Consider the following 144179-nt stretch of genomic DNA (forward strand, 5'->3'; position numbering starts at 1 on the left):
TCGTAAGAGGCGTCGTATCTCAATTCGTAGATCGATGCTCCTTGATGTCAATCACTGTATTGTCTGTTCCAGATCCGATTATTTACAAACCGCTGTCATATTGCTGAGGGCGACATTAAACAGCAAACAAACTGGAAATAACAAGAACGTGTCTGTCCCAGTAAAAAAATCCATTTTAATCTACATGCAGCCTCTGTGGTTGGTCAGATTATGTCTCTGAGACTTGGTTCAATTTCATTTGGTGACAAGATTGTTGAGTGTTGTTTCAGCTCAATCATGGAACAGCTGCATTTTTCTATCTGATGGCAGTATCAAACAGTTGCAGTTTCGATTAGACAATATGCACAATTATATACATCCAGACATCAATTTCATACGGCCGAGTCGTCTTTAGAAGGCACTGCAATTCGATGTACAGAGTTGCCTCCCCTGGGCAAGCCAGAAATCTGTGATTGCGTGTTGGAGTGAGTGAGTTTGGTTTTTCGCCGCCTTTAGCAATATTCCAGCAATATCACGGGGGACACCAGAAATGGGCCTCACACATTGTACCCATGTCGGGATTCGAACCCGGGTCTTCGGCGTGACGAGCGAACGCTTTAACCATTAGGCTACCCGACCGCCCCGATTGCATGTTGGAATCCCGATACGCCCCGATTAGGTTTTTATAGTCCTCGCCATTTGAAATAGGATCACGAAATATTGCGATGATTAATTAATGAAGACAGTTGCACGTGTCTTAATACTTACAAAGTGAAAACGAGCCATTCCGTCGATAAGTAATATTATTCAGATTAATGAAAAGATTTGTAAAGTGCGATTTTCAAGAAATGTCCACTTTGCAAGCGATAAACATCACTGAGTTTTATCACGTGGTTACAGTCCTGGTAATAATCGGAAGTCATGTGACTGCAAGCAGGTATATTTAGCAGTGAACTTGGTCAAAAGCTTACATCTGCATGTTTTTCCTTTCAGTATATCAATGTGCCTACACTGCACACGCTGCCAAATATAGCTTCGATATTGTCACCTAACTGCCGAATATTACCCTGATAGTAATCACTCAATAACGATGATAATCGCAAGCGAAATGGCTATTTCTTGAAAAGCGCGTGTGAAGCCCATTTCTGGTGTCCCCTACCGTGATAAAGCAGCGTAAAATCATTCAGGGAATCTGCCATATAACTGTATTTCTCTTTGTGTAAATGCTTCCAAATATCAGAATGATGAACAACGAATACTTGTAAACTTTATCAGTTGTATACTGTTCTGTATAGTATGTATAAGTGCACATTTACCATATACTGCAAACCCTCCAGTAATGTGCTGCTGCACATGTTGAGGGAAAACAGTTCCAGAGCTATTCTCTGCAGTCTTTATCTCTTGTTTTATGTGTGGGTCTTCAGTAAGTGGTTGTTCAGATTTATTACATTTACATCTAAATCATGTTATAGCTTAAATGAATAGAGTTATCATAAAACTGCCTGCAGGTTATCAGAAATCTGCAGGCAACTGTAAAAAAAAAGAGTTAACAGAAGCCCCTCATTTCCCTGACAATGGGCTGCTATCTGTTCTATTGTAATAGGGGCTGCTATCTGTTCTATTGTAATAGGACGTCATTGTCTGTGACATCATCATATATTATGGCATTACTATTTAAGAAATATACAAGTGGGAGTTGTTTATGGTACAATAAAACAGTGCATGGAGAATAAACCACTGTGGGGAGGACCAGAAATGGGCTTCACACATTGTACCCATGTGGGAAATCAAACCAGACCTTTGGTGTGACAAGCGAACACTTTAACAACTGGGCTACCCCATCACCCCTTCAGGTCTTGTCACACCAACGGAAACGGTTGTTGTGTACACCACACTTTGTCATATTCCAATGTGACCGCAGCCAGAAAATCCACTGATGCTATGATCAACTAATAAGGATGTTGGGTATAATGACAGGGCAATCAACCAAGTCACTTGACCAACTGATCCATAAGTCACCGCTTCTGTCCAGTATGGGTGGGTGAGGAGCACTTCCAACCCACATTCCAAAATGGCGGAACAAAACGCTTTTATAGACCAATATTCACAATAAGTTTAAACCCAGGAATTTATCCCGCAACCACAAGATTCAAGCTTAGCCAACAACATCGCATCTCCCCGAGGCAAGAGAGTTTACTGACTTTAAGAGTTCAGTTTCCACCCTTGCCGAACTAGGCTGGAATTCCTGGGCTCGATAGTAGCACCACCAGTGGTTATTATGCGTTATGTCGGTTCTGAGCCTCTCCTATGGACCAATCCGATTCCATCACTTGCATTTGTTTCAAACAAATGGCAGCGCCCAGTCAAGATGATCTGATTGATAATCAAGATCTATATTGTTATAAAACGGGTCTTACATCGCGAAGAACATCAAATCACATGAGCACATTGACTAAAAACATAAAAAGGTTTGGAAAATGTCTGCTGACAATGAGTTGGCGGTGCACATGCTTTGCAAATCTTGCAATCGACCGAAAACTGCACGACAGTTTACGAACCAGATTTCGATTTCATTGTGAGATTTTGATTGGACTATGCAAAGACTCGTTAGTCCAGCCAAAATGTAACTCCATAATACCAGCCTAGTTCGGCAAGGGTGGAAACTGGACTTTGGTAGTCAGTTAACTCTCTTGCCTCAGGAAGATGACAACATCGTCAAATACAACTTGGCTGCCTGAAACCCCCATTATTCCCAGACTTTGCACATGAAAGGCTGAAATGTAATTCAAAGCATAAATAGAAACAAAAACCACGGTCATGTCTTTCAACAAGTTTACTGAATGTCCAAGTACATTGTTCACACATGTGCAGTGTTGTGTGAAATACCAAAAGCAGGTGACGAGGGTGGAGTGAGAGTTCTATATACAGTGCTACTAATGACAACTTATTATACAGTGAGTAAGGCCACACATGTGAAATAACTGCCATTTAAGGAATCAACACAGGAATGTTGCAAGGAATTTGCATAACAACACTTATCACAACAACGCCACTGACACTTGCAAGAATAGGCCTCCAGTGGCCATCTTAATAAAGGACGGAAATGAAGGGCCAATCAACTGACGTCATTTTTCACTGAACGTCCAATCATTGGGTTTGGGACGGATTGGTTTGTTATGGTTCATCTGGGACGGAGAGACATAGGCTAAGGGCGTTCGCCTTGCTGTTACAAGGGAAATTGGATCGGTTTCGATAAGGTCACGAAAAGAATTATAAAGGCACTACATCACTGTCCCTAAATCTACAACAGTATTTTGACACCAACACAAACTGACAACACTGTTATCTGTCCACTCCATTTCCATATATTCAGCAAGATGTTTCCATATTTAGGAATGCTGTACGTTGCATTCTGTATAATATTAAAGATTTTGTAGAGAAGGTTTTCAAAAAAATAATTATTCTTTTTGCTTAACAGAAACTATGACCTCAGAAGTTACCTAAACAAATGTTTACACCATTAAACACATACTGTATTTATATATATATATTTATTTATATACTTATTTGCATATCATCCAATGTCACATTTCTAAGACATTCTGAATTTGTATTTATATTAAAAAAAATCATTTCATCTCCGTTTACATGTAATAAATACCAAGAACTTTTAATTATTGAATCTTTAGAAAACAAACATGAACTGACAAGATCTGATCAGACCCAAAGTTCACCATATTGCCCTGACAACCATCTATTGCTTCCTTACACGAGGTTACTGATTTTTTTTAGATACATTTGCTGTTCTCTTATTGATGTGTAAAACTATATGTACAACTTGGAGAAAATGATGGTAACACAGAAACCATTTAATACAAGTGCAAAATGCATTGAGAGATCCAAAACGCTCTACGTTCAGTGTGTGTAATAAACTGATTTACTGAGGACATATTCTTTAACATTAAGAGTTAGAAAAATAAATTTGACGTAAGATTGTGGTGCTGATTTCATAAGCTTGAGTGATATGTGACGAAATGCATGTGGACCAATAACACAGGATACATGTGAAAGCTTTGTATATGTGCTGAAATATTCACTTATGTACAAATAATTACAATTGTAAGTAATGTTGGGCCTACAGGTCTTCCAATCTGACAAGGCAGACAAAAAATATAATTAACAAAACAACATCTTTGATACATTTGCGTTTCTCTATCCATGTATGATTTAAATTAAAAACTACAACAATTATAGATCAATTTTCAGGACACAGTTAAGTAAGTCACCTAGATTGACAATTATATTTGTTCAATGTTTTGAAGATTTTTAACAAAATAACTGCAAGATTTTTTCTCAATTTTATGTAAAATGATATCGGATGGATATGAGATTATGAAACACACCATATGGGATTAGTATTAGTATGAAAGCTATTAAAGTGCATGTAACACGGTGTCCATACAAAACGTGTCATATTCATTATGAAAGATTGTTATAAATACAGATCACTAATGTACAACACAAAGTACAACATCTTGATTGTATGATACAAGGTGGAATGTATGCGAGGCATGTATTGGAGTAAATATATATTGATATATACACACATCAATCACTTTCACGTCAATATCACAGATAATGCAAGAGATACAGCTCTCTTCAGTCAATCAAATTAAAGGTGGCATTAGTAACAGCACTTCGGTAATATTAAGGAGTTTCAGATTAAAAAATATTACACTCAAGTTCATATTTGCATGAACAATTAATTTATAGTGATTTGAGAAAATAAACCTAAAAAATATAATTTCTGAAATATAACAAATAATTTTTTCAAATTTTAGTATAAAATAGAAGTTATTCGAGGAAAAACTATATAAAGCTTGTATACCCTTTCAAAACACTTATGCGTAATGGCACTGAATAAAATAACACATTTCATAATAAACTTAGGTACCATAATGACCCTTGTGCAAAAATTCAGAGATATAGCAGATATAATTTTCCTATTTACTAACGTCATGCACAACATTAAAAATCAGTTTCCAGATAAACAAGGCCATACTGGTAGTTCTAAACACCAGATCATATTTCTTATGATTCAGACCCCATATTCACAATACCTTAATGAAAAAAAGAAAGATTGTTAGCATCATGTATCGATAAAAAAGAAAAATAATCACATGGATTCCTGGAATTAAACATTTAAAAACTACTAGTGCAATTGGTCTGTCTGTTCTTTTTCTTTTTACAGTGTTTTACGAATACTAAAGGACCTTCAAACAAAGATATGTTTCAGCCAAAAAAAGGGCCTATCAAAAACTGAAAATATTTTTTCAAATAAAACAATGATTTCCAAATAAATTATGAGTTTGATTTATATAATAGATTTAGAACATCGCTTTATTATTTATTTCTTCTTTTTCCCTCCCGGACTTTTCTTTCCTTTAGCACTCTTTTGCCTTCCTTTTGGAGATTTAGCTTCTTGTTCTGCCTTAGAGGCTGCTTCTTTGGCTGCCTCCTCTTCCAGACGCTTGCGTTCTGCCTCCAAGTACTTCTGTCGGAACGCTTCTCGTGGAGCATTCACTTCATCCCTCGCTGCATCAAGTGCCGCCTTTGGGAGGAAATAAAGAGGACGGGGAGGGTGAGACGAGGCAGATTGGGGTCAGGGAGAGCTGGGAGGGATATAGTCATGCAATATGGACGGAAAGGGGGGTTGGGTGGGCAGGCATAGTCATCAATGTAAGTCTTTTTTAAACATGTACACCTAGGGAGAGGGTGAGGATTAGTCCCATACCCAGTGCAACCAGTGTTCGTGCAAATTTATTTTCCACTTCTACACAGAACTGATATAAATTAATCATTATTGTTGAATTCATTATATATTATACAAATTGTAAACCATGACATTTATCAATAAAGCATAAATATCCGAGGTAGTTGACATTCCAATAACATGCAATTGTGCTTTGTCCACACTTTGGTCAGGGAAACACGATTATATTGACAATTTGTATTTACCACACACTGTTCAAACCAGATCGGGCAGACCACACAAGGTGAGGAAATAGCACAACAAATTTCCATGCACAGGTTCACTTTTGCATCCAACAGCCAAGTGGGGTGACACAAAACTAGGAATGACTAATGTGAACATGGATCAAATGTTCAAGGTGGAACTATTCTATTAACTCGAGCTCAGAATCATGAATTGACTGAACTGAACCACTGCCAAAATCACTAAACAAAGCCTGCATGGCAAGACACTTTCTACGGTGGTTTTCTATAGCCATACGGTACGCATCCCTCGCATTATCCAAAGCAGCCTTTATAAAAACAATTCATTTATATCAGTAAGAAGTCAAATCCTTTCTCCAAATAAGAGATAATGTTATGGGGACACTGGTCATTCAGAACAAAGTACAGATAGTTTCTTGTTGATAAATGACTACCCTTATACAAGAAAAATAATGCTTAGCTCATAACATAACAAAGAAATTGTTAAAATTGAACATTGTCGAATGCTGAGTTGGTGAATACTTAACTTTAAACAATTTAATGGCAACACAATTTTAAAAAGTGTAAGAAGAAATTATTATTGGACATGGAGACAAAGTAACATATTAATGTTTCTTTGTCGTTAAGAGCTGCACTCGGCAATATTCCAGCTTCATAACTGTAAATGATTGAATCTGGACCAGCCAATACAGTGATTGATACTGTGAACATCGATCCACGCTGTCGGGGTACGATAACACACCATCATCCAAGTCACGGAGCCCGACACATTCCGATTGCCTCTTTCGACCAACATAGGTTGTTTGTGACCAGTTCAAACTCTGAATCTCCACAGGGACATGTTAATGCATTATACTGTTTAACCTAACGTATTCATGGAAACGTTGGTAATAAAACACCCTGTTGACCAAACACAAATTGACATATCCATACAAGAGATATGCGGGGTGCCGATGTTAAATCAAAGTGCTGATGACAATTTTCATGGTACCGTAAAGTTGCATTGTCTTCAAAAATGAATGGAGGTCAAGAGTTCACATTACTTAGGGCTCTGTAAACAATTACATTAGTATCTTGTTCATCTTACCTGTAGCTCCTCGGCCTGATCAAGTTGTCGTATTTTTGTCAAGTTACGACTTTGTCTATCTTCTTCTCTCCATTTCTCGACACGTTCACGGAACTGCTTGTACTCCAAGATTTCCTTCTGTCTCTCCTCCAGACGCTGCTGCATTTCATTCTCATCCAAATACTGAGGAGTGTCTGTTGTTTTCCTAGTCAATACAATTCATCAAATCTAAAACCGAGCTCAGTAAAGTGATTCAAGGCCTAAATTACAAGGGCTGAAGGATTCTCTGGATGTTTGGTGAAAGGCAACATGTTGTGCTATGATATAAACGTTGTATCATCAGATGATTTTCGAATTATCAACACAAAACAAATTTATTCTGAAAATGAATTGTGTGGCAGTGTAGCATATTTGTGTACTTTCTGTATATTGCATATTTGTATGCACCACTCAAAAGAAGTTAAAGAACACCCCTTTGTTTCATATTACTACAGTTAATCTGATAAGGCATGCTATATTTGGGATAACACTTTCTCAATAAAGTACAGATTCTCGCCTTGGAGGCAGTGCAATCCACATGTCAAGCCATGACCAATAGCGTACTTATTGACCAATGTTATGAACTGACCACTTATGAGTTTAAAGAATGTTGCATTACTTGTGAAACTTGCTGAAATTCTTCTGTTAGTCGTTATTTATGCACATACTGTGGTTGATGATACAACATTCTACTTCTATCACAGTTCAATAAATACACTCTTCGTACGTTCAAATCATGGTTACCAGCTAAAAATACAAAGCAAATACATTATCTTATTAATTATTGTAAAACACATGTGGAACAGAAATACAAGACACATTTACTTTGGTTTCACACTGAAGATTCACAGAAACACCTTACAGATTTACAAAGTTTAAACACATTATCAAAAGCCTACTTTATGAACGGTGTTAGATCTAGAGGTTGCAGGATTTCTTTGGGTGTGGGTGGGGGTGGTGGCTCCAGTGATAACTCCCCCTCAGGCTGGTCCAGGAAGGAGATGGGGGTCTCACGGGATGTGGGTGGGGCCTCCTCCCCTAGGTGACCCTCCCTGGTGGATGGCCTCTCGTCCTTGGCCTCCTCCCCACCTTCTGGCTGGACCCGGATCATGTGGGTGCTGAGATACTTCAGGCGGGACTGCATGGCCTGGCAATGGAAGGAAGGTATGATCAAGTCCATCATAACTGAAGTTGAATGAATGCTTCATCACTGCCACATATGATAACACATAATCTTCCAGCTGACTAGGGATATCATCATATATTGATGTATCTGTAATTTTTTTATGTTGATACTCTATCGATACAAATGTATGAATATCGATACTGAACTAATAATTCCCTCCCACAGAATCAAATACATTCATTAAGGTTACCATGGTTAAGATGGAGAAGGCAGAAAATTCAATTTTTGAAATATAATGGATCAGCTGAGTTCATAAATTGCAGGTGTACATGAGTATCGATACAGCAATACTAAAATCTCCCCTACAGCTAACACATTGTCACTACCTCAGAAAACCGAGTCCATATTCATAATTATCACTTTGGTGATACCCATGAGCACAACTGTGGACAAAAATCATCCAATCCTCAGAATCGATCCATACGGCCAAGGATTCAGCAATGCCATTTGCAGTTATGATTGAAGAAAAGTTCACAATGCAGAATGTACATCAATTCTCGATCCTCAAAATACAGTGCAATTTGTGAGCTTCATCTGACAAGTATCTTACAATCCAACTTTAATATTGACACATGGTGGCAGTCAACAGCAGCAGCAGCAGCAGGAAGATGAAGACAGACCTACCTTGACAGCTCTACCAGGCTCTGCATCCTCCCATGCCTTCTTCAAAGCTCGGATCTCGTCCGCCCTCTCAGTGTCCTTTCTTGTCTCTATGTCCTCCTGGAAACAAGATCATACATACTGTAACAGTCATCAGGAGGTGAGATAAACTGGAGTTTAATGTAAGTCATGTTCCAGATTACTGCACGTGTATAACAATGTGCATGCACATGTGTGTGACTGCTTGCACTAGTTGGACTGATGCCGGTCTTATAGTGCATAGAGATACGATGAGCAGTTGGACATGGGTCCCCCCTCAGACACAGAATACTGACTGAACCGACCAGTCCTTGTTTGTTCCCCTTAATGCCAAGCAGGGTAACAAGTACCATCTTTTAACATCTTCTAGTACGACACGGCCGGTATCAAAACCCCGACCTTCCTCTATCCAGGCAGATACTCTGTCCACAAGAACATGAATGATACTTCTGGAAACAAGATCACACACACTGAAGAGAATGATTTTCCTGGCTCTGCTAAAACCAAGAAATGTTACACATAAAGCTATGCCATGTATGATGCTCTGCTCCCTCAAGATCACCATGTTCAGCCAGTTCCTGCAAGATCAGACTCTCTGCTCCAGCAACGCAGCTACATATTTAAATGTACAAGTCATCATGCTTACTGCAGCGCTGGCATCACTGACAATCCTGAAGGTCCAGAACGGTTTGGTCATGTCGAACTGCTGTGATGGAGGTCGTGACCCCTTGTTGTCCTTGTCCTTCTCCTTGCTACCCTTGTCAGCCTTGCTGCCCTTGCCCGGCTTGCTCTTCTGGGTGGCTGCCGCTGGGGCTTTCTCCTTGGGGGGTGAGGGGGGACGCTCCTTGTAGGACACTGAGGAGTCATAGTCAACATGGATGTACGTTAACATTTACTTCATGAAGACATACATCTTTCAAAGGCAAAGGAGTTAACCGACTTTAAAAGTCTAGTTTCCACCCTTGCTGAACCATGCTGGAATTTCTGGGCTCGATCAGAGCGCAACCTGTGGCTACTACGAGTTCTGTCCCTTCTATGCCTCTCCTATGAACCAATCAGATTCCACCTCTGGGATCACTTGTTTCAAACAAAACGGCTGAGCCCAGTCAAGACAATCTGATCGATAATCAAGATCTATATTGTGATAAAACGAGTCTGACATCGCGAAATGCATCAAATCACGTGAGCATCTTGATTAAAAACATGAAAAGATTTGGAAAATATCTGTTGACAACGAGTTAGCGTTGCACATGCTTTGCAAATCCTGCAATCGACCAAAATCTGCACGACATTTTACGACCGGATTTCAATTCAATTTTGATTGGATTATGCATAGACTCGTTAGTCCAGTCAAAATGTAACTCCATAATACCAGCCTATTTCGGCAAGGTTGGAAACTGGACTTTTATAGTCAGTTAACCCCCTCGCTTAGGAAGATGGAAGACATAAAAAACAATGCATCCAAACATTTTTACCCCTCATAGATTGTAAACACAACATGTGACCTGAAACATCTGTGAAATTCCTTTCCAACATTTTCAAATCTACATGTATGATCTGGCAATATTGAAGAAATCTCTGGCTTGTAGTTTGAGTGAAATCTGTCCATGTCTGCGACTAAGAGACAAAGCTTGATGTCGAGAGACCACAAACTGCTGTTGTGAAATTATATATATCATTATTACAACCAATTATAGTAATCCAACGATCAGACCGTTGACAAAAATTGTTGACAGTTTTCGACTTGACTTCTATTAACCATGAGCATGTACCTTTCAGCTCATTCTTCTCCTGTTCCTTGAGGATCTGTACAAAGCCCCACTCCCTCTCAGTTAAGGGCCAGCTGTTCTTCAGCACCGTAGCCTGGACTATGTACTTGTGAGGCTGCCACATAGGGAATATAATCAGTTTCCTTCCAATATAACAAATATTTTCATATTCCTGACTCATACTGGATCTTTGAAGTGTCTTCTGATTTCACAAAGAAATGAAGCCTGCTGTTAATTTTATTTCAAATTATCATTTTCTATGTACACATGGCCTAATGATACACTACTCATAAGGTTGCATGAAGTACCAGAACCCTTGTTGAATGTTGACAGGTACTTGACGCCAACACATTCAGGTATTATGATGAGGTGAGTGACTGAGTATGGTTTTATGCTGCTTTCAGCAATATTCCAGCAATATCACGGCGGGGGACACCAGAAATGGGCTTCAAACATTGTACCCATGTCGGGGATCGAACCCGGGTCTTCGGCGTATCGAGCGAACGCTTTAACCACTAGGCTACCTGACCGCCCCGCATTATGATGATGACACTCCTGTATCTTTCTCACCTTGGTGTCCTTCTCTTCTGGCTCCAAATCACTGACTCCAGCTTCAGAATGCTGACTGCTTCTCTGAAATCAGATAGGAAATTTATGGAAACAAGAATGAATGATATTAATTCACATTAGAAGTTGTTTGTTTATGAAAACAAAAGAACAGAAATGTATAGTGGCACATTATATGATTCTAACAGTGTGATGGAATAATTCTGATTTTGAAAAAGAGAAATATTATGAAATACTTTATTAAAAAATGAACATTGTTAAGGCCTGCAACATTCAGCTAAGATCTTACCGAGTTCCTTCCATCAGCACTCCTGGCTGACTCTCCTCGCTTCCCCTTCCCGGCCATATTCAGTATGCTGTTCCCTCCCTTACCTCCACGGTTGGCTGCAACAACCATCACACAGCTGATCACATAACTGAACAGGCCAGGGAACACCACAAAACATTCTAGGGAATCCCTTGCAACAAACCCTTAATTTCAGTTTTAAAAGACCCGAATCTAATAAAGGTACAAGACTTCTCAGGAACATGAATGAACAGGTTTTTACTTAAGTTATGAGAATGGGTATGGTGCTGACAAAGGCTTATAATCAAGGTGAATTTGGGATTTGAACCCACGATCTCAGGATCCTGGGACACCCAAAAGAAGCAGATTCGGGGGTGAGTGAGTGAGTGGTTTGGTGGGTGAGTGAGTGAGTGAGTGAAAATTATAAGTCACATTGGCAATATTTCAGCCATATCGTGACTATCAAGGGCATAATAAATACATCAAAACTTATATAAAAACCTGCCAACGTAGGACAGTAAAATAATTATCACAGAATTATTTTTAAAACTAGTATGGAATCATAAAATGGATAGCACTATACATAACATCACATTATAAAAATGGGCTATAGATTGCCAGCAACTGAAGGTAGATCACCATACTAGGGACCATGGGGACTTACAGTACTTTAGCTTCCTGCATGGACCCCAGCCGAACATAGCCAAATTAAAAGAACACATATTCTATGAATAAAACTATAGAAACAAAAACATACTTTGAATGATATGGACTTATGATACCCTCTCAGGGAGATGTGGGGCCTTAGACGACAGATCCACCCATGCATGCTGCAAACTAGGGCTGGGACGAGTCCAGATTTACTACCCGGGTATCCATCCCCTACTACCCGACCCTACCCGGGTACCCACTGTAGGCCTCAAGAGATAGGTACAAAATGTCCGATTCGGAAATTTTTTACCATAGCCCTGGCGTATAAAGGCACATGTATTAAACAATCTGGTCATGCAAACACTGAAGTTGACTTAAGTTGTATCTTTATTCAACCATATGAAAAGTCAGATGGAATGGGTGCATAATTTTTGTCATTAAACAATATATCACGTGACTAACCACGGGTCCGGGTAGTTCTGTGGGTACCCGGGTCCTACTCAGTACCCACCCAACCCGGGTACCCGAGTTACCCGTCCCAGCACTACTGCATACACAACAGGGTTAGAACTGAACTCAAACTCATTACTAGCCCAGGTAAAGACAGTGAGTAAGTGAGTAAGTGTGGTTTTATGTCGCTTTTAGCAATATTCCAGCAATATCACGACGGGGGACACCAGAAATGGGCTTCAAATATTGTACCCATGTCGGGAATCGAACCCGGGTCTTCGGCGTGAAGAACGAACGCTTTAACCACTAGGCTACCCGAGCGCCCGCAGGTAAAGACAGAATGCCCTTGTAATGTAATGGGGAATTTGGGAAATTTATACTAGACCGCAGGAAATTGTACTTGGCTCGGGCTGGTGTTAAACTCCAACCCTGCACAAGAGACAGATGACAGAGCACCCGTGCCTGTTGAACACACAAGAGAGAGAGATGAACTCACAGCTTCGGGAGCTGGTCCTCTTAGCCTCTTGCTCCTCAGGGTTGTAGTCCTTCTGGAAGATGTACGCTGGAATGACGATGTGACCTTTGCCCACGGCGCTGATGACCTCTTCTGTGTGGTCAAGGACTGACAGCTTGATATAGACGTCCAGTTTGGAGGTGTTGACCTGTAGACTGACCAGGTGGTCCTCTGTCACCTTCACTGTGTACCTGGAACATGATACAGCGAGTGAATGGATGAAGATTAACAGCAATATTTCATCGCCATCATGGAGCAGAAGAAAAGAAATCAGTAGATGAGGATTCGATGCAGGAGAACGTTCATCTGTGTTGAACAAGTAAACTTGGGCCATGCCGTCAAATGACACATTTCATAAATATCTGTCCCATGATGATTCCAGGGTAGAATAGGTCTTCAGGAACCCATGCTTGCCGTAAAAGGCTACTATGCTGGTCGTAAGAGTCGACTAATGGGATCGGGTGGTCAGGCTCGCTGACTTGGTTGATGTATGACATGGTATCCCAATTGCATGGATAGATGCCCATGTCTGGATTGTCTGGTCCAGATTCGATTATTTGCAGACCGCCGTCATATATATGCTAAGTGCGGCGTTAAACATCAGGAAAAATATTATTTTGTTTAATGATTGTTTGTATAATGAATGAACCATGTACCTGAATATGGAATGTTTGGCATTTGGCAGGTAGTAGTCTCGGATCTCTTTGGCAGTAAAGGAGCTGTTGACGTCCTGGTTGCGGGGGGAAGGGAGGGGGCTGAGGGAGCCAATCAGACGCATCCTCCAGCTGCCACTCATCATCCCTTGGTCCAGAGTCCGTGCCTCAGCTACGAATGTGTAGCCTTTCTGTTGGCAGTAAATGTTTACTGAGATCATCCTACGGTGCAACAGATTTACTTGACATGTTTGTCAAAGCGTCTATTGACAGATAGTCATTTTCTTGGAAATACATTGTTTTGTAATGTTAAGTACTGTAATGCATAAACAAACAGAACCTACATTAGCTTGGTATTTCATAAAGGTTGACAACTAATTGAACTTGGGTAGTTGCCCCTCTTGGATGGATGTGAAATGATTGAAACAGTGTAAACGTGACATGAAATTTAACTCCTGTTTGACATTGTATATAATCAATAGTGTTATTTCACATCATGGCTAGTCAGCTGCATCCTTGTCCTAACATGTTGAGGATAAAAGACTGAGGTCCCCAGATGCTCCCCTCCGTGATTTTGAAAACACTGAGTTCCATAGTTAAGCAATCTATAAGGGTAGAGAGACAATAAGACGAATGACTTTAAATGAACTCATGTTTTCACTTTTGTGGTTGCCACTTTAAACATGCACCAAGCTGTCAACATCAGCAGAGGTCAACACTCAATGGAGCCGACTCTGCTGCTAGCTGTTCAATGTTCCTCCCCCTCACCCTGTTTTTCTTGTAGACGTATGGCGCCACCTTCTGGAAGACCCGTGGTATCTCCTCCCCGGTGTCGTTGTTGACCACCCTCAGCATACAAGTGTTGATCGGAACATACAGCTTGGGGACAGCCAGCATCTCCTCCCTCACGTAGAACACTTCCCTGTTCACAATACAGCACTTTTTACAATGTCTTTTGACAAATGGTGATGGTAATATTTGGAGACAAGCAACAGGTAGGAAAATGGTGACAGTCTGCCCAAGCCTCACCTCTGAGAATCAATATTTGCCTGTGAGAAATGAGGTTTAATGTCACGTCCAAGACATTTTAGCACCTATACAGCAACTAATGCCTAGTTTATAGTACAAGCCCACTGGGATACCATGTCGCTGTTTAACATGAATAACACAATATAATGACTCTGAGCGGACCAGCCCCTTACAGCTGAGCACCAGGCAGGGCAACAACAAGTACCATCTTTTGACATCTTGTCATGGAGGCGGGGGTCTTGTCTGTCCTTGACAGATCAGTGAGATCAAACTGTTCAAAATTTTGAAATATTGGTGAGTGTTTAAGTTACGTTTTTCTGCTACTGTCAACAATATTCTAGTAATATGATGAGGGGGCACTAAGAATCGGTTTACAGATAGTGCTCATGTTGGGAATCAGTCTGGGGCATAGCAGACTCTCTGATCACACAGATAGCTGTAAGTATGAGACATGCATGGAACTAACCTGAAGACAATGAACCAGGTGTTGGGAGGCTGGTCAGGGTACACCCCCCGGTAATCAGCATAGGAGATCTTGTTCCACTCATCCTTGTAGAACGGATATTTGGGCATAATGTCTGAGTCTTTCTTGAACATCTCCCTGTAGGAACACATCAATACAGGATACATTCATAGAAACATTGATTTATTTCCTGGAAAGAAATCTAATTTTCTTTTCAAGGTTAAAAACTTTCAAAATAAGTCTAAAATGTACCTGAATAAATATAGGCCATTGTCTTCAGCATTGGACTCCAAGATTGACCAGGACTTCTGAAGGTCTTCGATTGCTTTTAGGTTCTCGTCAGTTCCTACAAAGCAGTAATCAGATTGAAAAGAACAAGAATAGAATTTTAATTTGAAGTTTATACGATATACTGCTTTTTCACTGGACGAGGCCGGTCAAATGACAGCGATATTGACGTTCATACGTTTCTTTCTGATCATTTAGACACTTTCATCTTGAACTCAGCATTGTATACATTGAGAGACATCAGAAAGTAGTACTGCATGATCGTTCAATATATCCTTTGCACAACCCATCCTAGAAATGCACATCAACAAGGCTATCATTGTATTGACTTGTTCATTGATAGTTGCAGTCTACAGCAAGCTACAAATTTAGGTTAGTATTCATTTGACACATCTATGAACAACATCGTTCATTAACAACTTTGGAAATATCTCCTGTCACATTTATCGTATCGGCCATTTTGATGTCTTGTAAATGTGTTATGACTCGCTGTCATTGTGAATGACGTATTGAGCCTTTTCTCACCCAATGATGGAATACATTCTTGTACTACCACAGATATAAAGCAAGTTGAGCCTATGTCACCTCTCTTGGGGAACGATTTTATTTCGTGATACAGCTAGTTCTTGTATGGCTGTCAGTGATACGTATAAGATCTAGCACTACATCCTTCGAGGTATAAAACAGTGATACAAAAAATGATAAGAATTGACTTTGTGTAAGTTCATTGGAGTTTGAACCTTCAAACAGTGAGGGCCAAACATTGTATGGACGTTGGCGTAAGGTAGCATCAATGCTTAAAGAATTTGACAGGAGCATTCACAAGCCTCTGCACATACCTGGCGTGCGAGCTGCCTTCATCTTGCGGACCCAGGCACCCCGGTGAGCCTTCTGTATCTTCACTGCAGCCACATGTTCATCAGGTGTCGGTTCTCTGACAAACATGTAACATGGACATGAATACTCACAAACACTACCCTCCATTCAAACCAGAACACTTGGAAGTAGTTTGGGCCCATTGGACAATATTTAAAAGTATTCTGCAAGTTATCAGACATGTTCAAATGGATGACAACTATAGCCTGTTTCTTTCTTATACTTGCTCTTTTGTTTGATAGGCATTACTTAGAAGTTGATGGATGACAAGATAGACACAATTTTATGGATAACAACTTCTTTGATACTGTGAAAAGCGACGTTCAAGGATCTATACCGAAACGTCGCTTTTCACAGTATTAAAGACGTTGTTATCCATAAAATTGTGTCTATCATATACTTGCTAGTTTTGGACTTCTGACACGATCAAGTTCACTTCTAAAATTACTGAAAAAGGATGATATTACGATTTCAAGTGCAAATATAAGCATGAGCAAGCGTGTGACCAAAGATGAATTGTTTATGATATTGCTGAACTCTAAAAAAATTCAACTCTGGTCAGTGACTTGCTCATGTTCAAATATTAGATAAACACTTCTTAAAAAACTCTAAAAATCAGCATTTTTGACATAACCTATACAATTTAATGTTTAAAACAAGCAAATTCTCTTTCATATGAACACATCTGACAACTATCAGAAAATTCTAACTTCTTGCCAAATTAAACACTGCAGACACAAATGAGAAGCATATTGTGTTGTATTATGCCTCAATGTGAGATTGACCAATCAGAGAGCATATGAGCCTGTATACCGTCAGTAGAAATCCAAGATGGTTGTTACTGACCTAATATGAAACTGTATACCGTCAGTAACAGGCATTTTGGATTTTCCAACAGCCACCTCACATATTTCACATGAAAATTCTGGTACAGAAAATCATTATTCGACAGTGTTTGTGTTTTAATACCATTAATTATGATTTGCAAAGACATTAATTTTCAAAGAAACCACCTTCGTGACTTTATCAAAAACAATTACAGAGAAATAGAACTTACAACAGAGGTCACTGATTTACTAATAGTAACGTCATAGAACGTAATATAGGATGACGTCTCAGACAAGAAACATGACGCCAATGATGTCACAGCATAGCAATAGAATAGATAGCAGCCTACCGGGGAAAGGTGGCGACTGTCAAGTTACAGTGGCCTGCAGATTTCTGATTTTTATGATAATTATATCCATTTTAGCTATAATACTTTAAACGATCACATTTGGTGAATTATAAATTCCATTGTTAATGTTTAAGTTTACATTAAAGCTTTGTATCGGAAACATGTACTGGTCCGCGCGTTTATACTGTTGTTAGTATCAAGTTTTCATTTTGATATGATATGTGCGACAAAGATACCAAATAGTGTAAACTTTTCAGCATAATAAATTTATTATGGTGTCTTTAGTTGTCAGTATTCTGTGTCAAATTAGATTAGCAGGAAAATATTTTTCTGCTAACCTAATATGACACCGAATACGGCAACTAAAGACACCATAACTCATAGCATCAGTTCCCCTGAAGATGACACTCGGTGACATGTGAACACACTCACCTGTTGGCCCATGTGTTCTCTACCTTCTCTGGTTCACCTACACAACAGACAGAAGCACCTGAATACATGATACATCATAGAGTGAGAGAGTGAGTGAGTTTAACGCCGCTTTTAACAGTATTACAGTTATATCACGGCGTGTCAGCTTAATGTGGGAGGAAAGCCCAACGTGATGCAGGTATCAGACGTTTACCACTTCGGTGAAACCCACGAGCATGGGTATGGTGCTGACATACATAGAAACTTAACTTGGGCGAACCAGGATTCGAACCCACATTCATAAGTTTCTTGCATGCTCAAGAGACGCAACTCTGCATAGCGAATCACGGCACCTTAGACAACTGGGTCACCCGTGCCCCCTGATACACCATAGAAGGAGGAAATTGAAAAATCTTGATCAATATAATACCTCATGTATCTCTTTCAGTTGACATGCACACTCATTTCAGACGACCCTATAATGTAGTGTACAGTGAAACCTTAAATTGTTAGTCTGGAACCTGTTAATTCACAAACACCATGTACAAGATGATTATTGTTTTGAAGGAACCTGCTCAGAGGATGATACTCAGCCCCAAGTATCTCATGAGAAATTCCCAACTTGGAATAAGATTGTCACTGTTTGTAAATATAACTAATACAGAGCTCCAGATAAGCTGCGTATCTGCGTGAAATACGCATCAGAAATGCAGAAATACGCAGTAAAATATAAACCAAGCGTATCAAATACGCAACAAACATTACAGATACGCTACAAAAATAAAACGTGTGCGTATCATCAAATATTGTGAAGTAACCCTGCGTATTCGATTAGCAAATCAGCAACTTATTTTGAAATTATAAACGGGCATTCCGTCAACCTTGCCAAACTCCACAATGACAGTCACATCATGATCATTTGCCATCACACTTTCTTGTGGAAGTATCGTAGTATTTTTGAAGCCTATAAAGCTCTCGAACCCACACGACACCAGTTTGCAGGGACTAAATGAATAGTGTTTTTAAATATTTAACTTAAATACCCACATGTGTAAAAACTAGTGGGTAACAGAAATTTGAATACGTAGATAGAATAACTGATACCCAATGATTTTAAAATGCATGGGTAAAATACCCACAACACCAAAAGCTTATCTGGAGCTCTGTAATATTGTAATAAAAAGGAAGAGCCAATTCTGCACACAATTTTTTTTTCCTCCAAATTTGCCTGTCACAGGAAATTAGGTTCGAATCCTCGATAAATCCCTGACTATGTACCGATGATATACTTATTGGGAAATTCATTATTCTGGTCATTTGCAACAAGAAAGGTCCCTTCTAGATAAATGGTGTTTCAGTGTATACGTGTTCCATTATTAAGATTTCTCTGTTAGTTTTGTTGATTTGTTGTTTAACGCTGCACTCAGCAATATTTGAGCTATATGACGGCCATCTTTAAATAAAATAGAGTCTGGACCAGACAATCCAGTGATTGATATTATGAGCATCAATCCACGCAATTGGGATACGATGACATGCATCAACCAAGTCAGCAGCCTGACCAATCGATCCCGTTAGTGGCCTCTTACAACCAGCATAGTCGCCTTTTACGGCAAGCATGGGCTGCTGAAGACCTATTCTACCCCGTCTCTGTTAGTGAACCAAAACAAGGGTTTCAACGGGGTCAGCAGCTGCACACACCACACTAACTTCTTGGTATCTAGTTTCTGAATTAATAATTCATGTTACATCACATATAGCCAGTGTTTGAAGAAGATCATGGATGATATGGGTGACAATGGTTTTCAAAAGATCAAAAGTTTGCTATTATCAAACACTGATTTTATAGCCTTGTCTACATAATTGTAAAATATATTCAACATCAGATGGTTTTGTTGAACTTTCTAAGTGAAGGGAACAGACAGCCATGTGACAATGTCTTGGGTGACTTATGTTTTATACTTGTGTTTGATTACTTATGAAAGGGGGGTGAAGCCAGCTAGTGTGTAAAACAAGACACCAACTGATTAAATTGTGTATTGCCGATGAGATAATCGTCAGGCTACAAAAACAAATATCCTCCAGTCTAAGGCAATATTTAGATTAGAAGCTTTTTATATCTGCTTTAAGATATCCCAAATCTGATTTACCCAATGTCATATATATGTGTATATGTATTACACACAGGAAAAGATCTCTGACGTTCATGAGTGACTGTTGTTTTTATTCCAGCTACATCTCGGTGGTTTGGGCCAGTTTCAAAATTCACTTTCACTTACACTTTCACCCTCTCATAACAGAAGAGTAAAACAACATTTTACTCAAATCTAAACCATCTATATTTACATCAATAATTGTCATCATAAATTGCTTGGAATTTTGGCCATAACCACAAGAGTCAGTATTAATGTGGATGGCCAAATCAGGACAAGAGTTGAAGATGACATTCAACTCCACACAAAAAATGATTGTGTCTCACAGAATGTGTGTACCTAAGTAATGTATCGTCACAGAATAACAAAGTTATTGATAAAAAAATCAGATTATAAAACAGTATAACATACCCTCTGGAGGGGCCTCTATATGGTAGCATGTGTAGAAGAGAAAACTCATGATTAATACAGTCAGAGATCAGATCACATCACAGTTCCAGATTATTCAGGACGAAGGTTGTGACGTGGAAAATGATTCAGGAGCTATTATCAATTCAATATCTGAATCTGCATTAAAATATATAGGAATTAAACTTTCTGCACAAAGCACATCAAACTCAGTAAATCACTTTCCAGTCAGACATTTAAAGTCACAGAGTTTGCAAATTCTGCAAAGCTAGAAAATAGAAATTAGCTTTCTCAAATATCAGGATAATCATATTCAGCAATTATGTCTTCCTTAAGTATAGTAAATATTTTTATATTGCGATGAAACAATTTTCATTATTTTGTAAAGTTAATGTTTTGTGAAATAAAATTCATTATATAGATATTTAGGTATTATTACACATAAATAAAAAACAAAAACTATAATCTCTGCCCATTCCACAATTAAACTAAGGTGAAAGCATGCACAATAATATGTGGGGTTTGGTGAGAAATAAAAAAAACATTTTTTTAGTAATAACAATGTAAACATCTCAGCAATTATTATTTGTGCTTGGCAAATTCATGAGGTGCACCTTTTGTTTATATCTGTGTGTAATAAAATACATTCATTTGTGTTAAGAATTTTGATCAGGGCCCTGTTCCACAAAGCAATCTTAGCGCTACGACTGTCGTAAGTCAGTGTAAAAGAATGGGAGTTACAATCACCTTAGCGCTAAGATCGCTTTGTGGAATGGGGCCCTGGTCACTTAGACGAACCTTATTTTCAAGTCGGTTTACAGATCTACACCCAAAAATAAAGGAAAGTGGTAAAAATATATAAAGTAAATAAACTAAACTAAAAAATTATGTGTTGACCCCCAAAATGTGTGCCAAATAATATTAAAACAAAACAGTTTTCTCGAACATTTGTGTTCATCCACCCTGCTTGTTCATGTACAAAACCATGGGACCACCACCCACCCTCCACCCCGACCTCACACATACCAACGTATTCGGGTAACTGCTTAAAGATCACCCCCTACACCACTCTGTTAAAGTGAATCAATTTCTTCCGCATTAAACAGCATTTTCCACAAAACTTCTGTTAACCACCAAGAAAAAGTATGGCCTTGAAAGGTTGATGTGTCAGTATATACATGTTTGGGATGGTCATAAAGCAAGACTTTACTGAATTTGATTCTAAAATTCAAACTAACAATTGTCTTTTAAAAATGCAAAAAAAAATGAAGTAAAACGCTAATAGCATGTGGCTCATGTGAAGGATTTTTCAAATGTATGATAAAAGTTATATACACTGAGACTGCATATAGATTAGGTCTTGTTCCACAAAACAATCCTACCACTTGGTAGCATCTTCCCGAGGCAACAGAGTTAACTGACTACAAAAGTCCTGTTTCCTTCCTTGCCGAACTAGGCTGGTATTATGGAGTTACATTTGGGCTGGACTAACGAGTCTATGCATAATCCAATCAAAATCCGGTTCGTAAACTGTCAAGCAGATTTCTGTCGATTGCAGCATTTGCAAAGTATGTGCACTGACAACTCATTGTCAGCAGATATTTTCCAAATCTTTTCCTGTTTTTAATTAAGGTGCTCACGTGATTTGATGCATTTCGCGATGTAAGACCCGTTTTATCACAATAAATATCTTGATTATCGATCAGATCGTCCTGACTGGGCGCCACCATTTTGTGTGAAGCAAAAGCAAGTGATACGAGGGGTGGAATCTGATTGGTCCATAGGAGAGGCTTAGAAGGGACATAATTGGTAATAGCCACTGGTGGCGCTACGATCAAACCCAGTAATTCCAGCCTAGTTCGGCAAGGGTGGAAACTGGACTTTTAAAGTCAGTTAACTCTTCTTGCCTTGGGAAGATGCTTGTTAGTATCTTTGGAATATAATCTACCAAAGCCCGATGTCAAACTCAAATTCTTCACATACCCATGATTGCATGTGATCTTGTGTGAAAGCAGAGAAGCATGTAGAGCCTGTCACCATAATTTGCATTTAACACTCAATTTAACACACACCACACAATACAAACCTCCACCAGGAATACATTTGTGTGTGCAACAAACTCTATCAAATAATGTATCGCAAAAAGGAAAAACACATTGGCATTATAATTAAAATATTAAGCCATAATCTACAAAAAATACTTCCTTGACAAAAATAGATTTTATAATGACCAAATTTGGCCTGACTATTTTGTGGAATAATAAAATGAAATGGTATGAAGCTAAGAGTGTAAACACTGACATGACATATCAAAGCGGCTAATACCCTCAAAAGGAAAAGAACTTTTGTGCCATGAAAAAACGCTTTTAAAACTGGACGAGAACATACAGCACAAGTCAATTAATAGTTTCAAATAATAGTCGTAATCTAAATTCACCAAATTGCGACTGAAAACATTTACAAAGGAGTTATTTCCAGAGTTTGTTGATACACACAAAAACACATGTGCAAGTGACAACAATGCAATGTACATGAAATTGACGACCCGCAACCACACACAACATACAGAATCAAAGCTGTTAGTCTAGGTGGATTTCAGCAACTTACGCTTTCCCTTATTTCCGGGTTTCGCTGAACCCCGGTGACTAGTCGAACCAGTGGCTGAAATTTGATTGGTCAACTACCGGTCATGTGACTACGTTTTTGCAACAAAACATAAAAGACATCTATGATTCAGCGAAAGCCTGCAAGCTACAACTCGGCCAAACCAAACTGGAAAAAAAAGTTAACATGTGGGTGGTCCATCTAATGTGTAGAGAAACTGAGTCTGAACATCTAGCGTGAAAAATCTTGGTATTTCTAGTCAAAATTTGCATTTATTTCTTTAACAGAATTCATTACCATTAAAAAAGGTCATATTTCTGATTGACAAAAAAACTTGTAAATATGTTTAATTATCATTAAAGAAAAATAATAGAAGTTCAGTTGACTCATTTATTATGCTTATATTCCCCTCAACCAATGACAAACATTCTAAAAAGGACAAATTTTTGTAAAACAGCAAATTTTGCTAGAAATTGATGAAGCACACAACGAAATTTTCAACTTCTTTGATTGAAAAATAATGCATACGTTTCATGCTTGTGTTGGGAAGAACTTCCTCAGAGGCACCTAGAAAATGTTGTCAGTTTGAGATAACTGTCATAACAATTGGATTCAAATAACTGGAGCTCCAAAAATCTGATGAAAAAGCCAAATGAAGAAGCAATCTTGACAGCAGGACAAATTCCCCTGAGGGACATGTCTGGCACCTTATATCCTTCAAAATACTTACAGAGCTACCGCAGTGTACAATGATTAACTGAGATTCACATTTCATCCATAAGTATTAAATATGATAACAATTACTCAAAACTTGTATCATCACCATAAGATATTATAATAGTCACCAATAGGCTTTGAGACACAATCCATCCTTGTGGTCACTGATGGGTATAGGACCTCAAATTTGGAAGCCAAATAGAGAGGGGACTGGCTACATGCTTAATATCCTATGAGTGAGTGAGTTTGGTTTTACGCCGCTTTTAGCAATATTCCAGCAATATCACGGCGGGGGACACCAGAAATGGGCTTCGCACATTGTACCCATGACGGGAATCGAACCCGGGTCTTCGGCGTGACGAGCGAACGCTTTAACCACTAGGCTCCCCGACCGCCCCTAATATCCTATGATAATATGTGAAGAAACTAAAGAAGACATTTGGCTAGCTATTAGATCAGGTTCTGACAATATGTATGAAAAAAAAAAATCTTTGACAAGAGGTTGTTTTATGGCTGAAACATGTGACATCAAATATTAACTCACTCAAGCACTCTTACATTACAATTAACAAATCTAAAAAAGAAACAAATCAAATACAGCCTTATAAAATAGCTATTTTTCTCAAAGAGGAGGCTTTAATAAAGGGCAGAACACTTTTAATTTATGTAAAAATTAGAGGTCAAATGTCATGAGAGGTCAAGTGTCATGACAGTTGTTCAAGTGACATGAGGCATGTTGAGTTCAGCTACCAACCTGGTCGACTCCCCACAGTCAGACCCATTATATTGGAAGATGTGGCATCGAAATTGAGAGCCCTCCATGCAAACGCCATGTTAGAGGTGATAACATCTTTCAGGGCTCGCTTCAGCATACTGTACAGAGATTCATTGAACACCTGAAACAGGAAATAGAGATCACATACTTACAGCTCAGCACACTGTTATATTGGATTTTATAACTTATGACTTTGTAAATTTTGTGGAGGCGGGTTCTGTTCCACAAGGCGACTGTAACGCAACGACACTGGTACGTCTGTGTACGTCATGGATAACCTTAGCACTACGATAACTTCGTGGAACTGATCCCTGAATTCTAAAGGTGGGCCATTGTTTATAAATTGACTTTCTGGGTTATGGGAGTCATGGATAGCATGTTCACTTGAATGAACATCATACTGAGATCAGGGAGCCCGGTCACCTACCTGGAAGTGATGAGTCTTGGACATGAGTTTGTCATTGCGGTATGGGCAGTGACTTTGGACTAGGTCCTCCCATGCCTGTTGGAACATCTCTGTGTCACCGAGGTTGTTGATGCATTTTCCCAGATTTGTGATCACCTGGACTGCGTTGTCACGGAAACGACAACTTTCCTGAAATTTCATGATGATTGTCAATTTTTATGATTTGTTTTTTTATGATTTGTCAACTGAATTTGCAAAAACTGGAAGATGTCTAATAACTTGATAAAAGATTATTTGCAAGAAATAATAATATTTCTTATGACTCAAAATGGTAGTTAAAACAGCCAAGGAAAGATGTTAAAAGACATGAATTATCTTATGTTATTACTTCATTGATATGTTACAAAGCTAAAACAAAAAACAACGCATGGTATCAAAAGCATTTCTTCAGTTCAGCATTTAAATAAACAAATTAAGCAACACTGTTACTTGACAGATGACATAAAGACTTTATGTGTGTACTTACATTGGTGAGCTGAGACATGACAGTCTCCTCGTCTCCAAACACAAACTGCGTGGCGGAACACAGGTGGACATGATAGCCGAGTGGTCCAGTCATCATGAAGCGCAGAACATGACGCCTGCAACATGGGAACAGCAGGTTATACACACATACATGTCCCATGGCTGCCCAGCACCTAGGCTGTGTTTGCTATATGATGACTAAAATAAGGGGTGGGAACACCCTTGGATCCGGCTTACTGGGAGTCACTGTACCAAACCAGTGTTGACAGTTGCTTCTATTTTCAACAAGCGGGGTGTTGGACTCAACATTTACCAGTTGTAATGATAAAAATCTAACACTGCAGCCTGTAGTCTGACCATTGTTCCATTCACTCAATCATACACGTTTCAAGATGTACTCATTTCCATGGTCCAGGGTCCGGGGTCCGGGTCCTGGGTCTTTTTCACATGGCCATAGCTCATGACAGTCATGGTGAAGTGAAAAATACCAAATCCTAATTTTAGTCACCTCAGACAAACAACATGCAGTCCTTGAGACTATTCCAACCCATAATCCAAAAAGGAATGGTTTGAAACGCAAATCTCTTAAGGACTAACAAACTGAGTTATTGCTGGAGAGAAGACTACAACATAACTTCAATCACAGACCAGGGACCTATTCTGCTGCAGTAACCACATACAAACATAGACAAATCAGAAACCATGGCAACAACAGGTGATGAAGATGCTTGCTACTGACCCAGCTGGGAGACTCAGCACCGCAGCTCTGCTGGCAGTAGTCCGGACTCTGAGAATCGGCTGTCCAGTTACCAGACTCTTCCAGGAATACGGCTCCGCTACCAGGGTACCAGGATGAACTGGTACTGGTAAAGTTGGCTTCTCCGGACTGAATGACCCTACAGAACATCCGCAATATATTCATTAAGACCTATAAATCACAGGAAGACAATTTAACTTTGACAATTTAAACATTTATTTTGATATTCTTCCGACATTTTGCGAAACAACAAAACCCATTAAGTTGGACAGTAACATTCCAATTGATGAATCTGCCTTTGGAGTTATGTCCCTTGGTACAAAATATATATAGAAAACTAAACAAGCTCCCGTCAGAGACCATATAATCTATTATATGGTCTCTGCTCCCGTGTAATACCAATTTCATGAAACGAGTGAATACTTCTGGTATCTGACAAGCGAAGGGTTGCAGGATCTGCAAAGCATGTGTACTGCCAACTCAGCTTCAACAGATATTTTCAAAATGTTTTTAATCCAGGTGCTCACGTGATTTGATGCACTTCGCAAAGTAAGACCCATTTTATCACAATATAGATCTTGATTATCGATCTGATCATCGTGACTGGGAGCTGCCATTTTCTTTATGCAAATCCAAGTGAGAAGTGAGAATCTGATTGGTCAATAGGAGGGACATAAAAGTGACATAACAAGTAATAGCCACGGGTGGCGCTATGATCGAGCCCCGAAATTCCAGCCTAACTCGGCAAAGGGTGGAAACTGGACTTTTTTTTATAGTCAGTTAACTCCCTTACCTTGGGAAGGTGGCTACAGACATGATTTGTTTCGTGTATATGCCATTAAGCCTGTTTGCAACATTACACCAACAAGTGATACATGTATGTGTGTATATTTACCATCAAGTATACTACTGCTGGTGAGACCCGTGGGTTCCTTCTCCAGGTCCCGGTCTTTCCCTCCCTTCACACTGGTGTGGGACTTCTTCTCATCCATGGAAGGAAGTGGGGGATCAAACCACCGCGGCAGGGCCGAGAAGGAAACCACTATATCTGTGGCCTCCAAATTGTCAACAACTTCACACAGTTAAGGACACCATTATCGATCTCGGAAAGTAAAATCTCACAACTAATCAAAGAGTTATAATTCTGTTTCTTGATTAAGATAAGTAAATAAAATGTTGTCAAATATAGTTTACATTAATATTATCTTGTACCAGAATTACCTTTGACCTCCTTGATATTGACTAATATGGCAGCTTTGTACTTGACTTGGTTTATATAATATTAATAACGGTATCTACAAACATATTTTGACTCAAATCCATCGATCGACTACTTAATACTTAATTCAGTTTAAGAATATTTTTAAAGTGTTTTTTCACTATCTGAATAAGTACAATTAAAGCAAATATGAAGGCAATCATAGTAATAGACTGGGTTGGAGGAGTGAGTGAGTTGGATTTAACGCAGCTTTTAACAGAATTACAGTTATATCACAGCGTGTCAGCTTAATGTGGGAGGGAAGCCCGAAGTGATGCAGGTCTCAGACATTTACCACTTTGGTGAAACCCACAAGCACGAATATGGCGCTGACAAACCTAGAACCATAATCGGGGCGATCTGGAATTTGAACCCACGATCATAGGTTTCTGGCGTGCCCAGGGGACACAACTCTGCACAGTGAACTGTGACGCCTTAGACGACTGGGCCACCCGTGCCCCCAGGATGGAGGAGATGGTAACATCAACGAACGTATTAACAGAGAGATAGTTGGAGAATATCAAATGAGCGACGTTGATTTACAGCTTATGTTACAAATGAACAAATGGGTTTGATCCTGAGCCTTTGGAGAGAATTCATTCACAAGATTTCTCTATATATTAATTACTCATTGGCAGTTTAAGAAAAAAAAATTAAGAAAATATGTATGAATTGTCAACCCTACAGAGAACTGTCACAGCAGCCTATTGTTCAGATGACTTAATATAATCAATTTGTGACCTCACGAACATTTTTTCTCAACACTGAAGTGATGTGACGTCACATGGCTTCAACTGACCATTGAGCATTGAGAAAAGGTAATATGTTCAAATATGGGCAAGTTATTAAACACGATTATGCTACCCTTGTGGGTAATATTGGACAATGCACCAATCCATAAGCTAAATCCTCTTCCGTCAGAAAAGGTGAGCTAAAAATCTATTTAATCAAAACAGACATTCACAGAAATTAATGGAAGGATACACAAATAGTGAGGCGAGCGGTCATCAGGGCTGGAAGTCTGAAACACAGCATGAAGAAATGAACAGATGTCAATATCCCATGTACATTTCCCCTTGTACATATCTGTCAGTCACTACTCTACATCACACAGCGAAATAGAGATGATTACACGTTGAAAGTCAGACTGGTCAATTACATAGTTAAATTCACTGAGGAATTAATGTTTTATCATACCTATAGGTTGCAGAATGATTACAGTTATTGAGACTGATGTTGATATGAGAGTTAATCATCTACATCTAGAAGTATTTTTACATATATATGAGACAATATATCACCATCAATGATATTCTACAATCAGCACACACAGGTTTAGAAATCTCAGTATCTATCTTCATAAACATTCTATTTTCAACAAAGTAAGTATTCATTTCTACTGGTTGTACACCATCTTCCCAAGGCAAGGGAATTAACTGACTATAAAAGTCCAGTTTCCATCCTTGTCGAAACAGGCTGGTATTATGGAGTTACATTTGGGCTGGACTAACGAGTCTATGCATAGTCCCATCAAAATCGAGCACCGAAATCAAAATCCAGTTTGTAAACTGTCATGCAGATTTCGGTCGATTGCAGGATTTGCAAAGCATGTGCACCGCCAACTCCTTGTCATCAGATATTTTCCAAATCTTTTCCTGTTTTTAATCAAGGTGCTCATGTGATTTGATATGCATTTCGCTATGTAAGACCCATTTTATCACAATATAGATCATGTTTGTCAATCAGATCGTCCTGATTGGGCGCGCCCATTTTGTGTGAAGCAAAAGCAAGTGATACGAGAGGTGGAATCTGATTGGTCCATAGGAGAGGCTTATAGGGGACATAACTAGTAATAGCCACTGGTGGCGCTACAATCGAGCCAAGTAATTCCAGCCTAGTTCGGCAAGGGTGGAAACTGGACTTTTAAAGTCAGTTAACTCTCTTGCCTCGGGAAGATGGTTCTACGCTAGTTACTCTATTAAAGATACACAAATGTTAACATGAGCATATGGTTATTATGCCAGACCAATTGTCTCTTGTTCAGTGGAAGAACTTGTACTCAAAATGTCAAATTTAACACAAAAAAACAAAAATAAATGCTCTGTTTGACCGAAATATTTTGATGTTGTCTACCATTAGTCTGCACTTGATAACGTCTTTTATTACAAAAGATTTCCTTTTTACGTACAACTTTAAATCATCCCTGTATCAAATACACTACTCAACATTTGCTAAGGATACTAGGATATACTATAAGGGTAACGCTATTTTTCAGGGTATTATCATTTGCAGTAGCCCGAGGTCTTCCATTGACAAAGCAGGGCAGTTGACTGAGGGCTTCTGCAAATGATAATGCCCTGAAAAACAGTATTACCATTATTATAGCCAAAATGGATGGAATTTGTTCTCAACTAAAAAGATCAACAATATAGGTTTTGAAACATTTACTGCAATCAACACAAATGTCACTGACCCACCTTTACAAATATGGAAACGTCATAGAACAAACCAGATGACGTCACTATTGAACGTGACGTCACCTATCCCTATCCCTTTGACGTCACTTAACAATGGGCGTGATAATGGCCCGTCATCAAGCAAGATGAGGGCATTATCAAGTTACAGTGGCCTGCTCATTTCTGATAACATGCGGGAAGTTTAATGTTAATTCTATCCATTTTAGCTATAATGTGATGGGACACACAACCAATAGAACTGTTATTTATGATTACACAAATTTTAATAAAGCTGCACTGGTTTCAGTTCCATGGCAAATTCTCGTACTATTCGTAGGACAACATATCTGAGCCATCTGTCACATCCAGACCTGACATGGATACTCCCCATCCCTATCAAACATTGAGCAGTATAAATTAATCTTTTTGCTTGGCATATTGACCAACAGAACATCGTTACAAGACAACTTGGTTTGGTCTTACTAATACTATTTGTAACGTCTATCTAACAAAACCAAAACCATTAAAAAATGAAACGTAAATTATTCATGTTAGTTACAAATAACTCATTGCAACTAAAACATCAAGGTATTAAAAGTGTGAATGATAGCATGGTTAAGAGTTGAACTAATTAGTTTGGTCAAGGTATTAACAATTCATACATTTAGAACTAAAGATTTCTAACTGACGAAGGAACTGATTAGAACTTAGAGAGGAAGACATAAATTAGAAATCAAGAGATAATTTGTGGAGGAAAATCCACTAATTCATGACTAAATTCTTACCACAACACCAAAAGCACCTAATGTGTCACTGCAGGGGTAGCTTGTTCTATTATGTTGCTATTAAACATATGCCCTTTTAATAATGAACACATCAAACTACCATTCCAAACTTGTGCCTTGATTTCAAAATTATATATGTTCAGAATTTAATGACTAAAACAAACTTGCTGAAATCTATGACTTCATTGTAATTTGGTTAAACTATTTGATTGAATAAACTCCAACCAACCAACTCAATATTAGTGGAAATACATAAAACCATAAAAATGATCAGTTAATAAATCTAGAAAACTGCCATAAAACATGCAACATGGCAATATTTTTGTCATCAAATCATAAAATTTCACACCAATTTTCAAATCTTTAAAAACAAGGTGACAGAGCTCCCTACGCCAGTTCATGCAATTGACGTGAAATCTACAGTGTGTACACATGCACATTTCATCTTGCGTATTTCATACAATTATCTGCAAGTCTTGAATATGTTTTCATTTACAAGTTGTTTGGAAAGAATGTATGTTGAAAGAACTAGTCTTTTTTATGCAGAACGAATACATCCTGGAGCTTTATGACAGACTGAACAAATGATTATTTCAATCATTTGGAAGGTCAAGATGAAAAATGCTTGTGTATTTTATGATGGTAGCAATATACTCCAAACAAATATCAAATAAGTCGTAACTTGAGTTGTAATTTTGATAATTCCAAATTGACAAAAAACAAAACAATATAAAAATATATCAATAATCATGTTTTTGTCTGGAGTATATTTTGCTGACAGAACTGTATCTCAATTTTCACATAAAGTAGCAATTTCAAAAATTCCAGTTAATTTGGTACCAAAAGTAGTTATAAGTTATGCCATGTTTTTTAAAACATTTTCAGAAGAGACATAACAGACTGAATTCAAGAAAGCAATCTGTTTTTTCAAAAGTTCATGAGCATTTTACTATTAAAATAATTTTTGTTTGTCAAATAACTTTTTAATACAGTCCTGTTCATAGAAAACACACAAATTGATAACCATCCACTGTCAGGGCCAGCAAAACAAACAGCAATGCCCAACCATGGATATGTTATCAAACTGCTGACAAAACCCACAACACAAGTGTCTGGCACAAGCAAGTAGAGCTCTGTCCCCTGTCTGTAGATGAAAGCCTGCAGTGAACTTGTATACTCACTCCCTGGGCATTAGTGGGGGAGGGTGCATTTTGGGTGTGGGTAGGAGTTTGAGAGGTCTTGGAGGCGGATGGATTTACCCCGGCGGCAGCAGGGGCAGGTTTTTTGTCGGCTTTGCCCCCAGTAGCTGGGACACCCTGGGGAGCCACATTCTGAAACAGGAACATCACAATCAGCAGGGTCATTGTGATTATTGCGATTATTAAAGAACAGGTTGACATCAGAGGCTGATTCCTATGCTTATCAAACTCATGGAATTAATGGTTGAAATATCTCTAATGGTGAAATACTGGGACTTTCTTGTCCCAAACACATTTATTATTTAGTTCTTTTATTAGCTGTTCCAGCATTTTTTAAGTTTTTTGTTTTGTTGTTTAATGCCACAGTCAGCAATAATCCAGCTGGATGTCAGTCTACAATCAAGTCTGGACCAGACAATCCAGTGATCGATATCATGAGCATCGATCAATGCAATTGGGATACAATGACATGCATCAACCAAGTCAGCGAACCTGACTACCCGATCCTGTTAGTTGCAAGCATGGGTTGGTGATGACCTATTCCAACCCGGATCTTCAAGGGTATTTTTGAAGTCAAGTTGATGGACCACATGTCAATATTCCAATGTATACCAAAGACTCTAACATATGGATATCTTAGGCAACAGAATAAACTGTCACTGTTTTTGCAGAAATAAACAAAGCTAACATGTTCCAAATTCATCACAACTATAGAAACATAAAGAGAAGTATGTACGTTAAGGAGAGACGTTTCAATGTGTACCACTTAATGACAAAACTAACAATAAGTCAAGTGTAACCACAGTGTGCCTTTATCTAATCACAAAATATTGCATGCGATTTTCAAACTTTACACGCTAATGATGCAAAAGACAAAAAGTGCATCTCAAGTCATGGATCTATGACGTCACATGCGATCCGTTCATGAGCCTCGGTTCACACAACATAACAGTATGTTCGTTTGAGCACAGATCCAATCTAATATCTTTTGAACATGACTTACTCTTTTTATATTAACCAACATGTATGGTATTGGCATTTCTTTTGGCGGTGAGTATATTATCCAAATTGCCAAATGTGTGATAATATGGAACAAAAGGGGTGGAGAAATGATAACTTTCCTAATGATTGAGTCACTTATGCCATTACCACAAGATGCAGACAATAGGCATTTGTAGTATACTAGGGCTGCAACGGTTCGGTTTGGTGCACCGAGAACCGGTATTTGTCGTCTCGAATCGATCTTCGATCTACAATGTCTAGATTTCGATTCGGTTCATTCCAATTTTTGTAATAAATTTAAAATTAACAAAAATTACCTACCTCGTTGACGAAAAAAATTAAAAGACTTGTGTTCATATTGACGAAGTGAAAATGTCCAAAAATGCATTTGTTTGAAGCTTTTGACGACTGTCACTTGAAAACGAAAATAGATTAGAGTGACCTCCCTTTGAAAGCATGGCAGACGACGTGCTGTCACCAGCCCCAAGTCATCTAAAATCTAAGGTTTGGGCTCATATGGGGTTTAGGCAACAGTCAAAAGATGCTGCAACTTGTAAAGTTTGTTACATGGACATTACGTACAAGACCGGAAACACGACTAATCTTTCAAACCATTTGAAAAGAAAGCATGGACTCGATGTCAACGCGAAGACCGTTGCAGCTCTATAGTATACAGCTTTTATAGTTTTACAATTAGTAAAACATACTTCACTACAGTGCAAAAGTAACACAATGCTGTTTATTTACATTGTACCTGTTTCATATAGAACAATCATAACAAAACAGTACCATGCAGAAAGAAAATATACACAGACACAAAAATATTGACACAAATATATCACCATATAAGTCAGCTCTTATAACAAGCATGGAGCGTGGTTAGCTATTTTTCACATCCTTCCACATCAGATACTTAAAGGGGAAACACAATGGTCTGGTGGTCATTTCTTGTCAAGGTAATTAAATCAAACTGGCCTCTGTGTAACATGAGTAATCATTAACTGCAGGGTTGATGTGCCTCAAAACATATGAGTCAGCATTGACAGAGGCTACAATTAGATTGAACTAGCTGGGACAGCCAACTGAGCTAAGCCTGGCACCCCTTTAATGGTTTAATGCTGGTTTTAGCAATATCACTTCAGGGACACCAGAACTGGGCTTCACACATTGTACCAATGTGTGGAATCAAGAACAGGCTTTCTTGGTGACGAGAGAACGTTTCAACCACTACCCCATCTCCCCCTACTCCTTCAAAGATTGTTTGTTTGTTCAACACCGCACTCAGCAATATTCCAGCTTTATGATGGCAGTCTGCAAATAATTGAGTCTGGACCAGACAATCCAGTGATGGACATCATGAGCATCGATCTACACAATTGGGATACGGTGACATGCATCAACCAAGCCAGTAAGTCTGACCATGTACAAATACTGTACTGAAACAATAACATCTACCAACCTGTGCGGCAATATAGGCCTCCAGTCTCTGATAGCATGGATATCACAAAAACAGCAGCTATAGGTTAACTAGTAACAATAACAGAAACACAGGGACTGCTTGCTATAGAAAGTTTACACTTTTAACATGGCTGGCTACAAGGATACTTCTCTAAAGGCTCTAGATATGACTAACTGGAAATGCAATAACATGGTAAGTAATGGACAAAAAGCCCCTTGACGCCTTTCTTATTACTTGGTCCACCGATATTTTTCATCAAAGACTTACATCTCTTCCCATATCGATCAACTTCCAGTTTTCTTTTATTAATCAAGTGTGTTAAAAGACTATATGGGAAGTCTCTTCATGTTAAAATATTATTTCAAATTTGTGAAAATTTAGGACCAATAATCGAAATAATATGAAAGACACCTCCTTAGCTGGTAAAATATTTACTACAAACATGTACTAATTAATATACTTAATCTCACATATAATCCAAAGTAGCAACATATTCTATTCTATGAGACAAAGAATGTCTCAAGGAGCATACCACAAACTTACCTTCAAGTCAGAATACTTTTGATTGCATGGATATGTATTTGGCTTGTGATAAATGTACAATGTTCTGAAAGGAAAAGAAGTTTTCATTAGTTATACAATGTGAAATATCAGTTCATTGCTGTCAGTTCTGTTAATGTGTAAAACTGGAAATGGCACAAAAAACAATTTCAAATAAGTGACATCAAGGGAGATAACTTTTCAAGGAATGTTCCAAGTTGTGCCTGCAGTGCTTTGGCTACTGTGTGTTTCCACAATGGGGGCAAATGTACTTGTGGCGAGTGAGTAATTTTAGTTTAATCATGGATAGATTATTAAAAATGGAAAATATTTGGAAGTGGTGCATGTCACAGATAGTTACTACTTTGGTGATTGTGACAAACACATGTATTGAGCTGACAGATGCAGGTATTGAGCTGAGAAAAAGGTAATGAGCTGACAGACACAGGTATTGAGCTGACAAACAGGTATTGAGCTGACAAACACAGGTATTGAACTGATGAACACAGGTATTGAGCTGATAAACAGGTATTGAGCTGACAAACACAGGTATTGAGCTGATGAACACAGGTATTGAGCTAACGAACACAGGTATTGAGCTAACAAACAGGTATTGAGCTGATAGACACAGGTATTGAGCTAACAAACAGGTATTGAGCTGACAAACACAGGTATTGAGCTGATGAACACAGGTATTGAGCTAACGAACACAGGTATTGAGCTAACAAACAGGTATTGAGCTGATAGACACAGGTATTGAGCTAACAAACAGGTATTGAGCTGATAGACACAGGTATTGAGCTAACAAACAGGTATTAAATTGACAGACACAGGTATTGAGCTGATGAACACAGGTATTGAACTGATGAACACAGGTATTGAGCTGATGAACACAGGTATTGAGCTGATGAACACAGGTATTGAGCTGACAGACCCGGTACTGAGCTGACAGACACGGCTATTGAGCTGACAAACACTGGTATTGAGCTGACAGACAGGTACTGAGCTGACAGACACAGCTATTGATCTGACAATCACAGGTATTGAGCAAAAAAGGACAATAGAACCAAGGACTATAGTAGATCCTAGCAAACGATTGGACGCTAATTATGTTGTCATAGACCACGGAGCCATGACCATGCCACTTTTACAGGATTTGACGTAACTTTGCACCAAAATTTGACATAAAACAACCTGTTATCATCCGCTGAATTGACCTGAGATGTATCAAATATGAAGTCACATGGAAGCACCACCTACAATGCCGTCTTCATGGGGAGAGTGTTAACACCCACAGCTATACAGTTTGTTTGTTTGTTTGTTATTTAATGCCGCACTCACCAATAGAGTGGTTGACTTCATGAGCATCAATCCACACAATTTGGATCGATGACATGCAGCGAGCCTGACCACTCGATCCCGTTAGTCGCCTCTTACGACAAGCATAGTCGCCTTTTACGGCAAGCATGGGTTGCTGAAGACCTATCCTACCACTGATCTTCAAGGGTCCACAGCTATACAGACACTTATATGTTAGATGTTAGATGTGTCTGCCTACTTACTTGAAGCATCTGCAGAACTGGTCAAAGTCCACCCACAGCTTCTTGGGTTTTGGGGTGCTGTCCTCCAAACCGATGTCTGTCAGTTCTGCCTCCACCATTTGCTCCTCCCCAGCTTCCAGGCCCACTGATTCCTCCACTGTGTCTCCGGACCCAGAATCCTGTCGGGTTGTAGCTTTGGCTTGCGGCGCCGGTGTCGGAGCTGGCTTTCCCTCAGAGAGAACTGCCAAACAATATCGCTGCACGTCAAATACTGAACCCTTCTTTCCTGTTGTCTTATCATTACTACAATTTGTCACAGGGTGTCTCCACTTTATCCTTATTCATTCAATGTTGATTGATGCCACAACCAGAAATATCTGCCAATATTCCAGGCTGTAGATGATCGAGTCAGGGCAAGACAGAAGTAGGAGCAACAATCCATGCCATCAGGGTACCATGAAACTCAATCATCTAAGTCACAGCACCAATGTTGTATGTAACAAGAGTCATCAGATGACATATCTCCACTGGCTGGTGCAATTTGGAAATGGAGTTTGGTTACTTATACCCCACTTTTGGTTCACTGCCACTTGACTTGATACTTTCAGTTCAGTGAAGAAAAACAACAATATTTTTCAAAATCTAAAAAAGGCACAAAGTTCACCACTAGACTGATCTGTACAGCAAGTTTCATCTTGAAATATGTAACAGTTTTTGAGTTTTGATCCAGAAACAAGCACTACCCCCATTTTCAGAATAACTTGTCATGTAGCAAGTTTCAAAAAGAAATACTTAAGGGTTTGGGAGTTCTGCTCAGGAAACAAAAAAACCCTTCTTTTCATCATGAAAAATCATGAAACAAAAACAAAAACAAAAAAACAAAATAAAAATCCCGAATCACCAAAAGGCACTACTTCTCCACGAGGCTGATCACTAAAAAAAATATATTTTTAATAAGAAATATTTAACGGTTTTGAAGTTCTGAAAGAAACTATTGTTTGTTTATGTTTCAAATGCATAGCATGTTTTCAAAATTAGTTCTTGAATCAGACCATCTCCTACCAACCTTTGTCCTTCTTCTTTCCTTCTTCCTCGCCGTCTTTCTTGGACTGGCGGGAGTCTGAGCGAGAAGCACTCTTAGCTCTCTCCGGCCTCCCCGTTGCGGCCGACGATCTACTGCCCTTCCTGTCCAGCTTAGGAGACTGCTGGAGAGAGACACACACACTGACTCAGTATCAATGCAATGCTAAAAGTTTCCAAAAATTATTATATAGTTTTCAAACAGAGTCGGAAGAAGAGGCAGATGTAGCAGGTGAACATAACTACATATGGCTGCTCATGTTGGTATATTGAGGTAGAAATATAATTCACCAAATCTGTGTTGCTCCACATAATAAAAAGGTTTCAGCATCCTGTACCATTTTATTCCTGAGAAACAATTAAACGTTTTTCAATATTTTTTATTCAAAACCACGAACAAATCACAACCCTATTGTGGTGCTAATCATCCTTCTGAGCTAAGTGAGAGAATTTGAAAGTCACCAACAGACAACACCATTTTGAAACTGGTTTCATGGTCACTAAACTAAAGTTTTAGACTTTTGTTCATCTACATATAAACAGCTGTGTCTACCGGTACCTCTCTGCTTGAGTCCCTGCCTTCCTTCTTGCCGGAGCTTGTCTTCTTTTTGGGGGAGCCAGGTTTGGTTGATGCGCTCTTTACATCAAGATGTTCTTCAGACTGTACAAGAAGCAACAATTAGTGTTGAAATTCATGCTTAAACATCCAAATAATCAACACACAGTCTAGGGTGGTACCAAACTAACAGTAGAATGTCAATACCAGTCTCAATCTATTACTATTTATTAGAAGTTTCAGAATCTGTCATGACCCGACATATTTGTTGTCACTACCTGATGGTGGCATGTGATCAGTTCAAGGACAACTCCTGGGCAGAAAAGGTCCTCAGTACCCCACTAATCATCTTCCCGAGGCAAGTTAACTGACTTTAAAAGTCCAGTTTCAACCCTTGCCAAACTTGGCTGGAATTCCTGGGCTCGATCGTAGCGCCACCAGTAGATATTACCAGTTATGTCCTTTCTATGTCTCTCCTATGGACCAATCAGATTCCACCTCTCGTATCACTTGCATTTGTTTCAAACAAAACGGTGGCGCCCAGTCAAGACGATCTGATCGATAATCAAGATCTAAATTGTGATAAAACGGTCTTACATCGCGAAGTGCATCAAATCACGTGAGCACCTTGATTAAAAACATGAAATGATTTAGAAAATATCTGTTGACAACGAGTTAGCGGTGCACATGCTTTGCAAATCCTGCAATCAACCGAAATCTGCATGACACTTTACGAACCGGATTTCGATTTCAGTGCGCGATTTTGATTGGACTATGCAGAGACTCGTTAGTCCAGCCAAAATGTATCTCCACAATACCAGCCTAATTCGGCAAGGGTAGAAACTGGACTTTTATAGTCAGTTAACTCACTTGCCTCGGGAAGATGCCCACTAATGTGACAATGACACCCTGACTTCACTGACACTATCATACTACTCATACTATCACCCACTGCCCCTCTCCATCTGTCTTGCCATCTTACCTTGGAGTTGTCCTCCACAATGAAGGACTCCAGCAACTCCTCGTCCTTCTTTTCCTCTGCTGACAGCTCCAGCTCCAGCTCCTGCGTTGTCTCATCTGTCTCTTCAATCGCCCCGACGTTGCCCGTGTTGGGGCGTGACCGGGTGCCACCTCGCTCTAGGGAGGAGCGGGGTCGGTGCCTGCATACAAGCATGGATAGTCAGCATTACAGTACATGATCGGACTTGACTATTACTTCGACAGATTCAGTTCAGCTAAAACATATAAACATACTCTTGACAAATAAAACCATTTTAAGCATCCCTTAACACTGCTTAAAGCCAAGCATAAAAGTCAATGGCTCAGAACCCTAATGTTGTGATAGTCAAAGATAAAAGGGGGGTCTACATTCAAATAAGATATAGGATCAAACCCCACAAAGCAATCTCAGTGCTACGATGATCGTAAACCTATGTTAAAGTATGGGAGTTACGATCACCTCAGCGATAAGATCGCATTTTCAGAACGGGGCCCTGAACTCTATATATATATGCACTGCTTAAAATCAACTGGCAATCACTGAGTAATTACTTTCTTTGTGCAATGATAGTTATTTCGGAATTTAGTTTTGAGTTCATTTTCAGACACCATCTTTGATCTGCAGTCACGATGGTCCCGGAAATCACATTGTTCCTGAAATACTTATGTTCCCTTTGCTTGTGTACGGGAATGGCAGCACTTCAAACATTGTTTGAGTCCACTGATCGATATTCTGAACGATGAACCACGCCGTCGTGTTACGATGAATGCTATCAACCAATTGTTATGAGCCTTTAAGTCGACTCTTACGTTCATTATAGTTTCCTGGCATCTATCAACTCCACGGGGTCAATAGTTTTTAATGTTACATTAGAAATTAAATAATACAGGGAATAAGAGCTGGCTGATTCATGGTCTCCCAACTTGGCATGATTGTCTTCATCCTGTGATGCCGGACGTTGATCAGGCTATCAACCAATTGTTTGCCTGGTCCAGACTTGGTGATCCGGGTTAGAATTGATCTTCAGCAACCCATGCTTGTTGTAAGAGGCGACCAACGGGCATCGGGTTGTCAGGCCCACTGACTTGGTTGATGCATGTCATCATATCTCAAGTGCGTTTAATGATGCTCAGGATGTCAATTACTGGATTGTCTGGTCCAGACTCGATATTTTACAGACTGCCATCACAGCTGGAATATTGCTGAGTGCGGTATTAAACAACACAAACAAACAAATTGCACATGCAAGGGTTTTCTACTTACGTATCAGTAGGTATAGGCACTGGGCTGACTTTGTAGTTCACAAATGGCGAAGTGATCTCCACACACTGGATCGGTTTCGGGGGCTCCGGTTCAGCTGATACAGTCAAACATTACACATTACAACACAAATTATTTTTGTTAAGTTTAAGGCAGTACTTCAGTCATATCATGGCAATGGCAACTACTTCTTACTGAGGCAAGAGAGTTAACTGACTTAAAAAGTCCAGTTTCCACCCTTGCCGAACTAGGCTAGAATTACTGGGCTCGATCATAGCGCCACCAGTGGCTATTACCAATTATGTCCCTTCAAAGCCTCTCCTATGGACCAATCAAATTCCGCCTCTCATATCACTTCTGTTTGCTTCACACAAAATGGTGGCGCCCAGTCAGGACGATCTGATCGATAATCAAGATCTATATTTTAATAAAACAGATCTTACATCGCGAAATGCATCAGATCACGTGAGAACCTTGATTAAAGACATGAAAAGATTTAGAAAAATATCTGCTGACAACGAGTTGGAGGTGCACATGCTTTGCAAATCCTGCAGTCGACCGAAATCTGCACGACAGTTTACGAACCGGATTTCGATTATGATTGGACTATGCATAGACTCGTTAGTCCAGCCAAAATGTAACTCGATAATACCAGCCTAGTTTGGCAAGTGAGGTAAATGGACTTTTATAGTCAGTTAACTCTCTTGCCTCGGGAAGATGTGGTAACTATCATTTGAAACCCTTGAGCACGGGTAAGGTACAGACAAACCCAGGGTCATAATCAGAGAAATCGGGATCAAAACCAATGACTAGCAGATCCTGGCAAAACTAAGGAACACAACTCACCAAAAAGAATAAATAGAAGGCCCAGTGCTCTGAAAATGTACAAAAAATTCAGAATTAAAATACAGAAATGAAAGATATCAAAATTTTTAGACTTACCAATGGGTTCATCCGATGGGGTGGTCTTCTTCTTGCGTGGCCGGATGAGTTTCCAGGCTGGTATCTTCTCTGGTGGGGGTGGGGGTTCGAGGGGACAGGCCCGGGTCTGTGTGATCAACACGGGGTGGGGGTACAGGTGAGACAATCCCGTCTGGCGTAACCTTTCACTTGCATCAGCCTGTACAAACACAGTTAGTTAGATTGGTGTATTTCATCTCTGTTTTAGTGTGCGAACATAACTGAGCCTAAACATACCTTTTAAGATGACGATATACATCAGTATATTTATGTAACCTGATACATAGGTTTACAGAATTTATTAATGTCGTCATTGTCAAAACCTTTTTAACCAGCGTTAGAAACTAACATTTTTAGTCCACTGGTCCATACAATGATAACATAAAGCAAAACTCATAAAAAATGGCAAATTTCTACTCGTCCTTATGATACCTTAAGTACTAGGCAGGACTAGTGCCAATTTCTAACGCAGTTTTAACCATATTTGTGGTATCTGGTTCATCATCATAATCCTCATCATCATAATCCTCCTCCTCCTCATCATCATAATCATCATCATCATAATTATCATCATCATAATCATTGTCATCATCATCTACTTACCAATTATCGCAGGATGGAGACTTCATAAACATAGTATTAGTATTAGTTCGAAGTATTTTCTCAGTTATGTCATTGTCTTGATAATCATCATCATCTTCATCATCACTCATTCACTCACCATTTCTCCCAAGACAGAGACCTTGACAGGGTATTTAGGCGTGCTGCAGTAGGAGGCGAACACGATGACCTCCGGGTTCTCTGGGATAACTGACTCATCAGACTTCTCCTCTGTAGACACACAAGCAGCAAGTGTCTCAGACTCTCAGCATGCTCACAGATACAGGACAAGATAGAATAAGGCCCTAAAGCCAACTGGATTTGTCAACCATCATAGCATACCAAGGACTTGTAATCACCATTAGATACAGTGGAAGTGCTAAAACATGTTTCAGAGGTTTTCTGACCATTTTGAATTTGTTCATTTGTTTGCTTGATGTTAACACACACTCAATATTCCAGCTGAATGAAATATTCAAATTTTGACCATATAATCCAGTGACTGATATAGTGAGCAACAAACCATGCTGTCAGGGTACGGCGACACACAATCAACCAAGTGACTGAGTCTTGACAACCTGATCCATTTTGTTGCCTCTTACGTCCAGCATAGATGCTGGGAACCTATTCTATCCCGGAATCTCCACAGGGTCTTATATTTGTTTGACATGAGCTAGTCTTTTACCGATATATAGGTAAGCCGAAGACCTTACATCTTTTGGCTTTGTTGCCATGCTTCTTTACTTCTTATAACAAACCCAGCCCAAGTTTTTGATAGTAGAATGTTCATATGGTGGACAATAACCCTTTCTTCTAATTAAAAAAGTAATCCTCAAGTCTCATTAAACATTGATATTTTCCATTTCCTGTGGCCAAAAATGGCTTTTATCATAATTGTATGACCTCTTTAGTGTCACAGGACTCCTTGAGAGAAACCAGCTGTTACCATGGTTACACTCAAGTTATTTTGCTTGGAACAGCTCTGAATATGACAAACACACAAGGACATGCAGCTGTGCTACTGTCTCTGATAAGTGGTGTAATCTAGTATTCATTCTCAGTGAAAAGGTGACAAGCCAGCGACAAAAATGTGCCGTCATTGTACAAAATGCCTGAAGAAGTAAATGTTTCAAATCTACTTTAACCGTATTAATTTGTTGATTACCCATCATGCCAACTTCACCAATGTTAGCATAGGCTAACGACTCCACAACTTACAAGTGAAAAAAAACCTAAACAAATAGTCTGCTCAACAATTCAGGTACTTGAAATGTTTCATCTACTTCGACACTTTGTAGCCACACTCCTCACAGCAATGACTAGCTTCTTGCACTCTATACCGAGAGGTAACAAGGAAGTGAGTGAGTTGGGTTTAACACCACTTTTAACAGTATTCCAGTTATATCACGGTGGTCAGCTTAAAGTGAGAGGAAAGCCGAAGTGATGCAGGCCTCAGACGTTTACCACTTTGGTTAAACCCATGAGCACCGGTATGGTCCCGACAAACCTAGAAACATAATCGGGGCGATCCAGGATTCGAACCCACAATCATAGATTTCTGGCCTGCCCAAGGGACACAACTCTTCACAGCTTAGATGACTGGACCACCCCTGGGAGGAAGTCACAGTGATAGGGCTTGCTGCATAGAGCACATTGCTTGCTTCTTATAACCGATATCAGTATTTGAAGCATGTAGATCAATGTTACGTTACTCTCGTATTGGCACCAATGCACTATAATGGGGGACATATCTGACACTTGTTGTAGGGCTGGGACAGGTAACTCGGGCACCGGGGTCGGGTGGGTACTGAGTAGGACCCGGGTACCCACAGGACTACCTGGACCCTTTGGACCTGGACCCTAAAATTATATTATTTAATAGCAAATTATCTGGAACTTTATGGTTACACAATAAGCGACAAATTTCTTTCTGACTATGCACACATTCCTTCTGACTTTATATGTTTGCATAAAGATAAAACTTTCCTTAACTTCAGTGGCTGCGTGACCAGATCGGTTTATATATGTATCTAAATACATTTTGACAGGAGTTCGGTCAAACGTTTCCCAATCGGACATCTCTTGAGACCTACAGTGGGTACCCGGGTAGGGTCGGATATTAGGGGGGTGGGTACAGGGGTTGTAAATTTGGAGTCGTCCCAGCCCTAACGTTTTGCTTCATACACTTGTTATAATACAAAGACGAAAAGATCAAGAATGAACACTGCATCAAAGCTTGCTGTAGAAGATTCCATGATGGGATCTAAGAACCACAATAACTCACTATGTTTGTCCTTGTCCTTGTCGGATTTGTCCTTGTCTTTGTCCTTCTTGTCCTTCTTGTCCTCCTTGCCTTTATCTACAGGACATTCACATGACATTCATACTAAAACTAGAGTGCATGAGTGAGTGAATTGGGGTTCACACCACTTTGAACAATATTTCATTTACTTTTGAAAGTGTGTCAGCTTGATGTCGGAACAGCCTGACCACTCATGCTCCAACCTAAAAACTGGTAATGACAACGGCTTTGTTCTGGTGGGGAATTATCCCATATTTGGGTGTGGCATCAGACTGAGTGAACAAATGAACAAGTGAGTGAGTGAGAAAGTGAGTGAGTGAGTGAGTTGGGTTTAACGCCGCTTTTAACAGTATTCCAGTTATATCGCGGCGTGTCAGTTTAATGTGGGAGGAAAGCCCGAAGTGATGCAGGTCTCAGACGTTTACCACTTCGGTGAAACGCACGAGCACGGATATGGTGCTGACAAACCTAGAAACATAATCGGGGCGAACCTGAATTCGAACCTACAATCATAGGTTTCTGGCGTGCCAAAGGGACGCAACTCTGCACAGTGAATCGCGGCGCCTTAGACGACTGGGCCACCCGTGCCCCCCGAGTGAGAAAGTGAGTGAGTGAGGGAATGAATTGATGTTGATGTTTCCATGCAGAAAGCTAACAGAATTTGTACAGGGTTTCTTGATACACTATCACATAAATGGACCTCATTCCCACGGACCTCTCTATGCATACTAAGGACAAATTCAGGAATTTTAAAAGGTGATTCAAATTAAATATATTAAAAAGATGTGTGTCATTTTCAAATTATTTACATAGACCAATTGTTACCCCCTTGTCTCCCCATCACCTTCTCTATATGCTAGGTACCTTTGTCCTTGCCATCTTTGGGGGGTTTCTCCTTGCTGCTCCCTTTTTCCCCTGGTTTCTCCTTGGCCTCAGGTTTCACCTCCTTGGTGACTGCATCCTTCTCCGACTTCTCATCCTTCTGGGCCTCCTGGGCATCACAACAATCACAGTGAATGTTTGGACAAATTTCCATTCTAGAGCAGGGTACAACTGTAAAATATATACCCCGCGGTCATGGCAACATAGAGTCTGTAATCTGTGCATTTCAGGCTCCCTACAGCAAAATGGTATCGCATAATGTATTACAACATGGACTTTAGATGTATGTCCAATCTCATTAAAATCAGATCTTAGTTCTTGCTACTGCTAAACAAAGATCTGAGGACATCCCATTACGGGTCACGTCAGACCGACCTTTGACCGAACAATGGAATGACTGACAAGAAATGGACATTAGCCAATCAGAAGGCAGCTTTCTCATGCGTTACAACACTAGTTTCAAATTGGAGACTACGCTTCGAAACGTATTTGACAAATTCTCGACTATAAATTTGAAAACTGATCAAAAGAGCATTTTGGAATGGGTAATAAAGATGGCCTAGATTGTATGGATTCAGCCATTAAGCCCGTAACTATCATTCGGAATACCCCAATTAAAATTTTTCAAGGTTGCATGATTAGAAAACACATTCCGACTGTCACTTTCCTGATCTGGTAAGTGACACGGTGATTGGTCGGATGAAAGGTAATTCTGACGTGACCCCTAATGGGATGCCCTCAGATCTTTGTTTTGCAGTAGTGACATCTAAGATCCGATTTTAATGAGATTGGATGTATGTCACATACTCGTTGAGGTTATTAATGCATATTGTCCTACAGCTGTCTTGTATTTATGGTTATCAAAGCTTATCATAGATATTTGTTGGATATTAGAAGAACTGTTTTGGGGTTGTTACATAATTTCAAGGATTAAGGAATTTTTTCAATGTGGTCCCACACAGGGTAAAGCAAAAAGAAAGTGAATTCCAATGAACTTACTACCGGTGTAGTTGGGTCTTTCTTGATGGTTTCTTGTGTGGCTTCTTTTTCCCAGTCCTGTTCCGGCAGTTTCCACTCTGGTAGTGCAACACGGAGCAGATCCCACACCTCACTCATATGACCATATCTGCGAGAGACAGGCACATGAACATGGCTTCTTACATATACTAGTACAATGCACATACAACATAATTATAATCACAATGGCAATGCTTACACAAACTGAATTACTTTTACCTTAAGAGGGATATGCAATGTAATAAATAATGAGAATGTGGGAAATACATACAAATTACTTTACATAGGGTACATTTACTAACAATGAAAACCATATATCCTTATATTAAATGGTAACCTTAAAAAAAATATACATAGACATGTCAAACACTTATAAACATCTGTCACTTAAACTTTTATAATGATTTTATAGTTTAATATACAAATGTAAATATTAAGTTTCACAAATTCATATATTTTAGATGCAAAATGTGAATTTGCTAAAATTTTAAGCTTGTAACTATAAAAGAGATAGGACAGAGACAACAGCCTTGCCTGACATCCCGTTTCTTACTGCAGGGGCGAGTTTGAGCATCTGCTGCAGACTTGCTTGGATGCATGCTAAGCTCAAAATACTTTTCTAGCACTTGACTAGCAGTGACTAAAGGCGATGCTCTAACAGCCGCAGAGGGACGATCAGGCTGCAGACACGGGTCACAGTTGGAGACGCTGAGAGATTTGGGGTGCATAAAGTTTCTGTGATGATCAGAGGTGGTGAACAGAGGGATAGTGCATGGTGACAGACTGGTATATTTGTTAGTGAGAGTGTAACAGCAGAGTCTTTCAAAATGTCAGTTTTCAAATGAATCATTTTGAGAAAAATTTATAGCCCTTTTAAAAGAAGAACAATATATTTCAAATTGTTTGTTTCATTATTACAGCATTTTCTAAATTTATTTCATCAGAAAACAATAGGTTAAATCTTATACAAACTTCTAGAATTCAGTATTTTTTAACACTGACATTTTATAAGACGTGAATAGTTATGGTAAACATTCAATAAAACCTGAGAAAATATTTTAACAAATAAAATAGACATACTACAATTAATTAATGTTTTGCCTGCAAACACATAGAAAATGAACTGTTTGAAAGAGATAAAATATGTTGTAACTTATGATAATATGAAATAAAGTCATGGAATAGTCAAAAATTAAACGAACAGGTAACTTTTTACAATTTACTCAGGTTTTAGAGAAAACTAAAAATCACATAAACGAACAACATTTGTCCTTCAAACATTGATATAAATTTAATTTCAAGCCCAATAATATTATACCTTTCCCATAGAATTACATTTCCTTGTATAATAATGAACATACACAAACAGTAATAGTAGATATCCAGAACCAATGTTTATGCTTAATCCACCACCTTGTACCACAGACTGCTGGACAAGTAAGTACTTACTGGGTATTGAGACATTTCTAACGGGTGACAATTACAGCCTGGGAAATTTGTTATTTTTTTTGTAAACCTTATTTCACTGGTTCTCAGAGTTTGTGGCTAGTCTTGGATAAACAAGACAAAGTGTTTACCATGTTTACATATTCTGTTTACATTTTCAGTTTGATTTAGTTTCAATTTGCAGCAAAACTTGAAGCAATGAGAACTGGTTAAGAATTATAGACCTCAAATGCTACTAGTCAATGAGGACTACCATCATTGTATTTTAACTTGTCCTCAGCCTAATTTAGTAGTCTCGGGCTAGTGGACAAGCATGAATTTTGAAGGCTGAACTATCATCCAGCAGTCTTATGAGAAAATAATATATTGGAATATGGAATATATATAAAAAGCAAAGTGCATAGTGCCCATGCAAAATAATTCAGGGTTAGACACAATAATTAAAACAAATACAATCAGTTTCATTTTAAGTTTGGGGCAAAGACTAAGTTTACGCCTTTTGAACATATTCACTTTTCAATGCCATCATTTACTAGTGTAGCAAATTTGGATACATATTTTGGGGGGACATAGATAGTTTTTCATTTGTTCTCACTTGTAAGTGAAATATTGCCTATGAATGCTTTGTGAGAAGTTATAGAATGGACTCTGTCTAGGGCTGGTTAAAAAGATTGATAATCAGAATTATGATGAGTGAGTGAGTGGGGTCTTACGCCGCTTTTAGCAATATTCCAGCAATATCACGGCGGGGGACACCAGAAATGGGCTTCACACATTGTACCCATGTCGGGAATCGAACCCGGGTCTTCGGCGTGACGAGCCAACGCTTTAACCACTAGGCTACCCGACCGCCCCCGAATTATGATGAGATAAAGATTAGATTTACCGAAACAGTCTTGTTATTGTCAATCATTTCAATTGTTGAAGACGGAAAGCAACAGTTTTTGTTGTATCTCAAATGTCCACAAAGTAATCCATGTATAAATTTGACACTGCTCACCCGTGGTAAGTTGAGTTCTTTCGGGACTTTCTTGCATATTTGCTTCACCGATATTTATCGATAATTGATCGATATTTAGTTAGCGATTATTGATCTCTATTATCTATATCGACAGCTAGCCCTAACTGTGTCTAAACCTGCATCTGAGTTCTCCATCACTTTTCATTAGGCTAAAAAAAATAATAATCTTGGTTCTCAAGCACCGTCCCCATCTTCACAAAGTCCACTACACGTTTCGTTTTTATTTCCATTTTCAGAAAAACAAAAAAGTCCTTAAATATTCTAAGTCCAACAGTAGTCAAATAGTCCATTATTAGACTCATCAAGGAATACATTTATGTAGGGAGGCCCTTTCCTAGGTTCATTGAACACAACATTTCATTTGGTTACATGATATTAAGTGTCCAAAATTTTTTATTTTTTTTAAATGACACCGCCCGCCTGCAATACAATTTAAAAAATCATTGCCTGAGAACCAATTATTTTAATTTATTAAGCCTTAAGCAGCATTTTTTCTAGTCCCAGTAACACTCTGACCAAATTTAAAGTACACATGCTTCTGTCTTTGCCCTTTTTTCCCTTTTGAAAAACTCTGACTAGTCCAGCACTGTCTAAAGCAACATTTTGTGCCAGTCCTTGATGATGCCTGTTTAGACAGAGTCCACTGTAGCAAACTAGCAGTCTAATCACACCTATGTATTCATGTATAGTCGTGTCTGACCCTGTGCTAAATGAGGAATAAAGCCCTATGATAGACGTGCTCTAGACATGCTCCAGACGTGCGGATGTAGAGAGTCCAGGTGGACTAGCAGGGTGCTACTTACTGCAGAGGGATGGTCTCAGGAAGCCAACCATTCAAACAGTGGACGACGCTGAAGTCGCCAAACTCACAACTGTTGCTGCCACCAGTGTAACTGAAAAATAGAATCAAACTAAGACAAAGAGAAAATATTTTTTTATTTTAGTTTCCAATATATAGCTGTCAGCAGTCTGTGAGAAAGGTCTATTGATATTAGGCTAAAAAAAATAATAGTCTTGGTTCTCAGGCACCACCCGCATCATCATAAAGTCTGCTGCACGTTTTGTTCTTTTTTCCATTTTCAAAAAAAATATAAAAATCCTAATACTTAAACACAATGCACAAAAAAAAATTGAAAATGGAAACAAAAACGAAACATGCAATGAACTTTATGATGATGTAGGCAGTGCCTGAGAACCAAGACTATTATTATTTTTAGCTTTATGTGCTAGTTCAGACATCTCAGCGACCTGCGATAACTGAGTCCAGGCTAAAACTAGTGGTTGATAGCCAGAGCAACATCACACATTCTGTAGAGGGTTTGTCAGAACATGATGGAGAGGGTAAAAACTGATTTGAAAGCAATTGACAAGAAAAACTACTCACTCAAGGGATGCAACTTTGATCAAAGCTTTAGCAAGCAACATAGGCCAGAGCTCCTCCTGTATCGTGGTTGCCGGGAGCAACAGACGTTCCTCACTGTCAAATGGAAGGCTGTCATCCACATAGATCTTCCTCCAGCAACCCTGTACAATAAACACAGAACTGATTGGTAGACACACAAACAGTCAGATAGGACTTCAAGCCTAGAAATCATACCATCCAACCAGAGTTATGATTGTATTTAAGCAAGTTTTTTCATGCCTACATGTCATACATTGTGATTTGTCTGGAAGGCTCCCAGATTATGCCTCAGTCACATTTGCGGCCGTGGAGTCTCAAATATCTACGGCCAGTAGCAATTACAGGGCTCCTGCAGCATTCCCATGGTCACATACTATGGCAGTCACATATATAGGGGTAGCTGGATGGCGTATTTTGAATTTGTGGAGGCAGAAAACCTGTGGCTGCCATATGGACTTTGAAGTGATGACGCTCAGTCGCCATAGGGCGTCCCTGCGGTGGCGGTAGGTTTTTGACAAATACCAAGGCAGATGCAAGGTAGCCGCAAGGGGGCCACAGGGGGACCATAGGTTGACCATGCGGCCAGACTGACACTACCGCTGCACAGGGCAGCCGCAAGGCCACCGTATGCCTGACATATGGTCGCCATGTAACCGCTCTACGGCATGGCTACGGCATGTCTAATTGCTACAGCAAACCTAGAAATTAAAAAAGTTATAACTCTGCCCAATAATCCTAAGGCAACCCTACGGCCTGTAAAAGATAGGGATATGCCCCAGAGCAACCCTCACAAAGGTCACCCACTGAGATGGCCCCTTTGACTCGGATGTGCCTTTGTCTAGTAATCAACTGCTAATAAAATCCATATGGTGAACGATTTAACAATGTAAACTGTAAAGAAAACTTGGATAGTCCTTACAGGTGCCCGAGGGTTGAACTTGAAATGAACGATCAACCAAGTACTTATCACTTCCTGTTATAAGCATTTTTATTCCAGCATAAATTTGCACAAAAGTAGACGTATACATATGACTCCTGTTAATATGCCTTTTAGCTTACACTGTGACTCGTCTGTACAGAAATACACATCGAGCTTTATCAAATTTCACATCTTAAAATCGGGGTATTTTTTAAAGACGAATCTTGAGGATGAAGGTAAATCATATTTCACTAGTCCTCAGAGTCTAGCTTGTCCTGCTTCAACAAGACAAAAATGTTTACACTTTCCAAGGGTCGATTTAACTATATAAAACGTGCATAAGTGCTACCTATTATTGAAAAATCTTTCAAATTTGTGCCTGACTATTACTTCACAGTCCACACATCAATATTGAATATATTAATGGCCTCTAAGGTATTTACCAAATCAATAATCTCTTTTTTAATGGGTAATTTATGTTGCTTTTTGGGGCTTGATGTCATCAAACTGTGAATACTTCCACATCATGTGCATGTGTTTCAACTTTGATACATTGATGGGTACAGGGTAGGGCTGGGACGAGTCCAAATTTACTACCCGGGTACCCTACCCCCTATTACCCGACCCTACCCGGATACCCACTCTAGGTCTCAAGAGATAGGTACAAAATGTCCGATTTGGAAACGTTTGACCGTACTCCTGTCAAAATGTATTTAGATACACGTATAAAATTATCTGGCCATGCATACACTGAAGTTGACTGAAGTTTTATCTTTATGCAAACACATAAAGTCAGATGGAATGTGTGCATAGTCGGAAAGAAATGTGATCATTTGTCACTAATAGTGTAACCATAGAGTTCTAGATATTTTTTGCCATTAAACAATATAATCACGTGACGAACCACGGGTCCGGGTAGTCCTGTGGGTACCCGCGTCCTACTCAGTACCCACCCGACCCGAGTACCCTAGTTAACCGTCCCAGCCCTGGTACATGGCGCCACCTGGTTTTGTCACGTGCGACTAGGTTGTTATATCAACATGCACCAGGTGCAAGTAAAATCAACTTCCTCAAATCAAGCCCTGCTTTCTGTCAGTTATGTAGTCAGGTTGAGCTCGCCATCTAGTGTGGATATCAAAGGCTGCAAGAAGCACCATGCTTACCATCCAGTACAATCTGACAGCGTATTTCCCGTGAGAGTTATACAGCGGCAGGTGTGGACCTTTCCCAGCCTTGCACAGAGCATAGATGTGTTCCCATGGCTTCCAGGTGTGAGTGTCGTCCTCTCCAGGCATCATGCTGCCAGGATCTGGCGCCTTCACAGCGCTCATCTCCCATAGAGCCGAGATCTGACTGATGATGTAGCGCATTAACTGGAAAAAAGTACAGGATATTAGTGAGTGAGTGAGTTGGGTTTAACGCCGCTTTTAACATTATTCCAGTTATATCACGGCGTGTCAGCTTAATGTGGGAGGAAAGCCCGAAGTGATGCAGGTCTCGGATGTTTACCACTTCAGTGAAAACCACGAGCATGGGTAAGGTGCTGACAAACCTAGAAACATAATCTGGGAGAATCGGGATTCAAACCCACAATCATAGGTTTCTGGCGTGCCCAAGGGACGCAACTCTGCACAGCGAATCGCAGCACCTTAGACGACTGGGCCACCCGTGCCCCCCTATAGGATATTAACTCCTTATTACAATAGTGAGTGAATATATATATACAATTTTCATCAAAGTACTACATAGTTCTAAACTGCAGTCATCAATATTCCAGCAATATCATGCCCCCCTCAAAATACAGGAGTATGGTCAAAAGAAACCAGTGATTGACGAGCATAAGCAAAGCACCATGCTGTTGTACATGTGCTATAACAATAAGCCTGGAAACGGTCACCTGAAAATCCTTTCAGTCTGCTCTTACGACTAGCATTTAGATCTCTTACAACTGAGTTTACATGAACTTTAGAAGAAATGTTGTTCATAGTTCCTCATTATTTGTGATTCAATTCACACAGTATCTAGTCAAGATATATTTTCTAGTGTTTATAGATTTTCACCTCAAGCACGACAAGAAATTCTCTTAAACAGACTCACCAACAGACCACAGGATCTGGATTTAACACACGAATCACAGACCACAGGATCTGGATTAAACACACTAACCAACAGACCACAGGATCTAGATTTAACACTCTTACCAACAGACCACAGGATCTAGATTTAACACTCTTACCAACAGACAACAGGATCTAGATTTAACACTCTTACCAACAGACCACAGGATCTAGATTTAACACACTAACCAACAGACCCTAGGATCGGGATTTAACACTCTTACCAACAGACCACAGGATCTAGATTAAACACCTGGGAATAATCAAGAAATTATAATCATAATCCCCATTAAAAACTGTCTAAATAATCATTTGCACATGAAGACAAAGGAAGTGGATAAACTGTTTAAATTACAGATCAATATTTGTTACTATCTGAAAACGGTTAATTAAATTTTATCAAACCAACTTCATCAACACTCCATTGAAAAGTCAAATAATTAAAAGTACAATCAATGAAGATCTTCTTGAGGAAAAGGTTAACCAAGGCTCAGCTGGCGATGACCAGAGATAATCACCCAATTTAATCCAAATCCCAGCAATACCAAACAAATGATCAAGCTAATCTTCTTACGTTTAAATTCAATTAAGCAAGCACACAAGGATTTTTCATAATGATCTTGCAGACAACTCAATACCCATGTCAATCAGACCTCACAGTTGGCCCAGATGTCTGTTACTCCTTCGTCTCATCCACCACTGAGATGATATGACATTCAGCTCCCGGCTTATTTCATGACATGGGGATGTACCCAGTAATTACATCAAAGGTTACATGTAATCCCTTGACAGTGAAGAACAATGCTGGTTCCCTATTAAAGTCCTGTTGAATGATAATAAAGCCATTACCAAGTAATCTCTCGAACCATCCAGATGCCACTGCATATTGTTAAGCTAAGAAGAAACATCTTGATTTCAGGTAATTCCACAAATGCTTTGACTTTCAAGGTGTTGCCATATGATATTTCTGTGGCGATATTAGCATGTATGTTGGATAGTTGCTTGCAAAAATTTCCTTTTTTGAGCATGAATTTACAGACATACTGATTTGATGAAAAGATATTACAGAATATTAAGTGCCCAGAAAATTTATATTTGAAATTTAAACATTTCGAACCATTAGATACTCACAACAACCGCAATACTCGAAACAAATCCATGGATCTTGATGTCAATCACAGGATTGTCTGGTACACATGTGATTATTTATAGAACAACAGCACATAGTTGGAATATTATTAAACACCAAAAAAAACCCCAATGTTAAACAGATAAATGTTTTGAAGATATTTTAAACACTTTATTTTCATTTTCCCTGACTAAACAGACTGACCACCACTGATAGACCAATTGAAAAAACAAATGTTCGGACTCAAATTTTTTCTCAATAATTTATAAACTACCTTGTACTGTGTACAAAAACTCAAAATATTAAAACTGTAGGTCATGACTACGGTGTTCTAAGTTCTTCTTAAAGTTACATTCAAATACATCAAAAAGATATTTCTGTAACAAATCAATCAGCATGACCAACCATTATCAAAATTACAAACAGATTATCGACTCAATAATGTCTAACATAATGATAATTACCATCCATGTTTGTCACGTTTATCACATCTATTTGAGGAGAAAAGTTACAAAAATCCCTTGTGGCACTTTTTCGTTGACTAATGAGACAAAGATGTTTATTTTCCAAGACATCAGACATGTCCTCTATTTATCATCACCAAAGTACCGTCATTATTCCTGACATTTCCCATTGTCCACAAAGTTTCAACATTTCGACTTACCTCACTCTCGTGTAAATGTTCATTAGGGGAGATGAGATCAAAGCCATTGACAATTTGTTCCTGGTCAACAACGTTTAATATCTGAAATAGTTGTAAAGATAATAAGTCTTAATTGATAATGCAGGCAAGCAAAGTAAATAAAAAAAACTTTATCATTCCCATTAATATATCATATGTCATTACATACTACCGTATTCGACGTAATAAGTGCCCCGCTCATAAAAGCGCCCACGGCGATATTTGCTAATATATTGGCTTGTGAACAATCCCAATTAGCACCCCTTCCGATTGATCAATGTACACAAGTCTTATTTATTCGTGTATAATATGTGTGATATATGCATCCTTAATCATGGGAAATTAAATTCTAAAAAATATAATGTATGTGTCGTATATAAACATTTCAGGCTGTCAGCATAAACCACGAAATTTACGATCTTTCAACTCTGTTGTTTTTCACCAAAATAACATTCTCAGAGCCCAATATTTCTAATTTTGAGAACCCCTGGGCGCTTATAATGTCATATACAGTAATACTAATTACTAAATACATTACATGCCAATACTAATAGACTCAAAATTAGGCAATACATATTTTTACTGTAATTCTTGACGTTACAGTAAATCAATATTCTATTCTTTTCAATTATATTCCTACACATCTGTCTTGACGTAAGATTCATTCTTCATGCTAAATCTCACTTATTGATTAAATCATAAAGCACACAGAACAATTAATTTTCTTCTTCATTAACTCTGTTCTCAACGATTTCCCCATAATTTTCAGCAATCCAAATCACTAAGACCATTAAATATTCCCCAAAGACAGTTCCGATGTAAACATACCTTATCGGCAATGAACTCGTGTGGTCGCTTCCAATGATCCACTTTGAGCGATGGCGGCATTTCAATTTTACCGTCCGGGTCATCAAAGAGATGTTGTGCCTAAATGAAATTGATGATATGAAATAAACGAGACTTCACTATGCACGACACAATGACAAGCAGTTGAAGGACACTCTAATCAGGACATCAAATACATGTCACAGACTGTGTGTCTCTTTTTCTGCAATTAATTAAAATTTAATAGTTTCAAGTAAATGTTCAATAAAAACACAAACCGTAGTTCATTTTTTATGTATTTCACTGGCATACTGTAAAGGAAGGAGCTTGCATGACAGGAGTAACAGAGAACTATAAACAACAAGAGTATGAGAAAATGAAGACGACAGACCATTCCCTTTGGAAGGCAGTTCTGGTCAAAAATAGTGTAAACAGTAAAAAGGTGATATTTATACTTTGAAAACGTCACTTTTTGAAGTTTGTTGAAAAATGAACAGGTCATGTGATCAGCAAATAAACCAATCAAATCATCGAAAATCGCTTAAACTTCAAAATAAATATGTATATATAAATATGAAAGAAAAAAAAGATCATGCATAATATTGCTAACTGCTTTTTTCTTTTCTTCATGTTCAATTTGTTTTTATTTGAAAAAAATAGAATTGTGTCATTTTTCCTTGATCCCCACACCCCTACTCCACCCCCTTACCTCAAAATCATAGTTCTGAAATTTTTGCCAACCCCTCTCTTTCGCTATCATTTTTTCATTTTCCCCAATCTGTAATCATTTTCACCAGTAATGATTTACTGGTTGAAACGAGCCTGCTGGCATAACCTCATGGCAAACAGAACCACACTGAAGTAGTTCCTTATCATACCACCATATTTAGCTGAAGACAAGTTGACACTGTTCAACACAAGAGAGTCCGCTAATTTTTGTGTCTGATGATTGCGTGACCATAGACAAAGTGACGAGTGTGTGTTTTACTTAATTGTGTGTGTTCTGAAATAGATTGATAGATCATGTTTGATAAGCTGTTGTTATGATATGGAACATATACAATTCTACTGGTTTATCGACGGCCATTGTCCTATGCAATGTGTTGGCAATGGATAAATGTTTTCATACGCAAGATTTTTTTTGAAAAAGTCATGTCAATTTTGAAGTATCAAATGGAATAATATACCTGATTTTATACTAATTTTACAAGGGCGTTTTATCTTTACCCCGGCTAGTAAAGCTTTTGGGTTTAAGTCTAACCTTGTAACATAGGTCATGGACTGTTTGTATAATGAATTTCAATCAATATGATTTCGAGATATCCAGGATAACAGGGTTAGAAATTGTCACCAATCCTGAAGCCCTTGACAATCTGCCCAATAGTTAAGGTATCATAAGGACTACTCAAAATTTGCTGTTTGTAAGGGTTTTACTATATGTTATCATTATTAGGACTCGTGGACGAAAACTGTTAGTTTCTACCGCTGGATGATAACATCCTATATCCAAACAGCACTTGATGATGATCACAAGGCAATGTCGTGACTCAATCAATGGCAATTGGAAATCACTCACCGCTGTAGGAGATTTCCCTTTCTTATCATCTTTCCGCGCAGCCTCCTGTCAAAACAAAGGAAAGAAATGTTGTACTCGCTGATACTAACATAATGTTGATCTAGACAGTGTCTGTCATAACACACAGCAGCATGAAATAAACATTTCACTTGCCAATATCTTCAGGTTTCAGTTTTAGACAGTTACCCCAAAATTTATTATTGTGCCAAATTAAACTGTCTTCGAAAAAAATCATGAGTTTTAATTTCTAAAATGTAAATAAATCCTCAATTTAAAAAAGAGTTCCACATTAATTAGGTTTTTTTAGAATGGCAATATGTGTCCTTCACTTGCGAACATATACTGAAATTATTATTTAATCCAAATGTTTGCTTTGCTTTCAAATTTTCATTACAAAATTACGAGGAGAATATGATAATTTTCTTCACATAAGACATGTGAACATGCTATCACTGTATCCTCCAACACACAAAAGTGAGTGAGTATAGACACCATTCTAGTAGTGACGGCAGCAAGCTACACATGCTTAAGCTACCTGGCTATGTTGGAAATCAAACCTGCATTTACCATATTAGACGTAATAAGCGCCCAGGGCATTCTCAAAATTAGAAATAGGGGGCTCTTATTAGAAAATTATTGTGGTGAAAAAGACAGAGTTGAAAGATCGTAAATTCCTGGAATGTTTATATACGACAGATATATTTTTCCAGGATTTAATTTCCCAAAATTAGGGGTGTATATAACAAACGAGTGTGTATTTTATATGAATATATAAGTCTTATGTACATTGATCAATCGGAAGGGGTGCTAATTGGGATAGTTCACTCGCCAATATATTAGCAAATATCGCCCTGGTCGCTAATTATGTCAAATACGGTTTTGTGCAATGAAACAGTTTTACTATGTAGCTACAGTTCGTCTACTATGTATACTTGTACCCTGTTAACAACCCAATGACATCATCCTTACAAATACACTACAAAAATCAGTATATGAATTTTTCTCAAATCAATTAATCCTGAAATAAAATATATATACACAGCACTCAAAGAATTCCAAGTCACGGAAACGATCTGATATAGCATCTGTGAGATTAAGAGTATGGGAAAATAGCATTTGTTCAGGAACACATGTAGTGTACTTGACATGGAATAATATATACATGGTGTCCAATCAATGTACCCACACAGCTAGGACAGTGTGACATAACGATTGCAGGGAACTTGATTCACATGGTCTTGTTTTCAATAGAAACAGTTGTACTGCAAACATCTTGCAATATCTCAGGAATTTAAGATAGAAATAGATATTTATGATAACTTGATTCCACTAAGAAAATATGAGATAATCACCATTGGAGGCTTTGGTTATCAAGTTCTTTATAAATGGCAAAAACTGAAGATTCTCATTTCACCAGTGTTTGAAATAATTTCGAAACCCAACATGACAGTCGGGCAGGTGACCCATAAGTGTTGCCTGCCCATCTTCAAAGCTACCTGCCTCCATTCAGGCATGATAAAAATATTGAGAAAAAAAACGCCAAAAAATAGAGACAGTTGAAATAATGCCAGTAATTACTTAAGAATCTACAAGAAGTTATTATAAAACCGAATACAAAATACGTAAGTAGTCGTAGTAAAATTATCTGCTCATAAGACAGTTAAGGAAAATTTCTTGCAGCCTGAAATAATGGACAAGCAGTTGTTTCAGACACTGCATCATGCAAGTATTCTCTGCACTGCAGATATCATAAAGCTACGTTTAAGTGTGGAGAAAGACAGTTTTACTTGTAGGAATAAGAAGCAAGAGTGCATGTATTTCATTATCTGAATAAGTCAAAACAAAATACAAATTACAGACTTAAAACAGGATTTTCTTTTACAGAAGTATATGTATCATAATGTATGCACATGAAATCCATCGACTCACTTTAGCCACTTGGTTCAGAAAGTGACCGTAGTGCCCATAATTCCACACAGACATACACTTGTCACAGCCACTCAATCACTTTGTGCAAGGGCCCACGAGACAGGTTACACAATGTAAATCGTCTCTATATAGTATACTTCCATCCAGTGAGTATTTCATGTTTCAGAAGCCGCATTGGGCAGTGTTTCAGTTAAATCACACTGCGTCAGCTCCAAGTGGGGGCACTTTTATGTTGACACTTGCAAGTAAACACAGGCAAATGTGCCTGGACGATTTGAAGTTATCTTTCAAAGTTTTTCATAAAAAACTTCAACACCTTTTGAAACTGTTCAAAATACTTCATCAACATACATGGTATAAAACATAACCACCAACTTATTCAGGAATAGATAAGTACAGGATACTGTGTGTTGATGTTAGGAGATGTTCAATTTGATAAAGAGGGGGGTAAAAAGGGGGTGCTTTTTTCCCTTTATTTACTCATCTAAGTCAAATAATTGAGGTCTGCTTTTTCAGCCTTTTCAGCTTTGGTAGTCACTTAACGTGTCGGCATTTCTTATGTTTAGCCAGATTGGAATCTCTTTGCTTCCAATAACTTATGACACCAGACTATAGACATGTACTGTAAATCGTAAAATTAATGTGTCTCCAAAAGAATGCATTGCTGGTCCATAGCCAAAAATGCGACTCAATATGAATGCGACACCGGGGCCCCCTCCTCTCAAGCATCAGTGGATTTATACCTAAAGAAAATGTCCTCTGTCAGGTTCACAGGAGAATCCTCACTTTAATCCAATCACACACCAAATAGCACCGTTTATTAGTGCTGAGTAGAGTACCTCTGCTAAAACAATACATGCGCCCAGATTCGTGTCAGCCTTTGATGCAGTTGCAAAGAACAAAGACACTGTGTTGCGTGGGTGGCGTCTGTCTGGACTTGCAGGTGTGATCAGTGATGACATTAGTGGGGAGAACTCTTGTCTTTACCCAAGCAGTGACAATTCACAGGATGTAATTAATGTTTGAATGACCTTGTTTATATACTTGTTACAAGTTACAAGCTGCCCAATAAACAGTGATGTGGAATACATAGTTGTTTGTTTTCAGCGTATGTCTGAGTTGGTATTTCTGCTATCCAAAATGTCTTATTGTTGATAAAAATGCAATGTTAAATAATGCGAACAAAGACCACTCGCATTTTTCGCATTTAATTCATGCTCGCGTTAATTTCAATATTTACAGTATATTGTTCAAGAAAAGATGACAGAAAGAAGAAAACCTGATGTGGGTAATTAAAAATTGACCTTCACTTTGTGTGAGTTCATTGGAGTATGAACCTTCATAGAGTGAGGGCCAACTGTATGAACGTCGGAGCTTGCTTTTCTTTTCACTTTTTCTCGTCCAGTGGAAAAGCCGTATATCGTGTAAACTTCAAATTAAAAAATTATTGATATATATATATATATTTTGTATAGAAATATAAACGTTGGCAAGAAACACTATGTTCAGAGAGACTCCATGATAGAGGACCAAGCACACGTATCAAGTTTTCCAGTATTTTCATCTTCTACAATTCTGGTTATCATGAATTCTAAAGTAGATACCAGTGGTATGTACAGCCAGTGTTCATTAACTGCTCAACCATGATGAAACACAAGCATCTCATCACACATTATTTCCAGGAACTATTGATGAGTCTACTTAATGAGAGTCAACAGCAACTTGATGAAGGCATCCTACTTGTGACCGTGCTTTGTAAAATATAGAAATATATTGAATCGCAATGCTCAAGGCAAGTTTTGGTAATTAAACTGTCGTCCATTGAAGTCATACTCAATGGGCCATCATTGTGGCAACCAATCAATTTTTAGTTTCCTCCAATGACATAATAAGCTTCCTGCAAAGGGCGAGACTCAGGTTTTGAACAAGGGGCAGTGAACATTACGGGGAAGTCACAATTTTAAAACTTGAACAAAGTCTCAAAGTTGCTGCCAAATCACAGTTATGTACTGTACTGCTTTCGTAACTATCCGATATCGACGAGTTGCTGACACACACCGGGTAGCAATAATACACATCTTCATAACTTTTGAATAGAGTCTGATAGGGCTGGGATGGGTAATTTGGGTACCTTCCGGCTACTAAGGACCTACCCACCTGGGGTAACCAAGTTTCCTGTCCCACCACTATCAAATTTGTTTATTTTTAGTCAATATACAATACACCAAGTAACTCACCACGGGTCTGAGCAGTAACCACAAGACTGCAATTAATAAAACAGAAATGACGCACGTATATATCCCTTTACCCTGCATCACATCGATAATGAATTCTGCGACAAAAGCCCCAAGTCCATAGCCATCAACTCTCACACATTCTGCATGAGATTCACACTTTTTCACCAAAACTCACCCGTTCACGCAATGCCATTGATAGCAATCTGACACATATTCCCTCAAAACAACTTTAAAACCATTCTGACTTAATCGTATGGCGAACTGCCTTGAATTTATCATCGCAGCCATGACAATGCACTTTTGTCATTATTTCTACATCTCTCTGTTACAACAATTTACCAAAAAAATTAAACTTGAGGGCTCCAAAATACTGGGCAAAATGGTTATAATCATTTTCAGCTGGTCACCCTTCACCAAGACTTCGCCTGGACTTGACTGGGGCCTGCAAGTCCCCGGGACCTTGGGTTATATACATCTCACTCATTGCATCTGGGGTAGACAGCTATGCCTTGTCCCTTGCCAGTCCATATCCAGTCGAAACAAAATCAGAATCCTGGCTCTGCCTCTGCAGGAAGCCTTATCATGTCATAGGAGGCAAATAGAAAGAGATTGGTTGTCACAATGGTTGTTGCTTGTGTATTACTTAAGGGCCTGCCACTACTAGCCGATTTGATCACCGGAGCTATACTAGAGAACAAATTTGGCGTTTTCGGGGATCGGTACTAGTATGGCAGCGCAACAGTATCACATTACTAAGAACGGGAGTACAGCATCAGGACATCGTCAGAACATCGGCGAAAAATTTAGCAACAACAGGCGACAGTAGAATTTTTTTAACATTCTCAAAACTTTCCGCCGTTGCGCTGCCAGAGTGAGCAACAGGACTACAACGGCTGTAGTACTTCGGTATGGCTTCGTTAATGTCGGTAGTGCACCGGTAGCTCCCCGTAATGGATCGGTGGCTCTCTGGTGTACTGGTACCGATGTGATACTGTAGTACTACGAACACCACCGAGGTAGTACCGATGAGCCGCTGATGTCATACTGTGGTACTACCGAACACCACCGAAGTAGTACCGATGAGCCGCTGTGATACTGTAGTACTACCGAACACCACCGAAGTAGTACCGATGAGCCGCTGATGTGATACTGTAGTACTACCGAACACCACCGAAGTAGTACCGATGAGCTGCTGATGTGATACTGTGGTACTACCGAACACCACCGAGGTAGTACCGATGAGCCACCAATGTGATACTGGAGCTCCACCGTCACACCGTTGTCCTGCGGATGTGAAATCGGCAGCGCAACGCTGTCACTCCACTATAGCTCCGGTCAACGGTGGTACATTAGGACAATGGTAGGACAACGGTAGAACAACGGCAGAACAACGGGAATGCCAGTACTACATTGGTATTGCAACGGTCAATTTTGATTTTTCAAATGCTTTCTCGCCTTTGTTAATTGTTTGCTCCGGTTTAGTCCCGCCGTGGTACATCGGTAGTGAGTGACAGGCCCTTTAGACAGAGGACCATTTAATAACCCCAAATTGCCTTGTGGGTTATGAAGCCAATTAATTTGAACAACGTACATAAGGAAAAAGAATAACCTTTTGCTAGGACCTGTGACTCACAAGATATTTTCATCATAGTAATAGGATAGCATATGAGATTTACTTGACTGTCTGCTTTCATTGTCAGGTAATAACGTACATAGATAACTCAATTAAACTGAACTCATATTACCAAGAAAATATAACTCAAAGAAAAATATTAATGCATTCTTCACATCAAATAAATTGAAAATTACTCTCAAGCTTGAAAAAGGCTTTTAATTTCTAGAATTACAAATAATGTGATATTTTAATGGCTGTCAAGACGCATCGGGTTTACCTTTCACTTAATGACATTCAAACTGGGATAAGAACAGGATCTGTTTGAAAGATTACCTTCAACAGATATGGGCACTATATGTTAGCTGGTCATGATGACAAAGCGTATTTTGTCTTGCATGATTGTCTCCAGTGTTTTTCACATTCACTTTCATATTCCTTATTTAGTCAAAAAACAGTTTTTCAATGATAATATTAATAGATACAGATCATGAAACACATTGATTGAAACATGTTTGCAATTTATAACCGGATCACTTATCAATTGCATGAATACAAACTTATGATTAATAATGCACATTCTACTCTAGTTTTCTTTAGGGATGCCCACCTCATGTTAGCTTACCAAGTTGCCGTGCTTAAATGCTTTCAATGCGTGTCATATGTTCGAGTTAAGTATTATGGTGTAAACAAACTGCTTGAGTATATACAGCGCCATATTTTGTTTTCGGTGAATTTGTAATTCAGATCGATAACCCACACAAAACGCTGTACTCAACCCATGCCACTTCACGCAATATATTTGTTAACACCAAAGAGTTCATGTTTTATTTAGTCATGGTAGAATGGTGACAAGCATACTGTGTTTTCAATGTAGAGCTAGGTTACCTGTAGATTTAACCGTGCCAAATTTAACATTTGAAATCTCACGCTACGCATTCGGCTCTAAATTCAATTTACAGGTAACCTAGCTCTACATTGAAACCACATACAGTATGTCTATCTCCTAATTTCCTTTCAAAATAAATACTTTCCAAACTCTCTTCATTACATATTTTTAGATATTGATTAATCACCATCACGGCAATAAAACTCTAAAAATATTATTCCTAAAATACAGGCCATCGATCAGGTACATGCAGCTAAGACACTAAGTACAAGAATACTGCAGAATCTATTCTGGGTTGTCAATTTCCGCTCATCGCTATACTCCACATTTATCTAGGGGCTCGATTAACCTTGGTCAAAGTGACTTAGCGATTTGTTCCACAATAGGTAATTTATTGCTCCAGATGGAGGTTTGGGTTGTCAAGGAAACCCAAAAGATGAGCTTTAGTTTTACCTGGCCCTTCAGCAATAACCATTGGTCAATACCTGGACCGGTCAATATGAGATGGGAATCTGCTTGAAGAGTCTGAGGACAGACGACAAGCCCATTAACCCGCATCACTTTGCATAGCCTTGAACGAGGATCTGGTCAATAACAAATTACTATAAGGATCGCACAGCAATTATAATGGTACACTGTGTTAAGTCTCATTACTAATTATTCCACCTTATGCAAATCAATATCTTTTGATAAAGTGGGCTGAAATTAAATGTCAACATGTCATAAATCATGCACAACATGTGCTAGAGTGAAGTTTTAACTTGACAACATAAAAAGATAAATTATTCGTCAGTTGTGAGAAATAAATTCTTAATGTCAGTTCCACCGTGTTTGTCATTAGATATGGTGGTGTAGCCAGGTGACCGTTTCATCATGCAAATGTCCAACTTCCATGCTTAGACTTGCTAACACGTTCTATTACAAACCAAACTCTACATTGTGCCATTCTTGTTGAAAATATATTTTAATAAATTACCTCCTCTACTTCTTCAATTGGAGGCTGCAGTCCATCATTTAATGTCTACCAAAGGTTTAGTTTGTAAAGAAAATGCAATACTATAAAGACAAATTCATGACATAAAATTAGTTTTACTCATACCAGTAACAGCATCATTAAATATTCATAAGAATCATGTAACAGTATATTATACAACAGATGTTACAACATTAATTGACACATCATCAGCACCATTTATATGATTGTATATTATGATAAAGATAATTGTCATATTGCAATGCTGAAAAAATATGTATTTTTTAAAGTCTAACCCACTGTAATATGAAAATGTTCAATCACTCATTTACTGCTACAAAAAGGTTCAAATTCTGAAGACATGTACATATATATATATCAAGGCTTTATCATTTAAACCTCTTTCTGTCAAATTGAAAGGTGAAAAAAGCATTTGATAAATTTTGAATCAAGCACAACTCAATCACATTGTCCTGAAAACAGATCAAATAATATTGAAAATAATTTATTTGATACTCAAAACATATATTGCTCAAGCTTACACTGGTTCAAGTTTTTAAGTGCACTATAAGTTCTGCAAGTTCTATATTCCACGATTAAGTTTTCAGCGAACAATAAGAAAAAGGTTTTAAAGTCTCAAATATGCACAAGATAAGGCAAATAGTATGGTGAAATTCACAATATTTTTACAATTATCCTTCTGGTCCTGACTATAAGATTGCTAAGACATTGTTCAGATGCTCTGACATAGGTTTTTGATAAACATTGAGTCTTTTTGCTGAAAAACTAAGTTCCAGCCTTTTAGCACTATGTCAAATTGACAAATATGTACTGGGCATTTTACAAAATGGAAAATGCATCATGTTCCATTAATTCTTTCAAAAATACTAGTTTCTTAATAAATCCAGACAATGAAATTCTTTGTTTCAAATTAACAGGCATTACAATGAGGACATGCCTCAACCAATGTTTGAAATTAAGATCAAAGTCAACTGAGGGGTCACGGTCATTGTTCTATTGTTAAAAGTTACACATTTAGGGCCCCTAGACTCAAATACCAATAGGGATAGCAATATTCACCACTGCCTGATGTTAATGTCTATCTTCAAACTTTCAACAATTTCTCTACTGCTCATACCAGGGATGGCCGCCTTGTATTGGAAATCTTAATATCAACTCAAAAGTGTACTCAACTCATGACATATTGACCTCCATCGATACATAATAAAATTAATTCTTCTGCACATGTATCAAGATAAAAATTACCTAAAATAATAAATTTAATGCTAAATGTTAACAAGGCTGATCCAATAAATGTGTAAAATTGAATTTTCAGCCTTCTGATTGTCCATCTAATCTTAATAACTGTACATATTTCTGCGGCAGTGAATCATTAATATAGTATCGATATTCATACACTTGTATTGAATCAGCTTAAATATTTTCTTGGTATCGATACATCCATATAGCAATATGACATCCCTAGATCAGACACTCCCAGTCAGGCCATACTTTTCACTGAAGGCAAGTGAAGACAAATTTACCCAATAAAAAGATCAAAACTATCATTGTGATCTCCTTCGTATGACAGAGCTTTTACACCTGTATATTAATCAGAGCCCCAGGAGCTGAATCTCCTTCAAATGACCTTGATATCCTGATGTGGATTTCGACATCTATAGCCCGGGGATCAACATTGCCTGTATGAAAAATAAGGCACCAAATTGCTCCTGCGTATAGACAAACGCTGTGTGGTGTTTCTCTACCTATTTGCACAGGCAAACGTGTCAATAATAATGATAGGCTAAGATCTGAGAATGGATGACAAAATTAATCATCCCGTTTCACTGTTTTGATGGTTTCCATGGAAACACATTTATGGATATTACCTCACCAAAATGAAATAATTCAGGTGAGTGCAAGTCTTCTGCTGTCTGCGGGTCATTTAGGTGATTATCACTGAAGATTTATCACTGCATCTCCCACAGCTGCATCCGGCTTCTGCTGTGGGGAGTTTATTCACAGACAGAATAGAAGTGTAAAATTGAAATTTTTATAATTCATGATGGTATAAAACAATGCCAGTATAAGCTTAATAATATATGAAACCAAACGAAGATTCTGTTGAAATTGTTCACATGAAAGTTATAAGATCCACTTTCAACATATTTAATCATATGAGGTATCAGTCTTTAAAAAAAATAATTATATTATTTACCGTATTCGACGTAATAAGTGCCCAGGGCACTCTCAAAATTAGAAATGGCGTCTCTTATCAAAACATTATTTTGGTGGAAAAAAACAGAGTTGAAATATAAATTTCGTGGTTTCTGCTGACAGCCTGAAATGTTTATGTACGGCAGATATATTTTTTTCCAGAATTTAATTGCCCATAATTAATGGTGCATATAACACAGTTGTGTGTATTATACGCGAATGAATAAGTCTTGTCTACATTGATCAATCGGAAGGGGTGCTAATTAGGATTGTTCACGTGCCAATATATTAGCAAATATCGCGGTGGGCGCTTAATAGAGCGAGGCGATTATTACGTCAAATACGGTAATCAAATTGATACCTGTAATATCAAAAGCTTATTTAGTTCAATATGAACAATTTGCAGTGAGAAAAACACTTGAATTTTTATGAATATTTCATATATATTTCTGCATAATTTCATGGAAATTTCCCATGTATTGAGAAAGATATTTTTTTTTTTCAAGAATTTAATAATGACAGTATAGCACACTGTCCTTAACTAACATGTCCATATCACTTTCTTCTGTAATCAGATAAATATTTCACGGATACTGTAACATCTTATTTTAAACAATTCAGATCTTGTATAGCCTTGTTTCAAATGCTTTAAATCCATTATAGTGTCTCCCATGATTGTCTGACTGTCACAAAGAAAATATGACATTTATAGTCAGAGTCTGCAAGAATTGAATTTGTTTTTTGTTTAATGCCCCACTCATCAATATTCCAGCTGCATGACTGTCTGTAAATTTGTCCGGACCAGACAATCCAGTGATTGACATCATGAGCATCGATCTACACAATTGGGATACCATGCCTTGCATCAGCCAAGTCAGCGAGCCTGACCACCTGTTCCCATTTGTTGCCTCTTATGACAAGCATGGGTTGCTGATGACTTATTCCAACCCGGATCACGAGAGTTAAGTATTACTTCTGACGAAAGGCATTACACATTTTAACATGCGACTTCAACAAGACGCTTGCAAGTCATAGTCCTTCAATTTTACTGATATATTCATTTGATACATCAATACATATTATCATTACCATTATAGGGTATACTTACCCACTTTTCTCCATTGACATCTGAGTCATTCCATTCAGGCCAGATGACGAACTTGGGCCGTTTGGAGTCTGCCCCTCCTGCACTGGCTGCAATAGAGGCAGCTCTGAAATAGAGAAACAAATAAACTTTAAAAAACAATTTCTGATCACTTTTCAGTTGGCATTTTCCATATAACCTTGCAGCAATACCACCACCCCTCACCCCACCATTCCATACATTTCGAGATCATTTCTCATGATTTTAATAGATTCTTTTGCTTTTATTTACACCGTAATTGAGTGTACACATGCAAAGACAAGATTTAAAAAAAATCCTTTTGATGAATTTATTCTGAAAATTCAATCATTTACCAAAATAATTTTACAAAAACCTTTCACAAAATGATTTGGGGATACATACAAAAGACAGATTAAAAATGTTCAAATTCAGAAGATAAACATGATTGCTTCGTGACCAGCTCTTTGACAGTGCAAATCATATTTTAGTTTCTGTCTACTCAAACAAGTGCATGAAAATTGGCCAATTATACGCTAACAAAACATCAGAAAAACAGAAACCTGAAGACCAAAGCCTTGAGAGGAACTACAAATAAAGACAAGATGTTAAGATGTTGGAAAAGAAAGACCCCCATTAATTATGTTGGTAGCTCTGATGACAATGTTAGTTGTCTGAGGTTAATAGCCAGTTGGTTTGCTGATAGTTTAAGCAGGGAGAGAGACAATCCTTCCCAGCTCTTCCACAAACAGTGCGTGTACACGCACCACTCCTGTGTCTAATGCTAGTGTTTGTTGTTGAGGTATTGAACAATCACACTGCCTGTCAAAAATTAGACACAAGTATTTTGAAATTTGAAATTTGACTTAATAACAGATTTATGACATCATAAATAGTTGTTAATTTGTAATGACTGATAATTGTATGTCTATGTGGAATGAACATTCATTCAATAAAAATTATTACAATAATTATCATGATTTAACCACAGTTTTTAAAAAATATATTTCATGAACAATTATTCTTAATATTTTATTTTTCTAATAATTTCTGTGGTGCTTGATTTTTCTAGCATTTCTATCTTGACAAAAGTTGTTTCTTTTAATCAGTTTCATTAGCAATGTTAATAAAATGATGAAAAGAAATTAATTTTCACAAGGTAACCAAATATTACAAATGAATCTCAAGCATACATTATTAAACATTGTGCAAAATTACACAGATTCAGAACTCAATCAATTATGAATATCAAGCCATATGTTGAAATTGCTCAATGTTGGAAACTTAATCTGGAATACCAATTGATATTGTCATTAGAATTAAGTATTAAGATATCAATAGACATTCACACAACTTGTCGTAGAACTGGTCTAATATTCCAAATTCCAGAACAATAATGGAACACCAAGCCAAGATCAGAGAATTCGAAAACATTTTCACAAAAACACTGTAGATGAATTACACAGTGACATACATCCTGACATGAATAATTTTAGTTGGAGACAAATCATGACACACAAGGAAACTGAAAATGTTTCCCTATTTCCTCCTCTAATTCTAACAGGTTATCAACCTGTTTGAATAACACATCGTTTTATGAAACAGCACACTGCCACTCATCAAACTTCAAAATAAATCACCATGTGAAAAATTGAGAGAAAAAGCAAAAACTGTACCTCATACCCATCTATCGCCAGATTGCAACAAAGAATTGTCGATTGTCCTTATCCGTTGTCTACAGTCCGAAATAGAGACATGTCATGTAACAATAGACATGTGCTGTGCTCCACCGGCCTATCCCAGCACGACAATGACCGGTGGTTGCACATGACCGAGCCGCTGGCCTCCCCCCTCAGCCCATTACTAGCAAGACTCACACTCTGACTGCCAAAAAGAAGGCCGCTTTTATAGGTGTCTTCGTACAGGTAAGTTTATCAATAATTAATGAGCTCGAGGCTCCTGTCCCCACCGCTCTTCTGTTCATGAGGTTAAAAATCAATACCAGCCTCACAGTCTGTTTCCTGATCTCGTGAGCGGCTCCGGGGTATTGATTCGACTCCGCAACTAAATGAAGCTGAGATTATTTCAATACACTGGCGTACCTTCATGCAAACCCTTTGTAAATTTGGAGATGAGGGTTTAAAGGGGGATTTAAACTGCTATTGAAACTAGGGGATCCCATGTTTAAAAAGTTAACATAATCCATTCGGAGAGCGCTTGACTGCTGCATTCCCCTAGGCAGAGAGTGATGATGAGAATAACGACCATCAGGTTGCATCTTTTAGGAAATTTGAGAACAAAGGGGGTGGACACTGCCTCAATAATGAGGACAATCTGTGTTAATTAAAACACACCTGTTCGCTTGAACTTCACTTGGACGGGAGGATGTGGATTTAAGACTGGACTTGACAGCCAAGTTTCCACTTCTGTTGTTATCTAGCTATCATCAGAAATTGTTCTACGAGGTTCGTTTGACACTAGCTTTAATCGCTCTTAATAAAAAACATAATTTATGCAAAAAGGTTGTTTTATTAGCTGTGTTGCACTATAAAAGCACTTAATGCATATAGATTTTTAAAACCTTTTTTATCAATGTATTTTCTTCAACAGCTAGGTATTAGCGTTCATAGAAGTATGGAAATTTTGCCTCATAATATTCCGATGAGCAACATATTAGATACATATTTACAGTAAAGGGCCTGACTATCATAAACAGTGATGCTGTTGTTCAAAATGGCCATATTCAACCTTACAATTGTGCTGTAAAAAGAAAAATGGGTAGTTTACCTGCATTATAAATTTTCCTGTAGTCCTTGCCAAACTGCCTATAGTTGTAGATAAATCATAAGGACTAGTAGAAATTTGCCATTTGTAAGGGTTTGGCTATATTTTATCATTATAAGGATTAGTGGACTAAAAATGTTAGTTTCTACCGCTGATATTAATAAGCTTATACAACTGTATAACACATATACCACTACTACATGTTCTAACTTTGATGAGGAGAGATAATAATATAGACTTTGCCTGTTTATCAATCGCCTTCCACTGAACCAAATGGAAATAAATAAATATGAAAATACCAATAAACATCATTAACAAATGGAAAATGATGAACATGTGAACATGCTAAATGAACAGCATGATTCAAAAATACATTTTGGTATTCAGAATGATAAACTGTATCACCAATTTCAGTATAAGGAAGGGGAAACAGCTGTCAAAATTACAACTGCCTTTTATGTAACAGAGCGAAAGATATACTTTTGGTTATTTGGGAATTTTACCCAGAGGGGTGATTTTGATTGGGTTTCCAAAGTTTTAGAGGGTATTCAAATTTTTTGACCCACCTGTTTCGTGACATTTGAGTATTTAACTTGAAACGTGTTTCATAATCATTTAAAACTATGTGAATAGTAGTATACCCGTCTGCGTCTTGTTGCAGCTCCCTCTCCGGGAAGCCGTTTTTGGTTTTCAAAACCAAGCATTGTAAGAAAGGTACTATTATTTTAATCACCAATCAGCGACTAATTAAGACTCAACATAAACACTGACTAGGGCACAATGTGATTTTCAATGAGTCATCTATCAGTATGTTTGTCACAGAAGCTTTTCTAAATGTAACTGTCGGTAAGTGAATTTGGCAATTGCCTGATACACAATCTTTTTATCTAATAGTTGTAATATATGCATTAATTTTATTTGAATAGATTTATAGTTTCATTGGTATTTGATACACTAGGATTTGATTTGTCTTCTTATTTCAGTTAATTTAATGCATATTTTACGCAAATACGCAGATAATATCGAGCTATGATCTAACCTTAGTGAAACAAAAAATACCAAGTTTGATGATGGATCAAGATTATTCTTCAATTTGGCACACATTAATTCCAAGGGCACCCCTAATCATATTAAATAGTGCCCTATGCAGTTTCAAAATATATCTGGCCAAGTGGGCTAGCCAGCCCTAAAAGTTACTAGCCAGTTTCAAATTTCAGTAGGTTAACTTTACTTAAAAATGTGAAGCTTAATTTTCGTCATCACAATGTTTGACATGGGTAGTAAAAGTTTGTCAAGTGACACAGCTTGTGACTGCATATTAAAGGGGCACTGATCTAAAGCAATTCCCCGGGACTGGTTGTTGCCTTTGTTATTGTTTTTCCCTGTGAGTACCTGGATGATATAGCAGAAATCTAGACTAGTTCGCGACCTGTGCTGTGCCATTCGTAAGCGCATTAGTCACTTTTATTGATTGTGTAAGGGCGTATAGTCACATTGATCAACAAACTGAAATACTGTTTGATTTTGAAAATAATAACGAATTGGTGGTATCTTTGCATCGGTGATGGTGAACTTGCAACACAAAGAAAATATTTCACCTGAGCAATGTGTATATTTTATAGTCAAAATATGTAACATTTTCACTTAGGCAATTTATTAAATGCCTAAATATTCAGTTATTTTACACATTGTCTTAAACATCTGTTCATTTCTGTTATTATGATAATGAATTCTAAACATTTTTATGCTTTACTTTCATCACCCTGTGACTGAAAATGACAGGATTAAAAGAAAACAAAATTCAAAGTACATTTCTATAGTTTTGGCTTCTAATCCTAGCATAATTAGTCTATTGTGATGTTTTAAGCGCTTTTGAACCTCTTAATACTTGTTAGTCAATCTGTTAAATAAATAGACAGATGTTTCAGTTAATTTGTAAATTACTGAAATATTTAGACATTTTATAAATTGCCTGAGTGAATCACATATGTACACCTACACCCATATAAACAATAAGGCATGTGAAAACAACGTGCCTCGCATTGACAAACTTCCCAACGAAAACGTAGCGGAAAAAGAGTGATTCTATTCAATGCAACAGCAAATGAATGAAAACAAAATGCAAATATCATAATTACAACCTACCAATGCTATATGTATAAATTTAGGCAGCTACCTTGTTCGAGGAATGTATTCATGAATATCCACATAAAAGAACATCCCATACGTTTGCAGCTGTACAAATGAATCTATTCGATGTCACGTCTCTGTAACAATCAAATATTTTGAAATATATATAGCTTTTCAGGATAATATAACCCATGTTCATTTCTCAACTGATCTTATAGTTTGTTTGAGGTGTTTCACAGAGGTGTCAAGTCTCAAAGGTCATCTGGGAAAGCCCACGTGACAACTGTTTTCATAATGTCCACGGTTCTTTAAAGAAGCATAGAGTTTGATAACAATGAACAATCAATCAATGTTTTATTGGCTAATCCTTTGAACAAAGTTTGTTGTTTTTACATCAGCACTTCACGCCCAGATATTGGGGTATTCTGTCTGCTTTAGTAAACACATGTAAATGCTTACTTGTGACAAATCAACTGTGCAAAACAACAGTGATTATTCAATCAACAGATTTTCTGCTGATCCTTTGATGGCAAGGAAATAAATTGTCAGTTGATTTACGAAAAAGTAAATCAACTTATAACTTCTCTTGCTGGGCTGCCACGTTCATATTTCATGACATACATTTCACCAAACTTCAAACGGGATTCAGATTAAATAATTACCCAAGACACAAGAAATGCCAAATGGGAACCTTTGTCTGGTAAACTGAGTGGTGACATTCAAGTGAATGACAACAAATAGGCGTAGGATTACACCAGGAAACACGCATGACAACAAGGGAGTAGCAACCTATTATCCACGCAATCCGAAATCCGAAAATGTTTTCACTGCAGGGATACATTTTATTATCATTAAACTATAACCATCAGAGGTATTGCCAAATAAGAACATCCGATGAGCTTCCACCGTTCTTTTTGTCTGTTTGTTTAGGCTAAAGAAATTAATTAACATGTGTCGAAATCTTCATACATCACGGGTAACCAATCAGTATTCAAAAATGTGTAAAACAGATATTGCCTCCAAGTTTATTTACGCTGTCCTTACAGACGGTAGCCCAGTCTCTTGTCACGTTCAGTTACGTTAGCGAGAAAATCGACTCACGGCAGCTAGTGAGCCCTAGCGAGCAGTGTCAGCCAAGTAGAAGCCAGAGATGAGTGCACCTTTAAGACTACAAATTACAACCAATCAAAACATGTTTCTTATACATAGTGTTACAGTGACAACTGTCACTCAAATAAGATGAAAGAGGATAACATTAATTTGTTACAGGTATTAATGTTTTTTTAAATTTTATGGTCACTTGGATTTACAGAAATGGGGGCACTATTTTTATCATTTTGAAGAACTAAGAGGTGTGCATAAAATATCCATGTTAAAATTTCAGTTGCCAGTCATGCTTGGGACATTTCAGAACATTTAGCCCGATCGTAATTTTGCTTTTCAGCAGGCGGCTATTTTGCACACTGGCCCTGTGGCACACTTGGAACAAATACAGCGGTAGAGTGAGTGAGTGAGTGAGTCAGGTTTTACGCCGCTTTTAACAGTATTCCAGTTACTATCTTGGGGTGTCAGCTTAATGTGGGAGGAAAGCCCGAAGTGATGCAGGTCTCAGATGTTGATCACTTCAGTGAAACCCACGAGCACAGGTATGGTGCTGACAAACCTAGAAACATAATCGGGGCGAACCAGGATTCGAACCCCCAATCATAGGTTTCGCATGAGTACAAGGGACGCAACTCTGCACAGCGAATCGCGGCGCCTAAGACGACTGGGCCACCCTGCCACCTACAGCGGTAGAAACTAACATGTTTAGTCCACCAGACCTTACAATGATAACATATATGGAACTCTTAAAATGGAAAATTTCTACTGGTCCTTAGGGTACCTTAACTATTGGGCAGTTTGGCAAGGACTACAGGACTAGTGCCAGTTTCTAATGCTGAAATAGATATATCTGTCCCTGATTACCTATAATCTGGGCACTTATCAAAGATTTTCTTTCGTCACTATTAAACTGCACATTCTTTCCTGTGTTAACTGACCCTTTCTTTTATTTTGCCTAAAAGCCCCACTATGACACAGATGTCCCTCTATGATGGAGTGGCTAAAACGTCAGCCATATAAGCATGATAAAGCATGCACGAGAAAGTAAATTAAAAAGTCAATTGACTGGATGCCACAAGGTCTAAAGGTTTTATGTATTTACTGTCAATTAAAAACCAGACAAAAGCTATGCATGGGTATAATATACAGGCTTCCTGTTAACATCAATATGACCCCTTCACCTTTAAGTAGGTTGAGGATGCACTGACATTTTGTGAACAATCTCAATATTTTCGTTTGCATCGTGAACAAATTTGAAGCTTTCTTTTAAGCTGGTTTATAATTTATAATTATACATGTACCCTGTAGAGAAAATTACTTCTTGAAATGTTGGATTGTCATCTTTTGTAAATTAGTCTAAATTAGTTGAAATTCCTTGTATGTTAGTGCTGATGGCATTATTAAAAGTAAATGACACAGCCGCCTGAAGTGCAGTCTCAGAAATCCTTATTCTTTTAACAATACCATGTGTCAAGGTTTGTTGTATGTGAGTGAGTTTGGTTTTACGCCGCTATTAGCAATATTCCAGCAATATCAAGGCGGGGGACACCAGAAATGGGCTTGACATATTGTACCCATGTCGGGATTCGAACCCGGGTCTTCAACGAGACGAGCGAACGCTTTAACCACAAGGCTACCCGACCGCTTCTTGTTGTATGTGAAGATAACAGTAAAAGTGACAAGGTGAAGTGAAATAGGGTTTAATGTCGCGTTCAAGTTTATTTTATTATTAGTGGACCGATACACCATGCTGCAGTTTAACATGAATAGCCCGCTGAGACACAGTATACTGACTCAGTGTTGACTAGTCCTTCTTTTTGCCCCTTCATGCCAAGCGCCACTCAGGGTAAGAACAACTTTCATCTTTTAATTTTTTTGGTATGATGCAGCCAGGAGTTGGAACCACCGACATCTCGCACTCTGGGTGGACACTCTACCACTGGACCACGGAGGCAGTAATACGTATGGCAAAGAAATGGAAAATGGTATGCATGTGAACATGCCTAATTCAGAGTATGATTCATATGATGACATGCATCAAGCAAGTCACCGGGTCTGACCTCATAGTCGCCTTTTACGACAAGCATGGGTTGCTGAAGATCCAGGTTTCAATTGATCTTTAGCAATCCATGCTTATCGTGAGAGGCGACAAAAGGGATCGGCTGTATGGTTTTACGCTGCTTTTAGCAATTTTCCACCAATATCACGGACCGGGGACACCAGAAACGGGCTTCACACATTTTACCCATATCGGGAATCGAACCTGGGTCTTCGGCGTGACGAGCAAACGCTTTAACCAGTAGGCTACCCGACCGCCCCTCGAACTGCTGTGACATAACTGGAATGTTGCTAATTGTGATGAATAACAATATACATATATGTAAGTATGTGTGTGTGTGTGTATATGTATGTAAATTATTGCCGTGTGAAGTGTATTTCCGCTTCACATGATAAATAATAAACAGGTAAAAGTGAAACTACAAAGTGTAACTATAGCAACTTACTGTACTCAATTTTCAGTAAAACATTTAAAATCAAAGAAATAATAGTATAAATAATTAAGTTGTATGTATATGAACATAAGGTAAATTTGTTTTAAAAACAGGTGTTTTCAACACACTTAGTTAGCATGATATTGGACGAGGTTGCAGCTCTAGCGAGGACTTCACATGCATATTTGCTTCTCACAGGCCTCAAGTGCACTTTTTTTATTTTTCCAAATTATATCCACTCCATTACAACCTACTATTTCCATAGATACAATTTTAGTTGTATTTCATTCTATGTACTGTCTGGTAAGCTCTTGGTGTGTGGTCATGTGACTACTATTTACCGTGTGTTAAGGCACATATTCTTTGGAATCCCTTCAAGAGTTACTCTCATGAACTTTTTTATTTCTCATGGTTGTTGTGATAAGTCTTGACTATTTCGTGATTGCATATAGCCATCATGTAAGGCATATAACGTCATTGTTGCATATAAAAGGATATGTATTCCTCAAAATGAAAACTTATCTGTAATTATATTTACCATAATATTATGTGAATTTTCCATGACTGAACATAATGCACTATATATAACCTACTCCTGTGACATATGAAGGTTGGGCATATTAATGTAGAGATGTCATGAATGACTCGATTAACATTTAAAATGAATAATTTGGACAGTCCTCCCACAATAGCTAATGCGTTGCAACTGACCATTACATCTGTTATTTAGTAACCAATCTATCATTAGAACCTCACTAGATATGTTCCACAATCACATGAATATTACCATAAAACACCTTTATGGCGAAGATCATTAGCCTATTTCAGTCTCAAAATCTGGGTATTCTATTTGAAGCATTCTACCCAACAAATTCACTACTTCGTGCCAGTGAAGGGTAACATAAATTTCCATAAATCCATTTATCGGGGACAAAAAAATCATATGATAACTGAAACGGACCATGTATTACAAATGATCCATAAATCGAATAAGGAGCTTCAAGTTTAACTTTGTATGAAATCACTGGTTTGTGAAATTGTTTTTGAATGACTCGACTTTGACAGCGACCGATCGAACCATAAACAGTTTCAAAATGGTCTTTCCTTTGTGACAACATCGCCCATACATTTCCTAACCTGTGCATCACAAATGACACGTGCTCATTCAAACAAAATCAATGCCCTCGTAAGAATGACGCTATGTTTTCAGTACGCGAAACGAGTAGAGGCAGTGGAGGCAGCCATCTTGTATCCAAGAAACAATCACAACGACCCTTGAAAAGTGACTTACTCTCTCGGAGTGGCTGAACTGACACGATTCGAAGAGGCTCCCTTCTTCGCTGCTTTAGTTGCCATTCTAACGCTAAAGTTTGACAAATTACGCGGACTTTATGTCATCAGTCTAACTGTAAAATTCCAAGCTTATCTGTTGCCATGCTCGGTCGCAGGCATGCGCACTTGACAATAACATAAGCAAAAGTGTGAAAACCTGAACGGGCTGATTAGACCGGTGTCAATTTAAAAACGAAATGGGCTTTATCGCCACAGTGACAACGTGTGTCAAAGTCTGATTCAACTCTGGCGCACGCGACAAAATAATATTAAAATTGATTAATTGTAACACATTTGTTTAAAATAATCGAGTACTATAACACCCAAAGAACATTAAATCGTTCCCTGTCAAGTAATTGGTGGATGGTCGATACTACTACTGCTACTACTACTACTACTACTACTACTACTACTACTACTACTACTACTACTACTACTACTACTACTACTACTACTACTAATGATAATAATTTTCTGCGATGCCCCCAAACCTAAATTGCTTTCGTTAAGGCTAAATAACGATGCAGTTGAAAGTGAGAAGAGTATAACTGATATGACAGCACCTAGGCGTGACATATTGTCAACTGATAAAAGATTATATTTACATTTACTGCAAACTAATAATATTACAATAATATTGCAACCACGAGATGTATACATCCACACATGGCATCATTGATTTAATACAATATCCTAAAACTGGGAAAACGAAAATTCCGGACAGCGGAATATTATTCCGAAAAAAAATAAAAAATTCAAGAGTACACATAAAACGGAACTTGCACCTGAACCACATTTCTTATTTTCAAATATAGCTACGCAACTCTAACGCTCATATCGTTGAGGGCAGAAGGTACATGTCCATACATACTAGTCTTTCTTTCAAGTCCCGAGCGAAAATGAAACATGCAACAGAATAGAGGTGGCGTCAGACACGAATCAGCGGATTGATTTTTCTACATGCATAGCAACTAGTTTTAAAGCATATCTCAGTCGGGCAGCCTTCATAATAGCTGTCAGAAACACGGCACACGTATCAGGTTACCGAGTCAATATTATCTAGTTTATCAATGACATGAACCTTCAGAATCGAAAACGTTAGCTTGCCACGTTGATCACAGTAATGTCAAATGTCACAGGGCGGGGATTATTATACCTGTGAAAGAACGACCTGAGAAAGATGAATGTATTTGTATCTGGTCCCGAGGAGTATGTGGACACACCGAAATCAATAAGGACAGGCAGATTTACATAATAATTCCTATTGGAATCATTGTCACCAGTCACAGAATTGGTTTCATGTGAAGAATATCTATCCCATGTATCTGTACTTGCAGACATGCCATCACGATGCACAAGATAACCCACATCATAATCGCGCCATCCCAGATATAGTTTGCGAGCTGCATATAATGAATATGCAAGTACACGTAGAATGTCGGCGTGACTTTGTTATTTTTGATCAAAGGCTTGTGCACAGACAGCCTTAAACGATGTTATTAAATCGCCACACGAAATCAAAATATACTGGGCACACAAGGCTTTAACATCAATGAATATGGCGTTTTGGTAAGGGCACGTGGTGTCATGTTCCAGAGATACCTCGGCCTTTACCTATACGTTCCATGGGATTAAAAATAAAGTTGAAATCCATGTCATACCCGTCAAACATAATGAATACTGTTTTACGCCACTTAAAGTAATAGTCCAACCTTGTTATGGCTGGGAACACCATAAATGTTTTTTTCATATCATCACATAGTTCATCAAGTCTGATATCCGGGTAAAAAAGCAAAACAATAAAAATATCAATGGTTGTCACAAGCAAAGCAAGTGAATTTGCATTAAACCACCTCGTGCTCATGTACTTCCATAAGTAATACAAAAAATCACCTGTCTTTCTCCGAAGTTGGAGAGTCAAATTCCTCTCTGTGGCTACTCCAAGAAGAGCCCCTGCGAGAGTCCGGGCGGTCATGGCTTGACCGGTGGGTATGCCCCCCTCCACGGAGGCGCCCGACACTGTAGAACACCTCGGGATCACAATCCAGGGAGGGGAAACAGCGAACTGTCCTATACACAGAATCTCCTTCTTTGATATCCGAGAGGGACCCAATGGACCCCCTTGGACCGAAGGAAGTTCTTCTGCTCTTCGACTCAACTGGTCGTCTGCTACTCGTGACTGGGTGCATAATTCCCGTCCTACCCGATGCCATGTTGCGGAAAGGTTTCTGACCGCGTGATGTCTTGAAGGGAGAAAGTTCGTCCTGTATTGGACCTTTAAGATGACATTTTAGACTGAGGTTATGTGTCGTCTGCTTGGCGGTGGCTCAGAGGCTCACTGTATTGTGGACCGCTTATCCAAGTGTCCGTGACAGGTTGGCAATGGGGGACTGACAAAAGAACGCCAGGCTGACTTCCAGTGCGACTTGAAACCAGGTGAGACGTTTATCTGTCTGTATGTCAGGCCCAAATCGACAATCTATATCCAGTTCGAACTGACTGATTTTTGAAAATCATATCCGCATTTGATACCCTTCAAATGGTAAAGATAGAACGCACTGCGTTCGCCAGGAAGAGATCGTACCCTTGTTATCAGCAGGGACGTCGTGTCAAGACAAAAAAAGCAAACCCTTTCTTACAGTAAGTATTTTATAACATCTCCTCCAAGACAGCTCACGTTTGTCTGGTAATAAAACATCAACACAAATCAAGGTCCGCTTAAATAAATAGAGGTCCACTTATCGGAATTTGCCACAGGACAAGACCCACTCAGTTAGGATACCCACTTAGCGCCTGTTCCAGTGTTAAATAAAGAAACAAAATTTGAATAACATGTATTGTCCAACAATGGATTTCCTTCAGTGTTAATCTGCTGGGAGTCACGGCGTAATTAGTCCTATCAATTTTCTACACCGTGTGAATGCCACTTTAAGGGACATTGTCGTTTACGCAACGTCTCAGTAAGCCGATTAAATGACTTAAAACCAAAATGCCAATATTATTTTTGCCCACGAAGCTGGCAAATGGCGTTATTGGTCCTGATGATGCTTACTGCTAAAGCGACAGCTGGTTCTCAATGATGCATTGCTGTATTAAATGTTGTCCACATTTGCAGACGCCAAAGAGTTGCTTGTTTAAAGGATGATCCAACGATACATTTCTACCGTGGCATCATACTCCAAGGCAATATTGGTGGATGGAAAATAGGGTATTTGAAGGAAGGAATTTTCAAACCACCTGATTTAACTGAGTGAGTGAGTTATATCGCGACGTGACAGCTTGATGTGGGAGGAAAGCCCGAAGTGATGCAGGTTTCAGGCGTCTACCACCTTGGTGAAACCCACGAACATGGGTATGGTGCTGACAAACCTAGAAACATAAACGGGGCGACCGGGATTCGAAGATCATAGGTTTCTGGCGTGCCCAAGGGACGCAACTCCGCACAGCAAATTGCGATGCTTCGTCCCCTCACCTGATTTCTAAGGTCTGTAAAATGTCGTGAACACACAATGCCATTTAGAAAGTGTTAAAATGAAACAAATGCTATAATTGTGACAACACTCTCTTAGTAAAGTACAGATTCGGGTACTTTTTGGGGTTGAATCCCATCCGAGATTCGAACCCACACTGTGTAATGTAATTATAATAGAAGGTAACATTATTAGAATAAATGTTGAAAACCAAATCTTTCAAAAGAAAGCAGTGTCATAGGTATAGTGTTTCATGGATATTTTACTATAACGGCTGTCCATACTTTGCCTATGACAACTAACGTGCACTGTTCACGAATACCATTTATCAGAGTGAGTGCGTGAGTGAGTTGGGTTTAACGCCGCTTTTAACAGTATTCCAGTTATATCGTGGCGTGTCAGCTTAATGTGGGAGGAAAGCCCGAAGTGATGCAGGTCTCAGACGTTCACCACTTCGGTGAAACCCACGAGCACAGGTATGGTGCTGACAAACCAAGAAACATAATCGGGGCGAACCTGGATTGGAACCCACAATCATAGGTTTCTGGCGTGCCCAAGGGACGTAACTCTGCAAAGCGAATCACGGCGCCTTAGACGACTGGGCCACCCGTGCCCCCTCCATTTATCATAATTATTATCATATGTGAATGTATGAAGTCGCGTTAAGGACTTCCAACTTTTTGACATCGTCAAGTAACAACTACGGAGAAACAGTGGGCAATGTTATACAAAATACATCTAAACAATTGTTACATTCATAGTGGTATTATTGTAAGTTATATATCGATTAATAACTCATGTTTCTTTCTCACGTACATTTTTCCTTGTAACGGTTTCGTTTAAATACCAACACAATGAAGCAACCCGCCCTGGAGCGCTGCGTGGCACTTCGCACGGTGAAACTAAACATTTATCAAAAGAATTGATTTAATTTATCATTATCTTTGGCAATCTTTCTGGTCGAGCGAGGTCAGAGGTGTTCAAATGGGTTCTAAAATCCGGAACCCTTGAAAGTATCCCAGCGCTTGAGATGAAATATGGCTGGGGTTTTAGTCAGTAGTCAGCTTGCTAAACAAATGGCTTCAGAGAGCTGACACCCTAGAATTGTTTCCACGAGACACCACATGATTTCTTATGGTGACATCTCGTTTCCTTGGTGTCACTCTATCGACTTAGAACAAAACATGACCAGCTTTGTTTGCCTTTACAATGAAAACGGAAGAGGGTAAGAGATCTCCCAGCACAACACCAGTAGCGGGAAATCTTTTCGCCAACAAACGAAAACAGTATTCTACATGAACCACTTATTTGTCACTAGGTGAGGCAAATGTCTTTCCTTACCAACAACGGGTAAGGCCATAACCTAGGACCACTGAACTATGTTCAAGTTCGTTCTTATTTAAAATCGGCTTGGACCCTTTGCGGTTGCAGAGCGGATTTGCCTCTCTTGACTTTGCTTATGACACGAACACATTCACGCGTCCATGGGAAGATATCTTTACATTTTGAAACACAGTAGCGGTATCCCTGCTATCCCACGGCTACCACTGAAGTTGTCCGCAAAGAGGTGCCCCATCTGGAGCTGAAGTGTTCTCTACCTCTTGGTTGGAACTCAACCGAACACACGCTCCATCACGACCTGGATATCACTATGTCGATATCAACGAATAATCAACATAAAGATGAAGGGTTTAGATAAACTGCCGCTTCCACGTGGGGTCGGCTGTAGGCCTACCCATACCATTCATGGTCTCCTCAATCAATAAATTTAAATAACATTTTCGAAATCCGCCAACCCCGAAACTGGTCAAGGATGCCATCGGGTGATAATTTATATAAGTAACCATGTGTATGTTCACCAAAGGAGATCGTTAGTGACTGTGTGCTGTGTTTTTAAAGCGTCGTACGCTGCAATATCCCAACTCTATGGAGGCAGCCTGTAACAATCGAACCTGCTCCAGACAATCCAGTGATCGATATTGTGAGCACTGATCAACGCCGTCGGGGTACGAGTGAGTGAGTATGGTTTTACACCGCTTTTAGCAATATTCCAGCAATATCACGGCGGGGGACACAAGAAATGGGCTTCACATTGTACCCATGTCGGGAATCGAACCCGGGTCTTCGGCGTGACGAGCGGACGCTTTAACCACTAGGCTACCCGACCGCCCCCGTCGGGGTACGAGGACTCGCAATGAACCAAACCACCAAGTCTGACCACCACAGGCTGCTAGTGAACGATACTAAACCGCAATCCAAAAATTAAAAACAACAACTCGGAAACCCGTTAACACGGACAAAATGTGTCCCGGTTGGGCAGGTTCCATTTATTTGAAGAAGAAAAGGTGTATTAATAATGCTTATAAAGTACGGATTCGTTAATTATGTTTGAATAAACCCTTTGGCTATCATATAAACGATGATAAAGGCCATTAATCAAAGCACAGGTGTAAAATGTGACTACGAGCAGGTGTCCAGTTCCCCCTAGGGCGTACTGGAAAAAAACCGATGAACCGTATTAGCGTTCTGACAGTTAGCTTTATCTGAACAGGAAGATATGCTATCATACAATTCCTGCTGCAATCCATACGTGATATAACACGTGGTGTCATTATATTTGATTCGCTAAAAACCACACGTTTCGAAGCGTGAGTGAGTGAGTGAGTATGGTTTAACACTGCTTTTAGCAATATTCCAGCAATATCACGTCGGGGGACACCGGAAAATGGGCTTCACACATTGTACCCATTTGGGGAATCGAACCCAGGTCTTCGGCGTTACGAGCCAACGCTTTAACCACAAGACTATCCCACCGCCCCCATATAGAAGCGTGATAGGCATTTTACCAACCTTATCACAGCGAAGCCCCAATAATGGACTTCACACACTGGGAATTGAACCCGAGCCTTCGGTAGGACGAACAAACACTTTAACCTCAAGGCTACTCCATAACACTAGGGGGCATGGGCCCAGTCGTCTGAGGCGCCGCGATACGCTGTGCAGAGTTGAGTCCCTTTGGCACGCCAGAAACCTATGATTGTGGGTTCGAATCCAGGTTCGCCTGATTATGTTTCTAGGTTTGTCAGCACCATACCCGTGCTCGTGGGTTTCACCGAAGTGGTGAACGTCTGAGACCTGCATCACTTCGGGCTTTCCTCCCACATCAAGCTGACACGCCGCGATATAATCACTCACTCAGTTAAATCAGGTGGTTTGAAAATTCCTTCCTTCAAGTACCCTATTTTCCATCCACCAATATTGCCTAGGAGTATGATGCCACGGTAGAAGTGTATCGTTGATTCATCCTTTAAACAAGCAACTCTTTGGCGTCTGCCGTTGTGGACAACATTTAACACAGCAATGCATCATTGAGAACCAGCTGTCGATTTACCCACCCACCCACCCACCATAACACTAGCTGCAACATCGTGACAATAGGTGACTATAGGTTCCAGTGAAAGCAGAGCTACGAAAGGACCAGGTGAGATCAGATAGTAAAAGCGGAGCAGTACATATACCTGTACGATTTCACAGCCACCACCGTCCCAACGTATTAACGAAAACATACGTAATATCTATCATTTTGAAACATATTCAGGTTGATTTTGTGCTAACTAACCAAGGCACACGCCAATGTATCACCAACATGTCAGTTTGTGTGATAGGGCGTATTGATATTCAGTGCAAGGCTTAATAACATATCTTTCTGAACCAATCTGAGTGAAGGCCGAATAACGGCTAACGGCAAATGACCCGAAACTAGCTATACACGTGATGCACAAGCTATTATGCACTAGCCAATACTTCTTTACGGTAATGACCCATTATGCGACTTGCTTTGCTACTTACTTTCAAACGGCCACTTTCACCTGACTAGAATTACAAAAAGCAAACGCTTTTTCTGTTGGATGGCCAGGAGTTACGATCGATATTAGTACATTATATGTGCTTCATATCGTATGTCGATTGTTCGTTATGGTAAAGGTAATGTATTGCTATAAAGTGGATGACTAGTCTACGACACAGCTATTATTGCAGGGCGAGAATTGCAAGCGTTAGCCATTCGTAACCATTCGTGTCACTCCGGAGCGAGACGAAATGGGACTCGTAATTTTCTCGTAGACATTTCTTGATTGGGCTATGGCTAAATTAGACTAATAAAAAAAATGTTTTAGAATTCATCAGGAGAAACCCATTTTCGATCATCCAGCATTTTACATCTTCATTCTGTTATGATATCTTCCTTTCGGAAGTGACGTAACCATCTCAATCTCTTCTTTTGATCGTGGCAGTAATGTGACTGGGCAACTATTTTCACATACGTGACCAACGTGGTATTCCGGGACAAGCCGAATAGCGACTCGTGCCCCTCTCATGTCCGTTTTTGCGACCGGGTTCCGTCTTAGCGCAAACGGGCATTACCTAAAACAAATGTCAACTCGTTGCGTAATGGTTGACATATATATATTACCCCATACATTATATATATTTCAGATGCAGTTTAAAGCACATCGGGAGATGCGGAACTATACAGCATGATTGAGCACATTTAACTGTGTTTTGGGTATATTTTTAGATGCAAGGCATAAATTATGTAAAATCAAAAATTATTCCTGAGAGATGAAGAAATCATACGCGCATTCTGATTGGTTTGTCGTATTTTCGCACATTAAATTCATCGATAGGGGTACGAGTCTTCTTGCAGGTTATGGAAAGTGGGGAGTGCTATGTCTAGCCTACTCTAACGTGACTCTAAACGATTCTAACGTGACTCAAAACGATTCTAACGTGACTCTAAACGATTCTAACGTGACTCAAAACGAAATCTCTATACAGGGTCCATAGTATTAATAGAATAATTTGTTTTGTTTGTTGATTAACGCCGCACTCAGCAATACTCCCCCCATATGACGGCGGTCTGTAAATAATCGGGTCTGGACAGACAATCCAGTGATTGATATCACGAGTATCGATTTAGGTAATTTGGATACAATGGCATGAATCAACCAAGTCTGCGAGCCTGAACACCCGATCCCTTCAGTCGCCTCTTAGGGCAAGCATGTTGTATTCAAATATTCTCTAAATGAATCTATAGAATAGTATAATGGAGAATATATAATGGATAAGTGGTGATGAAACAATATTGAGTGAGTGAGAATAGCAGTATTCCAGCAATGTCACGGCGGGGGACACCAGAAATGGGCTTCACAGATTGTACCCCATCTTCCCGAGGCAAGTGAGTTAACTGACTATAAAAGTCAAGTTTCCACCCTTGCCGAACTAGGCTGGTATTGTGGAGTTACATGTTGGCTGGACTAAAGAGTCTATGCATCGTCCAATCAAAATCGCGCACCGAAATCCAAATCCGGTTCGTAAAGTGTCATGCAGATTTCGGTCGACTGCAGGATTTGCAAAGCATGTGCAGCGCTAACTCGTTGTCAACAGATATTTTCTAAATCTTTTCATGCACTTCGCGATGTAAGACTCGTTTTATCACAATATAGAATTTGATTATCAATCAGATCGTCTTGACTGGGCGCCACCGTTTTGTTTGAAGCAAATGCAAGTGATACGGGAGTTGAATCTGAGAGGCATCGAAAGGACATAACTCGTAATAGCCACTGGTGGCGCTACGATCGAGCCCAGGAATTCCAGCCTAGCTCGGCAAGGGTGGAAACTGGACTTTTAAAGTCAGGTAACTCTCTTGCCTCGGGAAGATGATTGCACCCTTGTGGGGAATCAAACCTGAGCATTAGGCGTGACGAGCGAACGCTCTTACCACTAGGCTACAAGATATGCTCATAAAGAAGTTTAAAAACAACAACACTTGCACACACACTTATTCTAATTTGCATAAACAACATTTTTCGGAAACTTCCAAAAATAGAATTAACTTTCCCATCGTATTTGTCTTTTCGGTTTGATATTTGAATGAAAATAAATACCCACGAAACAGAATTGCCTTTCTCATTCAATTACGCTAATCTGGTAATTCATCGATCATAACACACTTTCATTGTTTTATTTAATAATCCCATGAAAAAGAAATGATAGGCAGATCAAGTGCCACATTAATAGAAAAAAATCTAAACATAATGAATAATGATGATTAATTACCAATTGTAGGGACTAGAGTTACAAATTAACTGATGGTGGATACTGGTACCCTCTGGTATTCAGGAACTATTTCAACTATGACGTCACTCTTGTCTCCATTGGCGGCGAAATGTCTGTTTTCTTTGTCATTTTAACCTTTGTTTCAAATCATTAAGAGGCAATTAATTATTTCAATAATCTAGGGTTTCCCCATTAAATAGAAACACCTTGAAAGCTAAGTTACGCGAACCGATCTCTTTAGCGTAATTGGACAGGAAATAAGCCCAAAGGCTATTCCCGTACGAGAGCACACGAAGCCTAAAACATGACCGAGGCTTGAGATTAAATTGCAAATCACAGAGCGCGGTTGACTTCGATTGAAATCTCGTGAGATTTGAGGACAGTACAACAGAGCTGGGTTACTTCAACAGAGATTTTGCTCAGACACAAGAATGAATGAACTTGTTTTTTGAAAAATTAGATTCTTCAATAAATAAATTAAATATTATGTATTCTATTAATATAATATAATTCTATTACCCTTAAACCATTATGTGAGTGACTTGTGTACTTAATCGGTATTAATTTCATGAATTCGTGCTTATTTTATTGTTTCATATCTATATTCAAGAATCGAAGTAAAAACAGCAGACATGGGCAACGACAATGTATCCGTATTGTGATACCTTATATTGAGGATGAGGTTTCATTTTTCAGAGACCATATTGAATGGATCGATGCTCAAGATATTAATCACTGGATTGTCTGGTCCAGACTCGATTATTTACGTACGTATTAATAACGAGTCTCGTTTTTCTACCGAAACAGATTCCATTTTGCGTGAAGGCAAAGTAGGCAAAATCATTCAAATTAGTGACGACACCAGGTGTTCGCGAAAAGCAACTCTATCGGTACCACCCGTGGCCGCCACTCACACAATTTGCATAAAAGTAAGTATTTGTTTGTTTGCCTAACACCGCACCCAGCAATACCCCTGCCATTCGATGGCGGCGTGTAAACAAAGAAATCTGGATCAGACAATCAGGAACAGGCTTGAGTTCACTGACTATACGTTGAAACCACAAGCGTAGTGATACGATTTCTAAACCGAACTCTACCAGACGCCGTGGTCTTGCGCAGCGGAGAAACAGTTTAGACACACCAGGAATGACACACGTTAATTCAGGCAATTAAACATCAATTGGGGAACCACTTGAAGTTTTCTTTCTCATTTTCATCGCAACGAGCCGTCGGTTAACTTTATTAACGTTCAAACCATATTTGACTAGGATCGCAGAATTTTACACGTTTTATTTGAAGTCCTGAAAAGATGGAATATTAAATTTCATTAACTAGTGGCCTTGCAATAAAAAGTTCACGCACCGCCGTGTATTGTAAGTCAACAGTATATAACTTACAAAATACGATGTAAGGATGTGGTGAAACGAGAATTCGCGACTCCACACCTGTAAAGATATGACAGCTGGGTGTGAGGCGAAACAAACAAATAAACAAACATGTTTGTGTGTTGTTATCACTTAAACAAACCTTTCAGTGATCTTCTCTTTCAATAAGCATAATTGGCGCATACGATAATAACAGGCAGGGAGGTCGAATTTCAACCAATCGGATGTTGCGTATGGCTTTCGCTTCTTCCCAGCAATCAAATGCATTACTCTAATGGTTAAAGCTATCAGTGCCCGTGTCTACATTCATCACACGTGCAATACTCTGTAACCTGGCACAAATGGCAGGTCAATAAAATAACCCCTTCAATCAATAAAGATACATTATTGATTAAAATAGTCTGCTGCTGTAATACATTGCGCACGTCGTTTCTACGTTAAAGGACACTTCGGAAAAGAAACAGAAATCTAAATTTCTTGCGAATTTTGCACTTTGGCAATTCGGTAGCCTCGCTGTTAAATCGTTCTTGCCGAAGGCCCTCGTTCGATTCACCGCATGGGTACATTATCAAGCCTATTTTTGTGGAGTTGGTCGTGCTGTTATTGAAACATTGCTGTATGTAAATGCGAGACTTAAAGCCCCGCTCATTCATTACAATAATATGAGTGGTTTGATATAAACGGTAACATCTGTTTTGTTCAAACGCCATATTAGATTGCGAACGTAAAGTGTATTAACACGTGTTCAGAGTGTATATACACTTGTACAGATACAATACCTCACATATGAGGTAACACAAGTTACAAGGTTAAGATCTATGTTTGCAAACATGCATGAGGCTAGATGATTCTTGCTGTAACCAAAATTCTTCTCTGGAGCAAAAGATGGATGTTTCTTCTTTTCCATATGTAAAGGAGTGAGTATAGTTTTACGCCGTATTAAACAGTTTTTTAGATTCTAGAGTGAAGCAGAGCAGAGATACGGGAATGACAACCAAGGACCATAGTCTGTTAGAAACTGGGATTTTCCTTTTAGCTCAGCCCTTACTATAACACTATAGCCCTAAATGAAGCAAGTCTAGATTTACCATAGGTTCATCTGTAGTCTGGAAGTTAATTTAAGGTACCCACGTTTACTACACTATCTGAAAAACTATTGGACCTACTCCAGTCAAAGTTGGTATGAGATTATTAAACAATCATACATAACTGGATATTGCATTTAAAGACAATCGGTGCATGAATAAAAAATCTCTCTATTTATCTATCACTATATTTCATCAACAACTAGACCTGTTCGTCACGGCTGGAACGAGCATTCATTGTAACAGCCATCTGCATAATGCTACCTCTGCGTCACAGGGCCATATGACACAGTTGAAGCAATCAATTAGCGTTGGGCGTCTCAAGCACTTATTTGATAATATTTATCCAATTATTGTTGCATTCTTTTTCAGGTCAGTGTTATTGACTTGAATGTATCATTCCTTGCTACATTATTATGTATGACTGTTTAATAGTCTCATACCAACTTTGACTGGAGGAGTCCAATAGCTTTTAAACTGGGGCTCCTTTTCAATTACGATATGTAGTGCCTTTAAGTGTGAGTCTTAGCTATGCTACCTGTTCCTTTGCCTGCATAAAGACAGTACACTGAAAACAACCCGGCCTCCAGTGAACAAAGGACGAGAAACACGTATTAAACTAACAACTACACAATACAACATCGCCGTCATTACTCACGCGTGCATGCTCAAATGTAGCTTCTCTGACGGAGATTTGTCTTCATGTTTATGCTGATCCCTGCCTCCAGGGGAGCCTGGTGAGGGGCATCTGATTCTTAATCCGATCCCGTGATCCTGTCCCACAGATTTTCGCCTCCCCCCACCGCCTGGAGGGGGGTGGAGCTCTTCCGGTGTTGTTATCAGTTTGGGGACATAACTGTCTTTTCTTGAACCTCTCCTCATTTCGGGGGTCAGGTCAATGCGATAAGCTAACTCAGGTAAACTGATGTTTGACACGCACAGTGAATATTACTTTTAGGGAATGGCGTGTTGGTAAAATTAAGTCCTTTATGGTGAATTTCGTTTACGCAGCAATGTGAACTATTTATCTACGTCCAGGATGGACCTTTGAAGATCAGGGTCAGAATAGGTCTTCAGCAAACCATGCTTGTCGTAATAGGCGACTGTGCTTGTCGTTAGAGACGACTATGCTTGTCGTAAGAGGTGACTAACTTGATTGGGTGGTCAGGCTCGCCGACTTTGTTGCTGCATGTCATTGTATCCCATTTACGTGGATCGATGCTTATGATATCAATCACTGGATTGTCTGGTCCAGACTCGATTTTTTACAGACCGCCGCCATATAGCTGGAATACTGCTGAGTGCGGCTTTAAACAATTAACACACGTTTAGGATGCTTTGGTAGATCTGAGAACCCGACGTCATTGGTCAGAAATGCTTGAACAAGAATAGAACCACAAAATCCAGTTTTCCTCCACAAGTCCAACACTAAAACGTTGACTGTAGCTGAAATGGTAATGGTACCTACATGTACAGCTGACCATCCGACGAGTGAGCGAGTGAGTGAGTGAGTTGGTTTTAACGCTACTTTGAACAGTATTTCATTTATATCACGGTTTGTCAGCTTGGTTTTGGGAGGAAACCAGCAGTGATGCATATCTCAGACGTTTACCACTTCGGTGAAACCCACGAGCACGGGTATAGTGTTGACAAAACATAATCGGAACCCACGATCATAGGTTTCTGGTGTGACCAAGGGTCGCAACTCTGCACAGCGAATTGAGGCGCCTTAAGAATCTTGGCTATCCGTGAGCACCACCCCCCTCCCCCCATTCGATGACGAGTGATGAAGCATACATAAAAATGTCAGTAAAAAGATAATCTACAATGAATTATGTAACAATACAGGTATTACGGAATAACTTGAATTCGAAAATATGTACAAATATTTTAAATATTTTTCAGATAGAAGATCTTAACTTTATCCTGGAACAGCGAAGTTTTGATAACGTTTCTCTCAATTTGTAGGATAATTACGCAATAATATTATAGAAGATCATGGATAAATATTATAACAGAAGAAAGCAGTGGGTCCACATGGCATGCCATTTCTCCCGGGGTGGCAGGATATTGTTTGTATTTATTTCATGTCACAGTGGGTAAGCTGTCAATATATTTACATATATACATGAGGCTAGATGTCTTTTGCTGAAACAGTCTTCTCTTGTGCAAAGGGTACATGTATTTTACATCTTGACATGTATTAAGTTTGGTTTTACGCCGCTTTGAACAGTTTAAGCTTGGCGTGTGTCAGGGAGGAAAATCGAGTTGGAAACAGTTCACAGACGTCCAGCCCTTACTGTTGTGATGAAACGTTAAATGAAGCAAGTCTGGATTTTACACAAGTCTCCATTTATTTATTTATTTATTTATTGTCAAAGTGTATAAGAAATGATTTACGAAACATATAACACTGAAAAGATAAATAAAACAGGTTGACGCAGGCGCGATTCACCATCTATCATTATCATGGCTTCCCTTGGTTCTGAGTGGCTGAGAACATTTGCAGGATTTCAACATCCTATCCGATCTTGCCGACGATCCTTGTTGCCAGCACGTGTACAAAAACACGCGCAACACGTGCACACATTGACACACAATGGATTCATTGTTGATCATGGATTGAATTTCTTAAAAGCCCATTATATCAAGTGAACTGTATGAACTTTATAGTTGAGGCATACAGGCGCAAACATCAGATTTCTAAGTTATTTTGATCTGAGTTTTCTTTGTGATGGAAAAATAATTCCGAAACTATAGCAATTACTACACAGGCGTGTGCTGAGATGTATATCGAGTGTTAAACAAAAGTGAGATTACATTCTGGATCGTGGCAAAAACAGAAAATTAATCGATTACAAAATTATGACGAGATCTTAACTTCATTAAAGTGATGCAGCGAATTTGCAACCAAGGACATGTCATCTTGTGACGCATCATGCTCCCTCAAGCAACACGCCCTCAGTTGGAAATGAAATAGCTATGATGAGTCTAATCTTCTGTGTAAAACAATAGAATAAATAGGAGTCGACTTGTCAAATTCTAGACATGGAGGAGGGCTTGGGATTTTGTTTTCGTCTCTTCACGAAAATACTCGATAAAAATATTGTCCTCATGTTTTAATAAAATACAATCTGGAAATGTTTGGTGTTATAAAGAAAATAATATAAAAATCAAAATCGTTTGGTTCCTCTAAAAATTAAATGGTCGATTCCTATCTGTCTTGATCAGTGGTGAGTTCGAGAATTTCATCTCATATAAATACCCTAGTAAACTAGTTAGTTGTCACGAAAATAATTTATTAATTCGTTTTGACACTAAATAATTATGATTAATAATCAATTCATTTCAGAATAAAAGAAGTGTCATGACGCCCTCGACTTCGACGGAAGTAAAATAAATTATTAAGTACCAGGTTTCTCGAATTAGATCAGTTAATTGCAAATATTCGTTCAAAAATGTTTTGTCGCTAATGAAAAACCGCATGATATTATCATAAAGGGACAGCTACACATTCACTGAACACTGTCGTCGGTGTCAACTATTGGGGATCTGGGGCAGGCAAAAGATCTCCGTAAAAGATTTGATTCGATGAGAGGTGAAATGAAGTTTTAACGTCGCGTCAAGAATATTTCACTTACACGTAACAACAAGTAACACATTTTAATATCTTTGGTATGACGCAGTAATGGAATCGAACAACCGACCTTCCGCTCTCTGGGAAGACACTCTATCTACTAGACCAATGAGGCAGTCGATTTGATTTGAATCAGTTTGGCATGGCCCTTTCTTTTAAAGTCACAAGAAACGGAAATTCGAAAACCAAAGTAGCTATAACTCTAGTCTAAAATACTTAACTTTTGTAGGTTTTTTTTCTTTGCCATAAGGTAGTGATGCTATGCGGTAGTAGACCTCAGTCCTTTTGGGAAATTCAATAAATTAGCTATAATAATAAATAACACACACACACACATACTGCTATAGGAGTTGCTAACATAGTCCGTTTGTGAAAGCATTTAAGAAAATTGCAGTTTAGAATGGTTTTCAAAAAATACGAAATACACACCAAATATTGAACTTGGGCATCCCCTGGTGTTAATACGTATTTTATATAGTAGCACAGACCAAGTTTATACTTTCATATCAAAGAATGTGTCAAAACGTGCATACGATAATGGTAAATAGCTATTAATATGCATTTCTTAGTTAAATTATTTTATCTGAAGAATGACAGACGTATAGCACCATCAATTAATGGATGCTGCTTCAGTCGAGACGACCAGCTCACCACTCTCAGTTTTATGAACACAGTAATGTAAGCACAGTAAACCAAATGTCAGATTTGTTTTACTTTACGAAAAGGTATTCTTATTTTAGTTAGTATAATGTGCAAACTTCCCTTTTCACGAATCCATTTCAAGTTATCCAATAAAGATTACTTACATCGAATCAGGCGATGAAGATTGGCTGCCATATATAGCGGTCAATCCAATATATTTTCAAGGCTACCCATTCCATACAAGCTCACGCATAGGCATCACGGACCCTTGTTATCTTTCCAGGTAAATCCATTAGTCGTTAATGAACCTTTGACCAGGTCCTCATCTTTCACATTCGCCACTTTGTTCAGTTAATTAAGATATCTGGACGTTCAGCTCCTTTATTTGTCGAGAAATATTTTCTCATTGGTGAAATGAAATATGGAGGACACATGCACTAAAGAGAAATTCGACCTAGAATGAAACGTGTCTATTGGCGTTATTAGGTGTATAAAGTAGTTCAACAGTATTGGTATGTATTATGTTTTTAGAATCACCATCCATTTTGCAAGTTTGGTCACGTGGTGCCAAACTGGTTTACATATTCAGGGGTAGAATTGGTCTTCAGCAACCCATGCTTGCCGTAAAAGGCGACTCGGTTTTGTTTTATCGGCAATTATCCATTATCTATTCTCCATTATAATATTCTATAAATTCGGGTAGGGAATACTTGAACACAGCATGCTTGTCGTAAGTGGCGACTAACGGGATCGGGTGATCAGGCTCGCTGATTTGGTTAGTTGTACTCAGCAATATTCCAGCTATATGGCGGCAGTCTGTAAATAATCGAGTCTGGACCAGACAATACAGTGACTGATATCATGAGCATCGGTCCACGCAATTAGGATCGATGACATGCATCAACCAAGTCAGCGATCCTGACCATCTGTTGCCATTTACGGCAAGCATGGGTTGCTGAAGACCAGTTCTACCCCTGAATATGTAAACCAGTTCGTGAAAGCCTCATATATGGGTATTTATCATATCTGTTATTCCTGGCCACGTGGCATATAATTCTGAATAAATATTTGTTTGGTAATTTAAACATGCCTATTTTGCTTATATGAAGATTTGAAAACATTCGAATGTGGGTTTTATTTATCCTTTCTCTGATCGTTATGAATATTTTTTCAACATGTTACTAAATATCGTTTTAGTAATTAATCACACATTAGTTTATTTGGCAGATGTGTGCCAGGGCGTCGTCAAAACATACATGTGCAACTTGTAGGAATACATTAATTTAAAATAAAACCAAAACCAACAACATTATCACCGATATATTTAAGGTCAACTAGTTGCCTGGGTTTGTACAAAACGGCTTACGCCACTACACGTGTAGCTAGGGTGTGGATAAATTTGATATAGATTGCAGCATTCGGATCCACTCGGCATATTCCGTTATGAATATATTATGTCGATTAACAATGGAGTTGTGATATTGCATGGTTTGATATTGCAGTGATGCGAAAAACTATTTTATGGTTAAAATAATAAACCGGATATCGAGCTACATTTGAAGAGCCTAGAGCCATAAGGGCTAATGTCACGTGGAGTCTGTTTTGAGAAAAGTGACGAAAACACATAATATGATGCATGTTAATGAATTTTTTTAACCGATAAATTCCTACACATTAACGCATTTTGATAGCAGAGATATAAATGTTTTTTAAAAGCATTCAAAAATGGAAATAAACTTACGTGTTTAATTTGTGTAAGGTTGGAAAGGACCAATGTCTGTAGTTTGGCCATTTTTAACCCTCAGGCATTTGCATGGGATTTAACATGTGAGATTGATAAACTACTACTGAAAGTACAAACACATACTATTGAAGTACTTTAAATGATATAAACTAATGCCAACTTTGTTGAAATAGTTGAAATATAATAATAAGGTGTCCAAACTTTCAAAATCTCTCTCAGACAACCAGTCTCAACCACACACGGAAATGAAAACTAAAAGGGCCAAAATCTAGCAAAGTGACTTTGGCCCTTTTGGAACTTGGGGACTTTGGCCCTTTTATAGAATTTTAAGAAGCTACATTTCAAAAACGCCTCAATGAAAACACAATATTTTTTCTACGGGTAGACAAGAACTCATAGATGTTATTAATGCAATAATAAGCAAAAAGGGCCAAAGTGCATTTGGACCCTTTTAGCTCTAAGCTCTTCATTTATGTAAGTGTAACAATTCTCGTAAGAATTTTTTATGTAAGGTGATATCCACATTTAATAGTGAAAGTAGAGAATCCAGAATGGACTGGGGTGAGCCAAGTGACATTATCTAGAAAATATAAGCGACAAAACAATTTTCAATATTCATAAGACATCTCCATTGTATAATCCATTGTACAATCCTGAGATACCGTGTCTATGAATTACTATCAGTCAGTGATGATACCAGGTGTTCGCGAAAATGCGAGCGCATCCTGCCCCACCGGTGATCTATCTTATTTAGTAAACCATCGTACCTTGACGGCTTATAGATCAATGTTCAAATTAGTTGATTTCTTTGGCCATACCACACTCAACTACAGTTTGTAGGTCGCTTTGATACGTATGCAGCTGAGACAATGGCTTAAAGAGCATTTACTTACTCAGTTATATTAAACGTAGATCACAAAAAAATATAAAAGGAAACATTGAGGCAGCTTGTCTAGCATTACTAGAGCAATCAAATTATAAAAGTTCAGTAATCACCAGACCACCCACCAACAAGCACAGACAGACACGGATGTTATGTGAAACTGGAATGACCAAGGCAAAAGGACAGACACAGCGGCCATCGTAATCGATGGACGGTGTCGTCTGCTTCTAACAAAAAGATCAGCAGAAGATGAATCTATTTCAGCTGCCAGTGGCCATCGTGACAAGCCGGCAGCAGTGGGGGTTGGCCAGGTGACAATCAGTCGGGGGATCTTCTAATAATGAGAAGAGCATCATTACCTGTGTCACGTGATGGGCAGACGACACCGAAGGGATGTGGACGTCTGAGATTGTCTGATAGAAGGTCTGGGGCTTGGAGCTAGGGGTAAATGATGCTTGTATTTCAAGGGATAGACATTTATGGCGTTTCACCACGCGTTGTCAATGTGGGGTTTGTGAGGGTGTTTATTTTTACGCAAAGTTTTGCAAATTTCCTGCTACATCACGACGGGGAATACCCACAATCAACAGAGTTTACACACGTGGGAAATCGAACCGGGGTTCCAATGTGACGGGGGAACGCTTTAAACTGGACAACTTATTAATAACCAATCGTATTGCTTCGGAAAAGGGGACATGGGTTTCCCATTCCCAGGCGCAGCAATTCTCTGTACGGGGTTGCGTCCCTTTGGCACGCCAGAAACCTATTATTGTGGGTTCGAATCCCGGTTCGTCTCAAATGTGTTTCTAGGTTTGTCAGCACCATACCCGTGCTCGTGGGTTTCACCCAAGTGGTAAACGTCTGACATCTGCATCACTTTCCTCCCAAATTAAGCCGACATGCCGTGACAACTTGAATACTGCTCAAAATACCATTAAACCCAACTCACATCTTCATCAATCTGACGTTTGTAGTTCTTCATTGTATACAGTCTCAATCAGAGAGTATATGAGTGAAGTAAGTACACCTTAGTTTACTTAAATAGCTTTGAAATTTCACACAGCACTGAACCACACTACATATATCACATAAGATAAACGGACATCGAAAAAACTTAAGGAAAATACAAAAAACCTAATGAATTAATCGATTAGGCTCATGTTATGTAGCATAATATGCAGATGCAGACTGAATGAGTGAAAGCTGCCGTGAATACAGACCCTCAGTTAACTGACACACACTGTTAAGAAGATATACTTAAGTTTACATTTCCACAGAATAATCTCAAATTGTGATTATACCAGAACTTGTGCATCCTGACATCCCGTAGGCAAATAGCATTTTCTACCACTACTTTAATACCTTGAACAAGCAACAGTGGCTGCCTGACCAACACGTCGGCACCGGAAGCTGGGTAGGATCCCCCGCGTCGGTGATAATGACCGAGGCACGAGCCGTGTGTTGTTCACTTCCGGCTTGAAAGCACTGACGTGTTTACCAAAGTAAATGGCGTTTTTATCAACGTGACGTTAGTTGTTCTTCACGTTAGCTTCACTCCACGTTAGCTTACTCATATGTCACATGAGTACACGACCTCATAGTAGCCATCAACCACATTAACACATATACTACATTCGCGGTTAACGTTACTGTTGAGAAGGTAGCACTGGTTTCGTTTCCTCTGGTTTTCAGTGTGATGATCACAATAAGAAGAAAATGGCTTTATCCTTTTACGAAATGTGAACCGACATTGAAGTGTGGAAATAAAGAAGACACGAAGGTCAGAGGTCTCTATTGTAATACCAGTGTTAGGAACAATGTGTTTCCTATACGAACAACTCTTGTAAACATTAAGACACGTCGGCACTGGACATTAACTCAGAAGGGTGTCCAGCACAGTTTGAGTCACATATCCACATCCGATTTTTTTTTAGGTTCTGTTTTTCTGAATGTCCATAAAGAGTATCACGTGAGAAAATGAGAAAACCCCGTCTGTTGTCTGTATAAGTTTGGTGCTGTCTTGGAAATAAAACAGTTCGCCGACGTTATTCCATACAAACAGGTGTTCGTGTTGTCAGATGACAACATACGTCGACAGAAAAGCAAGAATTTTTGTCCGGGCACATTTCTCACCAATATATTTGCACACACACGCATTGATACTATCCACCCCACGTCTACATTCCACATCTGTGTTCAGTTTCACACCTTGACCATCGCCTGTCCCGTCAGCCTTTTTATCAATATCTGGCTTACACGTTGTCCTATGCCAAACAAAGAGATTGACACTGGCAATTGGCATGCCAATGCGTAATCCTTTCATTGATCCGACATACTCATGCGGTGCGGGATGTCATGCCGTCCCATGACAAAGTTTAAGAACAGTCATCAGCCTACTTTGGTAACCGCCTAATCACCCATGTTACACCTTTGCTTCCAATATGTTGTCAAGGCAACCGTCAGGTGTGACATTTCGAGATGGGACTAATTGTGGCAATTTATTACTGTGCAATCACCAGAAGGGATGATTGTCAATACTTCTGCTAGGATCTGAGGGGAGGTTAGAATGATGATTCTACTTCAGCTGGAGACAAGTAACGGACACACAGACCTGAATAAGTTCGTGTTTGTATATGGGACCTTATCACCATCGAGTGACCACGATGTGCCATCAAACTCATGTCTTGTCTTTCACAATTGTGGAAGCAGTTTGTATCGGCAGTGAGTATTGGTTTAAGAATATTTCTGCTATATTGTGGTGGGGAAACCATGAATTTACTCATGACGGGAATTGAGGTGAGGTGAAATGGGGTTTAACGTCGCGTCCAAGATTATTGCATTTATATAGCGACGTGCATGCACGTGTATATGTGCGTGTGTGGCTGCTTGTACTAGTCCGGACTGATGCCGATTTATAGTGCTAGCACACTGAGATACCATGCCGCAGTTTAACATGAATACCCCACTCAGACACAGTATACTGACTCCGAGCCGACCAGTCCTTGTTTTAGCCCCTTAATGCTGAGCGCCAGACAGGGTAAAAACAAGTACCATCTTTTAACGTCTTTTGGATCGAACCCCGGACCTTCTGCTCTCCGGGCGGACGCTCTACCATTAGACCACGGAGGCGGCCTGACGGGAATTGAACCCTATATAAACCTTGATCAATAAATTTTCATTTTGCAAGGCATTTTAGTATTATCTATTATTGTGAGTGAGTTGTGTTGGTGTTTAAGGGAGGGGGGTAGACTAATGTGATGCGGTTGTTTCATAATGAGACGGCCGGGGAAGAGAACATAATCTCTGATTTATTGAAGCTATAAAATACTTCAGATATATCATTCATCTTTTGACTGGTAAACTTGTAAGTGAATGCTAGTCAGTGAATATTCCAGCGTCATCACATTGGTCTTTAAATAGTCGAGTCTGGGTCAGGAAAACCTGTGGTTGATATGTGTGTGTGTGTGTTCTTTTGCAGGGAAGACTGAGCACACACTGTCATGAAAGTACCCCTCAAAATATGCATAATCTCTGACTGGTCATGTTCAGAATACTAGTACTGATACTAATCTGATACTAATTTTCGAAGTGAACTATCTTTATTATATTATTATACGAAATTGGACTGTAAATAATAACCTTGCCCTTTGTGCATTTTAGCTCAGATAGCATTCCCATAATATATAGAGTTGGTTAGCTAGTTTTGTACAGCGAGTACTTCCAGGTATATATCCAGGTAGAGCTGTCGCCACTGGAGCTCCCATCACAAATAGAGACGGGCGGCTGTATTCATCTCAAATTGAGCCAATCATAATCAGCGATGAAATCGTGCAATTTTTCAATAAAATAAAATTGGCGTTATCCTCTTTCATATGGCCACGCTAAATTAAAGACCGTGATTGTGTTGTTACCTTAGGGAAACTACGCGAGCATTTCAGTGCCACAAGGGAGATAATTGCTGTGCAACCAAGCCCCGGGGCAGCAGACGACATGGTCTGGAAATGGCTCTTCTACCTTTCATTCCTCCCCATTGTTGCTGAGCTATGATGTGTGCGTATCGACCAACCACTGCTCTTTGTTAAAATACAACAACACCGAGACTCCAGAGGTGGTCAATGGAACGTTTAACGCCTTTTAAACCTCGCTTCTGACTTCATGAAATATCCTTTGGGTTTTAAGCGTACCGTTGAGCCATTGCTAACACGACCACAAAGGCATGTGATGCGCGGATGATTAAGTAGAATGCTTTCGGGATATGAGAATATGAAAGCGAATTGTCGAGGAATTGATAAATCATTTAATGCTATTGATAATTTGAGAACGCGTACAGGATGTCTATTGACTTCTTTTAATCAACTTTTACACAAAGGTGAGGTGAAATGGGGTTTAACGTCGCAACAAAGATTATTTTAGCCGATTTTATAGTGCAAGCCCACTGATATACCATGCCGCAGTTTAACATAAACATCCCACTCAGACACAGTATACTGACCCCAAGCCGTCCAGTCCTTGTTTTAGCCCATTAATGCCGAGCGCCAGGCAAGGTAACAACAAGTACCTTCTTTCAGCGTGTTTTGGTAGGATGCGGCCGGCAATCGAACCCTAAACCTTTCACTCTCCGGGCAGACGCTCTACCACTAGGCAACAAGGAGGTCTTTACACAAAGGAAAATAATGATAATCTTGATGTCACACCACGCCGATAGGACGTTAATGGCAAGTACTGATTTTCTTTCGTTACAATTCTTTTGTGTTATTTCGTCAAAATACAATAATTATGCCAGTCAAGAGGGATACACGTTCTTAGAATTCTTAGAATTTCTGCCCCAACCTTGAAATGGTTTTCCTTTCCAAAATCAAACCATATGACAAGATGTTTCATTTTAGGAAACCAGCCAAACAATTGTTAATCGAAAAAATAGACCTGGTAAACTCAACTGACCAACTACCCGATGGGATTGATAGTAGCTTGATTTACCTCAAAGAAATATACCTGATAGATTCGGAGTTAAATTCAGATTCACCTGAAAAAATTAAATAAAACCAAACCATGGTTATTCCAGCGATAACAGATCAACAAACAAATTGCATACCTTTTACGTTTAGAAATACCCTGTAAAACGAAGATAAAACATCCCTGAATGTGAATCACTTTGGTAAATCAATTCTTTCAGTTAGAGATAATTGAATCAGGTCGTAGAATAATCCAACTGTTTGTTCAACTTCATAAAATTGTAACTTTGAAAAAAGCCACCACAATGACTTCGAGTTGATTGATGTGACAGGGGATTGTGGTTTATATTTTTCTCATTAGGAAATGCAACTCGAATCAATCAAATTAGAAGCTTCATGTTTACATAACACATCGAACAGACAGGTAGAAATGCTCAAGGGAATGAGTGAAATATTTACCTCATGCTACATTGATTTTGGAGATTAGCACGCGGCCAACTTTAACAGGGTACATCATTTGGCAACGCCATACGGCGATTGACAAGGTGCGTGTGGTTTTCAGGGTCGGCGGGATGAAATGGCCGTTTGTTTGGTGAAGGCATTATACACTGACAGAACTGTTTACATTACGGATCATAGCAACATTGAACAAAGAAAATATGGCTAATGTACGGTACTTTTTTGTGACGAATATTTCATAATGTCAGAAAACACTGGAGCTTAAACTACAATGGATTTTGCAGAATGTTACAGTTTAAGAATTTATCGTTGGTCAGGGGAAACATGGGTTATTGAATGAGGGATGGGCGCTAAAATACAGTTAAATTGTGTCTAGGTTATCAGCGCTGACTTTTTAACACCAACACATTACTGTGTGCTTTTCGACTCAGTGTCGACACCCAACTCGTGCACAGGTGCCCGCTGAAGCTAAAACAACTGCTTGAACATGTCGTGTACATCCGCAATAATTCTCTCAAGCGATAAAGTTTGCATAGCATTAGGAGGATATCCGCATTAATATCATAACGATTATTGACCATTAGCAGAAAATAATAATTTCAAAGGCGGGTCGGTCATGAAATTATCAAAATTCGTTTAGGATTCGAAGTTTGATAATATACCCCTTTGAAACGTTTCGTATGAAAAAGAAACAAACGTCATTTTAGAAGGGTTGAGACATCGATCCCCAAAGACATATAAAAGTCTATATGTACACATGACATTTGGATATGTAGGGTAATAAGGCAACTCGGGGTAATGGCCAACAGATGCGGAAATGTGTTCCCTGTACTACCAATACCCTTATAATTGTTGCTTTAGAGCAGTGTCGCTGAAACACATAAAACACATCTCGTGTGACAGGAGCAATATCTCACCTGTGTGGATGCAAATGGCGTTGGTAAACTGTTTTAAATTATTTTATTGTTTGCTTGTTGTTTAACGTCACACTCAGCAATAGTCCAGCTGTATGACGGCGGCCTGTAAACAACAGAGTGTGGACCACACAATCCAGTGATTGACATCATGAGCATCGATCTACGCAACTGGGATACCATGACATGCATCAACCAAGTCAGTTAACCTGACCACCCGATCCCGTTAGTCGCTTCATACGACAAGCACAGTCTCCTTTTAAGGCAAGCATGGGTTGCTGATGACCTATTCCAACCTGCATCCTCACGGGTCTGTTTTAAATTATGTCGCCGAGTCAAAACTTGGAGACAACCACTACTATTATGTCTTGCAATCATCTTACACATAGGTGTGCTAACACATTAATAGTGTGCTCCTGTATATTCAAATTTACCAAGAGAATATAATTATCCACATGATCATGCATTTCTACACATTAAGAAACATGGCGATATGATACGTTATTAATATTATTATAGACACATGTTCCAAAGATGGATGGATGGTTGATTTGCATTGTTTATAATCACTGCATAGGCTGTACTTCCATGTCATCCATAAACAAACTTTACATACTGATCAGGCTTATAGAATTTATCAAATCGCGGCACAGGATTGCCGACACTTTTACGAGCGCTTTTCTTAGTAAGGGGATTATTGCGCACAGACGCAATACTTTAAAACATCGACGGCTTGGCTGGAACAATTTGAACATACATGTACATATAGTTTAGTATAAACATTATTTGTACATTGAGTAGCAATGTCAACAGCATGTTAGGCACGTGATATGAGTGAAAAGTAGCGATGAAATCTACACCACGCGTGCATGATTATTTAGAACAATTATTGTACATGTTTCTTTCATGCGTTGTTTATTGAAATATCAAGGACAGATAATGCCCTGTTAGTTTTTAATCGTTTCCCATATTAACCACGAAAACTTAGAAATTGGCAGCAATGATAGACACACCCTCCTACTTGTGCTTCGAATTTCATGTCGCGACAAGATGCGCGAAACACCAACAAGGATATAGTTCTCTTCTTACCCAAAACATCAACTTATCGCTTGTCAAGTTGCCTTGATAAACTTATTACAACAATCAACTCCAATCTGTATGATAAACTCGTTATCCCGAACCGCGATAATTCGGACATATCGATTGATGATGATTAAATTTAGGAGGAACCTCGTTCGTCCAGATCAGTTTGATGTACTTGTCCTGCTTAATAACGAAGATATGAACAAAATCGTTGAGCAAACCAAAAATTATATAAGAAGCAAGGGGTCCTTTGTTATTTCCTGAATTAAGGTGATCTGCCCTATATGTGTGTGCGTTTATGAAGAAATTTAATACTGACGTATATAACCTTGGTGACCCGTGATCATTCGGGGTAGAATAGGACTTCAGAAACCCATGCTTGTCGTAAGAGCGACTACCGGGATCGAGTGGTCAGGCTCGCTGACTTGGTTGATGCATGTCATCGTATCCCAATTGCGTAGATCGATGCTCATGATATCAATCACTGGATTGTCTGGCCTACACTCGATTATTTACAGACCGCCGTCATATAGCTGGACTATTGCTGAGTGCGGCGTTAAACAACAAGAAAACAAACAAAACAAATATAACCTTGGTAGAAAGATAATAAATAGCAACATGGTCCCTTGCATTTGTCTTTTAGCTTAACTGAGTGTGTATTGTTTAACGCCGCGTTGTACAGTATGTTAGTTATTTCACGTCTTGTCAGCTTGATGTGGGAGGAAATACCGAAGTCAGGGGTATGGTGCTGACAACCATAGAAATATAATCATGACGAATGGAGGATTCGAACCAACGATCAGGGGACGCAACTGTACTCAGGGAAGTGCACCACCTACACGACAACTGGGCCAACCGGAATCCATCATCGATGTTATGAAATAGTTATATGCAACACGCGGGTTTATGAAAACGACACCGACAATAAGGATATATGGAATGATTTCTAAAGTAACGATCGGCGCTTTGTTTTCATTGTAAGATAAGCATTTTCCCATATTTCTGTTGGTACTTTTGTGTTGGAATCACTGGAACTTAAAAAACCCAGCGTAGTATTGAAAATGGGTTTAACTATTTCTGCGTTTGGATAAACGAATTCACTTACGACACATGTTCACCGTTGATGGATTAAGGTCGACAACGCGACAGTGCGACATTATCAAATGTTTTATAGCTGCGTTGTCACCTTTTGTAACGCCTTTTCTTACACATTTTAGATTGTGCGAAAATGTCGCCCTTTGTTAAGACATCAGAAAAAACCATTATCCAAAGCGCGACAATGCGACAGATGTCAAAATGATGCGTTTTATCTTTGCGATTTCGCTACCTTTTGCATGTGTTTGTAAGGTGACAACGCAATGTCCCGTCTATGAATCCACACAGATTTGGGAGGAAAGCCCGAAACGATGCAGGTCGTAGACGTTTACCACTTTGGCGAAACCCACGAGAAGAGATGAGGTCCTGAGAATGCAAAAAACATTAACAGAGCGAACGGGATTCAAACCAACAATCATATGTTTCTGTGCACCATTCCACAGCGAGATAACTCCACATGTGCATTGATACATACATGTATCGTGCATTGATACATACATGTATTGTGCAACGTATACACTTATTGCACCCAAAACAACACAAATGCCATTTTCATGGATGTCACGTTTAAAGTACATGCCAATCTTTTGGGGCTGCCTCCTGTAATGTAATATAAGCCCGTTGAATAAAAATATTATCACAAAATCCTTCAGACATTTATCATACGTAATAGCTAACCAAACAGCAGTACCTGGTGAGAGTCTAAGTGGTCCACTCCGGCCTATCTGGTTTGTCCCACATTTATAACCTGTGTTATAAATCCTACCTGAGTAGACCGGTGTCTCGATAAGTAATTGCAGTAGTAATAAATCATATCTCATATGCGAAACGAATTGAACATACACAGGCTCTCGACCTTCTGTTAATATGTTTGTGTGGGATTAAATGCAACAGAACGACTACATAAAGACGATTGTGATTAGGATGTGGGTGTTGATATGTATACTTCTATGGATAAAAAGGAAGTCTCCGTATCAATTCCATTTATTTTCCAGGAACTAATGGGCGAGGTGATCCATCAAGCTGAGGGGAAGGAGTTTTGAGTACGTAAATGCTTTGGATACATGTTTCAAAAAGAAGGTGGTCTATCTTGACATTATGCTACCAGCGGTACGAAGTACAAGTAAAAGGTTAACTGCAATTTCAGAAATCAGAAGTGTCTGAATACACAAACATGTGATAGTATTACCATCATTATAGCATATCTTTATTAATAAAAGCGGCAAAACATTGCTTTCATAAAAGCATTGGCAAACAGTGACATAAATCGTAAGTTATGGAACCTTGAGTCTATTAAATAATGACATTCTTGTTGCATTGCATCGAAAAGAATAAATAAAATTTATTATAAGTAATCGCAAGTATATTTCATTCCTTGTGAATCAAAAAGAACCCAAATATACACTCTTTTCTTATATTCAATGATCTCCCTTTTGATATAGTTCTTGAACCTGAAATAATACCTTGATATCGGCGATGCAAATATTTTCCGCCATTCATAAAATGAAATATTTCAAGAAACTAGCTTCAGGCATCCGTATTCCGTCTGTCTGCCTGAATCATATATGACTTAAAGTCCTACCTTGACGCACACCTTGTCATAGAGCTAGGTCTAGTGTTGGAAGAGGACCTTGAGGAAGACCTAGAGGACGAAGACTCATCCCAAGGTCTTGCTGAGGACCTTCCACTCTTTGGCGTTTTCTTGTCCCTTTGGGATCCGGCTGAATTGGACTGGCTGCGGCTACTTTTCGGTCGCAACATTTGCAAGTGTCTTTTTCTATCCCTTCGTTGAACGTGAGGTTATGACATATCCCGTATCCCATGTAACAAACGATGACTGCCTTATAACCGCCTTTTTATAAAATTAGCAACGTCATGTTAGTCAATCATAGAAGTTTCCGATTCTCGACAGAATTTGTCTCCTGATGTGGCATTGGGTGTGATACTAAATATGAAAAGGTGACATTGGAGATCAGTCTTTGTGATATTAGTTTGAAGTATGCACACTGTATTACATAAAAAAATATTATTGCTCGTCCATACTGTATCACAGGACGAAGTCAAAGTCCACAATCAAAGGTCTAATCTATTTCATTGAGTGAATTCAGATACAACAGGATACAATATGCATCTGTATCTTTATGGCATGGTTCATTATCCTCTTCTGTGTAACAAGTTGATATCAGGTTTAATGTATAAATCCATGAAACAAGAATGGTCTAGAGAAAACCCGTTCATGTAGTCTGTGTGATGGTCGCATCCCCATACTCGGCTACGCCACAAACCTGACGTTTGATATAGTAATGCTATATTGCCCTTGTGGTAAAGTATGTCTTGAAGGTCGGCCGACCATATAAAAGTTTATCCTTTATCGAAGTCCACGACATGAAACAAAGTAAATCCTCGTCTCGTCACATTGGTCCAACTGTCATCGAGTGAGATCGTCCTGGAGATCGTCAACACAGGTGACAACACGCCACTCTTCCAGGATACGCGTTTCTCCAGGCTATGAAGCAATTACAGCATTGGGACCTATCAGTTACCCACCCAACCTCCAACCCTGGCCTGATCACGTCGCTACGGTACAGTTACATCATTACTGTATGCGATGTTTACCCATATACAATTACACGGGACATTCCACCCTATCCACATTCATGAGCTTATGAGCTAATTTACCTTCATCACAATAGTCAACAGTCGTTAGGGATGCATGTATACACACATTACCTATTGTCGACGGATAAAAGTTGTACTTAAAAAGTTGTATGCTCAAGGTGATGATGAGGGGCAGTGATAAAGTGAATATACATCGATGCTTCCGAACACAAAGGATAAAGATGATGGATGGATGTTTTAGCTTTCCACATATGACTTTAATGTGTACAGGAAGGAAGCTTTTAATGTTTCGCGATTAACGGCTTTGAGAAATGTTAAATAAAAAAATATATTATTAAGTTGGAGATTTTACTACGCCGTGTAATTGAAAATCCGATGTTCCGTCAAATGTGTCAAATCCACTTTTCTGACACGTGTCACTTCACTTTACTGTCACTGTGTCAATCCACTATACCGTCACTGTGTCAATCCACTTTTCTGACACGTGTCAATCCACTTTACTGTCACTGTCAATCCACTTTACTGTCACTGTGGCAATCTCATTTACTGTCACTGTGTCCATCCACTTAATATCACTGTGTCAATCCACTGTACTATCACTATGTCAATCCCATTTACTGTCACTGTGTCAATCCACTTTACTGTCACTGTGTCAATCCACTTTACTGTCACTGTATCAATCCAATTTACTGTCACTGTGTCAATCCACGTTTCTGACACGTGTCAATCCACTTTATTGTCACTGTGGCAGTCCACCTTCTGTCACCGCGCAAATTCACTTTGCTCAAAGCCTCTTTTAAGATGTTTCAAACGGATATCACCCTGGTGTTATCGTGTAATCCAATTTTCTGACACGTGTCCATCCACATTCTGTCACGGTATCAATCCACTTTAATATCACTGTGTCAATCCACCTTCTGTAACGGTGCCCATCCACTTTGCTGTCACTGTGTCCATCCACTTTTCTGACACGTGTCAATCCACTTTTCTGACACGTGTCAATCCACTTTACTGTCACTGTGTCAATCCCATTTACTGTCACTGTGTCAATCCACTTTACTGTCACTGTGTCAATCCACTTTACCGTCACTGTCAATCCACTTTACTATCACTGTGTCAATCCACTTTACTATCACTGTGTCAATCCAATTTACTGCCACTGAGTCAATCCACTTTACTGTCACAGTATCAATCCACTTTACTGTCACTGTGTCAATCCACGTTTCTGACACGTGTCAATCCACTTTATTGTCACTGTGGCAGTCCACCTTCTGTCACCGCGCAAATTCACTTTGCTCAAAGCCTCTTTTAAGATGTTTCAAACGGATACCACCCTGGTGTTATCGTGTAATCGGTTCTGTTTTATGACCTGAAACGTAGCTTCAAATCAGCAGTCTGGCTTCAACTATGTTCCCAAAGTGGTGAAAATTTCAAGGTGTATCCAAAAATCAATTCACCCAACATTCCACGAGCCCTTTGATGCCGAGAGTTGCCCATTTTCTGGAAGATAATACCAGTCCGCCTTTGGGTGCACCCACTGGGTACAACTTTAGAACAGTGAAGTATAAATCTCTCACTTAACGGGTCAAATTAAAGTATCACAAACAAAGGCAGTTCACGGACTTCTCACCGTTTGTTCAAACAGCTTGTGACTCTTCCTTGTTTACTTTACCATTATGAAGTCATACTCCACTTCTGTTATCAGAAGTGTCCGAATCATCGTCCCCTTTTCGCTAGTCGCCCCACGCCCCTCGTGGTATAGATGTTTGTCATCACTGTCCGTAATCGCAGAAGATAGCAAACTGTCTATGAAAATCTTGGGCGGTTTGATTTAGGTACATTCCTTGTTCGTTTTCACCACTCCAGTTTATTCCCTATTTATACCAACTGGTAACAGAGGCATTCACGTGATGACCCTGGCTGATGACTGAATAGACATGTGTTCTGTTGATTGAGTTGTGTTTTAGTAATGCAGAACCTAATGTAATTGAGATCAGAACTGATGTTAGAAAAATATGGACATGTCTTGTTTAACAGAAGTTACTTTATTCATACGTTTGTCACCATCATACATCCTCATTCCTGTCCGCAAAGTGCAAGAAGACCCACATTGTCCAGATTTCGCCCCCAAACGCTACTGTCGATCTAAGTTAAGTGCGATATCACGAAAACATCTAAGTACTTTGATTGAAGTGTGAGTGCGTGTGTGAGCGAATATGGTTTTACGTCGACTTAAGCAATATTTCAGCAATATCAAGGTGGTGTACACCAGGGTACACTTGTACAACACAACCTTAGCGCAACGTAGGTCCAACGTCCATGTTAAGGTATGGCAGTTACGATCACATTAGGGCTAAGATCGCTTTGTACTCTGACAAGTAGTCGATACATGTGCGTTGTTTTACGTCACAGTCAGCAATATTCCAGCTACATAATCAGTGGTAGTGCAACGATCCTCGCTGTCGGGTACAAAGACACAGACTCATCTTACTCTCCATGCTCGCACGCATGGACGGAGACACGCACACGCACACGCACACACACGTTGTAACCGCTCTAGGTTGTCATTTACTCGGATATTACGGAAGGGACGAGGAGATAGCGTGGTCACATTATGTGACCTGGAATAATGCTTATCATTGTACCCCGATGACGTGAGTCGTCATTCACTCTATCAACCCCTGGTCTGTCTGCTTGTCTGCTGCGGCGTAAAACAACGCCCCCTCTTTCACATTCACATACACGTGACGCATTGACAGGAACTGCCCACGTCCCCAGTGACAGTGAATCTGCAATAAAACTACTCCATGCATCCATGGCTATCGTGTAACGTGTTTATGTACTGCAGTTGCGAATATAAAATGGGAAATAATTTTCAACACATTGAGGAGTGGTGGTTTGATTAATACAGTTTGTGATTTTCTCGTTCATTCATATTTTATTGATTGTTCGATATCGATCAGTGATATCGCAATCACTCCTTCAATAAAGTTATGAATATAAAGTAGATCGTTCTTACAACAATTACAAATTATTTCTTTATGTGGTCTGAAATTGATATCCGCGAACGGAAGCGAGCAAACAATATCGACAGTGTCTAACCAACACCTTCTGTCAAGATGACAATCAGCGTCTGTAGAACTCTAGGAAGAGTCATGATGTATTCCCAGTCAACAACAATGCAGCTCCTATTACTCATTGTACAGTGATGTATTTTATCTGTACCTTATGCCATTATACACGATGAATACTGAAATTTGAAATGAACTTGTCAGCCCGTGAGAAGTGACAATAACTTTGAAAAATTGATTTTTCAAATGGAAAGCACAAAGGGAATAAAACTATCAATCAAGTGGGATGGGTAAGCACACTACCTACTTGACTAAAGCACCCGACATAATATATATACAGCATATGGATCCGGAGGGGCATGGTCAAAGTTCCATTACGTTACGTGACGTTGCGTGACGTTACATGTCCGGCTATTTTGAAAACGCAGGGGGCGTGTGTGTGTGTTTGTGTGTGTGAGTGTGCGTGCGTGCATGTGTGTGTGTGTGTGTGTGTGTGTGTGCCTGCGTGTGTGTGTGTGTGTTGATCAATAGATATAATGCTAGATACATGATGCAAACAAATCAAAAGGGAAACAATATGCATTTGGACGCCAAAAATTAGTAGTTTTTTCTGTTGAATTGAAACACGTCAGGTACAGATTCAGCAATATATACTAGTATACGTCAACATGATTGTTTCAAACAGGGTGTAAGGGGTTGCATCCCTGCCCCCTCCTTTGTATTCGAGCATGAATACCTCGCTCACACCTTGGTGTAACGGTATCACTGAAGAAAGCATTCAAAACCATATCAACCGAGAAATGACACTGGTCGGCACAAGAAAAACAAAGGGAAACACTATCTTCCCTTGTTTGAGTTCGTGCAGTAAGGGGCTAACGCTTTCTTTATGGTGCAATTTACTCGCGAACGTGTTGCCGTTGTTTACAGCGCGCAATAACCCCGTGTGCAAACAACACAGACCATTGTACAACTATCAACACGGGACAATTTATACCTGTTGGAAGATTTGAAACGTCGAAATTTGATCTGACTTCAAAAAGAATAAACACATTGTGTCATGCTTGTTTCAGTTTATAACAGTAGTCTTTTCAGCAGCTGTTGTAGGAACATAGTGTCGTGTATATCAATACAGTTACGGTAAAAAGGACACGTCTTTAGCGTGAGAAGCATGGTGATATGGGGTAAGATAGTATCACTGCAAATGGTGGGCAGTTCAAAGTAAGAGGCAAACTGTTATCAAAGCAATTACTTGCATAAAATATTGAATAGTTACACAGGTATTTGCTGAGAATGTCGTCAAAGTTACTGGTCAGGATATCTAACAATGCACAGGTCATATGGAAGGTGCCATTTAATTTACTCGTGTGTGTGTGTGTGTGTGTGTGTGTGTGTGTGTGTGTGTGTGTGTGTGTGTGTGTGTAAATAATGATGAAGTCCCCATTTAATTGAGAAAAAAATACATATGACTGACTGATACTGTAGCGAAACAAACAATGCGCCTCTTTCTTGCAGTTGGTGTGTGTATACTCATACATCGAGAAGTTACATTTTGCTCAAATACAATAATTGATCGCCAGTTTGTGAAAGAAGAAGCAAATGAGCTCCTTAGAATTAAACAAAAACTTCTGATCTCAAATCACGCCGCCCCAGGTATATTTGGTCAATAGGCACAAGACAATAGTATCGTATATATATTCTTTAACTACGTACCATCAAACTAACTGTAATAACACTTAAGACATCGAGCTTGTACACGGCGTTACAAGCAGATGACGCGCGTTGCATCTTAATAGTTTCAAAGGTAGTTTCCGTCCGGTTGACATTGAAATTGTGACGGCCGATATAAAACATGAGACAAAAAGAGGCAAAGAACAAGACGCCATGCGCAAGTAAGAATTAATCTATATGGCGTTTAGAATCTAAACGTAATAAATAATTTTTCGTATGAATTCACTGAAATATTATAATATAAAAGTCTTTAATCTGGTCTCATATGTAATATATTTTAAATCAATTATATTTGATCCACTAAACTTAAAAAATATAGCGTTGTGCCCTTGACACCCAGATCATATATTAATTTTAAACTTTCTTTGAAAATATAATCTACTAGTCTTCACTGTCGCAGTAAATCTAATTAACAGTTCACACTAATTTATACCGTCAGTTATTTATTTCAGAAAAAGAGACAAAATAAATTTACTTTTTTAAAAAAAAGAGTATAAAGTTTGACTCTTCTCCGATGTTGCCAAAAAATGATAAATTTACCATGACGTTTGATGTGGCATTCGGCAGATTTCGAGTCGCAAACAGATAAAGCAGTACAAATATATTTAACGATTTCAGAAAAAAATGCACCTCTTTCTTTAAGAATTAATATACCTGCGTTCACAAAAGTAACCTCAGTGATCCCGCGTACCCATAATACTGTCTTCTTACGAAGCAGGGGATTATCGCGTCACCTGCTTGTCTGTTGAAGTCATTGATCTCTATTTACTCCAAATTCACCCCCTTCCAACGAGACAGCAACCTGTCATTTATCAGACCAGCTGACCGGTGACGAAAGTGAGAGTATATCAACATATAATTAATGTTCGATTTGTGATACACGTTAGACTGGCTGTTTGTAATCGACATGATGTCGACACAGCCGCTGGGGTGCGTTGAGGTTAATTACTTAGTGTCGAGATAATACGGTTGTTGTGATAACTTGCGACGGGTTCAAGCCTTCAAACCTCCATCCTCATATAAAGTGTACAATGCGTTTGACATGCATAAGAGTGAGTGAGTGAGTGAGTGAGTGAGTACGCAATATCAAGGCGCGAGACACCAGAAATGGGCTTCACACATTGTACCCATGTCAGGAATCGAACCCCAGTCTTCGGCCTGCCGATCGAACACTTTAACCACTAGGCTACCCGACCGCCCCGACATGCAAAAGAATGGATACAAGGTGAAAAGGTGATTCGCTGTACCTCCCTCACTCTCCACGTTGAGACTGGTAGATACGTTAATACTCCACGACAGCAGAGATTGTGCAATAGTTGCAATCAAAGATATGTCGAGAATGAATAATTATCATTTTTTATTAATTTGTAACGCTTATGATGAACTTCGTCTTCAGTATTTACCACAGAAGTATTTTGTACATCCTACTCTTGCTAAATTCAATATGCTTATGGCTGTAAACAATGAAACTGTTATTAGAAATGTTGCAACTTTTATATACCATGCTATGAATGTTAGACTCCAAACACTGAGCCTATAAATGTTAATGATGGACCAAATATTGTACCATGGGCCGCTGGCCTACATATGTACATGAATAAAGAATTGAATTGAAAAAGGGTTTTGAGAAAGTCATAGTTTCATGAAAATAATATTTTTCAAAAATTCTCAAACAATTCCTTTTTTTAAAACAACATCTGATCTGATCTGATGTAGGGTAAATAATTTCACAGATCAGTGTTCCCTACACATTTTTTTCAAAATGACAAATATGAAATGTTCTATTAAACTTAACACTGAGGCTTGAACACAACCCAAGTCCATATTGGTAAACCACACATACCCTGTACACAACTCGCCTCACGTCAACGCCTAGCCTCTCTCGAGGCGCCTTTTGTGAACTTCGACGATACTGCTTGTAAAGGAATTATTATCAATCATGGGGACATTTCCAACGTTGGCGTATTGGCCTTGGAATACAACAAACAAGCCTTCAACAATTATTTATCTGACCTGGGTAGACAAATGATTCAGAAAATAACTGATCATTAAGAAAAAAAATCATCTAGAACAATACATATTCCATGAAAAGCACGCTCCATTTCAACGTATGTTGACATACACACGGACAGCAAATCAATACTTTCCACTGAAAAAACAAACTTACCTCAATGAGTTTTTCCTCATATCGGTGGATGATTTGTGTATCCGTTATGTTTGACAACTGGTTACTTCATTAAATGCTTTTGTCAACTATGCTCCAAATGTCATTAAATCTGAGAAATCACCACACCGTGTAGCCAAGAGATGTGAGGAATCCACACGTAATAACACAACAAACAAGAAGCTATCAAACCGCTTCAATGGTATCCGATTGTAACATCCAGACAGAACGCCAAGTAACGAAATGATAGTGGAAATGTACTAAAAATCTAAACGAAAATCTCAGTTTTCCAGAATGCAAGACTCTGCATGTTGTCAGGTGATAAACACAAACCTCAGAACACCTCAATGCACCTAATTACGGGGCATAGACTTTCAATAGAGTAATTAAAGACCAGGAAAAGCTAAGCGGATTATACGAGGAGAAGGGATTCGAGCAAGTCTTATTGTGGCTCGAAGACTAAGAGGTGGTTGTAGAGAGGTGTTTACTTGCGTATGCAGTTGCTGTTTTTCACGATTATAACCTGGCAGGGTTTATCCATCCGTTTAATAAAGAAACTGTTTTAACTGATATAGATGAAGATCTTATGTTGAAAGTGTTCATTAAAAAGACTGCTTTTATGAATTTGTCACAAGCAGAAAGATTTTGTAATATTTCATAACTACAACAAATATGATATACACATGAATTTGTGAACAACGTACCATCAAACTAACTGTAATAACACTTAATACGTCATAGCCGATAAAGTTTGAAAATGGCGTTACGACAAGAAGACGACAATCTTTGCATCTCAATACACGTGTCAAAAGGTGAGATATAAAGAAGATGCTTGTGTTAAATGTGTTGATCAAATGGACAGATTTTTAAGCAGAAATATCATTTAAACTATTTTATGACTTGAACATATGTAATTTACACTTTTATACAAGATCTGCTTTTTAAGTAGGAGAAAGCACCTTGTATATTGTTAAGTGTTTACAATGTGATATTTAACCGTGTCTTAACTGTCCCTTATTCATCTGGGAATGGTTCTGTACATGTATATATGCATTATTTACTACGATCAAATATTGCACAGAAGTGAGAGGTAAATAGATTACTCGGTCTACCACAAAGAGTAAGAACAGCTGAGGGCCCCCACAGATCAGAGATGAATGTGGTTAGTGGATTACTAAAAGCAAATAAAACACATGTCTGTCCACGATTTGTACCAGACTGATCTGTATAGCAAGTGTCATAGAGAAATATTCCACGGATTTGGAGTTCTGCCCCGGAAACGGAAAAAGGACAGACGATGGACGAACATTTTGATCCATTCAAAACATGGGGATAGACATGTACGGTAGACGGCGTTGTGTCTAGTCGGTTCCTTCTGTCAACATACGTACTGCACAATAAATCATAGCACGGAGTTCTAGATAAAAGGAAAATATTCTCACTGAAAAAACAAGCGACAATTTCCAAACATTATTATTTCCAAACTTGAAAATGAACTTTGTTTTAGCTGCAAATACTGATTTCACAAAGTATTGATTTATCAAGATATTCATATATGTTTTAAGACATGTACTGAGCAAATTGTTAAAGGAATCAGACTTAAATAGATCGTTATCAGAAACTTGCCAATGAAATCCAGATGCACACTCGTATTTGGGTCACACGTTTATCTTGGCCAATAGATATTATTTGACATTTTTTGTCTCCATTATTCCTTCTTTACATAAACTACATAACCTTTCACTTTACAACTTTTTAAAGATGTTTATAAGCGGGCAAACAATGCAGTAACGTATTTATTATTTATACTGTTTAAGTTATTTGAATGCACCCTATACGTGTTCAAATTGTGTGTAGTTCATGAATATGTTACATGTACCAGTACCTGTGATGCTCTAATAAAACACTACTACTTGTACTAGTACTGGTATAAGTAGTACGACAACATCAAATAATCACAGTACTCGTAATTTGTTAATACGAATGTGAATATGTGAACATGACTAGGACCCTGGTGGGTTAGTACACTGAGAACGAGATACTGGCCTCCCGCAGTGTGGGAGACATTCATATCTGTACACCGACTGGCAGGAGTCGTGTGTGTAGTTGCCACGTATTCGTATAGTGTTTCTTTGTCTGCTTTTTGTGTAACGCCGCACTCAGCAATATTCCAGCTGTTTGACGGCGGTGTGTAAATAATCGAGTCTCGACCAGACAATCAAGTGATTGACATCATGAGCATCGATCCACGCAATTGCGATGGGAGAACACGCAATCACCCAAGTCATTGTGCCTGACCACCGGATCCATTTAGTCTCCTCTTACATGCAGAGATTGCTGGGAACCTATATTCTAACCTAAAATAACCACGAGTGTATACGACGGGTGAGTGAGTGAGTTTGATACCGCGTTGAACAGTACATCACCGCGTGTTAGCTTAAGGTCTCAGGAAAGCCAATCACGACACAGGTAAAACATGGTTACTACTTCGGTGAAACCCACGACCTCGACCAAAGAGCATGATCAATGACAATATGGGATTCGAAACCTAGATCAGCGAATCCCGGCGTGGGGACGCTAATCTGCTACTCGAACCCCGGACCTTCCGCTCTCCGGGCGGACGCTCTACCACTAGACCACGGAGGCGGTCATGAATGTGATAACCTAAACAACAAATAAAAAGTAAAGTTTGAGATATGACTGATTTGTTTTTTTCTTTACCCTAATAATTTAAGAAAAAGAAACTTCCACATTACCATGGGTAAATTACTACCACTCATCAACAAAAGAAAAACAAATTTGATGAGCATTGCATGTATTTTATTGATATATTAAGAACAAACGAAACTATCGATATTCCTAACTAAAATCGACACTAGTGATAGGGAACTGATTTAACAATCGATTTATTGACTTTAAGTTCTTACCAACAGCAATATATCGATATTTCGATTTATTGTGACACCCCTAATTAATGGCATACAGTAAACTACGGTTATAACGAACTAACGGATATAACGAACTAACTTTTTAGTCCCAACTACATGCTGTAGTTATGCTGTATATATGCTTATAACGAATTACGGTTATAACGAACTAAAATTCGTAGTCCCTTTGAGTTCGTTATAACCGTAGTTTACTGTATTATCTACCAGACTTGCATGCGACGTTCAGCATCTACCATGTTCTGATCATGCAGTTAACTTAACATGACGAGTTGCTACTGATCCTTGTCATTATGTCTAAAGGTTTCAGCGATGGCTGCAGCACGGAGTACAGATGGTTTATTATATTCAAACGCAACGAAATATTGACATTATAATTCATTTTCACACTTTGGTATTATTTTAGTACAATACTATTTTATTTTATAAGAATTACTTTTCAACATGAGTAATACTTTTTACACGCTGTCAGACGTTTCAAATATCAGAAATAAGAATAATCAATATATTTCAGTCTCGAGGAACAATATCCCAGATTAACAGCAAACTACAGCCAATCCCGTTAAGTCTCGGTGACCATGGAACATATTTCGAGATATCCGTAGTATGGCCGATGTACCAATTATAGGTCATGACACACACCATTGAGATATATACTAATCTAATACGATATATGCAGACAATGGAGTTAATGAGGTATGACTGTTTGATAAGTCATAGTACTTACTGGTCTTTCTTGCCACTGTTATTTGACGATGTGGACTTTGGCCTTTCGTCTATGGTTGACAGAGAGAGACTGCTTTTTGGTGCTCGTCGACTCGACATGGTTTGGATGAAATTATCCCAGAGCCCTTCACAATTATTCAATGTTACCACCCAGTTCCATTTCTAACACGGTATCCATAAGGGAATGCAATCTCTGACCACACATTTGACAAGGATTTTGTATGTTATCACATAAATTGCCACCAGTCAAGTATCCGGTGTTAAGGAAGCCAAATTACTTCCATGTAATTCAGTCCCTCAGTTGGGATCACCAGACGTAATATAGGAGTTAACAAAACAATTCCATAGCTCATAGCCTCAGTCAAGTGGTGTCGGACGTAGCAACGCAGGTGGGTGATCTCCCCACAGGGCCTTGGAGCACGTGCCCCGTATAACTACCCTGTCCCAAGAGGTTTTCAATAGTCAGTGCAAGATTAATTATTCCCTTGTCAACCCCTTTAAAATATCCGTAGATGTAGTTCACCCTGAGAAATGTATGTAGTCATTGTAATTGAACTGATTCAAGAAGGCTGCTTTCAGACATAGATATATATCTGTTAGTCGTGTCCTTGTGTGTTGACGATACTGTACTATTTTACGTCGATCAATCAAAAACATTGCCAATAAACCTGACTTGAATACTATGACCGTCTCGTAGGTCTTATACTGGGGAATAGCATTGATCTTTGGCGTATATAGGATTTGAGGTACTCTTAATCGCCTTATAACTCTTTCCTGGGTCAGATAATGGCCGCTTCATACGGGCCTCGGATTAATCACCCGGATATTCAAAATGGCGAGCGGCGAATGCATTCTCTGGCATACCTTGCTCATTAAGAGTGTAACGACATCAAATCCGTGTGGTAAACTCCCGTGAGATTTCCCGAAAAATGGAGCGGGTATTCGAGACGGCTTTGATCTGCCAGGTGAATTTGATGCAGGACGTCAAGGAGGGAACTGACCTTTCTAAGCTGAGTTGAGTAATTACTCTGCGCTTGAAAGACAAAGCCGAGTGGATTGTAAGCATGACTGAGTGACATTAAGTAGACATATTGAGAACACGTTAAAAATACTTTTAATGTAAACGGGATTTTCTCCTCTTGTATTATCATCTGAAGGCGGGATAGCCTAGTGGTTAGCGTTCACTCGTCACGCCGAAGGAATTGGTTCGATTTCCACATGAGATCCATGTGTAAACGCTATTTATAGTGTGCCCAAAGTGATATTTCTGGGATATGGCTAAATAAGGCGCAATATCATACACAAAAATATCCCTCAAACAGTTTAAAGAACAACCACAATTGGAATACTGTGTTCGCCACCAGCCATGCCACCAGCCATGACAAATTAACTTTTGTCATATGAAAACAACCGGGTGTTCTTTTCTTTCTTGTGAGTAGTATACTTACATAAATGGACCCGTGAAGATATGGATTAGAACAGGTCTTCAGCAACCCATGCTTGCCGTAAAAGACGACTAAAGGGATCGGGTGGTCAGGCTCGCAGACTTGGTTGATGCATGTCATCGTATTCCAATTTCGTGGATCGATGCTCATGATGTCAATCACAGGATTGTCTGGTCCAGATCCGATTATTTACAGACCGCCATCATAAAGCTTGAATATTGCTGAGTGCGGCGTCAAACAACAAACAAACATATCCAAATCGGATTAGGGAAAAATAGAAGAGTATTTCGTTTATATCACGGTGTGTCAGTTTAATTTTAGGAAGAAAGCCCTAAAGTGACAGGGACGTTTACCCCTGAAGTAACATTTGTGAAACCCACATTTGTGAAACCCACATTTGTGAAACCCACATTTGTGAAACATATGAGCACGGATATGGTGCAAATTATTATTATATTTTATTATACATTTATATACCGCAGGTATCCAGGTTCTAGTATCTGCGCAAATGCGATTATATTTTTTCCCCGACCAGTGGTTAGCATTACAGTTATCCTTCTCAACTGTCTGGGATACCTCTGGGGAGGATACCTCTGGGGAGGATACCTCTGGGCGCTGGAAGTGTTTTACGCCGCCTCACACATCGGGTACCCATTCCCAGCTTGGTGAACAGGCACATTTGATCTAAGTCACATGCCCAGGGCGACACCGCGCGTCTTGACACTTGTTTTGGGGTGTCTGTGCGTATTCGTGTTTCCACCATCTGGACATCTACCATCGGACGAGTGGGTTATTTTGAGAGCACAGGCGTTGTGACAACACTGTAATCACCCGTAAACATTGTTGGTCCCAAGGCAGAATTACATTCCGGTCACTAGCGGGAAACGATCTCAGCACTAGCTTCTGACCGCTTGCCCACTCCGCCCCCAACAAAACCACCATCACTTGTAAACATGGTACGTATCCGACCCATCACATCACTCAACCGCTATACACAGACTCAATACACAGTCGACATACTTCAAAATGGCTGTCCCCAGTTCGTCAGAAGAAATAAACCACAATTGTAGGGATTTGAAAATTACGTTGAAGAAATTCGACACACCATGTTACAGTATTACATAATATATATAGACTTGCACAAGTCTCTAGCGCAATACTTATTAGTTTAAGTCATAATATCTAGATTAATAAATTATAAGAACAAGTTGTCCGTATAAGAGACTGGAGTACTGTCGACATATCTAGACTTGCCTATTTGGGATAGAATTACTACACATCCACTGCTATTTCTTTCAGTAGAGACTTGGAGCAAGGCTAATCAGTACACTGCGTGTATCCTTCCTGCTTTACCCACACACTGTGCCCCCCTCACTATTAAATTGATCATGTCCTCAGCTAGATCGGAGAAGCATACACGACTTCATACTTCTATCAGTCGGAAGGCTAATGGGTCAAAGTGATTTATTGAAATGACACATTTTGTTTGTCTACACCTAATCTATCATGCCGGGCTCGTACGTCTGTATTATAATCAATGTCGTCAATAAATGTCCTTATATTGAGTTTCATATGTAGCCAGGTTATCAGTCTTAATTTAGTTTCAGCCTTTCTCGTGGTTTGATTTGTTTTATTTGTTTGTTGTTTGCAATATTCATGCTATACGACGGCGGCCTGTAAACAATACAAACTGGACCAGATAATACTGTGATTGATATTATGAATAACAATCCACAGTCGGGGTTCCAATTGGTCCCCAGTGATACAGGGATTCGTCGCACAAAGAGATATTAGCGCTAAGGCTATCGTAAACCCTATTCTTAAACACTGTTTGTTTGTTTGTTGTTTAAAGCCGCACTCATCAATATTTCAACTATATGACGGCGGTCTGTAAATATTCGAGTCTGGACCTGATAATCCAGTGACTGATATCATGAGCATCGATCCACGCAATTTTAAACACTGACTTACGACAATCGTAACTCTCAGATCGCTTTGTGGAAAGGGGCATTGGTCGGTAGAGGCAACGTAATGAATCGGGTGGTTAGGTCCGAAGACTTGGTTGATTGCGTGCTAGCATACCCCGACGGGGTGGACCGTTGCTCGTAATATTAATCACTGGATCGTCTGGTCCAGAATCGATTACGTGTATAGACAGGCCAACGTCATATTGCTGGACTATTGCTGCACTATTGCTGCACTATTGCTGGACTATTTTATCCTAAAATCCTGTATGTAGTATACGTAGACTACATTTAGGTTCGATTGGTGATAATGACTGACTATATGGCATCTTACACCGACAGGATGGATATTTGTTAATACTATCAGACCCATAAAGATCCAGGGTAGAATAGGTCTTCAGTCATCAATGCTTGCCGTAAAAGGCGATCAACGGGACTGGGTGGTCAGACTCGCTGACTTGGTTGATTCATGTCATCGTATCCCAATTATGTCGAGTGATGCTTATGATATCAATCACTGGATTGTATTGTCCAGACTCGATTATTTACAGACCGTCGTCATATAGCTGTAATATTGCTGAGTGTGGCGTTAAACAACAAATACACAAACAAAGAATAAACTTACTCAACCATGCCAGACTTCCAGAAAGTGACCGTAGATCATCAAAGTATTATCAGTCTTGGGGTGGTTTGGTGTTCTATATACAGAGAGATAAAACAGATTCTATTGTACTATTTTGTAAGATAAAAAACGCCACAGAACATGTGAGAATATCTGCGTTATTATAGCATTCTAACATGACGTTTGTAAGGTGTCGTAACATGACGTTTGAAAGGTGACGTAACATGACGTTTGTAAGGTGACGTAACATGACGTTTGTAAGGTGATGTTACCTGACGTTTGTTGGGTTATGACAAGACGAGAGGAATGTGCTGTATGCTGAAGAGAAACATTGTTTTTTCCCAGTTGACATTGTCATTGAAACCGTCCCCGGTAGGTGATTATACTAACGCTTCAAGCACCTTGGTAAAATGCTCAATGGTCTGCTCAACCTGTGTCTTGTCATGTGCTAGGACATATATTAATGTGTTGTTAATGTACCGATGTACGAATTCACTGTCGTACCTAAAGCACAACACTTTTCAAATTTTCTGTGAAATACACGAGTATCAGATATTCTTGTGAAATGTACTGTCTGCATTATACGTATCGGGATTATGTCGGCAACGTGATCCAATGGCGATCTACCATTGGAAAAGAGATTTTATCTTTATCCCACAAAAAACTGCAGAATACACCTGCAGGGGTCATGAATTGAGTGAATCGTGAATTAAGTGAAGGAAATGTCTTATCATTGAGAAATAAGTTTATGTCCATGAAACAGTAATCGAACCCTTTGCATTTCATGATATGACATATGAACGTCAAGGACACGATGAACCATATATTGGAGTAGCTCAATGCAATCAAATTAACTTTTTACTATTTGATCGACTTTAAATTTAAACAATAAGTGATACATGGATATTAACATAGCGTAAATAGATCACATTTACATAAAAGAAGCAAAAATTGAATAAACCTTGCTCAACATTCAACCAATAGGAGTTAACAGATTCAGCTACAAGCGTTTCCTCTCAGGACATAATATAATGTCCCCATTACATCACTCTTATCACCTGGTTAGTCTGGATGTCAGGAACTACCAGATCATTATCAGGAACTCTATGACCATTATGCCCAATTATTATATCACTTATCCCCATCATGTCGCCAGGGTCCACCCGAAGGTCAATTTGGAGGTGGTCAAGACGGCGCCTACCTGGGCGGTAATTGCCATGCATCCAGGTAAGGCTTATCGTTAAGCCCGTGTAACGGTACTTTGACTTACAACAAGCCACGTCAAAGCAACTCGAGACATTACTTGGTAATCATTTTCAAAAGACTCATAGCCCTCGAGTCGTTTGATTACTGAGGGGATTTAAGGGGATTACGATAAGACCATGTCTACGTTCGCCCGGCACGATAGAATAATTAAGACCTTAAGATGCGATGATAGAAATGGGCGCAGCGAATTGGGCTTCCTGATTTTGAATCGTGATGGATATTGATCGCAGTAACTTCGGAGAGACATGGGTTGATAGTGTTTTGTCTCAACCTACGTTGAAAGTGCTGAATCACATATTGTGTCTAGAACATATATTAGGGACGAGTTCTAACTCTCAGGCACAATATAGTTATAATTAGATAAGTGGAGTGAGATTGAACCCAGTTAAAATTGGCTAGCGCTTTCAACTCGTACGGGTCTCATCAGGCCATAACTGAAAAACGGATACTTCATGTCCGTGTGTTCAATCTTACTCCACTTATTTAATATTATATATAAATCTATATCTATATATCTATATCTATATATCTATATCTATATATATATATCTATATATATCTATATATATATATATATATATATATATATATATATATATATATATATATATATATATATATATGTGTGAGTGTGTGTGTGTGTGTGTCTGTGTCTGTGTGTGTCTGCTTGTACTAGTTAGATCTAAAGCCCATTTTATAGTGCTACCCCACTGACTCGGAGCCGACCAGTCCTTGTTTTAGCCCTTTAATTCCACTAACGTATTCCATTATAGTAAGTGAGTGAGGTAGTTGGGTGTAACGCCGCTTTGAGAAGTGGTACGGTTATATCACGGTGTGTTATCTTATTCAAGCAGCTGAAGGGGCGTAACTCTCTCACAATGTATCAAACCTGACCGACAGTGCACCACTCGGAAGAAAAAGAATCTCGATGGTCGTCTTAGAAAACCTTTTGTATCCAAACAATGCGTATAACAACTGACTCATGGTATCTTCAGTGAGTAGTTGTTTTGATGTTTTACACCACACTATCAGCTATTTGGTCTAGTCAATCCAATGATCGATAATGTGAGCAACGATCCACACAGTCAGGGTACAATGCTACGCAATCAACCTAGCCATCGAGCCGGACCACGCCACCAATATAGGCACCTCTTACGACCAGCACAGGCTGCTGCGAACCGATGCTTCCCCGGAATTCCCATGAGTGTGTACCGCGTGTAAAACATTAGTGAATGATCAAACGAGCCCACTTGGGTGGGAGGGGGGTGAAGGTGAGGGGGGGTGGGGTGGGGGGGGGGGGGGTGGTGGTGGGGGGGAAATAATGTGAGATTCGTTACATAACATCTGGAGACTAAACGGTACGCAGGCCGGTTATCGTACTGGAACATTATTATTGGAACGAATTGGAATTGTATCCGGGATTCGAACACACGATCAGTGGATCCTTGGACGACTAAGGAACACAACTCTGCACATATATTTATCCCGCGTTTGACCACGTTATCCCGAGAAAGCCAGCATAATAATTTACAATGGAGATGACTGATACGTTGTACAGCACAGATGATATTCATAAAATGAATCATACATCATAGGACGAATATGAACTATGATAGCCTAGATACAATATACGGTGTGACAGCACCATACGAGTGTTATCTTGATTGCTCTGAAAAAATCACAAAAAAACAAACAAAGTTTTTTTAATTCCACGTCATCATAAAGCTTACAATCTAACCAACCAAGCACAAAGTCCAGTGCTGTCAGAATTGTGGTAATCATCGCCGTGAAATCAATGTTCCTAACAGACATGTTAGGCCTTGTAAATTATTCATTCCAATTAAATTTTACCTGGCGGTTAACTGCCACTATCTTAGGATAAAGGCTAGTTTATGGTCCGAAACACGTAAGAAGTTTTTGTGAAGAATATCAAATGAGATGTTCTCGTGTTACCATATCAGACTGGTTGGGGGAGATTGTCAGAACAAGCATGTTCTCGTTTATTCACGACTTCCATTCGCGACCAACTCGCTTCATTCCGGGACAAGCAAAATGGTGCTTGTAGGTTGCGGAAAGTCGCGAATGGCTTTCACCGTCGCCCTTGACTGGCCGGAATGACACGAGTGTTATCGGGAAAGAAAACTTTAAAAGCAGACTGGAAAATGCTTAAATTTTTCATTCAAGAATTACTGTGCCTACAGCTTTAAGTGGTTTATCACTAAAATAATTTACATGTATTTCAGCTAAATGCTAGTAAATGTTATAACCTTTACGAAAACGTCAGGGGCACAACCTTGGATGGTCAGTTTCATGTAAATGACGTTGTAATGTATGTGTGTATGTTCAATCCTGTGACTGACATCCTGAACATCGATCCTCGCAATTGGGTATACGATGACATGCATCAACCAAGTCAGCAAGCCTGACCACCTGATCCCGTTAATCGCCTCTAACGACATGGGTTGCTGAAGACCTATTCTAACCAGGACTTTCACAGGAGCGGCGTATCAGGATCGAATTTATTCGAAAACTACGAACCTAAAAAACCGTTACTTAGGTTGGCTGGTTGTTTAACGCCGAACTATTCCAGCTAAATGATTGCCGTCTGTAAATAATCGAGTCTGGACCAGACAATCCAGTGATTAACATCATGAGCATCGATCCATACAATTGAGATCGATGACAAGCATCAACCAAGTCAGCGAGCCTGGCCACCCGATCCCGTCAGTCGCTTTTTACGACAAGCATGGGTTGCTGAAGACCTATTCAACCCGGACCTTCACGGGAGCGGTGTGTCGGAATCAAATTCATTCCAAAACCACGAACCTAAATAACCGTTATTTAGGCCCGAAGCCCAACCTATAAGCATGCAAATTAAAAAATATGCCTAAACTATTTTACAAAGGTTGATTTTAAAGGTGCCAGTTGAATGAATGAAAGAACGTGAATTTGTAACTTCCAAAATCCCCTCGCTCTAAATTAAAACAGGTTTCCATGCACTGAGAGGGTAGTTTGTAAGGAGGATGTAAGATTTAATTCAGTTAATGAGAACTTCTATATTTGGTCTAAATGCCCTCTCGCACATGGCGGAGCACAGTAGGTGATCAGTAGGGTTAACGAGGTAATACTCCAATGCATTATCGCCAACGCTAGAGTTAACCCGTGATGAATACACGCCCTCAACGTGGGCTTGTTCATTTGTCACATATTCCATTAGAGAGCGCCATGGTCGTCATGACCACACCAGTTAGACATTCATCACGATGTTTTTGTATTGGCAATAATGATGGTGACAGATGTGTTTCAACACATCGACAGCGTCATTGCTCTCTGAGCACTTTCACCTAAATAGCAAATATATGATATATATTTTTTATCAGCTTAGATGTCCAATACACTATTTTATCGAATTCCTAAATTTCCAACAAAGTGAGAACCTGGAAGTACGGTCTATACTATGAAACAGTCTGCATGAATTAGATATGTTGAATGTCGTTATCTCGAAGTTGCACTCGTCAACACGAAAACCCCATTGTAAAGTGCACTGTGAATTAAAACATTAGTTCAGATAGTGCATTTGCATGGTGGATCAAGGGGGTAAACGGTCAAATTATAATAACAACGAAACACTTAAGTTCAAACTTCAAAATATGACCCACATCACTCCAAACTCTGCCTATTCAATAGGCTTTGCCCTAAATGGCCAACGGTGAGTTAGCAAACCTTGTTGTACGCCACGCTAAGCAATATCCCATCTATTTCACGACGGGCTGTAAATAAACAAATCTGAACAAGGCAACCCGGGGGTCGATAGAATGAGCACCGACTCATAAGGGGCGGTGACACACAATACAGCATGTAAGTGATTGGAATCGCGAGTCAATTCCCAACAAGCAATGAATGGGGCCTGTTCGATGTTCCTGCTCCATATGTCAACCTTAAAAAGGTAAACATGTAATAGGTCGATACGATCGACGTGTATACAGGATGCTATACATATGTGAAATGGGGTTTAATGTCGCGTTCAAGATTATTGCAATCATATAGCGAAATGCATGCACGTGTGTGTGTGTGTCTGGCTGCGGGTACTAGTCCGGACGAATGCCCGTTTTATGGTGCTAGGCCATGGAGATACCCTGTCACAGTTTAACATGGATACCCTACCCAGGCACAGTATACTGACACCGAGCCGACCAGCCCTTGTTTTAGCCCCTCAATGCCGAACTCCAGGCAGAGTAACAACAAGTACCACCCTTAAACGTCCTTTTGGTAGGACGCGGCCGGGCACGGAACCCTAGGTCTTCTGCTCTCCGGGGGGACGACCACAGAGGCGGTCTGGTACACATTAAACCTGACCGGCAGGTATGTGAATATTTTGAAGCTATTAACCTTTCGACTATTGATGAACACATGGAAAAAACATGTGAGCTAATATTGGGCAATAAAAACTTTCCGTTCGTTTCTATTGATTTCCGATGATAATATATCCGCTATTGCTGGACCGTTTAGAAACAGACCGGTTTAGATCTTTATATGAATTAGATCTATCACTTATTAATGACATAATCGGAGGCTGGCATTTCGTGATGAGTTCTGGAGATTAGCTGATAAAATCACCCTCATATTGCATCTTAGTTAATATAGTCCCGAACATTTTAATGATACAATGTCCATAAACGACACCCATGCACAATGTGTATTTGAAACATGCTGTGCCCTCAGTGCAGAGTACGTATAGTCCATGATAGTGAGTGAGTGAGTTGGGTTTAACGCCGCTTTTATCAGTATTACAGTAACCCTCATCTTGCATCTTAGTTAATTTAGTCCCGACATTTAGAACATTTTCATGATACAATTTCCATAAACGACACCCGTTCACCATGTGTATTTGAAACATGTTGTGCCCTTAGTGCAGAATACGAATAGAGTGAGTGAGTGAGTTGGGTTTAACACCGCTTTTAACAATATCACAGTTATATCACGGCGTGTCAGCTTAATGTGGGAGGAAAGCCCGAAGTGATACAGGTCTCAGACGTTTACCACTTCGGTGAAACCCACGAGAACGGGTATGGTGCTGACAAACCTAGAATCGGGGCGAACCGGGATACGAACCCACAATCATATGTTTCTGGCGTGCCCAAGGGACGCAACTCTGCACAGCGAATCGTGTAGCCTTAGACGACTGGGCCACCCGTGCCCCTATATACCATTATAACCGTGCTGAGTAACACATTATATGGGGTTGATGTTAATGTTCTAATGAATGGAACATTGACCAACAAAACGACATACAGTGAAATACAATTACTCGGAACCTCTTCAATCCGAACTTAATTTGCCCCATTTCACTGGGCACTGTCTAAGATACCTAAATTATGGAAATATGACCAAATTCATACAGTCGGGACGACGTAAGGCCTCTGCAATTTGAGTCTACCACTGAAAACTGATGCACAAACCTCAACATTTAGATGTATGCATTTAAAATACCTCAACTTAAATACAGTTTGTAGCGACACATTTTCATACTGGTGCTTTCTTAAGTATGCGTGTATATACACCTAGGTGAGGTGAGGTGAAATTAGTTTAGCGTTGCGTTCAAGAGTATTGACATTATATAGCGATGTGCGTGCGTGCGTGCGAGCGTGCGTGCGTGCGTGCGTGCGTGCGTGCTTCTTTTTGTACAAGTACGGACTAATGCCGCTTTTCTAGTGCTGGTCATGTCAAAATGGTTTATATGCATACCCCACTCAGACACGGTATACTTCAAGCCAGACAGTCCTTGTTTTATCCCCTTAATACCAAACACGAGGCAGGGTAACAATAAGTACTAGTACCATCTATTAAAGTCGTTTGGCAAGACGGGGAAAGCCCGAAGTGATGCAGGTCTCAGACTAAACCACTTTGGCGAAATTCACAAACACAGGTATGGTGATGACAAACCTGGACACAATCAGGACGAATGGAGGATTTGAACCAAGGACAGAGGGTTTCTAGCATACCTTGGAGAAAGCAAATCTGCACAGCGGCCGGTGATCGAACCAACGACCCTCTTTTTCCCTGGGAGGTACTCTATCCACTAGACAACGGAGGCGATCAATGAAGGTACGCGAAAGTGACATAGAAACTGTCTTAGTACATACGACTATTTAGTGAATTTCCAGAAGGCAGTCTAAATTAACATGTACATATTTGCTTCAGGTGCCATTTTGGTCATATAAACGCATACAAATTATACCTACATGGTGAAATATATGTTTACCGTACGATAAGTATCAATGAAACGTGCCATGGACATGTCCCTTAAAGTCACTGGTGTCAAATTTAGTTATGAAAGTTAATTACAGAATCGCCAGACATTTGATCTCTAGCCTTTGTTGTCTACATTTCACAACATATGAAGTGCCATCGAGTATGATCGTTTCACCAAGATTTCAAAGCGCGTCACGCATACGACTGTTGCTCAGAAGTTCTTTGATCAAGGCTACGATATTGAAGGCCTTAGCAAAGCTTTTAAACAGTTTTGTGGTAGATACGTGGATGACATTTCAAAATGTCTGACGCAATTCCCTATCTTGACTTGTACCATTTCAGGTGAACAATTGAGTTGTTGTTGCACGTGTTTGTGTCAAGTGCCACCGGTAGGGCAGGCCACGCCCACATGTTCGCGAACACCTGGTTTGATCACCTTTTGATTGTGATTCATAAAACACATGTTGATGATATAGCCGGAATTATACAATGGCCACTGCATTTTGTAGATGTTTCACATGGGGCATTGTAATTGAATCTTGGTGTATATTAGCTCCGAATGCCTACATATGCAATTGGTGACCATATAAACGAATAGTTTACATTGTTCTACTGTACATGCCTGAATAATGTACCCAACAAACTAAAAACATATATTTCTTAACAGAGACTTGAACCATCGCGAAGCTTCAACGCGCCAGATACCCTTAAAGCCTCTTTGCAATCGCCACACCTATCGGTAACAGTTCAATATGACATTTCGCAAACATTCTAATTTATTATACGAACAACATTTAACTGTATTATTGCAGATCTGAAAATGCGTTTTGGTTCCATGGAGATGAATGAAGAGCAATGTACAGAACTTCAACGACTCATTGGAAAGTTAGCATTATTTATTTGTTTGTTTGTTGTTTAACTTCGCACTCAGCAATATTCCAGCTATATGACGGCGGTCTGTAAAATAATCGAGTCTGGACCAGATAATCCAGTGATTGACATCATGAGCATCGATCCACGCAATTGGGATCGATGACATGTATCAACCAAGTCAGCGAGCCTGACCACGTTACGATAGACATGATTCACAGACAGACATGTACATGTGTATAACATTATACAACATGCAGGCCTACATGTCCACTTCGAACACAAGCTAACACTAAACTAACACACGCTCGCAGAATGGCCAAGGAAGAAAACAGGACACTTACCGATCTCGTCAAATTAACAACGACATATTAATATTCTACCTACCTAAACACGGATCCCACGAGTTTCACAGTTTTAAAAGTTTTTTGCCATTTTCCTGGGCTGATGTTTTTTACATCCATGTTCCGTGAATTGGTCACGACTGCTGTGTACTGTACATGTTTCGTTTAGTTTGATAGGAAAAAAGACAAGGGGCATTGTGGCCGATGTCAATTACCGCCTCAGGGTAATCACCGGGCGAGCCTATTCCCTGCTGACAAATTGTCGAGGGTTTTGGCATGTTATTAACGAACCATGTCGCTCCGGTCCAGTCGGCAGTCTGACAGGAACGGATTTTGTGAAAAATGTGGTTGGAGGGGCTTGTTGGGGTGGTGGGATGGGGATTGGGGGTTGGTTTTTAATCAAATCTGTGATTTACCGATTGAGAAACAATTTAACCAATCAGTTCCACAGAATCAACTTGATAAATTAAATGACATTATTCCTGTTACTCTCAATGCGGACTGTTCTTTGCATTACATTTATAACTCTTGCGTATAACACTGGATGAACTCTATACAGTTTCCAAAGACACTGAACAACAGAATCACGAAAAGAAGAACCGGTTTCAAATTAAACTGAAAGATATATCCTGGATAGAACTTTGCTTAAGATTACGGTCCTCAGTGCAATCAATGTCAAAACGCCAAAAATCCATCTGAAAAAAATGAAAAATAAAATAAAAGACAACAAAAGTGAAAATTTTAAATCAAATTCTTGATTTTCTGAAGGTCAAAGTTAAAGGCTTGGACAGAGAAAAAGGAAGTGGGACAAGAAAAATAATTCCATAAAAGAATTGTTCACATCTCATGAAAAACAATTTACAGGCATTGAAATGCATCCAATGGCAATGAAGAGAAAAGACCCTTCATGGATTGCAGTGAAAGATTTTTGAAGCAGTTGTGGTCTATACCCGGCAACTGTAACCTCGAGGAGCCATGGGTAGAGGATTACAATGGTAGTGTACACGAAAAAATAAGGTCACCATTGTTGTGTTTCATTACACCTGATTGTCTGAAAAAAGTAATTATAAAGTCCAAATCTAATACGGCACCTGGGCCAGATGGTTTTAGAAACCGGTATTGGAAACTGTTCTCATGTGTCCAAACACCATTACTTCTCCGCCATAGTTGTGCAAAGGTCGAACACTACTTCTCCCAAAGAAAAGTGATTTGACTGACCCTAAAAACATCCACCCAATAACTTCTCTGAAAACACAACACAAAATATATACAAGGTGTCTTACAGATCTTGTGTCATCATGCTTCGCTTCCAATGATATTATTTACATGGAGCAGAAAGGAACCCGAAAGGGATGTTGGGGTTGTAAGGATTAATTGCTAGTTCAGAAAGTAATCCTTGAAGAGCCAAACGCTTACATGTACCTCCGTAACCTCACAATTCTGTACCACACGAATGAATTTTGAAGTCACTGGAATGTATTTACCTCCAAGAGCGACTACGTATTTTACTCAAGTCTTCAATGAATTGATGGTCAAACCAGCTTGAGGGGTATTCGCAGGGGCAGCTGGTGACTTCGGAACCCTTTTCTAATAGAAGAGGAATATTTCAGGGCGATTCTTTTAGTCTTTGGCTTTTCTGTTTGTCACTAAATCCATTACGGTTTTTGCTTATCAATCAGGAATGTCATTATCCTGGATCAGCACAGATCTGAAACACCCCTCACTCACCTCCTTTACACGGGTGAACTTGAACCGCTTGCCAAAGGAGACTCCACACTAAAAACAGATTCTCATTGTCGAGTCCTTTTCTTGATGTCCTTTGGGCTCGACAATTGCAATATTCGTCATCTGAATCGTGGCAAGGTAGAAGAGGGGACATCAGTCCAGATGACTTGGGCTAGGGCTTATAGACCTTCTCGTGTAAGGTCAGGCTTATACGTACTTAGGGATGCAGGTGAGGGACAAACTCCAGAATGGGCAAGTACAAATGAAGTCTGAAGAAAATCTGGAGTTCAGAGCTGAACGCTCGCAAAAAAGTCAAAGCCACAAATACTTATGCCTTCCTTTCGTATTCTTTAGGTGTTGTCGATTGGACGAAACAAGAATTTCAGGGTATTGACACCCGCACACGAAAATTCATGTCAGCCAATAGATCCCACAACACCCTCGCTCTTCCCTCAATCGCTAATATTTTCCAATTATAATGGGAGGGTGTGGTTTGATTAACATGGAGGCTTGTCATGATAGAATTGTATTGTGCACTCTTGCACACATATAATTATCTGATGATCCTCAAGACTCAAGATGAAAACAAGGCATTCCACAGTTTCCTTAAACGAGCCAAGTATGTGGGAAATATTCTCAATGTCAGTGTTCATTTTGTTGATGTTTCGGTTCTGCTGGATGGTACAGAAATGAGTGTTAACCAAGCGAAGTGCCATGTCAAATCGGCGCAAACATAAGGAGAGGCTTTCTGAACGACCAATGCTTAGAGTTGATATGCAGTGTGTTCGAAGGAAAGCAACTCTGCTGAGTCCTTCGCTTGGATGAAGTCGGCTGGGCTGAAAAGTGAAACAGAAGGCTTTCTGTTTGCTGCTCAGGACCAGTCACTTCACACTCAAAACCGTCAATATATGAAATGTAGAATATGCAATGAATTTAATGAGACTGTCAAACACATTGTAAATGGATGTCCAGCTTTGTCACTAACACAGTATCTTAAGCGACATGATGGGGTGGCTCGATCATTTTATTACCGACTTCGCAATGCTTGTGGTTTTGACGGTCCATCCATGGTACGACCCAGAATATGAAGAGGGCGTCATGGAAAATGATAAATACAAAATTCTTTGGAATAAGGCCGTATACAGCCTAAGACATATCCAGGCCAACAAACCTGATCTTGGCCTATTTGATAAAACCAATGAAATCATTTATATAATTGAATTCTCTGTGCCAATAAGCGGAGGAACATAATAGAAAAAACGCTCTCCCCCAACCCGCATTCTATCCGGTAATTAATTTATAGATATAGTTACCAGACATACTTCCAGCTACAAATACGGCGTTCAAATGTATCGGCAGCAGACTGATAGATTGCGTGCACAGCGAGAAGGACCATATATCAGCTTACAGCCTGGAGTTTTGAAGTAGTGTTGCATGACAACAACACACATAGTTGTCATGTCTCATGACGGTGCCATGCTGTGGTCATCTACTTTTCACTTAATGACAAACCCGTTCTCATTTATTTCTTCTTAGTTATATCGCTGTTATTAATGGAATGATGACTTTTAGTTCTTCCGTCACCATAGTTTCCAACGTGCTTCCTGACATATGTCATTAGTCTGTCTGGGCCGGAGTCTAAAGAAAAGGACATGATCAGGTCAAGCAATTTGTTCCTATTAACGGTTTCCTGCATCACTGGTTAGTAGTTAGTGTCATATTTTTCTAGTCGATATTGTCATTAGCACAGTATGGATAACAATCTAACAGCTGATCAGTAAAATAGGCAATGATAGGAAAGGCATTTTATTTTTCATTTGCGTAGTTATTTAAGTCACGATAAAAAAAAATCAGCAGTTTTGAGATGATTCGCAAACAAGAAAAAAAAGAACATCTATTTTTACAAGGTGAATGTAAACTACTGAGGTTCAATTGCAATCAGAAACTGTTATACATCAATTGCCATCAGGAACCGTTATATATCAATTGCCATCAGGAACCGTTATATATCAATTGCCATCAGGAACTGTTATATATCAATTGCCATCAGGAACTGTTATATATCGATTGCCATCAGGAACCGATATATATCAATTGTCATCAGGAACTGTTATATATCAACTGCCACCAGGAACTTTTGAGTATTGCCATAGGTTGGGCGTGTAGGACGTTTGCATTTTTCGGCTATGTGTGTTGACCAGAGTAGCTTTACAGTTGTACTAGAGAACGCTGATAGAGTGTGTGAACAAAGTCGTGCCAACCTACCATGAACCACACACTAACCTAATAACATGTCACATATACTGCTGTATACAACTAATGACACATACCTGAACTAAATTAATGACAGGATGATCATGCTACCTTTAATTTGTTTGTTTGTTTGTTATTTAACGCCACACTCAGCAATATTCCAGCTATATGACAGCGGTCTGTAAATAATTGAGTCTGGATCAGGCAACCCATGGCCAGTGGTGGACATCATGATCATCGATCTACGCAATTGGGATACGATAACATGTAGCAACCAAGTCAGCGAGCCTAACCACCCGATCCCGTTAGTTGCTTCTTACAAGCATGGATTGCTGAAGATCAATTCTAACCCGGATCTTCACAGGTGGCTGAATTTAATTAACTCACCTGTCCTCACTTGACTGAGTTAAAGTAACAACATGATCCTTATTAAGTGAGTAAGTGAGTGAGTATGGTTGTGTGTCGCTTTTAGCAATATTCCAGCAATATCACGGCGGTGGACACCAGAAACGGGATTCACACATTGTACCCATCTCGGGAATCGAACCCCGGTCTTCAGCGTGACGAGCGAAAGCTTTAACCACTAGGCTACCCGACCGCCCTCCTAATAAAATAGTGACACGTTCAACTGTTACTGAACTGAATTATAACAAGGCCACACGTACGTTACCGAACAAATCGTACTGGCACTGAACAAGACTAAACTCCTACCTTCATCTGACAGTTTGATAATAAACTAGTGTTAACTTATATTTCTCAAGGGTTTGTCCTGCGCTCACACTTCTCTCGTAGTTGTCTTAACAGAGCCACACTCGACAATTGCTTTCATAGCAAATGTGTAAATAACACCTCAAGGGTAAGAAACAGCACAACAACGTTATTATTCGTTAAATACGTATCTGTGGTACAGGAACAAGTATTCTTTAATCGTTCACAACACCTAGTGTAATTAACTTCAAGCGTGCTGTTTGTTTGTTGTTTAACGCCGCACTCAGCAAGATTCCAACTGTATAATCGAGTCAGGACCATATAATTCAGTGATTGATATCATGATCATCTGCACAATTGGGATACGATAACATGCATCAACCAAGTCAGCGAGCCTGACCATCCGATTCCGTTAGTGGCCTCTTACGACAAGCATAGTCGACTTTTACAAGCATGGGTTGCTGAAGACTTATTATGACCCGGATCTTCACGGGTGTTGTTGCGTGCAGTACGTTGCAAGGCATACCTGTAGAGCATGTGCCTGGGACTGATATGAGTTAACTGGAGGTAGCAGAAGGCTCGCATCGCAGATTGTTATCATGCGTGTTACTACAGGTCAATGGTTTTCTCGTCAATCAGACCTATGTCGACCTAGAGGGTATTATAAGTCACAGACAGGGCATACAGTCTGGTGTCACTGTCTACATGGCGAAGACAGAACAGCGGCGAGTTCAAATGTTATCTGAAGATTAATCTATGTTCAATGTGGTGACATCCAGGTGCTCTTGTGCTCTCAGGGCATACTACAGTTGTGTAAAAAAATATCACTACTCGTACATTTATGACAAATCTGACATCCCAAGACGTGTACACGCGCATCGCAGATTTATGGCATAAGAGTGAGTGAGTGAGTGAGTTGGGTTTAAGGCCACTTTAAACCATATGCCAGTTATATCACGGCCATGTCAAATCGGCACGGGTATGGTGCTGGCAGACCTAGAAACATAATCGGCGCAAACTGGGATTCGAACCTAAAAGGTTTGCGACGTCTTCGACTACTGGGTCACCCGTGCTCCTCTATATGATGTTCGCTACGCAAAAAGAGTGAGTGAGTGTGTTGGGTTTGACGCCGGTTCCAACAGTATTCGAGTTATATCACGGCGTGTCAACTTGATGTGGGAGGAAAGGCCAAAATGATGCAGTTCTCAAACGTTTACCCCTTTTCAAACCTACAAGCACGGGTAAGGTGCTGAGAAACCTAGAAATATATTCTGGGCGAACCGGGATTCGAACCCACAATCATAGGTTTCTGGCGAGCCAAAGGAACGCAACTCTGCACAGCGAATTGCGGCGCCTTAGACGACTGGGCTACCCGTGTGCCTCTTAACAGAAAGAAGCAGATCAACATGACCTGTCAGGAATGTAAAAGCAACAAGTACTGATGTGTTGATGTGTAGTGTTCACTATCTGTGTTATATTAGGTAGAGCAACATTCAAATAATGTGTTATCATCATACCAAAATATTATCCATCAGTTTTAACTTTTAAGATATATAAAGTCATGTACTTCAGTGTATCATTTTATCACATGCACAGTTTCTTTTTGTGCTCAGCGGCACTTGGTAGAACTCAACATATTATAATTAATGAACTATATCCCTCAAGTTGATATATGGTTTTATGAATATTAAACAGATCTCATCTAGCGTAAGAGAGTGGGTGAGAATGATTTGCAATATCCTCGTAATATGAGGACGCGAACGCCAGAAATGGCTTGACACACTTTATCCCTGCGAGGAATCGAACCGGGACGTGACGACAGAACGGTTTCACCATACGGCTACACCACCGACCACGAGAACTGCAGACTCAAATAATAAAGGGTCACTTGGACTTCTGAAACTTTGAGTTATATTGCAGCCTGTCATGTATTCTTTATAAACGCCTATCGCCACTCAGATCACAGATGTGTATTACTTTGGTGAAACCCGTGAACACAGATACTTATATTGTTGGAACAAGGATCATAATCAGGGCGGTTTTGGGATTCGAACGACAAGTACTTCCAGATATCATACGAATGTCGGAGCCGTAGACCACAAGGCCAACCGTTCTGTTTTATTCACATTAAGAAGTTTAAGAACAGGATGAAATGCACATCAATGGGTGCTTTTCAGATTATTTCTAAATACAATGATTAGTAAAGTGAAGTGTTAAGACGAAGGGACTTACCTCGGTGGGACAGTGAGGAAGTTCTTCCTGGTAGTGCTCTTCATGGTTACAGGGGTAGTGGGAAGTCTCTCGTTTACTATTCAGTTTTTTAGTATGGACTAATATGATTATGAGCCCGAAATATAATAACCGCCCATAACGATGGCTTGTCAGTTACCGTAGTGTTCTTGATAAACTATGTGAAGACATAACTTTGATATAGATACAATATTTACCCTTTAGTTTCACATTTGGTCTTCGTATGTTGTCTGTAGGATTGTATCAGAGAATTAACATGTTATTACTGATGTAACATGCACGTTCTGATGTAAAATGTAAGTACTGATGTAACATGCAAGAACTGAGGTAACATGCAAGTTCTGATGTAACATGCAAGTTCTGATGTAACATGCAAGTTCTGATGTAATATGCAAGTTCTGATGTAACATGCAAGTTCTGATGTAACAGGCAAGTTCTGATGTAATATGCAAGTAATGATGTAACATGCAAGTACTGATGTAACATACAAGTTCTGATGTAACATGCAAGTACTGATGTAACAGGCAAGAACTGAGGTAACATGCAAGTTCTGATGTAACATGCAAGTACTGATGTAACATGCAAGTTCTGATGTAACAGGCAAGTTCTGATGTAATATGCAAGTACTGATGTAACATGCAAGTTCTGATGTAACATGCAAGTACTGATGTAACATGCAAGTTCTGATGTAACAGGCAAGTTCTGATGTAATATGCAAGTAATGATGTAGCATGCAAGTACTGATGTAACATGCAAGTACTGATGTAACATGCAAGTACTGATGTAACATGCAAGTACTGATGTAACATGTAAGATCCGATGTAACAAATTAGTTGTGTCGATGAAAATACGTGTGTGATATCTAAGATCCCATGTATATGTTAAACGCGACCCGTGACGATCCGAGTAGGGAAGAGGTCTTCAGCAACCCTTGCTTGCTATGAAGGCAATTACGCTTGGCGTACGAGGCGACTAACGGCACGGGTGGTCTGCCTCGCTGACTTGGTTGATGCATAGCATCATATCTCAGATTGATGCTCACGATGTCAATCACTACATTGTCTAGTACAGACTCGATTATTTACAGACCGCAGCATGTGGCTAGACTATTGCAAACAAACAAACACAATATTACAAGCCAATGTACACGTTACATGAATGGAATAATCAAAAGGGAAAACAACGTCGTACTTGTATTCCTGTACAACAGTAAGTACGGTAAACTGTTACCCGAGCTTCTCGTTATTACTATCGAATATTCATTGTAAAAGAATCGTAAACAATCTGGGGCCGAAAAAGAGGCATCTTTAGAAATCTCCTCTCATATTCTCACCATTACCATACTATAGAATGCAAGTAACGATCGTTCTCCTACCCTTACTGGATGTGCCACAAATGATTGATTTCGTCTAAGTGAGCAGAGAATAATGGCTAAACTATGGTACATCTATTCTGCTACAGAGACAAAGCGAACACACCTCCTTAAAGGAATCTACTCCTGTATGGCTAGAAAACACACATAATGATGACGTATTGATCAGTTAGAGATGAAATGATTGTAAAATAAAAACAACAGTATTATATTTTATCGAGCCCTGTGAAAGAAAATGGGCAGTCGAATGAGCTTTTACACGTCAGTTAATATTTCACCTGCGTTATTTTCCAGACATGTTGCCAGGAATCTCATGACGTGAGTGGGTGAATGAATGAAAGCAGCATCATTCATATAGGACATCAGCAAGACAGTCCATGGTTAATCAGGTTCAGTTATTCCTAGGGGACTCAGATACATTATAGGCTGGGATCAAGCATGAGTTTCTGAGACGTTCTCCGTATTCCCAAGAGGTGTCGGCGTTAAATCAACTAGTTGGGGTAAGATGGCATACTACGTCAGCCGGCCATAGGGAAACTAATCTTAAGTCTCTTGTAAAATTTGAATGTGTGGAAAAAGTTTATTTGAAAGGCCTTAGTTATGAACACAGGTAGCGTGTAACGTAATTGAGCGAGTGAGTATGGTTTTAAGCCGCTTTTGGCAATATTCCAGCAACATCACCAGAAATGGGCTTGACACATTGTACCCATGTCGGGAATCGAACCCGGGTCTTCGGCGTGACGAGCGAACGCTTTAACCACTAGGCTGCCCGACCGCCTCTTGTAAAAGCATTGAAATGAACTCTGACATGTTCTTAAAGTCGGCAGACGGCGTCGCGTAGCCAAGTTGTAAAAGCGTTCGCCCGTCAATCCGAAGACACGGGTTCGATTCCCTGCATGGTTAAGTGTGTGAAGGAATTCTGATCTCTATGATACTTGCCTAATTTTGTCTTCTGCTTGTGGTGATGGTTATGCCAGTATATATTTTCACAAATTCAGGACAAAATGATTTTAAAGCTTCATAGTTAAGCTGCTAAACCAATATCATTAATTTCAAATACTTACGAAAGTGAAAACGATGTGTTCATTTTGACAACCTTCTTGACCACTGCGTTAAATCTCCTTCCCTTGACCGGAGTGCCGCCATCCACAGTGTCAGCCTCCTTCTCGGTACTATCCATATTTGATTCGGATGTTTCACATAAATTCTTATTTCTGACGCGTTGAACCAATTTATGAAACGACATTTTTAAAAAGTGCTTGGTCACATCAATCCAAGATGGGACAGAAACGTGTATTTCACTTTCGTCCAACAAACGCCCCAATAAAGTAAAACCTTGTCGAGATGAATAGTCCTTCCTTCTTGTTAAATCTTTGGCCTTTTAACAAACACAGGCCAAAGACATGTCAAGTACCGTTTGCAGAATATACTATACTTGATTGTTGGTTTGATTACAACCCAGTAGTCAAAGGCTCCACCAATTACAAACTGTTTGACACTCGTAATGTCGACATTTCCTTTTCGACAGTCGTAGTCTATTGTTTGAAGGGGCCTATTGTCATTAAGGTCACGTAGCGGTCTCTACCACAAGGAAGTTTAAATTAGTTGTTTAGCTAACCATTCTTATCGTTATCGTCAAATATTAGTTTCGTAACGGCCGATTTCTTTAGAAGCACGTAACCTAAGGCTTGAGTCTTAGAAAGTGCTATTCACATCAAAGCTGTAATTGACTGCCCACTCTTTAGGGTAAACGCTAGAGATTGCATGTCTCTTTGTGGATGGAGTGAGATCACACAAAAGCGAGTGTGAGTGCCTGCTTTAGTATATAAGTTTGCAGTCTATGTTATGCACGCAAACAGCTCGGCTATGAAGGGGCGTGATTTATGAGCGACAATATGTGCATGTAATTAAAACACGTTGTTTTCTTGTACTTGAGGCCGTTGGTGCACCTGTGTACTCCTTGGTGCACACTTTTGCTATTACGTTCGTATATGTATTAATATGAAACGCTCATGATATTGTCGAGGCTTAATATTTTACGCAAAATTGTGCGTCCAATACGCATATCAATGTTTGACGTCGCTTTTAGCAATATTCCAACAATATCACGGAGGAGGATGGAATTCACACACTGTACCCATTGGGAATCGAACCCGGGTTTTCGGCGTGACGAGCGAACGCTTTAACCACTAAAGTACTCACGGAAATGAAAAAAACCTGTTTTTTCGATCTCAGATTTTAAATAAATGCAGTTAATATACAAAATATATAAATATTCAAACAACTCAATTAGTACTAATTTGGCCTTGGCACAAATACAGCGTATCAAAGGTTTTTATGTCTTTTTACACGTAAAATTGTGTAAAGATATGAACAAAACAGACTATTGTGAAACTGTGCATAACCAGGTGTTAGTAGATCAAGGTGAATGTCCATGACCTATGCCACCTTGACGACAGGTGAAAACAGGTGCTTGAAACCCAAGTGCATGTGATTTGTGAGTGGTTAGTGATTTGTGAGTGGCATTGAGGGAAAGTGAATCATCGTCAAAATATCAATACGTAAAAGTAACATATTTCCTTCTCAAACAACAACTTACATGTCATTATTATTATGACTTTTTTCCATGGTTAATTTGCATAATACCTATAGCCTGTTTCTGCCATGTGAATTTGGACTTAGGTTTATTTTTGAATATTGAAAGTGCCTACAAATTACCTCACGTAAAGTACATTTTGTATTGAGCACTGAGATAAAACTAGCAAATCCAGACTAGTACTTTACCAGTTGTTTTGTTATTTCGTATTTACATCTACGTAATGCTTTGTGTCGATTATTAAATCCAGCAAAACAGTTTTTTTTTATTTCCATGAGTACTTCCACCGTACTTAAACATCGAGAGTTGATAATTTGTCCGATGGGATGTACAGCGTATCATTAAAGAAAATTAAAGTATGGTCATGCGAATTAACGTGCATGTTAATTTGCATGACCATAATTTAATTTTACAGTCCACGTTCGACTTTCTTTTTCAGACAATAAGCTTCATTTTATGACTAGCATAGAGTCATTCATCTATTGTGATTGGTGCAGTTTGATTTGTTTTGTTTGTTGTTTGACACCTCACTCAGCAATATTACAGCTAAATGACGGCTGTCTGTACATAATCTAGTCTGAACCAGACAATCCAGTGATTGACATCATGAGCAACTGGGATACGATGACATGCATCGAGGTGAAATGTGGTTTAACGTTGCGTCCAAGATTATTGCACTTTTAAGCGACGTGCATGCATTTGTGTGTGTGTCTGCTTGTACCAATTTATAGAGCTAGCCCAATGAGATACCATGCCGCAGTTTAACATGAACACTCCACTCAGACACGACATTCTGACTGAGCCGACCAGTCCTTGTTTTAGTCCCCTAATGCCAAGCTCTAGACAGGGTAACAATAAGTACCATCTTTTAGCATCTTTTGGTAAGACGCGACCGGGGATCGAACCACGACCTTTCGCTCTCCGGGCGGACGCTGTACCACTAGGCCACGGAGGCGGTCTCTATTTCTATGAGGTAGACTGGTACTTGGCATGGCATAATCCGAGCGTGTAACATGTACATTTATTAAGATTCCGCTTATACATGCAAGTGTAACTGCTTAGGTTTCATTGTATGCATGGAACCTTTGATAACATTCTTCAAACTAACATCACTTTTCTATTCTTAGAAGAGAATTCGAATGTAAATGGAAGCCGGAAAGACAACATGTGGTACTCATTAACCGACACTTTATGTGCCCATTGCTACCGCAGTATATTTCCATTGAAGAGAAAATTAATGGTTACTCCCATGCAGAGACATCGGAATGGATAATATACACACTGACCTTGTGCATCAAACATGCCTCAACATTTGCTACGAACCCGTGCTCCCTGTGATAAAATGTAACTTTTGTTGATTGGGTGGTCAAATGAGACCAATTGCTGATTGGGTGGTCAAATGAGACTAATTGTTGACCGAGTGGTAAAATGAGACTAATTGTTGACCGAGTGGTAAAATGAGACTAATTGTTGATTGGGTGGTCAAATGAGAATAATTGTTGATTGGGTGGTCAAATGAGAATAATTGTTGATTGGGTGGTCAAATGAGACTAATTGTTGATTGAGTGGTCAAAT

At 39.2% G+C, this 144179-nt stretch overlaps 1 protein-coding gene across 1 annotated transcript; it reads right to left on the reverse strand.

Moving 5' to 3' along the window:
* Nucleotides 1–3527: 3527 nt before the first annotated feature.
* LOC139475986 (androglobin-like) lies at nucleotides 3528–109054 on the reverse strand. Its single transcript, XM_071259212.1, has 45 exons — nucleotides 107267–109054; nucleotides 68383–68485; nucleotides 57418–57462; nucleotides 55845–55943; nucleotides 54999–55079; nucleotides 52252–52461; nucleotides 50152–50291; nucleotides 49571–49660; nucleotides 46283–46409; nucleotides 45266–45392; nucleotides 44384–44458; nucleotides 42221–42330; nucleotides 41482–41659; nucleotides 40543–40636; nucleotides 39262–39439; nucleotides 38283–38384; nucleotides 37710–37848; nucleotides 36665–36884; nucleotides 35106–35169; nucleotides 34563–34589; nucleotides 32084–32233; nucleotides 28646–28682; nucleotides 27299–27475; nucleotides 26386–26542; nucleotides 25648–25762; nucleotides 25143–25310; nucleotides 24695–24836; nucleotides 23752–23790; nucleotides 23227–23280; nucleotides 20623–20637; nucleotides 18080–18116; nucleotides 16434–16528; nucleotides 15559–15652; nucleotides 15310–15444; nucleotides 14583–14736; nucleotides 13818–14005; nucleotides 13144–13352; nucleotides 11550–11644; nucleotides 11264–11326; nucleotides 10697–10808; nucleotides 9571–9779; nucleotides 8910–9005; nucleotides 7999–8246; nucleotides 7082–7265; nucleotides 3528–5590 (listed from the first exon to the last, which is right to left on the reverse strand). Exons 1-45 carry the CDS (start codon nucleotides 107443–107445, stop codon nucleotides 5387–5389), a joined length of 5565 nt encoding a protein of 1854 aa, XP_071115313.1. The 5' UTR covers nucleotides 107446–109054; the 3' UTR covers nucleotides 3528–5386.
* Between the last annotated feature and the right edge of the window lie 35125 nt (nucleotides 109055–144179).

Source organism: Haliotis cracherodii, unplaced genomic scaffold (genome assembly GCF_022045235.1).
Source record: "Haliotis cracherodii isolate W230 unplaced genomic scaffold, xgHalCrac1.p SCAF_3, whole genome shotgun sequence".
NCBI classification, from domain to species: domain Eukaryota; kingdom Metazoa; phylum Mollusca; class Gastropoda; order Lepetellida; family Haliotidae; genus Haliotis; species Haliotis cracherodii.

Excerpts from the sequence above, each read along its gene's own strand:
- LOC139475986 (XM_071259212.1), bottom strand. The coding sequence starts at position 107,445 with ATGTTGCGACCGAAAAGTAGCCGCAGCCAGTCCAATTCAGCCGGATCC. Across the intron at positions 32,234-34,562 it reads AGGCCTATATTGCCGCACAG|AATGTGGCTCCCCAGGGTGT; the intron begins GTTGGTAGATGT and ends TTCCTGTTTCAG. Across the intron at positions 11,645-13,143 it reads GAGGACCAGCTCCCGAAGCT|CCAACCGTGGAGGTAAGGGA; the intron begins GTGAGTTCATCT and ends TGGTTGTTGCAG.